Genomic DNA, 138,512 nt, shown 5'->3' on the forward strand with positions numbered 1-138,512 from the left:
GCCCCAAGACCAGCAGACTGTCCGCAGGAACTCCTGCGGGAGATCCACTGGAGCAGTCTGCCACCCTCCCAAATCCTGGCGCCCTAGGCGACCACCTAGGTCGCCTAAATGGAAGTGCTGGCCCTGGCAACAGGGGCACACTGCTGACTCAGATCCATTCACCCATTCATACCCATACACACTCCTCCAGCCACACCCATACATCCTTCCATCCACCCATATACAGACCCCTCCTGCCACCCATTCATCCCTATGCACACCCCTCCATCTACTCATCCCTCTCCATACACACTCCTCCAGCCACCTTCCACCCATCCCTATCCCCATCCCTCCATCCACATATCCATCCAACAGCATAACACCCCTCCAGCCACCCATTCTTCCATCCACACACACAGCCCTCCACCTGTCCATTCATCCCAACACACCCCTCCTTCCACCTATTCTTCCATCCCCATACATGGCCCTCCAGCTACCTATCCATCCCCATACACGTGGCTCCATCTCCATAAACACCCCACCAGCCATCCATCCATTCATCCCCATACATACCCCTCCAGCCCCCCACCCCTCCAGCCACCCATCCTTCCATCCATCCCCCACACATCTCTCCAGCCACCCATCCATTCCCACAAAGACCTCTCCATCCATCCATCCCCATAGACTCCCCTCCCACCACCCATCCTTCCATCCCCATACACACCCCTCCAGTCACTCATCCTTCCATCCATCCCCCCTACACCTCTCCAGCCACAACCTCAGCCATCTGTCACTGTGCCTCTCTCCCATCCTGTGCCTCAGTTTCCCCATCTGCAGGGATAATGGTAGTGACTGTTGAAAGGCACTTTGAGATTTACAGATGGAAAGCACTAAAGATAAGCTAGGTAGTGTTACAATCTACCTGTCTATCCCAACACACCTAACTCCATTTTCATGCTGTGCCCCTCACCACAGCTCCTGTGCAACTCGGCCCCTAGAACTCGCACCACAGCAGATTTTCCCAGGCTCCAAGCCTCTCAGATGAGACAACCCCCCCCACCACACTCACATTGTGTGTGGCAGCTGGCACTTACCAAAGCCAACTGCTACTCCGCAGTGCTACGCTGCTCCCCATCGGGTCGGGATCAGCTGGCCATCCCCTTCTCCCGGCAGGGCGCTGCTGCTGGTCTCTGCCCTGGCACCAGAGCCCGGCCCCATGCCCCACTAGGAGCATCCCGCTGGGAGAAAGCTGAAATCCTGGTCAAGACTTTGGACCTTAGTCTAAGTTTATTTCTGTCCATTAACAACCCTCAGTGAGGGCTGCTTATCTCTGGGGTTGAAAAGTCCAAACAGTTACATCCCCGGGGATGCTGGGAGCTGCCAAACGTGAACTCCTGCCAAGTGCTCACAAGCTTTCGAGACGGCTGGAGCCTCACGCCTTCTATTTCCATGGGCCAGTCCCATCTATTTTTAGACAACTCAGCAGGGTACACGGAGGCACTGGCTGGGTGCTGGGGTGACAGCAGCTGCTTCCAGCCACTGGGTGAAAGTAATGTCGACCCAGGGTGTGAGAGAGATTCGGGGAGCGAGAAGGTAAGTTTATGGAGGATGAAAGAGACTAGCAATAAATGTGGCAGTATTGCCTAGTGGGTGGGGAGCGGGGCTAGGATTCAGAAGACCGAGGCTCTAGTCATAGTTCTGCCACTGGGTGAGTCACTTCCTCTTGCTGCGTGCCTCAGTTTCCCTAGCTGTACAGTAGAAATAATGCTACTGACCTGCTTTGTAAAGTGCAGTGAGATGGAGGCATTATGATTGGAAAGGGAGCATTGACTCAAGCCCCTTTAAGGGTCTGTGCTTATCCAGCAAGCCTGTGCCACAATATCAGTGCAGCTAGCTTTAGCACGCCTGACTTGGGCTGGGAGGTTTGCTCCTAGCTGCAGCCCAGATATACCCCGTGGGCTCTGAGGTAATGGATTTGGCTACAATGAAGGATGTGATCGAGTCACATGGCATCATGTTCCCTCCTTCAGAGGGAAATTCCAAAGCCAAATTGATCCTGGGGGTAACTCACCTGATATTGGTTGGGATATAAGGGATGGTTTCATGGAATCATAGAACTGGAAGGGACCTCCATAGGTCATCTAGTCCAGTCTCCTTCACTCAAGACAGGACTAAGTATTATCTAGATCATCCCTGACAGGAGTTTGTCCAACCTACTCTTAAAAATCCCCAATGATGGAGATTCCACCACCTCCCTAGGCAATTTGTTCCAGTGAATAACCACTCTGACAGTTAGGAAGTTTTTCCTAATGTCCAATCTAAACAGCCATTGTTGCAATTTAAACCCATTGCTTCTTGTCCTATCCTCAGAGGTTAAGAAGAACAATCTTTCTCCCTCCACCTTGTAACAACCTTTTATATATTTGAAAACTGGTATCATGTCCCCTCTCTATCTTCTCTTCTCCAGACTAAACAAACCCAATTTTTTTCAATCTTCCTTCATGTTTTCTAGACCTTTACTCATTTTTGTTGCTCTTCTCTGGACTTTCCCCAATTTGTCCACATCTTTCCTGAAATGTAGCACCCAGAACTGGACACAATACTCCAGTTGAGGCCTAATCAGCACGGAACAGAGCGGAAGAATTACTTCTTGTGATTTGCTTACAACACTCCAGCTAATACAGCCCAGAATGTTTCCTTTTTTTGCAACAGTGTTACACTGTTGACTCATATTTAGTTGTGATTCACTATGACCCCCAGATCCCTTTCCACAGTACTCCTTCCTAGGCAGTCATTTCCCACTTTGTATGTGTGCAACTGATTGTTCCTTGCTAAGTGGAGTACTTTGCATTTGTCCTTATTGAATTTCATCCTATTTACTTCAGACCATTTCTCCAGTTTGTCCAGATCATTTTGAATTTTAATCCTATCCTCCAAAGCACTTGCAACCCCTCCCAGCTTGGTATCATCTGCAAACTTTATAAGCGTACTTTCTATGCCATTATCTAAATCATTGATGAAGATATTGAACAGGACCGGACCCAGAACCAATCCCTGAGGGACCCCATTCATTATGACTTCCAGCATGACTGTGAACCACTGATAACTACTCTGGGAATGATTTTCCAGCCTGTTATGCACCCACCTTATAGTAGCTCCAGCTAGATTGTATTTCTATAGTTTGTTTATGAGAAGATCACGGGAGACAGTATCAAAAGCTTTACTAAACTCAAGATACACCACATCTACTGCTTCCCTCCTATCCACAAGGCTTGTTACCCTGTCAAAGAAAGCGATCAGGTTGGTCTGACACAATTTATTCTTGACAAATCCATGCTGACTATTATTTATCACTTTATTATCTTCCAGATGTTTATAAACTGATTGCTTAATTATTTGCTTCATTATCTCTCTGGGTACAGAAGTGAAGCTGACTGGTCTGTAATTCCCTGGGTTGTCCTTATTTCCTTTTTATAGATGGGCACTAGATTTGCCCTTTTCCAGTCTTCTGGAATGTCTCCCATCTTCCATGACTTTTCAAAGATAATTGCTAATGGCTCAAATATCTCCTCAGTCAGCTCCTTGAGTATTCTAGGATGCATTTCACTAGGCCCTGGTGATTTGAAGACATCTAACTTGTCTAAGTAATTTTTGACTTGTTCTTTCTTTATTTTAGACTCTGATCCTACCTCATTTTCACTGGCATTCATTATTTTAGACGTCCAGTCACCACCAACCTTCTTAGTGAAAACCGAAACAAAGACGTCATTAAGAACCTCTGCCATTTCCACATTTTCTGTTATTGTTTTTCCCCCTCATTGAGTAACGGGCCTATTCTGTCCTTGGTCTTCCTTTTGCTTCTAATGTATTTGTAGAATTTTTTTGGTTTCCTTTTATGTCCCTAGCTAGTTTGGTCTCATTTTGTGCCTTGGCTTTTCTAATTTTGTCCCTACACACTTGTCTTATTTGTTTATATTCATCTTTTGTAATTTGACCAAGTTTCCACTTTTTGTAGGACTCTTTTTTGAGTTGTAGATCATTGAAGATCTCCTGGTTAAGCCAGGATAGTCTCTTGCCACACTTCCTAGCTTTCCTGCGTAGTGGGATAGTTTGCTTTTGTGCCCTTAATAATGTCTCTTTGAAAAACTGCCAACTGTCTTCAATTGTTTTTCCCCTTAGACTTGCTTCCCATGGGATGTTACCTACCAGCTCCCTGAGTTTGCTAAAGTGGCCTTCTTGAAATCCATTGTCTTTATTGTGATGTTTGTCCCCTCAGCTCCAATACTGCAGCCTCCTGGCCTGATCCCTTCCCACACACGTTGTTCCATGAATCATCACTAGAAAGGTCCAGAGCTCCCTAGCCAGGCACTTGGGAATCTGCAGAGCCCGAACACCTAGCCAGAACCTTACTGCCACCAGCTGTCCCACCTGTCCCCCCATTCCCTGCACACACACTCCTGATCCCAGACCAAGGATTTCAGTCTTCTTCCCTTGCAGCCAAATTCCTCCAGTCCCCAGTGCTCTGGGCTCTTTGTGGAGACAGTCTAGGGAAAGGATGCAGGGTCCATACAGTGACAGGCTGGATGGACAGCCAGGCTTATCCTGGAGGAGCACTGAATGGCTGGGCTCTGAAGCAGATTTACAGGGATAACCCCACTGACCCACTAACAACACATAGCCAGAACTAAGGGGATGGGAATCAGATAGATAGACAGACACTAATCCCTCCACAGTTAAGGCTGAAGCTACTTCTCAAATTCTTCATCTTCCCCAATGCCAACCTAAGCTGGTTATGCAGACGTCATGATGGGGACAGAATTCCTTGTGGAGGACTAGAGGAGTGTCTGACCAGCTGGTGGTAGCAGGGGTGAAGAGATTACTCCAGCTAACTCTTTTTCACTCTGGGAAAATTGGTCACCATTTTTTTGTTTGTTTGTTTGTTTGTTTTGTTTAGCTACTTGTCACAACCCCAAAAAAGAATCACCCACAAAAATCAACCTGCCCCTTCCAAAGAGTCCTTAACAAATAGAGGGGACAGGCAGGCAGGCAGGGGTGTGTGTGTGTGTGTGTGTGTGTGTGTGTCCATAATCATACCAAAGCACTGGTATACTCAATCTCTCTGGGACTTACACTGCCTCCCTCACCATAGCATCTGAGTACCTCACCGTTCTCATCTACGGAGGCCTTCCAACACCCCTGGGAGGCAGGGCTGTGACCCCCATTGCACAGAGAGGGAACTGAGGCACGGAGAGGCCAAGCGATGTGCCAAGGTCCCACTGGTCATCTGGGGCACAGCAGGGAAATGGAACAAGTCCCAGGCTAGAGCCTGCAAGATTATTCATAGGAATCGAAGTGTAACACACTTTCCAACTTTATTTTATACAGATTCAGTTCTTATCCTCATTGGGGCCCAATTCCAAGCTGGTGTCAATCAGCCGTAGCTCCACTGGAGCCAAAGGGCCAGATCTCCAACTGGTGTCAATTGGCCGTAGCGCCACTGGAGTCAATGGGGCAGATCCCGGCTGGTGTCAATCAGCAGTAGCTCAACTGGGATCACTGAGGGCAATTGACACCAGCTGAGACTTTCTTTCAATTCCATGCGTGACCTCATGAGAACAAACGGCTGTTGTCTGGGCTGGGAGCCCAGAGCAGTGCTGTTGGCTGGGATGCCTCGTTTATCCATTAGCCCTTTGATGCCTGGGCACCACACGCATTTCCCTTGCTCTAGAGTGTCATGTTTCTGGGTCATTGCACCACTGGTCTCACGTAGAGAGCACTCTCAATTCTCTAGTGCTCCGACTCCTGGAGCCTCGTCCATCATCAGGCTCTCACTCAGAGATCCACCACCTCTGGGGGCGGATCGAGATCCCAGCTCCCCACCCCCGCCTGCATCTCCCACACAGATCCTGCTCTCTAGGGTAGCAGCGCCCTCATCTCTTCTCTAGCCACTTCCACCCAGACATCTTTGCCCCCGTTACTGTTATTTAGCCTCCCTCTCCATGGCGTATAGGCAAAGCTATGCCCATACAACAGCCAGCGAGTCAGCCCAGATCCTAGGGAGCAATGAGCTCCACGATCTAACCACTAGCCCAAACTCTCCTCTCGGAGAGCTGTCTGCTCTCCAAACAGGCAAACATGGCCAGGTCAAGCAGCCCCTGTGCCATTTAGGCACTGGCTAAAGGGGGAAATTGACCAAGCAGGATAAACCATTCCAGAATAGTGCCCACTGTGGGCTCTCTGTTGCAGAATCAATATTCTGGATTAATTACTCCTCTTCCTGAACAAAGTCTATTTTATTCTGGACTGAAGAGTCCACACGGAGGGAGCTACTTTGGAAGGTCTTATGCTGCTTCATTTTCCCATGGAGACCAGGCCTGATCTAGAGAGAAGGGGGTCAAGAAAGATGAGACACTGCCCTGGACGGGCTTCTAACAGGGTGAGGAACTGACTGGAACCATGAGGATAGTGGGAAAGGCAGGACACCACGAGCCAGGCATTCAACAGAGAGTGGTTAGATCCCAGCGGGCGCAATGCAGGGCCACTTCACTGGGACCATGTCTGACCCCGGGTGTGGGGCCCCTGGAAAGCACCCAGGTGTTAAAACCAGGCAGCGAGGTGGGAAGGCTGGGGAAGCCCAGAATCAGGGCAGGGGGAGTTCTCGCCCTATACTGCCCTGGTAGCGTCAGGGAGCTTTGCCTGCTGCCTGGAACGGTGCAGGCCCTGTGGGGCTGCTGCAGGTTACCGGGGCTGAGCAGAGGCCTGGGGGCCCTGCACAGGGCTGCACTGCCAGTAGGATAGGAGGGATGTCATCAAACCTAACAGGAGGCCTGCAGGGGACTGATAAGGGCAGAAACGATAGAGCCACTGTAAGAACCAAGGGGATTAGAACTGGGGTCGCAGGGGGGGTCAAGGCAGGTGTTGCTTTTTCATTACCGCCAAGGGGTCACCCAGGACTGCTCCAAGACATATGGGGAGGCTAAGCCCTGCAGGAAGTTGTGCCCTAACGGGTATGAGCAACAGCTCTGTGATTCTCTGACTAGCCGGCACTACACATATCAACCAGGAAGCCGGTCCCAGGAGTTGGCTGAGTGGCGTGGGTGCTTCTGCCTTAGTCCTGCCACAATACTCAGCTCCTGACTCTGACCTGTGGTTTCCTGCCTTCGGCTCGAGACCATCGCTGGCCCGGCAGCTGAACCCCATTCATGACTCTGACTTTAGGGTTTTAGGGACACTGGCAGCCCCCACTACCACAGGCTACCCACACCCCGGCCCAGCTAGCATGAGCCAAGCTGGGAGTGGATCCAATGAGGCCTTCGAAACCGACAGGGCCTGGGAGGAGAGCAGAGTCCTGAGGCAGTGTGTATACAATTGCATAGCTCCATCAGTGCATATGCTGTGCATGGGGGGTACTGTGTGCAATGTGTCGGGAACAGAGGAGGAGGAGATAGGGCAGCAGCTGCGGGGGAGTGGGTGGGGTGGCCGGAGTAGCATGGGTCGCTGGAGATAGCAGCAGGGAGGGGCTTGAGGCAGGAGCCCGAGCTGGGGATAGGAGCTGTCATAAACAGATAAGTAAGAGTTAATAGCAGCAAAGAATCCTGTGGCACCTTATAGACTAACAGACGTTTTGGAGCATGAGCTTTCATGGGTGAATACCCACTTCCTCAGATGCAAGAGTGGGTATTCACCCACGAAAGCTCATGCTCCAAAACATCTGTTAGTCTATAAGGTGCCACAGGATTCTTTGCTGCTTTTACAGATCCAGACTAACACGGCTACCCCTCTGATACTTAAGAGTTAATAGAACAGAAGTACTTCATATCTCTTTTTGGCTCACCTACAAAGAATCAAAGGTTGATGGTAGTTTGGTTCATTTGCGAACATAGAATCACAGGGCTAGAAGAAACTGCAAGAGTCATCTTGCATAAACAGATAAGTAAGAGTTAATAGAACAGAAGTACTTCATAGCTCTTTTGCCTGTAAAGAGTTAACAAGATCAGTGAGCCTGGCTGTCACCTGACCAGAGGACCAATCAGGGGACAGGATACTTTCAAATCTTGAGGGAGGGAAGTTTGTGTGTGTGCTGTTAGTGTTTGGTTATTGTTCTCTCTGGGTTCTGAGTGTGACCAGACGTGCAACCAGGTTTCTCTCCAATCTCTCTGATACAAGCTCTTATATGTCCAGAATAATGAGTACTAGGTAGATAAGGCAAGTTAGGCTTATGTTTGTTTTCTTTATTTGCAAATGTGTATTTGGCTGGAAAAAGTTCAAATGTGTATTTGGCTGAAAGGATTTTAATTTGTACTTGTATAGTTAGGCTGGGAGGGTATTCCCATTGTCTATAGCTGAAAGACCCTGTACCTATTCCGTCTTAAATTTACAAAGATAATTTTTACTTTTTTTTTCTTTCTTTAATTAAAAGCTTTTCTTGTTTAAGAACCTGATTGTTGTTTTTTTATTTTGGTGAGACCCCAGGGGACGGGGTCTGGATCCACCAGGGAATTGGTGGGGAGAAAGGAGGGAAGGGGGAGAGAAAAGTTAATTTTCTCTCTGTGTTAGGATTACTTTCTCTCTCAGGGAGATTCTGGGAGGGGGAGAGAGAAGGAGGGGGGGAAGGTGCATTTTCCTCTCTGTTTAAGATTCAAGGAGTTTGAATCACAGTAATCTTCCAGGGTAACCCAGGGAGGGGAAGCCTGGGAGAGGCAACGGTGAGGGAAAGGGTTTACTTTCCTTGTGTTAAGATCCAGAGGGTCTGTGTCTTGGGGTTCCCTGAGCCAGGTTTGGGGGGACCAGAGTGTACCAGGCACTGGAATTCCTGGTTGGTGGCAGCGCTACAGGTCCTAAGCTGGTAATCAAACTTAGAGGAATTCATGCTGGTACCCCATCTCTTGGACGCTAAGGTTCAGAGTGGGGAATTATACCATGACAGGATCAGAAGAGATTAAGAAAAGCTGGGGACACAGGTGCAGAAGGGTCTGTAACCAGTAGAGGACACTCCCACCATTCCCCTGCTGTCAGCCAACAGCTAGAAAACCCACTCAGCTTACCCCCTTGTGTGGCTGGTTCACATAGACCAGTGGTCTCCAACATTTTTAAGACCAAGATCACTTTTTGAATCTAAGGATGATGCAGGATCTACCCCACCCCTTCCCCAAAGCCCCGCCCCACTCACTCCATTCCCCCACCTCACTCCGTTGCTCTCTCTCCCCCACCCTCACTCACTTTCACCAGGCTGGGGCATGGGGTTGGGGAGGCTATGGGGGCTCTGGGCTGGGGCCGAAGGGTTCACAGTGTGGGAGGGGGCTCTGGGCTGAACCAAGGGCAGGGGGTTGGGGTGCAAGCTCTAGGAGGGAGTTTGGGTGCAGGAGGGGGCTCTGGGCTGGGGCAGAGTGTTGAGGTGCAGGAGGGGGTCTGGGGTGCTGGTTCTGGGAGTGGAGTCAGGGCTGGGGCTTGGGGGGCAAGAGGGGGGTTGGAGTGCAGAAGGGGGTATGGGGTGCTGGCTCCAGGAGAGGACTCAGGGATTGGGGGTGGGGTGTGGCCTCCAGCAGCTCCCAGTTGGTGGCAGGTGCAACAAAGATAAGGCAGACTCCCTGCCTACCCTGATCCCTCAATGCTCCCAGAAGGGGCCAATGCACCCCTGCGGCCCCTTGGGGGGCAGGGGACACATGGCTCCATGCGTTGCCCCTCTCTGCAAGCACCGCCCCTGCAGGTCTCCCAGCCAATGGGAGCTGCAGGGATGGTGCTTGCAGGCAGGAGCAGTGTGTGAATGGAGACCCCTGCCCCCTACCTCCAGGGCCATGGGGCTGCGCTGGCCACTTCCAGGAGTGGCATGGGGCTGAGGTAGGCAGGTAGCCTGCTTTAGCGGCAGTCACACTGCACCACCAGAGATCCTCTAGAATCGGCCAGTCGATCAGGATCGACCGGTTGGTGACCACTGGCATAAAAGAAAACAACCTTCTACTGCTACCAATTTCTCCATAGTGCAAGTGGCAGAGGTTCATGCTGTGTCTAAACTTTCCAATCCATGGAGGGGTCAAGATGGGGGCGGACGAGGTGATTTCTATTCTTCCAACTTTTAAGATTTTTTTTTAAAAGTGGGAAATTAGATTTTAAAACCAATGTTAAAACATGGTTACAAAGCAAAGTGCTCAGAAATGAGCACACCCTTCATTATTATGAGTTATTTGTAGTAGCGTAGTGTTCTGGATCCCCAGCCATGGACAAGGACCTCACCGTGCGAGGGGCACGGGCGCCAGAACAGTGTGGGCCCAGGGCACCAAGGCCCCATCACTTTTTATCTGCCTTAAGGGCAAGCAATGGATGGAGGGAGGGGATAGAAAGGAGCAAGCAGGGTGTGGGGCCTCATGGGGAAGAGGCAGAGCTGGCCCAGGCCTCGGGCGGGGGGCAGAGGGGAAGAGGCAGAGCGAGGGTGGAACCTCAGGGGAAGAGGCAGAGCGGATGCAGACCGTTGGGAGGAGGAGCAGAGCCAGGGGCAAGGCCACAATCCGGGCATCAATGGCCCCCCCTCTTCAAGGGAGCATCCCGCACTCATCGCTAAGCACCATATAGACACAGAACAACAAGATAGACCCTGCCCAAAAAGCTCACAATCAAAGTATAGGACAAGAGACGACCATGGGATACAGGTTAATGGACAGATCGCGGCAAAGGAGTGTTTTAAGGTGGGATTTGAAGGCGGCTAATGAGATGGCTCAAGGGATGTTGGCAGTGAACTCCTGCCAGGAGTGAGGGGAAGCAGGGAGAAAGCCTGAGAGTGCTTCATTGAAAATGTAACTAGTGGGCAGTGGAGCATCACCACTTCGACAATGTCGGGTGGGGATAGACCATGAAGGGCCTAGAATGTGAAGACAATGTGTTGGATGCAAAAGGGAACGGGAAGCCACTGGAGGGTGCAAAGAGAGGGGTGACATGGTCAGAGCAACGGGCTAGGGAACTGAATGGATATCAGCGGGCCAGGATTGCATGTGTCACTGCTACAGGGAAGGAGGGTGCGATGACTGGGACGCTGCATGACGAGAGCTTGCAGTGCAGATGGATAGGAAAGCTGGGATCTTAGAGAGGCCATATAGAAAGAATCTGCAAGACTTAGCCACAGCCTGGTTGGGAGGACCTAGAGAGAGGTCTGAGTCGAAGATGACACCCAGGTTACCGGTCTGAGTGACAGACAGGATGGTGACACTGATCACCGTGAAGACGGGAGATTGCAGGGAGAGCTTGGGAGGGGAGATGAAGAGTTCTCTTTTAGCCATGTTGAGCTTGAGTGGGCAGCTGGAGAGCCAAGAAAAGATGTCATACAGAGGGGCTGAGATTCTAGTTTGGACAAAAGGCCACAGGTCTGCAACAGAGAAGTAGATCTGAGAGTCAGCAGTGTAGAGATGGGAGTTGAATTAAGTTTCAGAGAGGCAGCTGTGTTAGTCTGTATCAGCAAAAACAACGAGGAGTCCTTGTGGCACCTTAGAGATTAACACATTTATTTGGGTATAAGCTTTTGTGGGCTATAACCCACTTCATCAGATGCATGGAGTGGAAAATACAGTAGGCAGGTATAAATACACAGCACACGAAAAGATGGGAGTTGCCTTACCAAGTGGGAGGTCAGTGTTAATGAGGTAAATTCAATCAGGGTGGATGTGGCCCATTTCCAACAGTTGACAAGAAGGGGTGAATATCAACAGAGGGAAAATTACTTTTTGTAGTGACCCAGTCTTTATTCAGGCCTAATTTGATGGTGTCAAGTTTGCAAATTAATTCCAGTTCTGCAGTTTCTCACTGAAGTCTGTTTTTGAAGTTTCTTTGTTGTAGAATGGCCACTTTTAAGTCCATTATTGAATGTCCAGGGAGACTGAAGAGCTCTCCTACTGCTTTTTGAATGTTACAAATTCTTGATGTCTGATTTGTGTCCATTTATTCATTTGAGTAGAGACTGTCCGGTTTGGCCAATGTACATGGCAGAAGGGCATTGCTGGCACATGATGGCATATATCACATTGGTAGATGTGCAGGTGAACAAGCCCCTTATGGTGTAGCTGATGTGGTTAGGTCCTATGATGATGTCCCTTGAACAGACGTGCGTACAGAGTTAGCAACATGGTTTGTTGCAGGGATTTGTTCCTGGGTTAGCATTTCTGTTGTGTAGTGTGTAGTTGCTGATATTTGCTTCAGGTTAGGGGCCTGTCTGTAAGCGAGGACTGGCCTGTCTCCCAAGATCTGTGAGAGTGAGGCTGCTAGACAACACTCTGACAACACATTCTACAGGCCATTACCCTCTGATCCCACTGAGGGGTACCAAACGAAACTGCAACATCTTCCAGATTTCTATCAAGCATTCTTAAAACTACAATACTCACCTGGGGAAGTGAAGAAACAGATTGACAGAGCCAGAAGGGTACCCAGAAGTCACCTGCTGCAGGACAGGCCCAACAAAGAAAGTAACAGAATGCCAGTAGCCATCCCCTACAGCCCCCAACTAAAACCTCTCCAGCACATCATCGAGGATCTACTACCTACCCTGAAGGATGATCCCTCACTCTCACAGAACTGAATTCATGTTTGCAGATGAGATTACCCAAAGATATGGTGTAGAGGGAGAAGAGAAGGGGACCATGGACACAGCCCTGTGGACCCCCACAGAAAGCTGGAGGGGGGATCCTTTGAAGGACATGCTGAAGGAGTGACTAGAGAGGTAGGAGGAGAACCAGGAGAGGACAGGTCATGGAAGCCAGAGGAGCAGAAGATCTCAAGAAGTGCATGGTCAACAGTGTTAAAGGCCGCTGACAGGTTGAGGAGGATGAGGCTGGAGTATGGTTCTGAGCTTTGTCTAGGAAGAGCTCAGGAGAGACGGTTTCAGTGGAGTGCAAGAGGCAGAAGACAAACTGAAGGGGTTCTGAGATGGAACTGGAGGAGAGGAGCTCCAGAAAACGACTGTAGACAGCCCATTCAATGGCAGCGGGAAGGGAGATGGCGCAGTAGCTGTAGAGGCCAGCGGGGTCAAGGGTGGGGTTTCTGAGATGCCTGGCTTCAGCCATGGGGCTCTGGCAGTGGGCTCTGGACTTCAGCCCCCTAGGATGGCAGGGCTCCAGGCTTCAGCCCCCCTCTCTCCCTCAGCTCCAGCTGTGGGGCACTGGCTCTGGGCTTCAGACCAGGGCAGCAGGGTTTCAGCAGGACCAGACTTACTGTGGTGCCATGGTTGAGAGGCAAGGAACAGGTTGATCCTGGGTCTGAGGCCGTCAAAGGGAGCTTGGGACAATGGGGGGGGCAGAGGAAGAAGTGGAGTCTTGGAGGCCGGAGGAGGAAGCGGGAGCCCTGGCACCAAAATACAACTGTAATTTATTTTTATTATTGAGTTTGCAAAAAAAACCCTACATAAATAAATTGTAATGATTTGGACATGGATATGTGCATATTTATTTGTTTTTCCTAAAGTTAATTAAGTATTTTAGGAAAATTTGTCAGAGTGGCCACCAGCAAGAGTTCGTGGCCTCACTCTGAGGCCACCAAAAAATGTGTTGTGAACCCCTGGACTAGAGCATGTTTGTAGTGGGGAGGGGAAGAGCCAGAGGAGAAGGGAGGGGATGGGAGTGGGGGTGAGGGAGATCAGGAGACGGGATGGGGTCACTGGGGCAAGTGGGTTAGAGGAGGAAAGCAGGTGAGAAACTTGTACCGGGCAGAAGGAGGATGGAGTTGGAGGGGGAAGGGAAGACAAGCCGAAGGGATGAAGAAGATCACGCGGTATTTTATCAGCGTTCTCTTGGAAGAAATGGGCACCATTCTGTGCAGAGAGGGCAGCAGAGGCAGGAGTTGAGGGGCTGAGACAAAGGCAGGCAGGATTCAATGGAGCTAGAGAAGTGAAGCTGTTCAGCCAGAGCAATGGCTGAACTGAAAGGAGAGAGGATGAATCTGCAGTGGGGGAGGCCAGCCTGCTCTCCAGATATCCACCAGAGACGACAGCAGGAACGGAAGAAGTGGGTGATGAGGCGAGCCAGGGCAGACCTTGTAGGGGGACAGAGAAAAGGTGTCCCTTAATGACATGATCACGTGCTGTTTTTTTCCACAGGACCCCAGCCCTGGTGATGAATCAGGGTGTGCAGGGAAGGGGGCTGTTGTAGGCAAGGCCCCTGCCTCGTTTGTTACAGAAGTTGGAAGGTGTGTTGTGCAAGAGGCAGAGTATTGGGTGGGGGCAGAGAAGGGAGGGTCTCATGGCCAAGGCAGCTCAATGCCATCCTGGAGAACTGGATTCTAGCCCTGTCTCTGCAAGTCACAGAAACCAAACTGAGCACTCCCAGCTGCACCAGACATCAATGGCGGCTGCTCTCTGAACACACAAAGTGGCTACCTAGCGCGAAGTGTGTGGGAAAGTCAGGACCAGGTGTCTCAAACTGGGCACCCACAATTAGTGGCAATGCATGGGTGACAATTTTGGCTTTGATCTCTGTGCCTCAGTGCCCCACCTGCAAAGTGGGGATGTGCCCACACCCTCGCCTCTCACAGGGACAGTGAAGATGGGGTCACTAGTGTTTGTGAAGCTCTCCAATGCTATAATGACAGGCACCATAGAAACGCCCACGAGGAAAATAAAAATTCTGTCTTCAGAACCAGGTTTGAATACAGGGCAGTCAGTCAGACCTGGGGGTCATGCACCGAACAATGAGGATACAAAGAAATATTGAACAAGCCCCATCCTTCTTGTGCGCTGAATGAGGCAGGGGCGCTGTGAAAAAAACTCTGTGATCACGTAATTAAAGACTTGATCATAATACACAAGAGGGGTGAATTTAAATTGCTCTGGCATCCTGAACTCTGGCATCTCCTAACTTGGCAGTGCTCCTAACCTCAGTGTTCTTTTAATGTAGCTGTTTCAGACGAAATAGCTCAATCGATATGTTTCTCATGCAAGAGAATTTGGCTCTTTAGAAAATAACACACAGCTTTTCAGAGAAGCTTCTGATAAAGAGCAGGAATACATTATTTTGTATAAGAAATGTTTTGTTATCTTTTCGATCATACCGCCCATGTAAACACAAGGTATTAGCTACATCACACAACGTGCAAACCCAATACCACTAGCAGAAGCTCCCACCACCCACCGTTTCCTCTCCACTTCAAGAAGCTACATTACAGTAATGAATTCAAATGCCCAAAAGACAATATTCTCTGCTGCTCATCACACTGCTGAGCACTAATGCAACTTCATGTGGCCATTTTTGCCGGTGAAAAGCAAGTGCAAAGTGGATGGATGTTCACACGAGTGAAAATTGACACAGTGCTATGAGAGTGCTGAGTGGAAATGAATAACTGAGAAGCCGGTAGCTGAAAAGGCTTACAAGAAATAGGAATAATAACAGTCTAGGAGATCTGAGGAGCATCTTTGGCTATTCGAAGCTGATCAACATGAGTCTCACCAGCCCAGAACCACAAGAATGATTAAGGTTCCAACAAGCACTCATGAAACATACCAGCTTATCCAATCAAATTAATGAACAGTGCTATTGGTACCAAACAAAGTCCCATTATAATCTCTTTACTGGCTAGATCTCCACTAATCAGCTGGCATAAAGCACAACTGTCACTGACTAAGATCTAGGCCCCTGCCACCTTGGTATAGCAGGAAACGTTCACAGGATTCTCTTCCAGTAGCAAGAGACATCAGCCTGTGGAGGCCTGCGGGTCTGGACAGATTTGCTCCACCATTTCCTGTTTTGTCGCTTTCAGAGTTGTTTGAGAATTAAACGGCTCTCTCCAATCTTGGTCCTTTGGCCTCACTGGCTCAAAAAGGCAAATACTTGTTATGCAACAGTTCATAGATCGCAAGGCCAGAAGGGGAGCCGGCAGCTGTGACAAAGTGGGGATTGTTTGTAATGTTTTTATGAATGCTGGGCATGGCAGTGACTCACTTGTCTAGCAACTGCACCCCACTGGGTGCAAAAAGGTTAAACAGCTGTTCCTGGGGCGTAGCAAGGGACAGGAGGGGGGGTGTCAAACAGCCGGGTGGGGAGCTTAAAGAACTAGCTGAAATTAGAGTGACCAGATGTCCTGATTTTATAGCGACAGTCTCGATTTTTGGGTCTTTTTCTTATATAGGCTCCTATTACCCTCCACCCCGCCCCAATTTTTCACACTTGCTGTCTGGTCACCCTAGCTGAAATGGACCCATAACAATGAAGGATCTGGCAAGACAGTGGGAACCCCAAGGGTCGGGGACATACTAGCAATCAGCAGCCATGAGGAAGCAGATCTCCCCTCACCTCTCTGCACAGCCTGGAGCTGGAGAACAAAGGATTAAGTGCAGGGCCAGCAGGTCTCACCTTGGACTGACAGACAAAGGGAAAAAAACTAAAATGGATTCAACAGCTTGGCTGGGGAGGGCCTCACACTGGCTAGTCTGAACTCTAGCTCGGGGGTTCTCAAAGTGGGGGGTCATAGAATCTCAGGGTTGGAAGGGACCTCAGGAGGTCATCTAGTCCCACCCCCTTCTCAAAGCAGGACCAATCCCCAGACAGATTTTTACTCCAGATCCCCCCTCAAAGATTGAACTCACAAGCCTGGGTTTAGCAGGCCAATGGTCAAACCACTGAGCTCTCCCTCCCCCCCTCAGGAGATCATGAGATTATTACATGGGGGGGTCACTATTACCTGCGAGCTGTTAGCTTCCCCCCTAAACCCTGCTTTGCCTGCAGCATTTACAACGGTGTTAAACATATTTAAAAGCGTTTTTAATATACAAGGGGGGGTTGCACTCAGAGGCTTCCTACGGGAAAGGGATCCCCAGCACAAAAGTTTGAGAACCGATGCTCTAGCTTGACCTTCACTTCTCTCTGCTAACTCAAGGCCTTGAAATGCTGTGCACCAGACACAGACCCTTCTTCGGTTTGCAAAGGCTGCCCCGTGTCCCTGCACCATACATGCTCGGGAGCACTGATCTCTGAGGCGGGCAAAAGATCTCTGCCCAGGATGCCTGTCTCTGTTGGACTTGCTGGGCAGAGCTCACTGCATGAAGCAAGAGGGCCAGGTACTTACAGAATGTGATCAAGCCACCTCTGAACCATTCAGATAAGGTTTTGGCTCATTCAGTTGCCCTATTAGCTGGGTGAGTGGCAAAAATACGAAACAAATGGTGCAAAAATTAATGTTTCTCTGAGGTTCCAAGAGGAGCCAATTATTCCTCATTTGATTCTACCATGTGGCTTTTCTGGGCTGTTTTTAAAGTGTCAGTGCAATTAAGAAGATAGAATCGGTGCTTCTGCATCTTTTAGAGCGAGAGGATTCTCACGTGTGAATTTTGCTTGTTGAGCGTCAGGGCTGGCTGCTGAGATGCTTTGTTGATAAATGAGACTTTGAGCGGAAACTCACTCAGGTGCAAGGTGGGTGGAAACTGGGTGGAAACTCATGCCAGGGAATCCACACCGCTACAAAGTGATTACCAGGTGGGTGGAAATACACACTGGTGGAGTGAGGTCACAAAGGGGGAGAAATCGACACCAATACAAAAGGGGTGGATGTTCACACCGGTGCAAGATGAGCGTGAACTAGGTGGAAATTCACAGTGGCGAATCCACAGTCTTGCAAGGTGGGTGGAAATTCACACCGATGCAGGGGCGGTGCAAACTGCTACCCGTTGGGTTCAGCAGCTTTCCATCCCATCCTGCACTGGTGTAATGATAAGGTGAGGGGCAAGAAATGGTGAACCAGGTGCATGGAGCTCCTCGGGCACAGTTCTCACTTATCCCAGTGTATTTTTGGGGGGTGCTTCCCATGGGGCCCCTCCAGATTTACAGCCCTGGATCACAGATCAGAATCTCCTCCTCGGGTGTGAGTTAATTCTGGGACATCAGTCCCTCGCTGCCTTTCTATCGTGGGTTCCCATCAGGGAGCAGGGCCGAGGGCAGCTAACCTTACCCCCGTTGAGGTGCAGTTCTTGCTCACTCACCGATCTCTCCTTCCCCTTGCATTGACACCACTTGCGGGACAATTCCGCCATGCATGTGGGGAAGTGCCATATACATGTGCACACGCCTGTCTACACATGAATGGCCGTTCTTCACAGGGCCATTGTGGATCGTTCTGAGCCATGAGCAAAGCAGAGAGGAGTTCCTCACATCCAGGAGTGGGGAAGGGGCTGGACACAGAGATTTAGGCCACATCAAAACTTGGGAACACAGCAACAGCCAGGCTGGACCTGACCCCAGCCCCATCTTGCCCAGTCCCCAACACCACCTAGCAACAGCTGCTTCCCAGGAAGGCACCAGGACCCCACAGTCACAAACCTGTCACGATCCCAGTGCCCCATGTTGGGGAAACACAGATATGCCCAGACATGCCCATCCCCTGTGAGCACCACCTTCCTGATATTTCACCGAAGGGGGCTGGGCGTGGCCTCTGCCAAAAACTAAGAACCTACTGGTTAAGCACAGAAGGATGGCCAGACTGGGTCAGAGGAATGGTGCAGTGTCCTGTCTCTGACAGTGCCCAGTGCCAGGTGCTTCAGAAGGAATGAACAGAACAGGGCAATTATCAAGTGATCCATCCCCTGCTGTCCAGCCCCAGCTTCTGGCAGTCAGCGGTTTAGGGACACCCAGAGCATGAGATTACATCTCTGACCATCTTGGCTAATAGCCACTGATGGAGCTATCCTCCATGATCTTAGTTAGTCCTTTTCTGAACCCAGCTGTACTTTTGGGCATCACAGGGTCTCCTGGCAACGAGTTCCACCGGTTGCCTGTGCACTGTGTGGAGAAGAGCTGCTTTATGTTTGTTCTAAACCTACTCTTTGGTTGTCATGGTTATTGTGGGATGCACATACCGGAAAGAGTCTAAGGGTGTGTCTATATGTACCGCGCTGCAGTGGCATAGCTGCTCCGACACAGCTGCACCGGATCTAGGGCAGACACCCTGCCGACGGGAGAGAGCTGTCCAGTCGGCATAAAAACCCACCTTTGCAAGCGGCAGGAACTGCATTGGCAGGAGACGCTCTCCCACCGACACAGCGCTGTGCACATCAGCCTTTATGCTGGTGTACTTCGGTCGCTCCAGGCGGTGGCATATTCACACCCCTGAGTGACATACGCTTACCCAACACAGGCTGTAGTGTAGACGTAGCCCTACGAGTCAGGTACCGTGGAATATAGTGTGGCCAAAGCTGCTGGACGTGAAACTGGTCACCAGGCGGGTGGGAGCGTTCTCAGACCTAATGCAAAGTGAGAACTGCCATCTTCCGCCCCAGCCTAGCCAAGTGTTCACAGCCTAGACAGAGGCTGTCTCGCACCTTTACAAAGCTCAGAAGAGCCCAGGAAAAAGGACCCTGACTAGTGGGCCCAGCAGGGGCGAGCTGAAGTTAATGAAACGCCCTGGTTGGGAAAAGAGACAAAAGGTCTGGAGCTGCAGAATATGGGAAAGGAGGGCACAAGATGGCATCCATTCTGGAGGGGCACCGCCCGCCTGCATGAGCGTCTCATGCAGAAAGGAGCCCAGCTCTCAACTGGCCAATCGCTCTCCAGATGGACTGACCACTAGGTGAGAAATGCCTTGGTAAGCGAGGCAGGGACTTGTTCCTAAGGAGGGGCTCGAGATGCTGGTTTCTATTTTTGGTGTATCTGTAATAAGATGTTTCCGATCCTTCCGCTCACGTCTATTTGGAGCTTTATCCTAAGCTCTGTCACATAAACGCCTAATTGGTTTTAATGCAGACATGGCTGGTGCTGGGTGCCAAGAAGAAGCTAGTGCGCTGCGCCGGGGGCCCTGCTTCTGCAGGGGCAGCGAATCCATGGGCATTGTGGTGTCCAGGAGTCAAGGGCCTGGGCACTCAGTGGGATGCTGGGGAAGGAGAGGTGTACACACACGTTGAGGGGACTGACAACTCCATAGATTTAGCTACAGGGTATGTCTGCTCTGCCCCAAGGCCCCACGTAGGGAGCCCTAGGGCTGAGGTGTGTAAATTGTTAGCCTGTGGCAGGGAAGAACAGGGCTTTCAGAGCCCGCAGTGGCCACCAGCCAGTGGTTTGGGGCCAGTTTCCCCCAGTGGGCATGGACAAGACTCCCTTGTAGTTGATTCACACTGCACCCCCTGGGTTACCCCAGAAGTGTCATACTTCCCTCCCCAAGGGAAGTCCTCTCTTGCCCCCCAGTCCTTAGAGCCTGGTTCATATCTGGAAGCAGGGGTGAGAGCCCTCCCCACAGCACCTTTGGTAAACAGAGGGGAGATGACCTCACACAGTGGGAGGGTGGCAAGAGAACACGGAAAAATCTCTGAAAGTCCAATGGAGCTACGGACGATTGGCACCAGCTGGGATCTGGCCCACTGAGTCCCATGGAGCTACGGACGATTGGCACCAGCTGGGATCTGGCCCCACACGCAGTCCAGCCCATTCCCACGGTCCCTGCCTGCGGCACGAAGGGCGCAGCCGGTCTGGCATGGGCTTTTCCCCCTACAGTGCCACTCCCAGCACACCACCAGGCCAGAATCACAGCCAGGACCAAAGCAACAGATGCCATTGTCCAGTCAGGGTCCCCGCCCGCCTGGTGCATCTGGGATGATGCCAGCCTGCCCCACCGGACTGCCTGCTCCATCAGCAGCCCCTTACTTCCAGGACCTTCTCCAAGCCCCACTCCAGTGCCCAGGACTCCCTCCTCCACCTGCTCCAGTCCGCTCCCCCACCCCCAAGCTGCCCCTTTTGCCTCCCAGCCTCTGTGCGCTCCCCGGTCTGCCCCACCCGGGACGACAAAGCCCCCAGTGGCCCCAGCCCTGTGGATCAGCGGCTCGGGGCTCCCCCGGTGGGAGCACAGTGCCCACTGCCAGGAGAGCCCGGCGGAGGCCAGCCCGGGCCGTGCCACGCACTCACTGCCCGCCTCACGTCGCAATCCCACGGCTCCTGTCATCGCCGCCCGCTGCCTTCCCATACGGCCACACGGGCAGCTGCCGACCGGGCCAGGGCGTCTCCTCCACCCAGCTGGCCCTGGCGCCGCAGCATCCCTGCCGCAGGGAAGGCGGCTGCAGCTCGGCTGAGGACTCCGCCAGTCGGCCAGCAGGGGGCGCCCTGGGATCGTCAGTACCTCGTGCGCTAAAGAGGGAGCTGAGTCCGGGCCTGCAGGGACCGGGGTCATGGGCAAAGGCAGGGGCGGATTTGGAGTTAGTGGGGCCATGTGTGCAGCTTCATTGGGGGGGGCTGGGGACCCAGCCAAGAAAAATAACATTCTCTCTTATCCCCCTTTTTCTTTCTTTTTTCCTTCAGCCTCCTCCTATATTGTAAGTAAAAGGAAGGGCAGGGAGTTGGGGTGCGGGAGTCAGGCTCTGGGAGGGAGTTTGGGTGCAGGCTCTGGGATGGGGGAGGGGGTTGGGGTGTGGGTTGGGGCAGGGGGTTGGGATGGGGTGAGGGGTCGGGCTCTGGGAGGGAGTTTGGGTGCAGGCTCTGTGTCATAAACAGATAAGTAAGAGTTAATAGAACAGAAGTACTTCATATCTCTTTTGCCTGGAAAGGGTTAACAAGATCAGTGAGCCTGGCTGTCACCTGACCAGAGGACCAATCAGGGGACAGGATACTTTCAAATCTTGTGTGTGCTGTTAGTGTTTGGTTGTTGTTCACTCTGGGGGCTCAGAGGGACGAGATGTGCAACCAGGTTTCTCTCCAATCTCTCCGATACAGGCTCTTATAAGGTCAAAATAGTGAGTACTAGGTAGATAAGGCAAGTTAGGCTTATGTTTGTTTTCTTTATTTGCAAATGTGTATTTGGCTGGAAGGAGTTCAAATTTGTATTTTGCTAAAAGGATTTTAATTTGTACTTGTATACTTAGGCTGGGAGGGTATTCCCAGTGTCTATAGCTGAAAGACCCTGTAACATATTCCATCTTAAATTTACAAAGATAATTTTTACTGTTTTTCTTTCTTTAATTAAAAGCTTTTCTTGTTTAAGAATCTGATTGTTTTTTTATTCTGGTGTGAGATCCCAGGGGACTGGGTCTGGATCCACCAGGGAATTGGTGGGGAGAAAGGAGGGAAGGGGGAGAGAGAGGTTAATTTTCTCTCTGTGTTAGGATTACTTTCTCTCTCAGGGAGAGTCTGGGAAGGGGAGAGAGAAGGAGGGGGGAAGGTAAATTTTCCTCTCTGTTTTAAGATTCAAGGAGTTTGAATCACAGTAATCTTCCAGGGTAACCCAGGGAGGGGAAACCTGGGAGAGGCAACGGTGAGGGAAAGGGTTTACTTTCCTTGTGTTAAGATCCAAGGGGGTTTGGGTCTTGGGGTCCCCAGGGAAGAGTTTGGGGAGTCAGAAAGTGTCCCAAAACACTATATTTTTGGGTGGTGGCCACTCTATCATTTCTAAGCTAGTAATTAGGCTTAGAGGGGTTCATGCAGGTACTCCATCTTTTGGACGCTAAGGTTCAGAGTGGGGATACTACCTTGACATGGTGGTAGCGGTGGGATGAATCAATAAGCCGGTGAGGTTTTTATTTCTCTCCCTGCTTGCTATCTGCAGGCAGACTGAGAGGTTTGGGTTTAAAAAGCAAAAGTCTGCAGGTTTTTTTTCTCTCTCCCTTCTGAGTACTCTGAAGGCAGAGGCGTTAGGTTTAACGAGGGTCTTTTGTTAAACAAAGGGACTCCAGCTGTGAGTCAGCAAACACCAGCAAAAGACATTTACAAATCAATGGGTTTTTCTTCTTTCTAACTCTACGGGCAAAGGCTAGTTAGGAAGTGTTAAAAAAGTCTGTTGCCAAGCAACCCTGAGCTGCAGCATTTCAGGCACTGAGCAGCAGAGGGGGCAACCAGCATAAGAAAGCAGGAACCATGAGTTTCAAGGACGCCCTGAAACAGGAATGGGCAAGACTGGGTGCAGAGGAAAAAATCAAAGACGCAGACCAAAAGCGAGACATGGGAAAAAAACAGAAAGAAATAGAAATAGGAGAAAAAGAGGTGGAGCTGAGAGAAAGAGAAGAAAAAAACCAAAGAGGCGGCTCACAAAAGAGAACAAGAAGCCAAAGATGTGGCCCACAAATGAGAGATGGAAAAGCAAGAAAAAGGGAGGTAAAAGAGGGAAAAAGAGAGAAAGCATGAACTGGACTTAGCACAGGCTAAGCAGCATGACCCAGCCAACCCTAACAACCCTTCTCCAGTTGTGGTTCCACATCCCAAGAAATTTCCCACCTACAAGGCAGGTGATGACACTGAGGCCTTCTTAGAAAATTTTGAAAGGGCCTGCCTTGGGTACAGCATCTCTGAAGACCAGTACATGGTAGAACGGAGACCACAGCTCAGTGGACCCTTAGAAGAGGTGGCAGCTGAAATGCCTAGGGAAACGATGAACGATTATAAACTTTTTCAAACCAAGGCCAGAATCAGAATGGGGCTAACACCTGAGCATGCCCGTCGGTGGTTCAGAGCCGTAAGGTGGAACACGCCCACCACATTGGAAAGAATTGGGATGCCTGGATATCAGCAACAAAGATGAAAACTCTAGAAGAGCTGTCCCTCCTGATGCAAATGGAGCAGTTCTTAGAGGGTGTCCCTGAGGAAATAGAAAGGCACATCCTAGATGGGAAACCCAAAACTGTAACCGAGGCAGGGGAGTTTGGAGCCAAATGGATGAAAGTAACAGAAAAGAAAAAAGTTACTGTCAAGGGGAGCGAATACCACAGGGGGCACACCAACAAGAAACCCTATCACCGAGGGCAATCCAAGACCCCACCTACAACCCAAGGAAAGCCCCAGACTCCCTATTATCCCACCTCACCAGTCTCCAGTAACCCACCTCGGCCCAGTGACCAGGCAGCTGGGCGATGCTTTAAATGTAATGAACTGGGACATATAAAGGCCAACTGCCCCAAGAACCCCAACCAAGTGCAGTTCATTACACCACCATCACACCAAAGATCCCCAGACCCAGATGCCTCTCAAATACCCTCGGAGCGAAGGGAAATTTGAGAGTGGGTGGAAAGAAGGTTATCGCATGGAGAGACACGGGGCCCCAAGTGTCAGCTATCCACCAATCCTTAGTGGACCCCAAATTCATCAACCCAAAGGCCCAAGTGACAATTTACCCCTTCATGTCAAAAGCTGTAGACTTGCCTACAGCTGAACTGCCTGTCCAGTACAAAGGCTGGTCAGAAATGTGGACTTTTGCAGTCTTTGACAATTATCACATCCCCATGCTACTGGGGGAAGACTTGGCCAACCAGGTAAAGCGGGCCAAGAGGGTGGGAATGGTTACATGCAGCCAAGCCAGGCAAGCTTCCAAACCCATCTCTATTCCTGAACCGTCCACAAAGGCCCCGTCTGTGTTAGCAGAGACCCAGACAGAGGTAGTGGACCCAGATCCCCTGCCAATGACTGCAACAGCCACAGTGCCTCCAGTCCCAGACACGGAACTGGAAAAGCAACCAGCACAAGAATCATGGCCAGCACTGACGCCAGCGCTTGCAAACCCATCTTCAACCCCAATGCCAGAGGGCACCAGTGAGCCTGAACTGGCAAAAGCAGCAGACAACCATACCCAAGAGGCTCAGCCAGAGCCTGAAATACCAACTGGTGCACCAGTGGAGAGTGGTTCACCAGCCACGAAAACAACCCCATCACCTACATTGCTTCCAGAGGGACCAAGCCCAAGTCCACAGTCTAAGGAAGAACTGGTGTCTCCAGCCTCAAGGGAACAGTTCCAGACTGAGCAGGAAGCAGATGACAGCCTTCAGAAAGCTTGGGCAGCGGCACCCCACCGCCTCTCAGCTCTTCTAACCAATCCCGGTTTGTTGTAGAACAAGGACTTTTATACAAGGAGACTCCTTCTGGTGGACACCAAGAAGACTGGCATCCGCAAAAACAGTTGGTGGTTCCAACTAAGTACCGGGGGAAGCTCTTAAGCTTAGCCCATGATCATCCCAGTGGCCATGCTGGGGTGAACAGAACCAAAGACAGGTTGGGGAAGTCCTTCCACTGGGAGGGGATGGGCAAGGACATTGCCAAGTATGTCCAGTCTTGTGAGGTGTGCCAAAGAGTGGGAAAGCCACAAGACCAGGTCAAGGCCCCTCTCCAGCCACTCCCCATAATTGAGGTCCCATTTCAGCAAGTAGCTGTGGATATTCTGGGTCCTTTCCCAAAAAAGACCCCCAGAGGAAAGCAGTATGTACTGACTTTCATGGACTTTGCTACCGGATGGCCGGAAGCAGTAGCTCTAAGCAACACCAAGGCTAACACTGTGTGCCGGGCCCTAACAAACATTTTTGCCAGGGTAGCTTGGCCCTCCGACATCCTTACAGATTCAGGATCTAATTTCCTGGCAGGAAGCATGGAAGTTCTGTGGGAAACTCATGGGGTGAAGCACTTGGTTGCCACCCCTTACCACCATCAAACCAATGGCCTGGTGGAGAGGTTTAATGGAACTTTGGGGGCCATGATATGTAAATTCGTGAATGAACACTCCAATGACTGGGACCTAGTGTTGCAGCAGTTGCTTTTTGCCTACAGGGCTGTACCACATCCCAGTTTAGGGTTTTCACCGTTTGAACTTGTGTATGGCCACGAGGTTAAGGGGCCATTACAGTTGGTGAAGCAGCAATGGGAGGGGTTTACGCCTTCTCCAGGAACTAACATTCTGGACTTTATAAGCAACCTACAAAGCACCCTCTGACACTCTTTAGCCCTTGCTAAAGAAAACCTAAAGGATGCTCAAAAAGAGCAAAAGGCCTGGTATGATAGACATACTAGAGAGCGTTCCTTCAAGGTAGGAGACCAGGTTATGGTCTTGAAGGCGCAACAGGCCCATAAGATGGAAGCATCATGGGAAGGGCCATTTGCGGTCCTAGAGTGCCTGGGAGCTGTTAACTACCTCATAGCATTTCCCAATTCCTCCCTAAAGCCCAGAGTGTACCATGTTAATTCTCTCAAGCCCTTTTATTCCAGAGACTTACAGGTTTGTCAGTTTACAGCCCAGGGAGGAGATGATGCTGAGTGGCCTGAAGATGTCTACTACGAAGGAAAAAGTGATAGTGGTGTGGAAGAGATGAACCTCTCCACAACCCTGGAATGTCTGCTGCGGCAACACATCAAGGAGCTGTGCACTAGCTTTGCCCCATTGTTCTCAGCCACCCCAGGACGGACTGAACGGGCATACCACTCCATTGACACAGGTAATGCTCACCCAATTAGAACCCCACCCTACCGGGTATCTCCTCATGCCCAAGCTGCTATAGAACGGGAGATCCAAAACATGCTATAGATGGGTATAATCCGCTCATCTACCAGTGCATGGGCATCTCCAGTGGTTCTGGTACCCAAACCAGATGGGGAAATACGCTTTTGCGTCGACTACCGTAAGTTAAATGCGGTAACTCATCCAGACAACTAACCAATGCCACTCACCGATGAGCTATTGGAGAAGTTGGAACATGCCCAGTTCATCTCTACAATAGACTTAACCAAGGGGTACTGGCAAGTACCGCTAGATGAACCTGCCAAAGAGAGGTCAGCATTCATCACCCATGCTGGGGTGTATGAATTTAATGTGCTTCCTTTCGGGCTGCGAAATGCACCCGCCACCTTCCAGAGGCTGGTAGATGGTCTACTAGCAGGACTGGGAGAATATGCAGTTGCCTCCCTCGATGATGTGGTCATTTTTTCTAATTCATGGCCCAAACACCTAGAACACCTGGAAAAAGTCTTTGAGTGCATCAGGCAGGCAGGACTAACTGTTAAAGCCAAGAAGTTTCAAGTGACTTACCTGGGACACCAGGTGGGTCGAGGAACCATAAACCCCCTACAGGCCAAGGTGGATGCTATCCAAAAGTGGCCTGTCCCAAAGTCAAAGAAACAAGTCCAATCCTTCTTAGGCTTGGCCCGGTATTACAGGCAATTTGTACCACACTACAGCCAAATCGCCGCCCCACTGACCGACCTGACCAAAAAGACCCAGCCAAATGCAGTTAAGTCTGATGAGTGTCAGACGGCCTTTACCCAGCTTAAGGCGACGCTCATGTCTGACCCTGTGCTAAGGGCCCCGGACTTTGACAAACCATTCCTAGTAACCACAGATGCATCTGAGCGTGGTGTAGGAGCAGTTCTAACGGAGGAAGGACCGGATCACAACTTCCATCCTGTCGTGTTTCTCAGCAAGAAACTGTCTAAGAGGGAAAGCCACTGGTCCATCAGTGAAAAGGAATGCTACGCCATTGTATACGCCCTGGAAAACTTACGCCCATTTGTTTGGGGGTGGCGGTTTCAGCTACAAACCGACCATGCTGCACTAAAATGGCTTCATACTGCCAAGGGAAACAACAAAAAACTGCTTCGATGGAGTTTAGCTCTCCAAAATTTTGATTTTAAAATTCAATACATTTCAGGAGCTTCTAACAAAGTAGCTGATGCACTCTCCCGTGAAAGTTTCCCAGAATCAACTGGCTAAGAATTGTCCTTCAAATGTAGAAAGTCTTGTAGTTTACATACTTAGTAGTATATGTAAAGATACATGTGTTGTATTAATCTGTTTATTCTAAAGTTCTAGGAAGAAATCACTGCCAGTGAGGTTCCCCACTGTCTGTGATTTGGGGGGCATGTCATAAACAGATGGTTAAGGGTTAATATCTCTTTTACCTGTAAAGGGTTAACTAGCTCGGAAATCCTGGAACACCTGACCAGTGGACCAATCAGGAGACAAGATACTTTCAAATCTCAGTGGAGGGAAGCCTTTGTTTGTGTTTTTTGGGTTTGTTTTTTTTGTTCTCTCTGGGGGCTAGGAGAGGCCAGACATGCATCCAGGTTCCTCCAATCTTTCTGAAAAAGTCTCTTCTGCTAAATTTCATAAGTACTAGTTAGAAAGGCGGTTTAGTCTTTTGATTATTTTCTTTATTGCAAATGTGTATTCTGCTGGAAGGATTGTATTTCTGTTTGCTGAAACTTGTATTGTGCTGGGGGGAGGATTCTCTCTATTCTCTATAAGCTGAAAGACCCTGTAACATTTTTTCATCTTGATATTACAGAGATAATTTTTTACTTTTTCTTTCTTTTATTAAAAGCTTTTCTTTTTAAGAACCTGATTGATTTCTCCCTTGTCTAAGACTCAAGGGGAGGGGGTCCGCACTCACCAGGGAATTGGTGGGAGAAAGGAGAGAAGAGGGGAGGAAAAGCCTGATTTCTCTCTGTGTTAGGAATCTGTCTCTCTCTCAGGGAGTGGTGAGGGAGAAAAGAGGAGGGGGGAAAGCGAATTTCCTCTTTGTTTTAGATTCCGGAGCTTGAATCTGTATAGTCTCTCCAGGATAACCCAGGGAGGGGACGCCTGGGAGAGGCAATGGTGGGGGAAAGGGTTTACTTTCCTTGTGTTAAGATCCAAGGGGGGTTGGGTCTTGGGGTCCCCAGGAAAGAGTTTGGGGAGTCAGAAAGTGTCCCAAAACACTATGTTTTTGGGTGATGGCAGCTCTATCATTTCTAAGCTAGTAATTAGGCTTAGAGGGGTTCATGCAGATACCCCATCTTTTGGACGCTAAGATTCAGAGTGGGGATACAACCTTGACACCATTTCTCTAGTTTGTCCAGATCATTTTGAATTTTAATCCTATCCTCCAAAGCACTTGCAACCCCTCCCAGCTTGGTATCGTCTGCAAACTTTATAAGCGTACTTTCTATGCCTTTATCTAAATCATTGATGAAGATATTGAACAGAACCGGACCCAGAACCAGTCCCTGAGGGACCCCACTCATTACGACTTCCAGCATGACTGTGAACTACTGATAACTACTCTAGGAATGATTTTCCAGCCAGTTATGCACCCACCTTACAGTAGCTCCAGCTAGGTTGTATTTCTATAGTTGGTTTATGAGAAGATCGTGGGAGACAGTATCAAAAGCTTTACTAAGCTCAAGATATACCACATCTACCTCTTCCCCACTATTCACAAGGCTTGTTACCCTGTCAAAGAAAGCAATCAGGTTGGTTTGACCTGATTTGTTCTTGGCAAATCCATGCTGACTATTATTTATCACTTTATTATCTTCCAGATGTTTATAAACTTATTGCTTAATTATTTGCTCCATTATCTCTCTGGGTACAGAAGTGAAGCTGACTGGTCTGTAATTCCCCCGGTTGTCCTTATTTCCTTTTTATAGATGGGCACTAGATTTGCCCTTTTCCAATCATCTGGAATGTCTCCCGTCTTCCATGACTTTTCAAAGATAATTGCTCATGGTTCAAATATCTCCTCAGTCAGCTCCTTGAGTATTCTAGGATGCATTTCACTAGGTCCTGGTGATTTGAAGACATCTAACTTGTCTAAGTAATTTTTGACTTGTTCTTTCTTTATTTTAGACTCTGATCCTACCTCATTTTCATTGGCATTCATTATTTTAGACGTCCAATCACCATCAACCTTCTTGGTGAAAACTGAAAAATAAAAGTAATTTCCACATTTTCTGTTATTGTCTTTCCCCCCTCATTGAGTAACGGGGCCTACCCTGTCCTTCCTCTTGCTTCTAATGTATTTGTAGAAGGTTTTTCTTGTTTCCTTTTATGTCCCTAGCCAGTTTGATCTCATTTTGTGCCTTGGCTTTTCTAATTTTGTCCCTACACACTTGTATTATTTGTTTATTTTCATCCTTTGTAATTTGACCAAATTTCCACATTTTGTAGGACTCTTTTTTGAGTTGTAGATCATTGAAGATCTCCTGGTTAAGCCAGGATGGTCTCTTGCCAGACTTCCTAGCTTTCCTATGCAGTGGGATAGTTTCCTCTTGTGCCCTTAATAATGTCTCTTTGAAAAACTGCCAACTGTCTTCAATTGTTTTTCCCCTTAGACTTGCTTCCCATGGGATGTTACCTACCAACTCCCTGAGTTTGCTAAAGTCACCTTCTTGAAATCCACTGTCTTTATTGTGCTGTTCTCTCTCCTATCATTCTGTAGAATCATGAATTCTACCATTTCGTGGTCACTTTCACCCAAGCTCCCTTCCACTTTCAAATTCTCAACTATTTGTCAAAATCAAATCTAGAACAGCCTCTCCCCTAGTAGTTTTCTCCATCTTGTCATGTAGATGTAATATTCCTGCCAGCACACACGTGGACATCTGGGTCCACATCTGAGAAGCACATCCGGTCTTCCTCATTTCCAAACGTCGTGTCGCTAGCATGCTATTCTCCTCCAGCCCCCTATCGCTCACCCCCATGTCCACCATCCCAGTGCCTGACCCCTCCCTTCCACCTCCACCTAACCCCCTCCTCTCCCCTCCCCTGACCCCCCAACTCTCTCCTACCCATCCAGCTCTATGTATCCCCCTTCCTAGAGTCCCTCCCTTCACTGAATCCCAAATCCTGTCCCACTATTCCCACTTATTCCTCCACCTCCAATCACTTCCCAGCCAACCTTTGCATGTTTTGGGGAGGGATCAAAAATAGTGCCAATTCCTTCTGAATATTTAGCAGCCTTCCAATTACATTCCCCCGCCCCCCTCCAGTCAAAACCCTGTGCCCATCTTGGAGCAAGGTGCCTCCTTTCTTCAGTTCAGATTTCTGCCCAGGGCAGAGCTGAACTCATAGCGCCTGGGTGACACTGAGATTTAGCAGCCACAACAGTTCTCCCTTGAGCCGCTCACACACAGCAGAGCACAGCCACATTTCCACCCCCTTAGCCGCTCTCTCCGCAAATGCACAGCACTATCCATTTAGGCCATGCCTACTCTAGTATTTATGTTGGCTAAACTTCTGTCACTCAGGGGTGTGAAAAAAACACACACACACACACCCCGAACGACATAAGTGTTGCTGGCAGGAGCACTCGTGTGCACAGCACTGCGGCGCCGGGAGATGCTATCCTGCCAACAATGTTACCGCTGCTCGTTGAGCTGGTTTTATGACGAGCTCTCTCCTGTTGGCATAACATGGATACATAGCGCTCTGACAGTGGCACAGCAGTGTTGGTACAGGCAACTGTGCCATTGTAAGCTTGTAAGTGTGGGCGTGGTCTTAGCCCTGCTAGGCATGCACTTAGCTGGAGAACCAAACCCTTTCACTCATAACATTGTAATGCGATTTCTCTGTGCTGGGGGTACCGTGCACTCAGTTGGGGTAACTCTAGAGCATTTGAGATCCTGGTGTGGTGATCTCAACTCTGGTTTGATCTCCAGCTAGCTACCAAAAAAAAACCTGACAAAACAAGTCAACTTTAAGACAAGATTTTTTTTGGCTGTATCTCAGGACTCCCTGGGTCAACCTGCCACCACACTGCCTTGTGATCTCCTCAGACTTCATAAACCAACCAGCTATGGCCCTGGCTCTCCTGGAATGGCAAACCTCCAACAGACAGTGGGAAATTGGAGAGGGGTTAGAGAAGAGCCCCAAGAATGATTAAAGGATTAGAAAACCTGCCTTATTAAATGTCTGCTGTATCACAACAGTTAGGCAGCAAATGGTTAATATATTATGAGAAGTTTACCTATGTTTTGTGATGTTTGTTTTTTCTATACATTTTTTCTAAAAAAATAACAAAAACTTGAAAAGAAAAGAAAAGTTATAGTGGTAGACTGAAGGCATTCAATATAGTTTAACAAAGAGAAGGTTAAGGAGCGACTTGATCACAGTCGCTAAGTATCTACATGGGGAACAAATATTTAGCAATGAGCTCCTCATTCTAGCAGAGACAGGTCTAAGCTAATCCAATGGCTGGAAGTTGAAACTAGACAAATTCAGCTGGGAAACAAGGTGTAAATGTTTAACAGGGAGGGTAATTACCCATCGGAACAATTTAGTAAGGATCCGGGTGGATTCTCCATCACTGACAATTTTTAATTCAAGATGGGCTGTTTCCCTACAAGCTCTGCTCTGGGATTGATTTTGGGAAGCTCCCTGGCTGCGTTACCCAGGAGGTCAGACTAGATGATCACGGTGGTCCCTTCTGGGCTTGGACTCTCTGAGTCTATGAAATAAAAGATGGTTACTCACCTGTGTAACTGTTGTTCTTCGAGATGTGTTGCTCATATCCATTCCAGTTAGGTGTGTGCACACCGTGTGCACGTTTGTCAGGAGATTTTTACCCTAGCAACACTCGGTGGGTCGGCTGGGCGCCCCCTGGAGTGGCACCGCCATGGCACCGGATATATACCCCAGCCGACCCAACCACCCCTCAGTTCCTTCTTGCTGGCTACTCCAACAGTGGGGAAGGAGGGCGGGTTTGGAATGGATATGAGCAACACATCTAGAAGAACAACAGTTACAAAGGTGAGTAACCGTGTTTTCTTCTTCGAGTGCTTGCTCATATCCATTCCAGTTAGATGATTTCCCAAGCCTTACCTAGGCGGTGGGGTTGGAGTGAGATGTGGCAGAATGCAAAACTGCCGAGTCAAAGGCTGCATCATCTCTTGACTGTTGAACCAGAGCATAACATGAAGGAAAGTTGTGGACCGAGGACCAGGCAGCTGCGCGACACATCTCCTGGATAGGTACACGAGCCAGGAAGGCGGCAGATGAAGCCCGAGCCCTGGTAGAATGCGCAGTGATGTGGCGTGGGGAAATATGAGCCAAATCATAACAAGTGCAGATGCACACCATCACCCAAGATGAGATCCCATGAGAGGTAACTGGTAGGCCTCTCATTTGGTCTGTTACTGCGACAAAGAGTTGGGGCGTTTTACGAAATGGTTTTGTCCGCTCAATACAAAATGCGAGCGCTCTACGGACATCCAGGGAGTGCAATTGTTGCTCCCGTCACTTTGAGTGTGGCTTCGGGAAGATGACTGGGGGAAAGATGTCCTGGCCAACATGAAAGGCCGAAACCACCCTATGGAGGAAAGCCGGGTGTGGTCGCAACCGCACCCCGTCCCCGTGGAACACAGCGTATGGCGGATCCACCGTAAGACCCCTAAGCTCAGAACCTCATCTGGCCAATGTAATGGCTACGAGGAAAGCTGTCTCCCAAGACAGGTATAGCAGCGAGCCGGTTGCTAATGGCTCGAATGGAGGAGACCGAAGTCTGGTTAAAACCAGGTTGAGGTTCCAGGTCAGGGCTGGGCGGCCTACTTGAGGGTATAAGCGCTCCAAGTCCTTGAGGAACCTCGAAACCATAGGGTGTGAGAACACGGAATAACCACCTTCGCCTGGGTGGAAAGTAGAGATGGCTGCCAAGTGTACCCTCAGTGACGATACTGCGAGGACCTGCTGTTTGAGAGACCAGAGGTAGTCCAAAATAGAGGGGATCGAGACCTCAGTGGGAGTAAGATTAAGCATTTCGCACCAGCAGGAGAAACACTTCCATTCAGCCAGGTACGTTGACCAGGTGGCAGGTCTCCTGCTACCCAGGGGAACCTGTCATATTGATTCAGAGCAACGTAACTCTGACTGGATTAGCCACGCAGCAGCCAGGCCATGAGGTGAAGAGCCTGCAGGGCCAGGTGGCGAAGCCTGCCATGGTCCTGAGTTATGAGGACTGGGTGGAGTGGCAGGGCAATTGGGTTGGCTATTGACAGGTCGAGCAACGTGGTGTACCAGTGCTGACTGGTCACACTGGAGCGATCATAATGATGTGCACTCTGCCCCTGCGGAGTTTCAGCAGGAGCTTGTGAACCAGCGGGAATGGTGGGAAGGCATAGAGGAGCTGGCTCTTCCACGGCATCAGGAGAGTGTCCGAGATCGATCCCGGGGGGAGACCTTGGAAGGAGCAGAACATCTGGCATTCCTGTTCTCGCAAGAAGCAAATAGGTCTATGGGGGGAAATCCCCACTTCTGGAAAACAGAATGCATAACATCGGGGTGGACGACCACTCATGAGACAGGAAAGATCTGCTAAGTCGATCTGCCAGGGTGTTCCGAATGCCTGGGAGAATGGACGCTACCAGATCTATCGAGGAGGATATGCAAAAGTCCCAGAGTTGGATGGCCTCCTGACAAAGGGGGGAGGACCGTGTCCCTCCCTGTTAGCCGAGGTGAGCACCCCAGCCGAGAGATGATGCTTCCGTCATCAGGGACATTGAGGGCTGGGGCGGATGGAACGGCATCCTGCACACACCAGAGAGGGAGTTAGCCACCATTCTAAGGAGCGTAGGGTGCTCGAGGGAATGGTGACTATCGTGTCCATCAGGTCCCTGCCCGGGTGGTATACCGAGTTGAGCCAAACTTGGAGAGGACGGAGGCGGAGCCTGGCGTGTTTGGTTACAAACGTGCAGGCAGCCAAGTGACCCAGGAGACTGACAAGTGCGAGCCGAGGTCGTTGGGAAATTTTGTAGACCTTGGATGATTGTTGCCATCACCTGAAACTGCGGCTCTCGGAGGCCCCTCGGATGAGCCAATTGTCCAGATATGGAAAAACGTGTATCCAACGTCAACGGAGGTAGGCGGTGACTACGGCCATACACTTTGTCAATACCCTTGGGGCTGTAGAAAGGCCAAACGGCAGGACCGTAAACTGGAAGTACTAACGCTTGGCTACAAAGCGTAGGTATCGCCTGTGTGGAGGAAACATGGTGATGTGAAAGAACGCGTCCTTCATATCAAGGACGGCATATCGGTCTCCAGGATCCAAGGACGGGATAAGGGTCCCTAGGGATACCATGCGGAACTTCAACTTTATCATAAACTGGTTGAGCCCTCGCAGGTCTAGGATAGGGCTGAGGCCGCCCTTCAACTTGGGGATTAGGAAATAATGGGAGTAAAACCCCTTGCCCCTTTCATCCATCGGTACCTCCTCTATAGCTCCTACGGCATGGAGCGTCTGCACTTCTTGTAAGAGAAATTGCTCGTGAGCAGGGTCCCTGAAGAGTGACAGGGTTGGCCCTTAGGCACACCTTCAAATGTTCGTCTTTGGTCCCGGTGATGGTTTCGAGGGACTGTGATTTTGGCTCCCTGGGGTCCTAACGGTCGTCTGCTACCACCTCGGCCGCGCCGCCTGCCAAAGTCCTGTCTTTGTCTAGGCATAGAGTATGGGTGGTGAGGCTGGGGACGTAAAAGCCTGCGTTGGGTTACTGGCGTATGCATGCAGAGAGAGCGCATTATGACCCTGTTGTACTTCAGGCTTTGCAGCCTGGGGTCAGCCTTTTCCGCGAAGAGGCCTTTACCATCAAATGGTAAGTCCTGAATGGTATACTGCAGCTCCGGTGGGAGGCTTGAAACCTGAAGCCATGAGATGCGCCTCATGGCAACACCTGAGGCCAGAGTCCTGGCTGCTGAGTCTGCTGCATCCAACGCAACCTGGAGGGAAGTTCTGGCCACCTTTTTCCCTTCCTCCAAGAGGGCAGCGAACTCTTGGCGGGAGTCTTGAGGGAGAAGCTCCATAAACTTACCCACCTCCGCCCAGGTGTTATAATTACAGCAGCTAAGCAGGGCTTGTTGATTTGCCACCCGGAGCTGTAGGGCCCCTGCCGAGTACACCTTGCGGCCGAGTAGGTCCATTCGCCTAGCCTCCTTCGAGTTCGGGGCTGGCGCCTGCTGGCCATGGCATTCCCTCTCATTAACGGACTGGACGACTAATGAGCAGGGAGGAGGATGGACATACAAGTACTCATACCCTTTAGAGGGCACCATATATTTACGCTTGACTCCCCTGGCCGCAGGAGGGATAGAGGCTGGGGGCTGCCATATAGTACCGGCATTCGCCTGGATGGTTCGAATAAACAGTAGGGCCACTCTAGAAGGGGCATCCGCTGATAGAATGTCCACTACCGGGTCCTCTACCTCCGGGACCTCATCCACCTGGAGGTTCACCTGGAGTGCTACCCTCCTTAGGAGGTCCTGATGGGCTCTCAGGTCGATTGGAGGAGGGCCTGAGGAGGATGTTCGTGCCACCGTCTCATCTGGAGAAGCCGGTGGGTGAACTGGGGCTTCATCTGCATTAGTAGGAGGGGGATGGCTAACCGTCATCTCCAGCACTCAGTGCTCTGATGAGACAGAGCGGGACGGAACTACTGGTACGCCTTGGACCTGGTGGTACACCCAGGGTGTCCATAAAGACCACTGATAGGGTCCATGGCCCTGGGCCTGGGTCTCTAGGAAGACTCTGGTGGGCACATCAGAATTGTGGTCCTGAGCCTAAGAGCCGTCTGTCTGGGATGACACTGATGCATGTCTGGATGGCCATGGAGGTGCTGAAAACCCCGGGGCAGAGTCTCTGTCTCCATCGGGCCTTGCCCTACTAGGCACTGGGGACCGGTACTGGGAGGCGTACTGGTACCGGGAACGAGGTCAGGACCTATGACCGGAGCGGTGTCGGGAGGTCGACCGAGATCTCGAGGCACAACGTCGGGAGAGGCTACAGGAGTCACTGTTCCTAGAGTGGTGTCGGGAGCTGGAGCGGTGCCGAGAGTAGCGGGCCAGCGAACGGGATACCAACCGGTGCCGCAAGTGCAACCAGTACCAAGGAGGAGAATGGTACCGGGACTGCAAGCGGCATCGGGAGCAGGAGCGCCGATGGGACCTGGAGCGTCTGCGGGACCGTGATTGAGAACAGTGCCGCTCTGCTGTGCCAACAGAGGATAGTCTTATCAAGGCAGGTTTGCCAATAGACTGTATTGCCCGCACCGGCGGTGCCAGGGGTTGAGGCAGCGTCGACTCTGTCACGGCAATCTGATCCCTCGCCATTGAAAATGTTTCCAGCATGGAGGGAACATTAAGCTCAACCATGGCGCGTGCCGGGGAGCTGTCAGGCACTGGACTCGATGGCCCTTGTGGGACCCGAATCGACTGTGCCGACATCTTCGGTGTTTCGGCAGGTGTCGGTGCCAGGCGATCCAACTTAGATGAGCTCTCTGGCTTCGGGGCAGGTGGCACGGAAGCCGCAGGTGTCAGTAAGCTCAACCACAGCGCGTGCCGGGGACCTGTCAGGCACCGGACTCGACGGCCCTCGTGGGACCGGAATCGAAGGCGCCGACATTGTCGGTGCCTCGGCAGGTGTCTGTGCCGGGCAATCCGACTTAGATGAGCTCTCTGGCTGTGGGGCAGGTGGCACAGAAGCAGCAGGAGTCTTAGGCTTTCTTGACCTCGGGGAGAGGGAGTGGTGCTGAGTCGACTTCGGTGCCGGCGACGGCCGGTGCCGAGAGGCCTTGGCAGTACCGGAGCGGTCCGGTGCCAAGGAGGCGCTTCTGCCCGCCGATTGACCAGCACTCGGAGCCGAAGGCGGAGGGGTAAAAGCCGCCTCCATGAGGAGCTGCTTGAGTTTTTTCGATCTCGGCTTAAAAGCCTTGCAAATGTGACACTTATCTGTCTGGTGAGATTCCCCGAGGCACTTAAGGCAGGAGTCGTGTGGATCTCCCATTGGCATCGGCTTATGACAGGCCGAGCATGGTTTGAAACCCAGTGAACCGGGCATGGGCCCCGGCACCGGGTGCGGGGAAGGGGCTAATCCCCTAACCCTCTTAACTATACACTAAGTATGAACAATAAAGATTAACTATAACTTTGAACTAAAGACACAATCAAATAACTAGAGAACTACTAGTAGCTAGGGAGGTGGAGGTCAGTGAAACCGCACTCCACTGTTCCAACAACCGACACGGACGGTAAGAAGGAACTGAGGGGCCGTTGGGTTGGCAGAGGTATATATCCGGCGCCATGGCGGCGCCACTCCTGAGGGCGCCCCGCCGACCCACCGAGTGTTGCTAGGGTAAAAATCTTCCGATGAATGTGCACGCGGTGCGCGCACACCTAACTGGAATGGATATGAGCAAGCACTCGAAGAAGAAACCCCAGTTTGGCTCAGTAACTGAACTCTGCAGCACCCCCACCCCCTGGGGGACACCAAATTTCGAGACAATCTGAGGATGTGTGGCCCTCAGAGCACTTACGAATGTTGAGCTGTAAACAGAATGCTGGTCTTAATCTTAACTACAGCAGCGCTGGTGCTCCACGGCTGCCTGTCTGCTCGCCTAGCTATTAAATAGCAGAACTCTTCGTTAATGCAGAGTGACGCATGCCCGGTGCTATCTCATGCCGTTACAGAACATTGAGTTCAGCTAAACTTAAATCTCAGAAAAGCTGCAGCTACAGTGTGAAGGTAAATGCCCCACAGCCATAACTCTGACCCCTGGAGCCAGCTGGAGTCACTGGCAATTCTCTGCCATGTGCTCTGGCTGCAGTCACTGTACTGAATGGCAAAGGGGTTGGCTGAAGCAGCTTGGCAGAGCTGTTACTGTGATGGGAAGTGTGCTGGGGGGGCTATGCCCCTCTGGGGGTATATGTGAGCCCCTCTCCCTGCCCCCCATGTGTGTGATCACAGGAGCAGTGCATGTGCACCTGGGGAGATCCGATCTGCCTCATTTCAGCACTTAGTTGTGTACATTGCCTCACTAGTGGGGCACAGGGGCCTCGACATGAGGATTGTCAGCAGTGAGATGGGAGCTGTGGGGTTAATGAAGGTTAAGTGCGCGTATGGTGTTAGAGAGCATCATGTGCATAGGCAACCAGCTATCAGTCCAGCGATCCATCTATCTCAGGGGCTCTCAGACTTGTACTGGGGGCCCCTTTCACACAGCGAGCCTCTGAGTGCAAACCCCCCCACACACACATTAAAAACACTTGTTTATATATTTAACACCATTATAAATGCTGGAGGCAAGACAGCTCATGACCCCCTGGGGGGTCCCAACCCCCAGTTTGAAGAACCCCTGATCTATCTCCATAGCTATCCATTGATTGGACTTTCTATCCAACTATGTCATGTGACATCTATCCATCCTTCCACCTCAAACATGACAATAAATCTACCTGCCCCATACAGCTGTCTTTCTATATGAATGTCTAACTGTAGCATTCACCCTCCCCTCCCTCTAGCTGCTCACACCCCCTCTATCTATGTTGATCTATCCCATACATGTCTGGATGTGTCCAGCCCCCACCTTGTGTTGACACAGGGGTCAGAGCCCTGGGTCCTCTTGGATTATAGAATATCAGGGTTGGAGGGACCTCAGGAGGTCATCTAGTCCAACCCCCTGCTCAAAGCAGGACTAATCTCCAGACAGATTTTTACTCCAATTCCCTAAATGGCTCCTTCAAGGACTGAATTCATAACCCTGGGTTTAGTAGGCCAATGCTCAAACCACTGAGCTATTCTTCCCCCCCCCCCCCCCAGATGCTAGCATGCTATTGCACTTGGGCCTTTCCCATCCATGCAAAGACCAGGCCATACCTGCCCTGGTGCCAGGGAAGTGGCTACAGTGCCAGAGGCTGCAGGTCCCCACCATCACACACACCCCACTTTGCCCCTGGGGTGCCCAACTGCACAGCCTGCTCCCCTCTGGTGGGCAGGCGGAAGGCAGCATGAGGCTCTGCATGTGGGGGTGAGGACATCTCTGCCCCACACAAGGCTCCCAAAGGATGCTGGAAAGCAAGGGGATTTTATTTCTCACAGAAAATTAACCCATTGGGGGCCAGACATGGAATGGAGGTGTGTGGAGAGGGTGGGTAGCTATGTGGGGTGGGGGCATAGTGGGGGTGGGGTATGCCAGAGGGGGTGGCACAGTGGGGAGTTGGGTGTGCTGGAGGGGGTGGGTAGCTCTAGGGATGGGGGGCACAGTGGGGCATTGGGTATGCTGGAAAAGGGGGCATGGAGGGTATTGGGAAGCACCCAGCCTCTGCATGACCCATCCCTGCTTGGGCCCCTAGTGCATTCTGGGTCCCCCTCGGGCACGGAGCACATGGCCAGCAGCGGATGACAGCCCCCTGAGTCAGCGCCCACCGCCCACCCGCACCCGCAGCGTCTGTCTCTCCATCTTGTGATATTTCGCTCCCCGGGAGATGCCGGAGGCAGTGCAGCAAACAAATCCTGCGCCAGCTTGTGCCGCAGCAGCCTGGCATAGCCCACCAACCCAGTCCCCCGCCCCCCTGCCCAGCCCCAGGAAGCATGGCCATGGGCGGTGAGGCACACACGGCCCTGACAGCCACAGGGCACAGCTCATGGTCCATCACCCTCCCAGGGCACAGACTGCTGGGCTGGAGTGGGGGCTGGAAGTGTGGATCCTGGCGCTGGTGCCTGTGGCACGGACCCTTCTGGGAGGAGGGGCTGGGACTGTGAATCCTGGTGCTTTTGCCCCAGGGCATGGACCCTACTGTGGGCCTGGGAGTGTGAATCCTGGTAGTTGCCCCTGGGCATGGATCCCTGTACTTCCAGCTTGGCATATGGCTCCAGAATTGCCCTGACATGGCAAGATGAGGGGAGAAGGGGGGCAGGGTGGGCACAGGGCCAGAGTTGCTGGTTGGTTTCCTGGGAGCATGTTGCCTGTTGGCAGATGAGTCCCTGGCAACTCCATCACCAGCTGGTGCCCATTCCCAGTTCTCTGTCAGCGGTTTCTCCTCCTGCTCCCACCCAGCTCTGCTCCCAGATGTGCCCGTCAGAGACCCCGAGCAAGGGAGGGGTTGGGTGGGGGGGAGGAATCCCTCTCTTGGCTACTCCCACTTCCCACCTTAAGCCCCGCCTTCAGCCTCCAGCTCCCTTGCCCTGCTAGACAGCGAGCCAGCCCAGCCCCGTCCCCAGGCTGGCGGGCTCAGGGGGGCAGGGAATGGGGCACAGGGCCTTTCCCCTCTGTGGGGCGCTGGCTCTGATCCCACCCAGAGCAGGGGACTGGCTGGCTCAGGGGTGTGTGGAATGGGACGTGGGGCCTTTTCCCTGTGGGAGCGCCGGCTCCCATTCGCCTCGCGGTGATGCCCCCCTAGGGGTGAGGGGGCACGGGGGGAGGGCCTGGGGAGCGGTGTCCTGCCCACCGATCTCGCCTGGTGCAAGGGGCACTGGCTGCCCCGCTCCCCGCCCTTCGTTGGCATCTGGAGCCCAGAACCCTTGGGCTGCCCCCGGTGGGGCGGGGCGGGGCGGGGCGGAGCCCGGCCCTTCAAGGGTTAAGCAGCGGCCCCGCGGCAAGGGGCGGAGCCGCCGGGCCGGGATAAGGCTCCGTGGCGCTCAGGGCTCATTTCTCCCTGCAAGCGGCCGGGAGCGCAGCGTACGGAGCCCGGAGTGCAGCGCCCCCGCCTCGCCCGCGCCCCCACCGGCATGAGGCCGCCGTGCACTCCGTGTCGCCGGCGCAGCGGGGGCTAAGGCGGGACGGTGCCCTCCGAGGGCGCCGGGTGCCACCGGGCTGAGCGCACCGGGCACCGGCAGCGGAGCGGGCTGTGCGCTCAGCGCCCCTGGCCAGGCGCGGGCACCGGGCTGAGCGCATCGGGCACCGGCCTCGGAGCGGGCTGTGCGCTCAGCGCCCCTGGCCAGGCGCGGGCACCGGGCTGAGCCCATCGGGCACCGGCCTCGGAGAGCGCTGTGTGTGGAGTGCCCCCTGCCCAGCCTGGGCACCGGCACCCAGCCGAGAGCCCCCGGCACCGGCCCGGCGAGCACTGTGGCCTGAGACCCCAACGCCCGGGCACCCGGGAGCCCTGCGGACTCGGCACTGGACTGTGTCCCCCTGTGCATTGGTGCTGGGCTGGGCTTTGGCAAACACCCCGTCCGGCTGGATCGGCGCTGGGCACCTGCGCGCTGCTGGCCGGGCGCCACTGAGGCTCGGATCTGCCCCTGCCCTGCTCCGGCCATCTGCCCTTCCGCTCTCACCTTGGCAACATGCTGCCCCGGCCGGTCCGCCTTCTGCACGGTAAGCGCCATCGCCAGCTGCCTCCTAGGCTTCACCCCGGGGCCCGGTGGGGCAGCTTGGGAGCCGCCGCTGGCTTGTCAGCAGGGGAAGGATGGGGTGGTGCTGAGGGGTGGTACCAGGTGGAGGGCAATGCTGGGGGGGCACGGATGGAGCGGGGGTGGGGGAGGATACAGTGTCCTGGGTGAAGGGGACACGGACAGGACAGTGCTGGCAGGGGGGGAGGGATAGTGCTGTGGGGGTACAGGTGAGACATTGCAGAGTGGGGTACACAGCACCCTTGGGGGAGCATGTGACAGATATGGAGGTAACAGTGCCCAGGCACTGACAGCACAGCTTCCTGGGGTGGGGTGGGGTGTGGGGGCACAAGCACCCTGGACGGGCATGGAAGAGGAGAGCAGGGGGATGGTGGGACGGTTTGGGGCAGCTGTGGACAAGAAAGTGCCAGGGGGCAGCAGGACACAGATCGTTGGGTACCTGAGCAAGACAAGCCCTGGGGTGGGTGGGGATTGTTCGTGCCCTGGCCTGGGGTGTGCAGGGCAGTGTGATGGGGAGGGGAAGCCAGAGCAGCTCAATCCACACTCTGTCTCCCCCCACCCTGCTAGCACAAGGATGGGGAACAGGCGAGCTGAGCACTACCCTGCTCCTGAGGCCAGGGGTGGTGCCACCCTCTTTGCCATGCACCCAGCTCCTTAGTTATCTGGGGGGCAGGTCAGGGAATGGTCGGTTCCCCTCTATGGGGCACTGGCTCTGATTCAGCCCTGGACAGGAGGGACGGGCTGGTTGGCTGGGGGTTGTTCTCCCCTACCCCCAAATGCACAGATCTGGTGGGAGGAGTTCCAGCTGTGCCCCCTGCAAGACAGGTCTGGGGTGGATGGGGGGCATGTTCTTCTCTGGGGTATTTGGTGCCCAGGGGCTGGTGACTCCAGCGCTGACTCAGCTGATGAGAGGGGGAGTGAAACAGATGGGTCGACGGAGGGGGCAGATGGGGAGGGATTGGCAGGGGGGATACGAGGGGGAAAAGCGAGGATCAGAGCATGCAAGGGGTGGGTCTGCTGGTGCTGCTGCCCTAGCACTGGGGAGTGGGGGTGGCTTGGCAGCGCTGCCCCCTGCTGGTCTGGTCCTGGTGCCCCAGGCGACTGGTGCTGTTTATAGCCGTTGCGTGAGGGAAGAGCTCCTGGCGCAGCCAGCAGCTTATTTTGAGGGTCTTAAATTATGGACAAGCACAGAGCAGCTCCCAGCACCACGGAGCCCCCTCGCCTGCATCACTCACTGCGTCACCACCCCACAGCCTCCCTGCCATCTTCGCCCTGCTGCGGATGGGGGGAGGATGTTCCTTGGGTATTGTCCCCTTCTGCTCCCCAGAGCCTTCATCCTCACCACCACACTCCTCTTCGGGGGGGGGGGGGTCCTCAGCTGTGGAACCTTCTTTGCCAGCCAGCTGCCTCCTCTTAGGGCTCCCCCCTCCACATCTATCTGAGCATCTGATCTTCTGGGGACCACCCCTCACCTTGATTCCCATCAGCAGCCATCTCCGTCCTTACCATCCTCTTCCTCCGTGGGAGGCTGGACTGCTCCCCCAGGCCTTACACCTGTGGTTTCTGCCCCTCCATTTCCCCTCCCCTTCTTCTGATCCCCCTTTGATTCCCCCTTCCCCCCTAGGGCTCACTGCCCTGGTGTCCCCTCCATGCCCACCACATTTTATACCACCACCCTGCTCCCCTCTTTCCATGGTTGAGTGCCATGTCCTGGGGACCCTGCCTCTCCCCCAGCTGTGCCTCCTGTGTCGGTTCCCCTGTTGGCTGGTCAGATGCTCAACTGGGCATGAACTGGTGGGGCACAGACTCTGCCCCAGCCCTCAGCAGGGGAAAGAGGAGGATCAGACAGCCACAAGGGAGCTACCTACAGCCGGCGCCTTGGTCACTGCAAAGAGCCAAGAAAGTGGCTGGAGGCCTGAAGACCTGGAAGGGCCTGGGGAATATGCCTGGGCTGGCATCTGGGGTGCTGGCATGGGGCCCACCGGGTAAGCAGGAGGGGAGAGGTGGCAGCTGTGCCAAACCCCAACCCACCCTGGGGCCAGGTGCTGCTGAGGCGGGAAGGCTGGTGAAATGCAGACTGGGTGAGGGGTGCTATCCTGGCCTCCCTTTGAGGGACCCCTGCCCACTGGCTGGTAGCAGGGAGTGAATGGAGGGGGCAGCCAGCTAGGGCAGGTATGGGGGCTTGGGAGAGGGGGATCTGAGGGGGGAAGGATGGGGGGGTTGGGGCAGGGAGAGAGAACAGGGCAGGCCTTGAGGGAGACGAGCCCAGGGGCACAGGCAGAGCTGCCCTGGTGGGCGCACACCATGCTGTTGGCTGTACAGGAGTGTAGGGTGGGGGGGTAGGCTGAGAATCTTCCAGCCCTCCCCCCACCTCCTCCCTCCCTCAACCTGCACTTAGAGAGAGCCACAGGCCTGAATTATGGATGAGGCTCCTTGGGTTACAGCTGCTCAGCCAGGGATGGGGGCCCAGAACAGCCCCCCAGGCACTGGGCATGGCTGGACTCCTGCCCAGCCCCAGAGGAGTGCTCAGGAGACAGTGCTCAGGAGACAGTGCTGGACCAGTGCTAAGGGGATGCTGCTTAATCCTCGGAGCAGGATTAAGAGATCAGAATTTGGCTCCTCAAATTCCCAGAGAGGGGAAGTGCTCCATACAGGGCTTGGGGAACTTCATCAGCACCCCTCAGTGAGAGACAGGGAGTGGAGCTGGCAAGGAATGCTCATAGGAACTATCACACTGGTCAGACCACTGGTCCATCTAGCCCAGTGTCCTATCTGCCAACATGGGCCAATGCCAGGTGCTTCAGAGGGCGTGAACAGAACAGAGCAATTATCGAGTGATCCATCCCCTGCTGTTCAGTCCCAGCTTCTGGCAGTCAGAGGCTAGGGACACCCAAAGCATGGGGTGATTGGGGTGTCCTTGGGGAGCTCTGATTGTCCTGTACCTGGAGGGGTCTGCGTGGGGGAGGTCCTGCCCGTGTGAGAGTGGGGATCTCCTGCTGAGTGAGCTATAGAGTCTCAGCCCAGCAAGGAAACACACACAGTCACTCACTCAAGCCCAGTGGGGGTGTGGCTGGAGCTGTCTTGCGAGGAGAGGAGCACGTGTGGGTCCTGAGTGGGGAAGGGGAGAGGAGGAGGCGGCGGAGGTGGTGTGAACAGGAATGGCAGCAGCTTGTGTCACTGGCTCTGGCGTCAGCTGCCCACCTACACACGCTCTGGGCACGTGCATTTGCACATGGGACACGTGCATAGAAGTGTTCACACAGGCGTGTTTGCTGCCTGGGGTCAGGAGCACCCATGGCCCCAGGCCTGGGAATACCCACCCGTTCCCCCTGGGTGAGGAGCTCTCTTTGGGAAGGTGCCCAAAGGACACCCCCACACACACACACAGGATCACACACATGCTGGCTTGAGTAGGAAAGCATGTGGGGGGCAGGGGCGTGGCCCTCTGGTGGCTGGGGAGTGGCCTTGGCTGGGTGGAAGGGAGGCTCTAGTGCACTGGATGGCACTGGTACAACAGCCCCTCTCACCTCCTGCCTCTGTCTTACAGGCTCCATCACTCCCCTCTTCTGCCTCCTGGTGCTGCTGGTGACCTTGCCCCTGGGGGCGCCCACCTGCCCCATGCTGTGCACCTGCTACTTCTCCCCACCCACGGTCAGCTGCCAAGCCAACAACTTCTCGTCGGTGCCCCAGGTGCTGCCCCCCAACGCCCAGCGCCTCTTCCTGCAGAACAACCTGATTGGGGCACTGCGGGCGGGCACCTTTGGGCCCAGCACCATCACCCTCTGGCTGTACTCCAACAACATCTCCTCCATCCAGCCCGGCACTTTCCACCACCTGCCCGCCCTGGAGGAGCTGGACCTGGGGGACAACCGCCACCTGCGCAGCCTGGACCCCGACACCTTCTGGGGCCTGGAGCGGCTGCAGTCCCTGCACCTCTACCGCTGCCAGCTCAGCAGCCTGCCCAGTACCCTCTTCCGCAGCCTCTTCAGCCTCCAGTACCTGTACCTGCAGGAGAACAACCTGCTCTACCTCCAGGTGGGTGGGGGCAGGGATCCCAGCCACAGGGACGGACATGTGGATGCCTGTGCGCCAGCCCCTGCAGCCGGGAGCCCAGCTTGGCCTGGGACACTGGCTGGCTCTGGGGTGGGGAATGGGATATGGGGCCTTTGCCCCCTAGGGGGCACCAGCTCCAGTCCTGCTGAGCTGGGGACTGGATTCCCTGGGCTTAGGCTGAGATCCCCACCTGTCCTCTGGCTGGGAGTCCAGCTGCCTGGCCGACGCAGCTCCCCTCCCCCACACTCCTGCAGGCAGGCTGGGGGGAGCAGAGGGGCTCTTTGGTGCCTTGCCAGCCAGCTACTCTCAAACCACAGTCCATCCGGCCCCGGGCACTGCGGCTCCTCCACAGCAAGGAGCAGCCCGGCCCTGCGGCCTGCGCGAGTTGTGGGGTGGGGGAGGCGAGGAGAGGGAGTCCCTGCCAGACAGCACTGCCTCCAGCATAGCATGTCCTGCCCTGCAGAGATCACAGGGCTGGGAGCTGGGTGGTGAGGGGGCAAAGCTTGTGCCATGTCATCTGACTTAATTACCATCCCTCCCTCCCTCTCACTGTCATCTCACCCCTCCTCCAACCTCTCTCTCTCTCCATCCTCTCTTCCTCTCCTCCTGCTGTCCTTCCACCTCCCTCCATCATCCCTGGCTCCATCCTTCCATTCCTCCCCCTCTACTCCACCATCCACCCTTCCCTTCCTCCATCCACCTTCCTTCTACCACCATCTATTCCTCCATCCATCCATCTCTACCCCTCCTCTCTCCCTTCTTTCTACCCCCTCTCTGTCCATCTATCCTTCCTTCTACTCCTGTCCATCTATTCCTCCATGTATCCATCTCTACCCCTTCTCTCCTCCTCTCTCTGCTCCTTTCTTTTTTTCTGCCTGGCTCTCCATCCGTCCCTCCTCCCTTCTTGCCATCCCTCCCACCTTGATCTCTCAGGACGACCTGTTTGTGGACCTGGCCAACCTGAGCCATCTCTTCCTGCACGGGAACAAGATCCGTGTGCTGTCGGAGCACGTGTTCCGGGGGCTGGGGGGTCTGGACCGGCTGCTGCTGCACGTCAACCGGCTGCACTCGGTGCACCGCTGGGCCTTCCGGGACCTGGCCAAGCTCACCATCCTCTACCTGTTCAACAACAGCCTGGCGACGCTGCCAGGCGAGACGCTGGCCGAGCTGCCCTCGCTGGAGTTCCTGCGCCTCAATAACAACCCCTGGGCCTGCGACTGCCGCGCCCGCTCCTTGTGGGCCTGGTTCCAGCACGCCCGCGTCTCCAGCTCGGATGTGGCCTGCACCAGCCCACCTGAGCGCCAGGGTCGTGACCTGCGCCATCTGAGCCCGGCTGATTTCAGAGACTGCCCCCCAGCCCGGCCTGCGGGGGGCACCAAGCCCAAGTGGGGTGGGGAGGCCGAGGCAGGCCAGCCCCACAGCAACAGCTCCTCCAACCACCTGTACGGGCTAGGGGAAGCCGGGGCTCCCCCTGCTGACCCCTCCTCCTTCTACCGGGACCTGCCGGCCAGCGACATCCGCAGCCCCAAGTATGACTCCCCCACGGAGGTGGACTACTGGGCCGGCTATGGTAGTGAGGAGGGCCGGCTCAAGGAGGGCTGCACCGGGCCTGGCTGCTCCCCACTGGACTCTGGGGCCTGTTGGCCAGGTACACTGCCCGCAGCCCTCCCCCCACTCCTGCTGCTGCTGCTGGGCCTCCCTGGGCTCTGACCTGGCCCCACCAGACTGCCCCGGACTGAGCAAGGACAGCGACTATGGGAGGACAGGCCCTAAATAACTGCCCCCATGGCATTGAGACTGAGGGGGTCAGGCCTGAGCCTGCCTCGGTTTCTCCTCACACACACCTGCCCTTATGGGCCACTGGCTAGTAGAAACGTGGAGTTTGGGTAACGAGTGCTTTCCTGATGCCCAGCAGGAACGTGCTGGGCGTCTGCTTGTGGAGGGGAGCCCACCACTGCAAACAGGACCCCCAAGGAACCCTCTACTGGCACTCCCAACTTCCCTCCCCATTGGGGGGTGGGGTTCCTGGAGGTGTAGGGGCCCAACACCCCCATCTGATCCCCCCGAACAGACCCTTCCATGCTAGCCCCCAACCCCATTGACATTGCTCACTGCCCCCCCACACCATCTCTCCACCCTGGGTAGAGCCCCCCCATTTCCTATGTGACAAGCTGTGCAGGGGGACCAACTGTTGGATGCTTCCTGCCCCCAGGGGTCCACAGCATGGCCCCTAGGAGTTAGGGCCCCCTCCTCCAGGAGAGCAGGGGGATCAGTGCCCTTCTAATCCCCTCACTGTCCTCTCCAAGCCACACCACCCCCTGCTCCCACGTGCCCACAACTGTCCCCCCAGCCCATTGCCTGCACCCCTATATCCCCACTCCAAGCTACTTCCTCCCACCACACCAAGCCAGAGAGAGAGAGCAGTGTCCCCTCCCTGACAGTGCACCTCTCCAACCTAGTGACCCCAGCCCCTTCTTTCCCTGTCCCATGTGCCCCCACCCCCACCTCCATGTTCCTGGACTGGCCCTCAAGGCTGAAAGCCCGTTCCTTCTCCCCCTTTCTTCCCTGTATCTGGTGGGATCCGCCCCCCCCCTCAAACCCTGCTCTGCGGCTCTGACCTTCCCCCTGCCCCTTTACCGACATGTCTGCTGCTGGATGTTTTTCTGCTGCTCACCCTGCCCCCCTTCTAACAAGCAAAAAAAAGGGGTGAGGGGGTTTGGAAAATTATTTATTAAAATTCTATTATTTTAGACCCATTTGTCAGACTTAGTCACTTGGGCGCATGGGTAGCAGCTGCTTCGGAGTCCGGTTCCTGAGCTTGGCTGTTGCTGCCTGGGCAGCACAGGGGTATTCAGATTGCTGGCTCCCGGCTCACTCTGGATCCCATCTCAGGCCAGGAGGGTGCCAAACACAAGACTGATGGGTCTGAGTCCTGATGGGGTAGGTGCCCTCCTTACCAGCTCCGCATGCCAGCTGGCACAGATTCCCCTCTCTTTCCCACCCCCCAGCAGTGTGTGCACAGACTCAGCAGCCAGAGGAGGGGAGCAGCAGGAGCAGCTCTGGCAGCTTTTGGTCGCTTGCCCCCAAAATCTCCGCTCTCATTTCAAAACAGCAGCTTCTGCCTCCTGAAGCTGGCGATGATTTGGGGGGATCCTGGTGGCCCAACTTGTTGGCCCCCCACCTCCCTGCCCCTTCTGACTATCCCCATTGCAGGCGCTTGCTCTCAGCATTGTAGAGAGAACCCCACAAAGGCATGACACATCCGTGATGCTACCTGAGTCTGCAGCCAGTCTGAGCTGGGGGTTTCCCTTTCAGCTGAGTAGGCTGTTAACTCTGGAACCCACTGACAGGGATCACACTGCAACTGACATGAATTTGTGGGGTGCTGCCCAAAGGCCCCTGCCTGGCATCCACCTTCAGGGGCCTGGCACACTTGGACCCCATGTTCACTCATGTTCTCTTGCCCCACTGCACTTCTGTCTCCTCATTATTGGGGTTAGGGGTGGGGGCAGGGTGAGCATGAGGTTGATGATGGGGTGGGGGTGATCACATGGGGATGGAGGTTAGAGGTCAGTTGCTGGGGTGGGGTGGGGTCAAGGCAGGGTCTCTCCAGAGCCCTGGGCTGTGGAGGTGTAGGCAGGCCTGGTGCTGTGCCAGGGGTGGGTGCCCTGCCTTTCCAGGTCATGTCGTTCTCCTCATGAAATATTCAGGGCCCCTCTTGCAGAACAGCAGCACAAGCCAGTGAGCAAGGTGGCATGCAAGAGCCTCCCGCCGGGCACCCTGACACTCCCTTCCCCCACCCGCAGCCAGGGCCGGCTTTATGGACGGCGGGGCCCTGATCTGAATACCCGGCGGTGGTCTGGGGCTTCAGCGGCACTTCAGTGGCGGGGGGGTCCACTCCCGGTATTCCACATCACCGAAGGACCCCCACCACTGAAATGCCACCGAAGCCCCAGAGCAGCCCCCTTCCCTGCCACCAAAATGCCGCCAAAGCCCCGGAGTGGACCTGCCTTCCCCCCTTGCTGCTGAAATGCTGCCTAAGCCCCAGGTGAGTATTCCCCCTTCCCACCCCAGCCACCAGGTGAGTAAAAAAAAAAAAAAATTAACAGATGCCTAAGGTGTGGGTCCCTCTTAGGCGTGGGGCCCGATTTCAGGGAATCGGCTTAAAGCCGACCCTACCTGCAGCCAGGGGGTGCCTCATGCCACATGACCCCCAGTCCCACCCCTGCCCCTCACATGGCTCAAGGGGGCCTGTTCAGCCATGGGGGTAGAACAGAGCCCAGCCCAGCCCAGCCCAACCCCTGCCCCCAGCCTGCCAGGGGATGGGCGGGAATCCACTTCTGTGTTTACAAGAGGAGTTAAAGCTGCACAGGGCTGGGACCGGCTCAGCCTCCCCTCGGCAGCTGGCTGGTGTGAGCCACTGCGTGAGGGGCTCTAGCCCAGAGCTAGCTTCTCCCCTTCCTCCCCCTCCCCAAAAAAAACCCCTTGGCTGAGGGGCAGCTAAGGTAGTTCAGTGCATCTGTATCTCTCTGCACTTCCCTGCCCCTCCTCCATCTCCATCTGTAATGTAGTTACCAGTGCTCTATCCTCCCCATGGTACAGAGGGAAACGGAGGCACAGAGAGGCTCTGTGTGCTGACACAATTCCCCTCCCACCCAAAGGAAAGTTTTCTGAAATGATGCCCCTGGGTGGGAAGCTAATGGGGACGGAGTCTAACCAGAGAGAGTGCTGCCTGCCTGAGTCTGCAGGCAGCCTGAAACAACAGCTCTAGCATGGGTACTAGCCACCCTTCTTCATCATGTGGTAGCTGTTGACTCTGGAACCTACTGATGACCCTTGTGGTGCCAACTCAGTGAAACATGGCTCTGCTTCTGTTCGAAGTGAGCGAGGAAGCAGAGGAAAGATGGAGAGAGACTTGTCCTGGGAGTGGGGCTTGGTTTGGGGGGGCGGGGCTTAGAAGGATGCAGCTCAACCACAGTGCAGTGTGGAGAAGTGGTAAGGGAGGTTTGCCCAGCCCCTGCTTTGGCAGCTGCTGCCAGCCCCAAATTTACTCCTCCTTGCCCTGTCCCTCCCACAGTGTCACACTTTCCTGCACAACAGCTGTGAACACACATGCAACTGAAGGGAGGGGAGACAGGCCCTTAAATCAAGTGGGGGAGGAAGGCACCTGAAGACCCTGTGGCTGGCCCTTTAAAGGGGGGGCATGGGCAAGACAGCTGGGAAGGATGGGGCTGGCCCTTTAAATCAGTGAGACAAGATGGAGCTTGCAACTGGGGTACAGGCCAGGTCCAGCACCTGCCAGCAGGGCACGTAGCCACATACCATGAGGAGCAGCAGTGGGGCTCTGGGGTCCCTGGAGCACCCCAAAGCTGCCTAGTGCCTGCTGCACGTCGAACTTGCTGCCACTCAGCCAAGCCACTCACTGCCCAGCTGGTGGCCCATCTCCAGAGGCTGGGCCGGGCACCGGCTGTCCAGAAACACCTGGGAAACGTAGCAGGGACAGGGAGACACATAACAGTAACACAAGGCCCCAAGGCAGCTCTCCATGGCTATGTTGTCTGGCAGGCCAAGCCCCGGGAATAACGTCACTACAGACCCACAAGCCAGGAAGGTGTGACAGAGCTGGGAGCATTCAGGATCAGCCCAATGGGCAACATTTCCCAGTGGTTAGAGCACTCAGGACTCCTGGGTTCTATTCCTGGCTCTTCTGCATGACTTCAGGCAAGTCGCTTTCCCTTCTGGGCCTCAGTTTCCCCTCCCACTCCTTATCTGTTCAGGCTGTGAGCTCTTTGAGGCAGAGGCCGCCTCTCATTGTGTGGCTGGGCAGCGCCTGGCACAAAGAGGACCCTGGGCTTGGCTCAGGTCTGTGTAGCATCCAGCACAACAGGGACCCCAACCCTGATGGGGGGCTGGGCAGTACCTGACACAATGGAGGCCCTGATCTCAGTGGAGATCCATGGGGTGCCTGTCATTGCGCGGTGCCCCGGCATGACGGGCCTGATTTTGGCTGCTGCTTCTAGGTGCTACAAATAGAAACGTTCTCTTCACCCCCTGTGACAGGAGCAAGCAGGGCAGCCTCTCCCGGGGGTCATTGGGAAATTTGGCCTCCTGGCCACAACCCACTGGGCAGCCATGCGATCTCCCATTAGCGAAGTTCCAATTTAATGGCTTGAACAGCTGTTGGCCGGGGGGATCAGGGGGATTAAGTGGCAGGAAAGCAAAAGACAAACATCTTCAATGGTTTTATCTCTTAAAGCCTAAAGCTATTAGAGAGTACGGGACGCGATTCAGGGAGACGGCAGCACCAGAAGGATCCCCATAGCACGGCAGCTAGTGGGACAGGCGAGGGGTGCTGATCAAAGCTATGGTCTCGCTGCCTGATGGGACCAACCCCCCTGTGGTAACACCAGGGGGGTAGATCCACCCTGCTGGGGCTTGGCGAGGGAACAAGAGCCATAGCGCAGGACCAGCCCAGCCAACACCCCTCGTTCACGCCCCAGAACATCTCCTGTTGTGAATGCAGCATGGTGCCTGCCCACCATGCTGGGGTGGGTCTCCCCTGCCCTACAGCGCCAAGCCAGGTGGTCTAGAGGGGCCCGGGCAGAGGGGTGACTCAGAGAAGGGGGGGGGGGATAGGAGCCTCTTAGCCCAGCAGTGTGGGTCTGTGCTGGCAGCGGTGGGGGGATGAGTGAGGGAAAATGGCCCAATGCACCCAGCGTCTGAGCTGGAGAGCCAGCACATGGGGCTGTATGATGCCCATCCAAGGGTCTGAGGAGACAGGCAAAGAAGAGCAGGTATTTAGCTTAACAAAGAGTAAGTTATGGGGGTGACTTGATCACAGCCTAAATGTACTCACATGGGGACCAGATATTTACTAATGGGTTCTTCAGTCTAGCAGGGCAAGATCTAACCCGATCCAATGGCTGGGAGCTGAAGCCAGACAAATTCAGCCTGGAAATATTTACCGTAGACAGTAATTAGCCATGGGACCCACTTACTGAGCCTTGTATGGTGGGTTCTCCAGCACTGGCAATTTTGCAATCAAGAAGGGCTGTTTTTCTCAACTCCACTCTGGGAATGATATGGGGGCAGGTCTCTGGCCTGCTACACAGGAGAGCAGACGAGAGGACCACAATGGTCCGGGCTGGCCTTGGCATCTAGGAAGGAGCCAGGAGTCCAGGGAGTCAGACCTTGGGATGATCAGGTATCAGAGTCTGCACAGCAGAAGAAACCAGCTGCAACTGGACAGCACACTGGGGTGCCCATGTCTGGGGGTGCCATGACCAGTGTGCCCAGTGTAACAGGCTGAAGGGTAGGAAAGAGACAGGCCCCCAGGAGCAGACTGATTCCACCTCCCCCACGACCAAGTTACGCGCTGCAATAAGAGTCAACCCCCTTGCTCCCAGTGATCCTTTCTTATGTGTCCCAGGATTGGGCCTGCTTTCCCATCCTCACTTCTGGAGAGGATCCGCTGCATTGGGGAGAACCCCTTGGTTAGCCCACCACCGCTCTCCGCTGGAGGGGAGCATAGGTGTGTGTCATGGGCCCCATACTTCTCCCAGCTATCGACAATTCCGGATTGTCCCAGTGCTGGGGTGTGGGAGGGGCACTCTCTGGGCAGGAAGTCTCTGGCGAGGCAAGGCTCTGCGCAGTCCAGCAGGGTGCAGTCTCTGGGCAGGGGGCACTGGCAGGACAGGTTACAGCCAGGCACTCCCTGTGTCTGGCCCAGATTCCCAGGCCCCCTGTGCCCAGAGCACAGCACTGCGTGTGACATCACAGCAGCTCACTGACCCACTTTCTAGCCAGTCAGCGAGCCCCACGAGCGCCGGGTCTCTGGGACGCAGGGTAGTTCCCGCACGCACCAATGCACACACACAATGATACACACTGACACACACACAGTGACATGCACGCACACACCGGTGCACACGCAGTCATGATCCTCCCAGAAACATTAGATACACATGCTCACACACAGAGAGACATGCAATGGGCACTGCTGTGGGAAAGCTCGCAGCATTGCAGGCAGGCTGGCACTGCTGCAGGGAAGCTCACAGCGCTGTGGTCAGGCTGGCACTGCTGTGGGGAAGCTCACAGCACCATGGGCAGGCTGGCACTGCTGCAGGGAAGCTCGCAGCACTGTGGGCAGGCTGGCACTGCTGCGGGGAAGGTTGCAGCACCATGGGCAGCTGGCACTGCTGCAGGGGGTAATCACAGCACCCTGGGCAGGCTGTCACTGCTATGGGGAACCTCACAGCACTGTGGGAAGCTCACAGCACCATAGGCAAGCTGGCATTGCTGCAGGGGATGATCGCAGGCAGCACTGTAGGCAGACTGGCACTGCTGTGGGGAAGCTCGCAGTGCCATGGGCAGGCTGGCACTGCTGTGGGGAAGCTCGCAGCACCATGGGCAGGCTGGCACTGCTGTGGGGAAGCTTGCAGAGCCTTAGGCAGGCTGTCACTGCTGCAGGGAAGCTTGCAGCGCCATGGGCAGGCTGGCACTGCTGTGGGGAAGCTCGCAGTGCCATGGGCAGGCTGGCACTGCTGCGGGGAAGCTCGCAGCACCATGAGCAGGCTGGCACTGCTGTGAGGAAGCTCGCAGTGCCATGGGCAGGCTGGCACTGCTGTGAGGAATCTCGCAGGGCCATGGGCAGGCTGGCACTGCTGCAGGGAAGCTCACAGCACCATAGGCAGGCTGGCTTTGCTGCGGGGGATGATCGCAGGCAGCACTGTGGGCAGGCTGGCACTGCTGTGGGAAAACTCGCAGTGCCATGGGCAGGCTGGCACTGCTGTGGGGAAGCTCATAGCACCTAGGCAGGCTGGCATTGCTGCGGGAGATGATCGCAGGCAGCACTGTGGGCAGGCTGGCACAGCTGTGGGAAAGCTCGCAGTGCCGTGGGCAAGCTGGCATTGCTATGAGGAAGCTCACAGCACTGTGGGCAGGCTGGCACTGCTGTGACAAAGATCACAGCGCCATGGGCAGGCTGGCACTGCTGTGGGGAAGCTCGCAGTGCCGTGGACAGGCTGGCACTGCTGTGGGGAAGCTTGCAGTGCCATGGGCAAGCTGGCAGAGCTGAAATCTGTAAGGTGACTCATGCCAGCGGCTGTGCAGACAATGCAGGGGGTCAGGTTACCAGCATGAATGTTTAATGCCCCACACTCCTGTCAGACCTTCCGAAACCCTAGATATGCCACTCACCTTACAACGCACCCCCCACACGATCCAGCTGGGCCCTTCCCCCCACAACCAGGCAGCTGAGCCCCAACGCTGCCCACCTCCAACTGCCTCCATGATTCATTGCCCCTCTTCCAGTTTCTTGGCTCTCCCGATCCTATCTCTGTGCCCCTCCCCCCGCCTCTGGGCCCCCAGATCTTTTCTCTGGGCCCCCTCTCCACAACCTCCCTACACAGGGACACAGAGAAATCATTTTGCCCCAAGTAACAAGGGGTGGGGGGAACAGTAGGGCCCAGCCTGCCCAGAACATAGCCAAGGGCCCCTCTATTCCCCTCCCCTTTCCCTCTCTCTCTGTCCCCCATCTCTCTCCTGCCCTCCCTTGCAGGGTGACTCCTGGTGTTGCGGGCTCAGCTCTTTCTCTTCCCTGGGGACAGGCCCTTCATCATCCTGCCCAGATCTGCATACCAAGCCTGGCCTGGCCTCCGCTGTCCCGGGCACACACCTGCCTGCCCTCCTCCCCCGGGGGAGCACAACGGCCTGGCCTCGCACCCCCCCCCCACCGCCCCCAAAGGAGATGGGGGAGTTAACCCTTCCCATGCTGGGGGGGGGTCGTACCATGAAGAACTCTTTCCTCCAGGGGTGGGGGGAGCAGTCAAAGAAGAGGGGATCCCTTTGGAGGGGAAGAAGACCAGTTTTAGTTATTGATGCTATTTGATGCCTGACCCCCCCACCCATGACCGTTGGTGCCCTCAGAACACCCCTTGCCAGTGTGCGCCTGCCTGCTCAGTGTGGGGAGGGTGGGAGGAGAGGCACGGGCTGGAGAAACGGGGGGGCAGGCACGGGGGGAGGAGGAGAGATATCCCTAGGACACTGGAGTTTGCACTCCACAGTGATACCCTTCTCGGAGCAATCAGCTCAGGCTCTGTGCAGATTCAGGCAGTGTGTCAGTTACACATGGGGCTGTTCACACCACTCCCAGTGAAGGGTTCAGGCCCTGTACAGACTCAGGTAATGTGTCAGTTACACACTGGGCCATTTATACCCCTCCCAGCAATGGGCTCAGGCTCTCTGTAGACTCAGGTAGTGTGTCAGTTACACACGGGGCTGTTCACACCCCTCCCAGCAATGGGCTCAGGCTCTCTGTAGACTCAGGTAATGTGTCATTTACACACTGGGCCATTTATACCCCTCCCAGCAATGGGCTCAGGCTCTCTGTAGACTCAGGTAGTGTGTCAGTTACACATGGGGCTGTTCACACCCCTCCCAGCAATGGGCTCAGGCTCTCTGTAGACTCAGGTAGTGTGTCAGTTACACATGGGGCTGTTCACACCCCTCCCAGCAATGGGCTCAGGCTCTCTGTAGACTCAGGTAGTGTGTCAGTTACACATGGGGCTGTTCACACCCCTCCCAGCAATGGGCTCAGGCTCTCTGTAGACTCAGGTAGTGTGTCATGTACACAGGGGGCTGTTCACACCCCTCCCAGCAATGGGCTCAGGCTCTCAGCAGACTAGGGCAGCATGTCAGTTACACACTGGGCTGTTCACACCCCTCCCAGTGATGGGCTCAGGCTCTGTGCAGCCCCAGGCAGGATCACTGCATCTCTCACACCGGGGTCACAATTTGATGGGTTTCCCAAAGGCGAGGAACTTGCTTCTTTTTTTTTAACTGCCAGCGGAGCCAGATGCAAACCCAGGAATCCTGGGCTGGGGCTGCAGCTTGGCTTCTCAGCACCTGGGCCTGAATCCAGAGGCCCTCATCTAAGGTGATGGATGTGTGGGTGGGGCAGCTGCATCTCCTCCTTCCCCTGCCCTGTCACCCAGGACCTGGGCCTGGCCGGAGCTAAGGCAGGGCCATGCCGGGAGCCGCGCTGAGGTGGGTGCCCCGACCCAGGATCCCAGCCATGCAATGGGCAGGCTAGTGCTGGGCAGGAGGGGTGAACCCAGGACACGCTGGTGGGCACCATCCTCCCCCCTCTCCCGTGGACCCATGCGGGGTAGGAGGGGGTTGGCAGCCCTTGAAGTGCCCACCTGGCACACGCAGGCCCCTGCCCTCCTGCTGTGATACTGCCTGGTCCCCACTATCTCCCCTCTCCCCTTTTGTGCCCCTCCCTCTGCCCTCCCACCCTCTCAGCCGCCCCCCTCCTGTGGTGCAAGCCCAACACCTTGCCAAGCGTTTGCAGCCCTGACTAAGCAAGAACCTCCCACTCCCAGCACCTGGCCTGTGTTAACCCTTGCCTGACCCCACTCCAGCTGTGCTGCTGGGGGGGTTCCCTTGCTGGGAAGGGGGTGCGATGAAACAGAGAGCTTGGGGGGTGCTGTGCCCCCCTTCCCGACCAGGACAGGACGCTGGGGAGCACGGGCAGAAAGCGTCCTTAAGACTTGGCTGGGGAACCGTGGAGAGGGCGGCGGGAGCCATGTGTATGTGAGGCAGGGTTTTCCCCCTGGCAAAGCTGCACTAGGGCCCCCAGTGCCTATCTCGATGGCCCTGGGGCAGTGAGGCTGCTTGGAGGGGGCAGCCTCACCCCCTGGATTCTTGGATGGGGGCAGAAGGGTGCTGGGGGGGCTCAGCCCTGCTCCCTGGCTTCAGTCCTCCTCTGTGATCCCTTTGCCATGTTCCAGCCAACACGCAGCCCTTTGGCAGCATCTGCTGGCTGCCAAAATCAGGTTGTTTTCCCTTTTCCAGTCTCTCCCGGTGCCGTCATTTGCTCATCGCTGCCCAACTTCGGAGGGAGGAGTCCAGCCCTCCCCCTCCAACAACATCTGGGCCCTTCCCCACATGTACAAGCCCCTCCTCCCCCAGCCAGCCCTCCCGGCCCAGCCCCGCAGTGAGCAGTCGGGGGTCCCTACAGGAATGGGGTCCCCTTGCCGCACCAGGGCGCGGGTTGAAGGCAGACAGAGCAGGGGAGGGGGGCTGTGAGAGAGACCCACCACCAAGGCTGCTCTGCCCCCCAAGGGCACAGGGACCCGTCCTGGTGTCCTGGGCATTAGAGCCCAGTGCTGCTCATCTCTCCCTGCCCAGACTGCAGCTGGTGCCCATCTACACAGCAGCCAAGTGGGAGATGCTGTTCCTGGTCCCTGCCTGCCAACACCCAGCTCTGCTGGGCCTGACCCCTCAAGGGTTAATACTGGGGGCTGCCTTCCCAGGGAACTAAGACAATCCGGGGTCGGAGCGGGGTGTCCTGTGGCCTGGAGACTCAGCCCGATCACCCCTCTCCCCAGGAGGGTCAGTTTCCTTGTGCCTGCCCCTGCTTGGAGAGAGACCACATCACGCATGTGGCTGTGCCAGCCCCAGATGGTGGGAGGGGCTGGGGCCCACACACTGACCCCCACAGCCCCTCCCCACTAGGCCCATGCCCCCCCTCGGGGGCCGGGATTAGAAGGGGTGCAGTCCAGCTTCTTCTAATAATCTTCCCAGCAAGGGGAATTACTTCCTCCTGCAGGGATTAGCATGGGCAGGGAGAGGGAAGTGAAGGGCTCTGGCTGGGCCGGGGGGGGGGGCGGAGGGGGCGGTGTGGGAAGGGGGACTGCCCCGATTGCCTGGCTGCCTCCCCATGGCTCTGCTGCAGATCGGGGAGTGTAGCATGGTGCCACACCCCAGGGTGGTCTGTCCCCGAAAAGCAACATGGTGCTTCCACTGCCAGGCGGGCAGCCCAGCTCTGACCACTTGGGCTGGGCTTGAGGCTGCTGGGTGAGACCCCCCCACACGTCCCCCAACTGGTGTCTGCGCTCCCCAGGGCTGCCGCATGGCAGCCTCCTGTGCCCATGGGAAGGTGGCCCACCCTGGATGTGCAGCACGGTCTGTCGGGTATGGTGCTGCAGACCACCGGCTTGATGTGCACCCGCTGGCATCCACAGCTTGACCCATGGATTGAGTGGGCACCAGCCAAGCCCCTGCCCCTGGCCAGCTGGTGTTGTGGGTAAAGATTACACTGGGCAGCCAGCCACTCATGGCCCATTGCTCCTGTCCCCTGCTCCCACGGGCAACTGGCTCTGACTGTGCCCCACCCCCCATGGGCTCTGGGTACAACTGCCCTGGGAAGAACTGGGACACGATCCTGGCCTCTCAGCACATGAAATAACCTCAGTGCAAGACAATGGTGAGAAGGGTCGTATAACACAAGGGGTCACTGTGGGGGCAGCCATCCCTAGTGTGGGGGCACAAGGCCTAGTGAAACCCAACCGGTGGGTGAGGAGTGGTGTCTAGTGGGTATAGTGGGAGGAGGGGCTGGGAGCCAGGATTCCTGGGTTCTGTCATTAGCTCTGGGAGGGGAGTGGGGTCTAATGGATAGAGCACGAGTGAGACTGGGAGTCAGGACTCCTGGGTTTTATTCCTGGTTCTGGCACTGACATGCTATCTGGCCTTGGGTAAGTCACTTCTCCTCTCTGGGCCTCAGTTTCCCCCTTTGAGGAGATCAATACTTTCCCACCCCACAGGCAGGATGGGGAGGCTCCTTTCATGGGTATTTGCCTTGGGCCCTTTGTGTCACCCGTCCTCCCTGCAGGTGAGTGCATTAAACCCAGCAGTGAAGCAGGCTTTGCCCTGGAGCCCATCTTTTAACCGCGAACATGGATCTCACCCTGGGCTTATTTTCCTTGGAGCAGTGCCAGAGAGGGGAGCAGAGCGCTCCCTTCTTGCCCCTGTGGTTGGGGAAGCAGCCAAGGTGTTAGTGGGCCCTGCCCATGCCCTCTTCCTGCAGATAGGAGCACCCACGCCATCTGACGGAAATCTACCTGCTGCATCTCCCTGCCATCCATTGGCATGAACTGAGCTACGAGCACGGTGCTGGGTTAGAGAAATATGTGAGACAAGAACTTCAAAGAAAGAAAGAAAGAAAGATAGAAACGCTGCGTCTATTAATATATAGAATCATAGACTCATAGAATATCAGGATTGGAAGGGACCTCAGGAGGAATCTAGTCCAACCTTCTGCTCAAAGCAGGACCAACCCCAACTAAATCATCCCAGCCAGGGCTTTGTCAAGCTGGGCCTTAAAAACCTCTAAGGATGGAGATTCCACCACCACCCTAGGTAACCCATTCCAGTGCTTTGCCACCCTCCTAGTGATAAAGTTTTCCCTAATATCCAACCTAAACCTCCCCCACTGCAACTTGAGACCATTGCTCCTTGTTCTGTCATCTGCCACCACTGAGAACAGTCTAGATCCATCCTCTTTGGAACCCCCTTTCAGGTAGTTGAAAGCAGCTATCAAATCCCCTTCATTCTTCTCTTCTGCAGACTAAATAACTCCAATTCCCTCAGCCTCAGTAAATGGCCTTTAGACTCAGCCCTCGCTGATAAATCATATTTCCCTTTGCCCCTCTCTAGCCTATTCCAGCCGCAGGGCTCAAAGCTCTTTGTCATTAACAAATTAGCCACACGACCCTCCCATCACTCCCTTTTGACAAATGCAGAAACTGAGGAACAGAGCAGGGAAGGGACTTGGCCAGGGTCACCCAAAAGGTCAGAGCCAGGAATAGAACCCAGGAGTCCTGGCCTCTAGCCCAATGTTTTAATCTTCTTCAATGCATCACGTCCTTGCTCCTAACTCTGATCCTCTTCTGGCAATGGGCAACACCCTCCCCCTCCTTCTTTTTAATTTAGTGTGTTCGGGAGGATTCGGTTCGGGGCAGAGAGGGGTCTGGGATTGCCATAGGTGCAGGGTGAGATGGTCTCAGGGCTAGGGAGACTAGATGTTCTGTTTTTAAAGGGACAGTCCCATATTTAGGCCCTCCCAACTTTTTCTTAAAAATGGGCAAATTGTCCTGTATTTTCTGTCTCCCCCTAATCTGTCCTGTCAGGTCCTGCTGCTGGTCAGATCTCTGCTTGCCAGCAGCCTGAAAACTGGTGGTGGGGCAGGGGGGATCCAATGGCTGCTGATGTGGGTGGGTGTGCAAGGCTGGTGGCAGGGTGAAGATGTAGCATGCGGGGCCGGCCACACACACACACACACACACACACACACACACACACACACACACACACACACACACACACGCTGGTCTGTCAGCACAGCCCCCTCTGCGTGCCAGCTCTCAGCCAGCAGGGCTCTAGCCCCCATCCCGTTTCCAGCTGGCGCTAGCTGCACACTGCGAGCTGCAGTGGCTGGTGAGTGTGGCAGGCGCTAGGCGGCGGCCAGTTACGTGTCGCCTCTGATGCCCACCCACTAGCCCTTTATGTGCTCCCCCTCTCACTGTTCTCTCCCTGCTTTGCATCCCCCCAGCCCCACTGCTCCTCCGTACCGCCTTGGCAGGGCATCTCCCACTCCCAGCGCTGTGCGGAGAACCAGCCTCTGGTTGGAGAGCTGAGCTCACCTGCAGCCTGGCCGGCAGGCTCCTTCCCCCACTGCCTCTGGCTGGACCAGTGCCCCGGGAAAGCCCAAGACCTTCTGGCCCTGGGGGCTGGCCAGGAGGAACCGAGCCCTGCATGTGCCAAAGCCCCACACAGCACTGGCACGGGGAAGCCTCTCAGCTAAGCTCTGGAGTGCTGGTGGGGGAAGCGATTTCTGCCTGTTCGCTCCCCGAAGCTACAGACTCCATAACAGCCCTTCAGGCAGGGGCTTAGCACCCTCTTCACACCCCTCCCACCTCCCTGGGCCCTGTCCCAGGGGGCACAGGGCTGCTCCATCCCCTAGACACCTGCTGAGCCACCTCTCTAGCTGGGTTTGCTGAAGCCCCTGCAGTCAGGTTCCCTGGAGCCTGGTGCACAATGCAGCCTTAGGGCTGCAGCCGGGGGTGGGCGGGGGGGCAGGAAGGGGCTGGGTTATGTTGGTGGCCAGCAGCGGCCTGGAGGTGTTAGCTGCCTTTTGAAACTGTGGGAGCAGGAAGGGACAAGCTGCTTCCAGCAAGGGGGGCGGGGGGAGGAGAGACAAAGACACAGGCCAGGTCATCCTTCCTCGCCCCTACCCTGTGGCTGGAAGCAGTTTTGATCCCTTCCCTCAAGCTGCTGGCCACATTCTGATGTGAACCTGACAGAAATCTGAAGAGCTGGGGTATGAGACCCTGCGTGTCCCCCACAACACACACTCCATGTGTTGCCTCAGGAAGATGTGGCACCTGCGTACCAGGACAGGCAGGTCCATCCCTGGGGTTCAGCCAAGCATGGAGGGTGGAGAGCACCAGGAAGGGAGAATTGGATCAGTCGGTCACCGCCACTGTGCGAGAAAGGTGTATGGGAGTGTGTGTGTGTTCCCTCTTCCTGTGTGTGCATGGGGGGCGGGGGGGATAGGGAAGGTGTCACCCCTTCCCATGTGAATCTTAAAGGCTTAAAGATAAGAAGATAAATAAAAAGAATTCAGCTATTCAGTATTTCTTTTTAAGGGGCTCAGTCAGCTTGATATTAATTTGAACAGTTGCACCGCATAGTTCTGATTGATCACTGTTGAACTCACTTGAATATGAATAATTTTACCAGCTGTCTGGTGTTCAGCCCAGGGAAATCTGCTGAAACCCTACAAAGGGCTGACAGGTGGGGTCACTGGGCCAAGGGCACGGCCTGCGTTACCTCACTGAATTCTCCTTTGATTTTTGGAAAAAAAGAAGAAAAATGAAGGAAATTCTCCCCTCCCTCCTCCCAGGCAAAACTCCTGCTGTTAACCCAGATCTTCCTGCAGGGTTCGGCTCTGACCAGGGCACCGTCCAGCCTGGCTTTGCATTGCAGGAGAGAGAGAGACCCCAGCCCCCATGGCATCCAGCAGCTGGGGCCTGCACAGGGGAAGGAATGGGCCAGGGAGCCCACAGAGTACACAGGCTGATACGTGATGAGCCCAGTGCCAGCCCTTCTGCAGCTGGCTACTACGGAGACACGTGAGGGCACCAGTGTGTGTTGTGGGGGACCTGGACCCACCAGAGCTGCCACGAATGGCACAGGTGCTGGGATTTCCCCACAGAGCTTGGGGAGACAGAGGCTGGCGGTTGCACCCTGACGCAGACCCCTGTAGTCGGAGCCTCACCCTCCACTTCCCCTCACAGGTGCCCTCCAGGCCCAGCCAGGAGCCCCTCTACCCACCATCCCAGAAGTCTCAGCTCATGAGGGAGCCCCCTACCTTGCCCTCCCAGGAGCCTTACTCCCCTCACCCCACTCCTTCCCTTACTCTGCCTGCTGGCGAGCTTCGCCCTCGGCCGGCGGGTCCATCGTGCTTGCCGGTGGGTCCCTGGCACTGAGAGACGCAGCCCAGCATGCGGCAGAGTGGGATCCAGACGCCGCAGCTATCATGGCTGGGAACACACTGCGGCTGCCAAGATATTGAGGGGACAGCAATGGCGGACAGAGCCCTTAAACACAACCCCAACTCTAGGCAATCATGTGGGGCTGGGCTTCAGCTCCAGCAAGAGGGCCAGACCCCACTGGGGATGAGGCAATAACATCCGTGTCACTGATACTGTACGACCCTCACAGCACTTTCCAGGGGCCGTACGCCCTCGGCATGCAAATGCAGCCACCTCTGGGGAGAGGCGCAGCAGCTGTTATTAACACCACAGCAGAAGCATTTAGGCAAAGAAACAGACCAAAGCGCTGCCCAAATGAAACTGCCTGGGGCAGTTAGGGGAGGCAGAAGGTGAATACAGGGCTGGAGTTTGTGGGAGACAGCGAGGAAATGCCCCTGTGCTTTTGGAAAGTGCAACAGGCTTTTCCATTATTGCACCTAGGCCAGGCCTCATTTTCAGTCTCATCTGAAAGCTAGAACCTAAAATGGCACAGAGCCTCCTAGTGCCACATTGGGGTCAGCGCTGACTATGAGGGGAGAGCGCCCCCTATCTAGTCCCCCCAACCCACTCCCTGCAGCACAGCACCCCCTAGTGCTGTGCTGGGGCATAGGGGGCTGCACTGGCTGTGAAGCAAGATTGAGCCCTACAGAGCCCATACCCTGCTCTTTATAGCATGGCGTGGCCAGCACCCCAGTGGGGCATTGGGGCCAGCCTGGTGTGAGAGGAAAGAGTGCCCCCTGCTGAGCCCCCTATGACAAATATAGGAATTTTTGTCATATTTGTATGACTCAATGCATGCCTCAGTTTCCCTTGGTGCGCTGTGTGGCTAAGCGCTGAGTGTAAAGCGCAAGAGAGCCAAAGTGTTTGGCACGTGTAACTGCATGGGATGATCTGAAGGACTCGTTAAGGGCAGACAGGCACCAGCGCCAATCACTGGCAGAGCCTACAGAGAGAATGGCAACCCCAATGACCCCCCCCCCACCACCACCACCAAAGAGCCATGGTTGCCAGTTGTTTTGCTGCACACGCCGTCCCCGGGAAGTGAAGCTGAACATCTCCCTGCAGAGGCAGCGGAACACGTCAGCAAGGCCCAGTGCAGTCCAGAGCAGAGCGGTAACTGGAACCTGTGGGGAGCACTGGCCTCCCAGACACGGGCACTCTCCCCTGGGACTGAGATGCAGCCGGGAAGCCAAGGACGGTTCCAAGAGCAGGACAGCGTGGACCAGGCTGAGCTCTGTCTCCCCTTTTGTCTCTCCGGGCTGACCTCAGGCCTGCCCCATGCAGGTGGCCAGCTGAGTAATAACCCTGGAGATGGCGGCTGCGGTCATGGCAGGAAGTGTAGAGGTGCGCTGGCCACTGGCCAGGTGTCTGCCTCAACTGGACACGCTGGGTGCGGTTCGCGGGGTGAAGGAGGAGGGCTGGAGCCCAGAGGCTCGGTCCTGGAGGCGGTGAAGCCACGTGGCCTGTTCTGGTGGAAAGGTGGAACCCTTTGGGGATCTGGCGTGCTGAAGGAGTCTTCCCAAGGGAGGGCATCCAGGCCAGGGCACAGCACAGACCCTGTAGATGTGACACCCCACCCTTGCTCCCTGCAGCACAGCACCCCCTAGCACCATGCTGGGGCACTGGAGCCAGCACTGACTGCGAGGGGACAGCACCCCCCACCGCACTCTCATCCCAGTACTAACCAGGCCCGACCTTGTTCTGACTGGGTGATCACAGGGTGGCAGGAGGCTGCAGCGAGTGGAGCCAGTCACCATGGAGGACACGGGGCCCAGCAGACCGGAGCAGAGCCCAGGGCCATCTGGCCCAGTTTCCCGTCTCCAATAGTAGCTGGAAAGTGTAAGAATCACGCGGGATTCGAGATGGGATCATCTGCTGCCCCACCCCCCACAGGGTCTCATCCTCATCACTAGTAATCAGAGATTGGCTTAAACCGGAGCTCTAAGATCCCTGCCCCAATGCAGGCAGCAGTCACTAAAACTCGCTCTAGTCTTGTTACCCACAGAAATGGCCAGTCCCTTTTTGGAGCCCTGCTCTCAGCCTCACTGCAATCTTGTGGCAGGCAGTTCCCCCGGCTAGTGGTGTGTTGTCTAAAATAAGCTTTCCGCTCTTGTGGTGGGAATTTGCCCCCCTTTCCACGTCTCCAACTGTCCCCTTGTGTCAGGACAAGGAGAGGAGCCGCTCCCGCTCTCCCTGTGGTATTTTATAGACTTCCATCCCGTCTAAGGTAATAATCCCCCATCTTTTCAATTGTTCATCGTTAAAGCATGTGTCCAGGCCCCCGGATCATTCTCGTCACCCTTCTTTGAACCACTCAAGATCTGCACCATACTTGTGTGGCACATGGTGTCCGGAGTAGACTGTGCCATCCACTGATATGAAAGCGCTATAATATCCTCACTATTATTCACCATCTCGTTCCTTCGGCATCCTCACAGCTGCGCATTGAGCAGAGCTCTCCACTGATCTGTCTGCAACGACACCCAGGCCCCTTTCTGAGCTGCAACAGTTATTTCAGACCCCTGGCAGGTGGGATGCAGGGTTCAATTTCTTCCATCTCCTTGCATTGGGCAGACACTGAATTCCAGCTCCCAGCATGCTACCCGTTCCTGTCCCTCTGGGCTCCCTCGCTGTGCCTTGGCTGACCTCACACACTGGGTGTGTTCTCCGTTGCAGCTACTGCTGCTTTGCCACTCACCTTCTCTGCCAGCACCCTAAGAGCTTAGACACGGGAACCCGTGCAGAGCCGGCAGACCTGGCATTAACCTTCTGCCAGGATGGAACCTGCCTGCCTGATCTTGCTCTCTGATTTCTGCCTCTTGGCCCATTTTTGATCTGGGGTAAGACCTGAGCCTCTGTTCTTCAGACAACGCCTCCTGAGGGGCCTTGTCCTGAGATTCCTGGAAGCCCCAAGAGAGCTGGGATATCACTGGGGTGGGGCCCAGATCCCCGAGACACAATCACTACCAGGCCTTATATTTGCCTTTTTATTTCCTCTGAAACATACAAGCAGAACAATAAATTAAATCCCCCACTGGCTGGGGAGCACTGGTAACGGGGGAGGGAACAGAGAGGGGCTTACAGAGAGGAGGGGGCAGGGGCCTATTCCCTCCCCTTCCTGGCCAACCCCTTCGCTGGTCTCCAGGAAGGGGTAGCAACACCACAGAGAATGGATGCAACGATGTCTCTGGAAGGTGCCCAACTGTGGTTGCTCCCCAGCGCTGCCTGGATTGACAGATGTGATTTCAAGCACCTCCCTTCAGTACTGCCAACGTGGCCCCTGCACCCATCCCCCGAGGGGTCCGCAGCCAGACTCAGAACTCACTGTCGGATCCGATCCACCCTCAGTATCATTTGTGGACATGGACGTCTGCTCTCTCCCAAATAAGAGATGAATTGGAGCACCTGAGAAATACACCCAGACACCTCCCAGGGCCTGGTTCTGCTGGGGTGGGGTGGGATCCACAACCACCATACACAGCGAGATAGCTTATAAAATAGGGGAGGGGAAACTTGCTCAACACCCCAGTGTCAGGAGACAGAGAATGTCTATAATGGAGGGAAGCTTGCCTGACATCCCAGAGTTAGCAGATAAAGGGTATCTTGGTGTGGGGTGGCCTGAGAAGGGAGGGGAAACTTAATCAACACCCCATACTGGCCAATAGGGGATGTCCTAGAAGAGATAGAAACTTTATCGACACCCCAGTGTTGGCAGACAGGGCACATCCTAGAAGAGAATATAAGAATGGCCGTACAGGGTCAGACCAAAGGTCCATCTAGCCCAGTATCCTGTCTGTCGACAGTGGCCAGTGCCAGGTGCCCCAGAGGGAATGAACGGAACAGGGAATCATCAAGTGATCCATCCCCTGTCGCCCATTCCCAGCTTCTGGCAAACAGAGGCTAAGGACACCATCCCTCGCCATCCTGGCTAATAGCCATTGATGGACCTGTCCTCCATGAATTAGTTCTTTTTTGAACCCTGTTAGTCTCGGCCTTCACAACATCCTCTGGCAAACAGTTCCACCGGGCTGATTGTGTGGAGAAATACTTCCTTTCATTTGTTTTAAAAAAACCTTTATCGACAACCCAGCGTGGGCCAAGGAGAGACGTCCTAGCAGCATGAGGAAACTTTGACCCCTCCATATTAGCTGATAGGCAAAGGCTCAGTCAGACAGGGCAGGGAGGGGGAAGTTACGATTCAAACCCCGGACTCGGCAGCTAGGCAGTTTCCCCATCTATCACATGGGGCGGGGGGGAATTCTGATACTCACCCACCACAGTTTGACTGCGGCTAGGTAAGTGCTAGAAATTATTATCCTGAATGCCCTGATCCAGCACCTCTTTCCAAGGGGCACATCTTTATGGTAAGGGTATGTCCTGATTTGGGGCTTAGGAGCGCACCCCGATCTTTGGTTAGTTATTTACAGTCACAGAGCTTTATAAAGTTCCCTGCAAAAATATATAGATCTCTCTCTTGATATATATATAAAAAATAACTATTAGAAATTCGAGGCAGCTCGGCTATTTCCATGGCTCCCGCGTATTGAAACCTACAAGTGTTTCTTTTTCCTGCTCTTAGTGTCTCATCCCATCTGTTCGGCAATCGGCTGATGAGCGGATCTGGCATTTTGTTCTATGTCACCCACGCTCTCCACCCCCCCCAACCCATTCTCCAGCCCCTCCTATGCCGCAGTGTCGTCAGCACTCAGCATGCCATTGAGGGCCACGCCGTCCTGGAGTTTGACTTGGGCGCCCTCGGCCGGGTCTGGGATCTGTCCCAGCACCGGCTGGTCCCGGAGCAGGGTGCGCCGGAAGTAGCAGAGGTAGAAGGGCAGCAGGAAGCCCAGGAGAGAGAAGATCAGGAGGCCAAAATTGACCTGTGGTGGGGGGGAGAGGGATGCAAGGCAAGTGGGAGAGATTTGGAGGGGGGAAATCAGTGATTTCATCTCACAGCTGAGCTACCCACTCAGTGATTCAGCCACCAAAATATGTTCCTTCTCCACCCCCTATTAATTGCATGGCATGCTGGGAAAGGGGCCCGCTCCACAGCCCTGCACTCCTCCCCCGGGGGGGGCAAGGAGCTCGGACTCCAAGACCTTTTTATTGCCAACTGGGCAGATTTCCCAATCTGGACACAGGCACCTGCCCCACCAGGGACTGTCCCACTCCCCAAGCCAGCCAGGCGCAGGGATCAGCGCTTCCTAGAGGGGAAAGACTCCCACTCCCCCTCGTTGACCACTCAAGCCAGTCAGTGACCCCATCCTGGGGTCAGATCAGAGCCAACGCCCCCTAGAGGGGAGGGGCCCCCTGTCCCATTCCCCTCTTCCCTGAGACATCCTGTTCCCCCAACTATACCCTTTTCTCCAAGGGCAGGCAGGTCCCTGTGACCCCTTTCAGGATGGTAGGAGGAGCCTGGGTCTAGCCCCACCCCTCATCTCTCCAGTGTCAGCTAACGCATTCAGCTGGGACAAATGGCACCTTCTGGTCTAATGGGGCCAGGTGCCTCCGCAGAGCCCCCTGCCCAGCCAGCGGAAGGGGCACCAGATCCATTCTCCCCACTGCAGCCTCCCTCATCCCTTGGTGGATCAGCCTCAGAGCAGGGCAGAGCCTAAGCCCTTGGGGGACGGGGACAGGCACTGGTATTGCCCCGCCCCTTGCCATATGCTAGCTCCCCAGGTGGGGGCAGGGACTCCCCAGCCTGAGGTCTGTGGGGAGGGGATCCCAGGATAGGGTTGGCCTGGGGTCACGGCCCTTTCAATTACCCAGAAGGGGTCACCAGCCAGGGGCCCCACCACGACCATGAAGAGCGGCTGCTGCAGCAGAGCAAAGACGGCGCTGATCAGCGACTGCAAGCCAGTTAGAGTGCCAAAGTGACTGGACGGGTACCTGCCAACCAAAGGCCAAGCAGCCAGTGAGGGCTCTGCCCACCCGGTGCCCCTCCGGGTAACCAGGCCCCACCCCCACCAAAGTCCTAAGAATGACCCTCCCCTTGATTAGTGACCCCAGTCCTCTGCCATGGCCCCAGCAGACAGGAGAATGAGTGGGATCAAGGGGGAAACCCCCCCATCTCCCCTCCCGCCTGCCCCACATCCCAGCTGGTTCGTACCCCTCCCCCCATCAAGAAGGACTAACCCTCATCACCAAACTCCATCAGCCTTGGCCCCCCAGGAAAATTAAGGAGGGAGGGAGACAGGATCCCCAGCTGCTGGGTCATGCCCTTGTGAGCATCCCCAGCCAGCGCTCCAGGCTCTGGGTGTGGCAGGGGCAAGCAGGAAGGATGGGGCAAGCGTGTGCGGGGAGTGGGGACTCACACAGCGGCGTAGAGACTCCCACAGGCGGAGTGGAAAAAGCCTCGCACCATGGTGTGAAGGACAAAAGTCAAAAACTGCAGAGAGAGAGAGAGAGATGAGGGCATCAGAATGTGGGGGGCACCTTGGGGGATCAGCAGCAGACAATGACCATTGGGCCTGGGGCACGATGGGAAAGGACAGGAGACTCAGGGTGGCACCAGCTCTGGCGGGCCATGGGGCAAGGGGGAGCAGGCCGGGGCGGCACCTGCCTGGGGCACCATGGGGGAGCAGAGTAGGGGCCGGCGGTACCTGCAGAGGTAGGTTGTCGATGAGGCAGGTGACCCCGAAGCCCACCAGCAGCAGGTTGGTGAAGGTGAAGGCCCGGATGGCATTGGTGAGCTTCTGGATCTTGCGGTAGCGGGGCCTAGCAGATGACTTCTCAGCCCCGGCCCTGGCAATGGCAGGGGAAAGAGTCACTAGCCAGCCCAGCGGCATCCGCACCCCGGGGCATGAGCACCAGGATTCACGCACGCACCCCATGCGGGTTCCGTGACCCAGGCCACCAGTGCCAGGATTCACCCCTAAGCAGCCCAAGAGGGGTCTGCACCCAATGGCACTAGTGACAGGATTCACCCCCCAGCAGCCCCAGTGGGGTCTGCACCCAAGGGCACCAGTGCCAGGATTCACCCCTAAGCAGCCCCAGAGGGGTCTGCACCCAATGGCACTAGTGACAGGATTCACCCCCCAGCAGCCCCAGTGGGGTCTGCATCCAAGGGCACCAGTGCCAGGATTCACCCCCCAGCAGGAATCCGTGCCCTGAGGCACCAGGTTTCCCCCCCCCCCCCCGCAGGCCCCCAAGCTGGATCCATGCCCTGGACACACACACTCACCCAGCTGCCGCGGTGGCGCCCGGGCCCAGTGGCCCGTCCACACAGTCCTTCATGCGCCAGTCCATCACGTAGCCGATGAAGGGGCAGGTTATGAGGCAGAGCAGCTGCATGACCCCGAAGATGGAGGCGTAGAACTCAACTGTCCGTCGGGGAGAGGGTGAGAACCCGGTGCCCGGGCCCCGTCCCCAACCCCACTGCCGGGAAGACTCCAAGGCCCTACCCCCATCAGAGCGGAGACCCTTGTGCCCAGTCCCCACCCCCAGTCTCTGATCAGGGAGGAGACTCTTATGCCCATGCCCTCCCCATCAGGGGGAGAACCCCACACTCAGGCTCCATCTCCCTGCTGTATAGCGGAGAGCACAGTGCCTGGGGAGGGCATCGGTCACTGCATGTGGGAGACCCCACTCCCACTTCCTGCCCCATAGGTGCCCAGGGCTCCCCAGTCTCTAGGCAGCTCTGTACATTGCCGGAGATAGCAATGTTGGAAGGGCAGGGGGCAGGGCTGGCCTCGGCTACCCCCAGCCGCTCCTACCTGTGTCCTCAGCCTGCTCCATCAGCTCCTCCGGCACTGGGGTCAACAGGGGGGAGAGACACACAGACAAGGGATAAAGGGCCTGGAGAGAAGGTCCCTGCCCCCATTCAAGCCAATGTCCCTCCAACACCTTCTCCCTTTCACACTCACCTCCAGCTCCCCCTGCTGGCCTTTGCTTCCCCGCTCCTATGCCAGCCCCCCCATCCCCACCCCAGCCCACCTCGGTCTCTCCCTCCTACCCCAACTCCCCCCCCCCCACACACACACAGCTTCCCCTCATGCCCTATGCCCTCCTGTGATGAAGTGATGATTTTCTGAGATATTTCTATGCATTGCTCAGTTTCCCTCTGTACTCTGCATTGCTACTTGTGGGCACAAAAGGATTAAAAGCAGTTCTGGGAGCAGAAGGTGTTGGGTCCCATAACAGTCTGGGGCCTGGCTCCACATCGACGGAGGGTCCGTAAAGCCAGTGGGAGCCCCAGGCGCTCCCTGGGACCCTCCCGCAGGTGGACAGGCAAACTCGGCCCTTGGACGACAGACTGAGAACTGGCCGGGCTGAGTTAGGGCAGCTTTGTGCTGAAAATCACATTGGCACGAAGAGCGGGCGAATCTGTGGCCAGGAGCCTGCCTCGCTGGACAGAGCTCGCAGTGGAGCCCAGAGGCGGGGAGGCCGCCTGACTGGCCCTTCAGGAAGAGCGGGGCCCTCGGTGGGGCTCCTCCAAGGGGCAGGGGAAACAGCAGGGCACAGTACACACCCTGTGGGTCCATGACAGCAGGCCCCTACCCAAAGCCCCCTCCTGGCCTATGTCCCCTTGTGACCAAGTGGGAATTTTGGTGCCATGTTTATGAGGCATATGCGTGCCTCGGTTTCCCTCTGCGCTTTGCATTGCTCTGCACACGAGTGCAGAGGGTTAACCAGCTTTTCTTGGGGCAGAGCAAGAGCCATGAGGTGTGTGCATCCCGTGGCTGGCTGGGGTGGTACGAAGGGTCGGCAAAGGACTGGCGAAAACCAACCCACATCAATGGAGAATCCAGCAAGAGAGCGGGAACCCCAATGGCCGGGCTGTTCACCCCTAGCAGCCACCAGCCAGGAGGAAGGAGACGTTCCCCCAGCCCTCAGCCGAGAAGCAGCACAAAGGCCCCAGCGGGAGAACAAAGGGGAAAGGAGGCCGGTGGCCAGGCCTTGGGGCTGAAAAGGAGCCACATGGAGATAGAGGCCATAACAGCTTGGCTGGCTAATTGCACCGGCGCTGGCCAGGCTGGACTATGGCTCTAGCTTTGCCTCTCTGTGCGAACACAAGGCCTTTCCGATCCTGTGGGCCAGGCGGCTATGTTCCCCCGTGTCCGGGAAGGCTGCTGCTCTCGCTGCAGATACCACTGACAGCACGGTGCCCTGAATGGGCACAAACCTGTCGGAAGCCGAGGAGACAGATGGCCATCGCTGGGGCCCTAGAGGCCATGGGCCTGCCCCTGTGGAACTGGGTGGGGCCTTGGGGGCCAGGGACTGGTAAGAGGCTGGGCCAGTGGATCCATGACACGGTCCCCACTGGGCCCTCACCGTCTTGGCTGCCGCCCGTCACCTGGAACTCCAGCATCTTGTTCATTGCTGCCATGTAGAAGATGATGCGCAGCTGGGTCATGCCCATGGTGATCAGGCTCCACAGGAACATGGGGGAGCAGACGCTGCGGCGGAAGGGGATCGAGTCTGCAGGCAGGGGCGAGGGAGGGAGAAGGCAAGGAGACGAGTGCAGAGGGTTAATCAGCTTTTCTTGGGGCAGAGCAGACAACCCCCACACCTCCTCCACCAGACACGACAGTGCCCCCCATCAGAGACCCCATCCCCCCGACGGCCTCAGCCAGAGTCATCCCCAGGCTGCCCCCCATCAGAGACCCCATCCCCCCAACAGCCTCAGCCAGAGTCATCCCCAGGCTGCCCCCCATCAGAGATCCCATCCCCCCGACAGCCTCAGCCAGAGCCATCCCCAGGCTTCCACTCGCATCAGAGACCCCATCCCCCCGACGGCCTCAGCCAGAGTCATCCCCAGGCTTCCCGCCATCACCACAGCCCCCATCCCCTGACGGCCTCAGCCAGAGTCATCCCCAGGCTGCCCCCCATCAGAAACCCCATCCCCCCGACGGCCTCAGCCAGGGTCATCCCCAGGCTGCCCCCCATCAGAGACCCCATCCCCCGACAGCCTCAGCCAGAGCCATCCCCAGGCTTCCACTCGCATCAGAGACCCCATCCCCCCGACGGCCTCAGCCAGAGTCATCCCCAGGCTTCCCCCCATCACCACAGCCCCCATCCCCTGACGGCCTCAGCCAGAGTCATCCCCAGACTGCCCCCCATCAGAGACCCCATCCCCCCGACAGCCTCAGCCAGAGTCATCCCCACTCTCACCAGCTAAGGCAGCTCCCATCACCTCCCTACAAACAGACAGGGGCATCTGTCACTGCCCACCTCTGCTCTGACATGTGGGAAAGGTGAATCTCAGCACTGTTGGATTCCTGGCTTCTACCCCAGCTCGGGGAGAGGCGGGGGAGTGGGGTCTAGTTGCAGGGTGGAAGTCAGGACTCCTGGTTGCAGCCCAGCTCTGGGAGGGCAGTGGGATCTAGTGGTTAGAACGGGCAGGGGTTCTCGGAGCCAGGACTCCTGGGTTCTCTCCAAACTCGAGCTCAGTCTAGCAGCTGCGCAGAAGGCCCGCCGCGTGGGTACGTGGGTGCTCCGCCCCCCCGTGGGTTAGGGCCGCCCCAGATCCCGCAGGTAGAACACAGCGGGACTTACCGGTGTCGGGCGCTACGGGCGGGGAAAGTGCAGCTCCCCGATCCCGCCAGCAGGTGGAGCTAGACACCCAGGCAGAGCCACTGCCTGATGCACAAGGTACCCGGCCTTGCACCGAGCAGCCGCCGGGCCATAAATCGGCCGGTCGGTTGGGGGCATGGCTAGCCCCGGCCACACACCGCCCGCTGCCCCAGGCTGCACCCCCGAGCCTGGGAGAGCCCTGCACTGCACCCCCTGCAACCCCAGCCTAGGAGAGCCCTGCACCCCCCTACCAGCCTGGGAGAGCCCTGCACCTCCCTACAGTCCCCTGTACCCCCGAGCCTGGGAGAGCCCTGCACTGCACCCCCTGCAACCCCAGCCTAGGAGAGCCCTGCACCCCCCTACCAGCCTGGGAGAGCCCTGCACCTCCGTACACTCCTCTGTACCCCCGAGCCTGGGAGAGCCCTGCACTGTACCCTGTGCAACCCCAGCCTAGGAGAGCCCTGCACCTCCCTACAGTCCCCTGTACCCCCGAGCCTGGGAGAGCCCTGCACTGCACCCCCTGCAACCCCAGCCTAGGAGAGCCCTGCACCCCCCTACCAGCCTGGGAGAGCCCTGCATCTCCGTACACTCCTCTGTACCCCCGAGCCTGGGAGAGCCCTGCACTGCACCCCCTGCAACCCCAGCCTAGGAGAGCCCTGCACCCCCCTACCAGCCTGGGAGAGCCCTGCACCTCCCTACGGTTCCCTGTACCCCCAGCCTGGGATAGCCCTGCACTGTACCCTGTGCAACCCCAGCCTAGGAGAGCCCTGCACCTCCCTACATTCCCCTGTACCCCCCAGCCTGGGAGAGCCCTGCAACTCCCTACAGTCCCCTGTACCCCCAGCTTGGGAGAGCCCCACACCCCCCTGTACCTCACAACCTGACAGAACCCCCTCACACACACTGCTCCCCTGGAGGGTATCAGACACACACTGCCCTCCTCAGGAAGCTCTGCCCCCCACCTTGGCAAAGTCCTTCCCCCTATAAACCTTGAACCTCCCTCCCCCCCCACACACACACTCTGGGAAGCCCAGCAGCCCCCAAACCCTGCCCACCCAGAGACCCTGCCCCCTGCAAGGTACCCTGATCTCTGCCCCCATGGGTGCTGGGTCCAGCTGGCACCAGGAGCCCAGGGGGCATGTGGCACTCACACTCGGTAGGGATTGTGGCCCCGTGGCACAGGTCCTGCGTGGATGTGCAAAGCTCCTTGCCCTCCTGCGAGCATGGCCCCTTCTGGCTCAGGCGCTGCCCCACGGTGGTGACATGGGTGTAGAACCGATCGCCCGTCACCCTGTGATCCAGTGCCAGCTCACTCAGCTTGATCTTCTTCCTGACCCGAGGAAAGGGGGGTGAGACGAGAACCAGCGCCCCCTGCTGGGGGAGACCTGCCACTGCCCCCATAGCGCCGCCTGCTGGGGGAGACCTGCCACTGCCCCCATAGCGCCGCCTGCTGGGGGAGACCTGCCACTGCCCCCATAGTGCCGCCTGCTGGGGGAGAACTGCCACTGTCTGCTGGGAGCTCCCTCCACAGCCAGCGCCCCCTGCTGGGGGAGACCTGCCACTGCCCCCATAGCGCTGCCTGCTGGGGGAGGCCTGCCACTGTCTGCTGGGAGCTCCCTCCACAGCCAGCGCCCCCTGCTGGGGGAGACCTGCCACTCCCCCCATAGCGCTGCCTGCTGGGGGAGACCTGCCACTGTCTGCTGGGAGCTCCCTCCACAGCCAGCGCCCCCTGCTGGGAAAGGCTGGCGCTCCCACACCCTTGCTCACGTGTAGTTAGCCTCCTCGGGCGCCGGGAAGGACTCCTTGGGCCAGTTGACCAGGCAATTGAGGAAGATGAGGCAGGCCAGGCCTGACCAGGTCAGCATTATGGTGATGAAGGAAACGCCGGCATCATAGATCAGCTGGGAGCAAGGGACCAGGAGGTTAGTGGGGCGGATGAGGACAGGGAGGGGGCCAGATGGGACAGGGAGGGTCTGGCTGGCATCTTGGGCAGGGGTCACCCTGATACCCGATTTCTCCCCATGTAACCCACAGGTGCTGATAGTGCTCTGTGAGCCACCCCAATCCAGCAGCCCAGGCCACCCACAGATCTGAAGCAGGAAGTGGGGGGTTGAACCTGCCCCATCGAGAGGCCCCGTACCTTGACTGCAGGGAAGGTGACGGCCGAGGAGGCGTAGGAGCCAATCATCAGCGCCATGAAGGTGGAGCGCAGGTTCCCAAACATGTTGGGCAGCTGGGGAGGACACAGAGCAGAGATGTTAGTGGGGGGAGAGGCGGTGGGGTGGGGGGGGGACAACCCCAGTGCCAGGATAGCCCCTAGCCCTCCCCAATCTCTTTCCCCCTCCCCCCATCCCATCCCATCCACACCACCTCTCCCTGCTGCAGGCCCCTCCCCGCTGCCCAGCTCAGGCCAACTTGCCCTGAGGGGGCCAGATCCACTCCAGCCTGGGGGCAGCCATTTCCCTTTGACTCCCACTGGGGGGGTGTCTCAGTAGAGGAGCAGTGGGTGGGGGAAGGGGAGAGGAGGCCTGGATTCCCCCTAGGGAGGGAGCCTAGATAGAGGGTTAGGGTGCCACAGGGCAGGGCTGGATCCCAGCTCTGGACAGTGTTGGGGCCCCATGGGGAAGGGGATCAGGCCTGATCCTCCCCTCCCCCAAGTGCAGCCGCAACCAGCAGGGCACCTTGGTTTAGTAAACAGGCCAGCACGTGGTTGGGGCCCTAACCCAGCTCCAACATGTGCCCTGCCCTCTCCCTCCCCTCCAGCGCTGGGGCAGGGGGTGTGCTCCACAATCCTGCCTCCCTATTGGCTGCATGGCTACCTGCCCAGGTCACGTGACTGCTGGCAAGTTGAGGAGGGCTGTGCCTGTGCCAGACCCCACCGGGGTGGGGAGGGTGTAATCCTAACCCCTCATGTGCTGGATGCAGAGATTCCCCCTCCCCTGACCCATGCAGTGCCCCATGCCAGAGGCTGCCCACTGTGCTCCGCCCAGCCCTTTGCCATGGTCCCCTGGCAGCCCGGCCCCGGGGGCTCGCTGGCACCTAGCGCCGGCACACTTCCTGGCTCAGAGCGCTGCATGCAGCATGTGCATGACGCTTGGGTCAGACCCCAACACGGAGCAGGCAAGTGGCGGGATCACGCCCAGCCTTGCAGCTGGCATGGGGACATGGCCCCCAAGAACACCCCGGCCTGTCCTCCGGGGTCCAGCTGCAGCAGGGGACCCAGCCCCAACAAAAACCCTGCACTGACAATCCCGCCAACCGGCCTCCCCTGTGTGCCCAGGACTGCAGTGTCCAGCTGCCCATCCCTCAGCAACCAACGCAGACAGGAGCATTCAGCATGGGGCGAACACAGCCCCGCCCCAGCCCCCACCTGACCCAAGCAGGTGCACAAGGCCCTCCTGTGCCAGGCTCAGAGCTTGGCCTAGTCTCCACCCCACAGGGCAAGCAGCCCCACACTGGGCACCAGAGCAGTGCTCCCCAGCACCGTGTAAGCCACCGGTCAGCCCCATGCAGAGGCAGCCAAGAGGCAGATGGCTCCAAGCCTGGCCCAGAGCAATGGGAGCCATGGCAGGCGAGTGGCACCTCAGCCCAAGGCAACGAGGGGCAAGCGCGCTCAGGCCTGGGAGATGGTGAGAGACGGCACAGAGCCCCTGCCCGCGAGCACTATGACCTGCACCCCCCCACACACAGCCCCCTCCCCGCACACTGGGGACCCAGGCTCGGCCCCACGCTGAGAACTGGGTGCTGCGCCATGTCCTTGGACCAACCCCCACATGGGGCAGGAGTGGCTGAGTGAGCTCAGGCACAGGCGTCCTCAGCAGGCCAGGGCAGGGCCCAGCAGGGAGCTGTGGGGACCCAGAAACAGGCAGGGGGGCTAGTCACTCCCCTGCCATGTGACTCTAGGCCAGGGTCCTGCCACACCACCTGCCTCCTCGGTACTCAGCTGTGGAGTTCAGGCCCCCTGTGCCAAGCCCTGGGAGGAGATCAGGGCACTGACCTCTCTGGGCATCCAAGCGGAGCCTTGGGACCAAAGATGTTTTGTGCCCTGAGGAAGGCTGGCATGGTACCCCTCCCCCACTCTGCTGGCCCCAGCTGGCCCTGCCAAGGGGCTCTCCCTCCTGCCCCACAGCAACAGGCACAGCCCCTCTCCACCACTGCTGCCCCCAGCTGGCCATCCCGAGGGGCTCAGCACTCCCTCCTGCCCCACAGCAACAGGCACAGCCCCTCTCCACCACTGCTGCCCCCAGCTGGCCATCCCGAGGGGCTCAGCACTCCCTCCTGCCCCACAGCAACAGGCGCAGCCCCTCCCCACAGGGGGCACAGAGCCCACACTCACCGTCAGCGAGGTGAATGTCAGGCATATCCCCCCGAAGCCATTCAGGGACAGGCCGAGGAAAATCAGTGGGGAGAGAACTGGGGGCGAGAGAGGTGGGGAGAGTAGATGAGTTTGAGCTGGGGAACTGAGGGGATGGGAGAACGGAGGAGAGCAGGGCTGGAGGTTTGAGGGGATAGAAGAGCGGAGGAGCACAGGGTTGGGGATTTGGGGCTGGGAGAGCAGAGGGGCGCAGGGCTGTGGGTTTGGGGGGATGGGAGAGCGGAGGAGCACAGGGCTGTGGGTTTGGGGGGATGGGAGAGCAGAGGAGCGCAGGGCTGGGAATTTGGGGACGAGAGAGCTGAGGAGCAAAGGGTTGGAGGTTTGGGGGGATGGGAAAGCGGAGGAGCACAGGGCTGCAGATTTGGGGATGGGCGAGCGAAGGAGCAAAGGGCTGGAGGTTTGGGGGGATAGGAGAGTGGAGGAGCACAGGGCTGGAGGTTTGGGGGGCCGGGACAGCAGAGGAGCACAGGGCTGCGGGTTTGGGGGGACGGGAGAGCAGAAGAGCATGGGGCTTGGGTATTGGGAGACTGGGGAGCAGAGGGGCATAGGGCTGGAGATTTAGGGATGGGACAGTGGAGGAGTGCAGGGCTAGGGATTCGGGAACGGGAAAGCAGAGGGGCGCAGGGCTGGAGATTTGGGGACGGGAGAGCGGAGGGGTGCAGGGCTGGGGATTTGGGGACAGGAAAGCGGAGGGGCGCAGGGCTGGGGATTTGGGGACGGGAGAGCAGAGGGGCACAGGGCTGAGGATTCGGGGACGGGAGAGCGGAGGGGCACAGGGCTGGGGATTCGGGGACAGGAGAGCGGAGGGGCGCAGGGCTGGGGATTCGGGGACGGGAGAGCGGAGGGGCGCAGGGCTAGGGATTCGGGGACGGGAGAGCGGAGGGGCACAGGGCTGGGGATTCGGGGATGGGAGACCGGAGGGGTGCAGGGCTAGGGATTCGGGGACGGGAGAGCGGAGGGGCGCAGGGCTGGGGATTCGGGAACGGGAAAGCAGAGGGGCGCAGGGCTGAGGATTCGGGGACGGGAAAGCGGAGGGGCGCAGGGCTGAGGATTCGGGGACGGGAAAGCGGAGGGGCGCAGGGCTGAGGATTTGGGGACGGGAAAGCGGAGGGGTGCAGGGCTGGGGATTCGGGGATGGGAGAGCGGAGGGATGCAGGGCTGGGGATTCGGGGACGGGAGAGCGGAGGGGTGCAGGGCTGGGGATTCGGGGATGGGAGAGCGGAGGGGCGCAGGGCTAGGGATTCGGGAACGGGAAAGCAGAGGGGCGCAGGGCTGGGAGACTGTGGGGACAGCAGAACGTGAGATAAGCAGTGGAGATGGAGGACTGTGTCAGTGGATGTATGGAACAGGTTCAGGAAACAGGTTGGGGAGATTGTGGGTGCTGCTGGAAGACAAGGCGGTGGGGAGCTGCGGGCTGTGGGGAGGAGCCCTCACCTCACCTGGGGGGTCGTAGGCAGCCAGGGCCATCAGAGCGCAGGAGACAGCGAAGCTGAAACTACAGAGGCACAGGGCAGTAATCAGCACCCCCAGTCTATGGGCCCCTCTCCAACCCTGGGATCCCTCCATTCCCATGGGCACCTCCCCCAGTGCCCACATCTTGAGATCTAGCCACCCTACGCATATCCCTGAAGCTCCTACCCCCACAGGACCCAGCCCCCACCTCGGGCACCTCTGGCACCCCACACCTTGGGACATCCCCAATGCCACCTCCCCCATTTTAGGACCCAGCCCTGTTTCCTGAGGAAATCCATGGAGCCCTTCCCCATCTCCATGGGCCCTTCTTCCACACAGCCCCCACCCAGAGGGTTCCTGACCCCCCCAGGCCACCCCGCACCTGCCGAGGAGGCGGAGGGGCCGGGGCCCCAGACGGTCCATGAGCACCCCCAGGGGTAGGGTGGCAGCGCTCAGCAGGAAGGACCCGATGGTGAAGCCCAGGTTCAGCATCTCCTCCTGCTCCACGCAGCTAGGCCAGTGATGGAGGGGATGCTCCAGAGCTGAGCCATTGGTCCCGTTTTCACCTGGGGATATTCGCAGCGTCAGACCCTCCCCAGCCCTGGGGGGAGCCCCCCCGACTCTGACCCCCCTTGCCCCAGGGGCTGTACCCACCTCTCACTCCATAGCTGGGCAGGAGCCCACGGGGGGGGGAGCACAGAGTCTCATCAGGGAGCAAGGAGGCTCATGGGGGGCAGGAAAGCTCTCAGTGGGGGACCAGGTGGGTCCCATAAGCAGGGCCGGCTCTAGCCATTTCGCCACCCCAAGCACGGCGGCACGCCGCAGGGGGCGCTCTGCCGCTCGCCGGTCCCGCAGCTCTGGTGGACCTCCCACAGGCGTGCCTGCGGATGCTCCACCGGAGCAGCGGGACCAGCGGACCCTCCGCAGGCACGCCTGTGGGAGGTCCACCGGAGCCGCCTGCCACCCTCCCGGCAACCGGCAGAGCGCCCCCCACGGCATGCCGCCCCAGGCACGCGCTTAGCGCGCTGGGGCCTGGAGCCGGCCCTGCCCATGAGAGAGCAGGAGGCAAGAGGTTTCATGGGATTCAAGCCGGGCTCTCAGTGAGGGCAATAACGTCTCACTGGGGGTTGAGGGGGCACCATGGGGGGACAGGGGGCTCTCAGTGGAAGGGTCAGGTTTCCCATGGAGGGACAGGAGGCAAGGGGGAGGGTCAGGGTTCCTGTGATAAAGAAGTGGGGGAGGGGGAGAGCTCCCTTTGATGGACACCCAGCCAGCCACTTAGCTGTAAAATCCCTCTTGGGAGCTGTTCTTTACTTGCTTCACCTACAAAGGGTTAAAAGGTCCCCCAGGTAAAGGGAGGGGAAAGTGGGCACCTGACCAAAAGAGCCAATGGGAAGGTGGAACTTTTTAAAATTGGGAAAACAACTTTGCCTTTGCCTGTTGTTCTCTGGGCTGCAGGGACAGAGCAGCCGGGCTATAAGCAGCTAAGCTAGTTATGATCATAAATCATCAGCTCATAACTAGAACTACTTATCTGAACTCCAAATGTGTAAGTAGATCAGAATGTTTAGCTAGACGCGATCAGGTTGATTTTCTTTATTTTGGCTTGTGGACTCCTCTGTGCTAACCTCAGATGCTTTCGTTTGCTTGTAACCTTTAAGCTGAACCCCCCCAAAAAAGCTGTTTTGGGTGCCTGATTTATATAATTGTTTCTTTTAAGATCTAGCAAAAAGCCTAAATTCCAGATGTATTTTTCCCCTTTTTGATTTTAATAAAATTTACCTCTTTTAAGAACAGGATTGGATTTTTGGTGTCCTAAGGAGTTTGTGCATGTTGTTTAATTAGCTGCTAGCCACAGCTAATTTCCTTTGTTTCCTTTCTCAGCTCTTCCCCCCAGCGGGGCTGAAAGGGCTTGAGGGTGTCCCACAGGGAGGAATTCCCAAGTGCTCCTTCCTGGGTTCAAAAGGGGTTTTTTGCATTTGGGTGGTGGCAGTGTTTACCAAGTCAAAGTCAGAGAAAAGCTGTAACCTTGGGAGTTTAATACAAGCCTGGAGTGGCCAGTATTAATTTTTAAAATCCTCGTGGGCCCCATTTGTGCACTCAGCGTGACAGAGTGGGGATTCAGCGTTGACCATTCCCATGGGGGATGGGAGGGGCAGGGGTTCCCATGCAGGGAGTGGGATCCCATTGGGGGCAGGGGTGAGGCAGAGGAGTCCCTTAGGGTCTCCAGCCCTGGCTCAGGAATGCTGTATGGTGCCACACCTGGTGGGGTCTGTGCCAAGCGCTGGTCTCACTGTCAACCTGTCCATGGGCATGCTACAGCCCCATGGGGTGGGTGTCAGGGGGGCCAAGGCAGGATGAGTCCCAGCACAGCATGGCACAGGGCAGATGTGTACATCAGTGCCCGGGGCCCATTGAGGGGGGCCTGGCCCAGCCTGCTCTAAGCAGCTGGGATTGGTGGGAGGCGCCAGCGGCATGATGCCTGTCAATCCCCTACAGGTCCGTCTGTCCCCCTCCGGGCTGTGTCTGGCTGTGGGTCTCTTGTGGCAGGCAGAGCAACCCAGACCCTATCAGACCCATCCACCCCGCCGAGGGGCCAGAACCAGCCCAGCTGATCTGGGGAGCAACCCACCTCTGTGGGGCCTCTGCAGGGACTGAGCCCTGGCCACACCTCAAACACACCCACATGTCCCCATTCCAACATCTTCCCGTGCCTCCGCCCAACCCATCTCAGGCTCCACCCCTCCCCTGCTTGGCCACGCCCCTCCTCATCTCAGCTTCCTCCCCGATTGCCCAATCCCATTACTTCCCTTTGCCCTCCACTCCTCATATCATCCCCCACCCTTCTCCTGCTTGGCCCCGCCCATGTTATTGTCCTTCCCCTTTCATGTTTGGCCCCTCCCACTCTCTCTGTGCCCTTCCCCACTCCTCTCCTGCTTTGTCCCTCCCACTCTCTCTGTGCCCTTCCCCACTCCTCTCCTGCTTTGCCCCTCCCACTCTCTCTGTGCCCTTCCCCACTCCTCTCCTGCTTTGTCCCTCCCACTCTCTCTGTGCCCTTCCCCACTCCTCTCGCTCAAGCCCACACACTTTCCCTTGCCCCGCTGTCTCCCTGGGACCCTCCCCTCTCACCTGTGCACATGTCGGAGTAGAAGCCCTGGTGCTTAAGCATGATGAGCAGGGAGCCCCAGCCCAGCAGCACGGCAGAGAAGAAGAGGTTCTCCAGGACGGCGGTGCACGCCATCCACCAGCGCCGCCGGTACGCCTGCTGCAGCGTCAGCACCATCCCTGCTCCACAGGCTGGGGACACAGAGCGACTGGCTCATTCTTTGCCCCCTCCCACTTCATCTCCTTGCCCCTCCCCTCTTTAACTAAATGGCAAAGCATAGGATGGGGGGTGCTGCAGGGATCTGGTCTTATTTAACCTCTGTCCTACCAGTTTGGACGAGGGAGTAAACAGCACAATATCCATCTGTCTTAGAGACTTACCTGGCCCATAGTGCCTGAGCTCCCTCAATGCCTTTGTACCCTTACACAGAAAGGCCAATTATGCCTATTGTACAGATGGGGAAACTAAGGCACAGAAAAGCCAAGTGACCTCCCCCAGATCTGTGGCACAGCAAGGAACTGAACCTAGGTCTACCCAGTATCAGGCTAGCGCCCTAACCACTGGACCATCCTTCCTCCTATTGAAAGTCACAGATGCTACGAGCAAGGCCAGGGAAACAACCCACCAGGGCCAGAGAGTTAGTCCACCTGGGCAGGAAATGGAGACTGACGGTTTTGCTAGATCTGCTCTAGCTCAGCCGTGTTTGCAGGGTTGCTGTAGCTGTGCTGGTCTCTGTAGAGCTGGAAAACTGGACAGAAGTCGGTCCAGTGAGCAGGGTTACCTCACCCACCTGGTCTCTCTCGTTCAAACACGAACTCAGTCAAGGCAGCAGGAGGTCAGACAAGCTGGTCACAGTGGGCTGGTCTGGCCTTGGGATCTGTGACTCTCTGAAATACCAACATGGGATTTCACATGGGAAGCCAGTGTTTGATTTGTAGTGAAAGAGATGCAATTGTTTTGCTTTCTTAACTGACACAGCAAACTCAGAGGTGCGGGGGCCACGATCTGCCAAGCCCAGCAATGTGGGGGCTATGACCTGCCAAGCCCTGAGGTGCCGGGGCTGAGCCCTGACACAAATTAAGCACTGGGGAAAGCAACTAGGGTGACCAGATGTCCCATTTTTAAAGGGACAGTCATGATATTTGGGGCTTTTTCTTATATAGGCTCCTATTACCACCCACCCCCATCCCGATTTGTCACATTTGCTGTCTGAGCACCCTAAAAGCAACAGCCAATCCAGCTGGAGCAACCCGATCTCAAAGCCGGGTGCCCCCCCACCAGGGCTGGGGGCACAGACTGTGAAAAAGACCAAGGTGGGGGAGTGGGGCGGTGCTCCCTGAAGTGAGGCACAAGTTTGGAAGCTGGAGTGAAGAGGCCGGAGCAACAGGCTTGCCCTTGGCCCAGTGCCAGTGCTGATTCTACACAGGGCTCGTTTCCAATGGGAGACAAAATGTTTGGGGCTCTGTTGAGTTTGCAGATCTCCAAAGGTGGGATGAGAGAATGTTAAGGAAGAGAAATTTAGGTGAGAAAATGGCTTCAAAGGGGAATAGCACCTGGGGGAACGGCCAGGGGCCCCACGGACCAGCCAAAGATTTGTGCCCTGGGGGAAGAGCCCCTAGACGGCCCGTGTCCACGAGGGCCTTGCCCTGCCTCAAGCTGTCCCACGACCCCCTGGTGGAAGCAGAGGTGCTGAGCCCCAGCTGCCAGGATTCTCATGTCAGGCTTCTCTGACAGGTGACAGCACTCTGGGGTACCCCCGTTGCAGGGGTATCCCCTCCAGTGCTCCCATCCCTCCAACATCCCAGCTCTGTAATCCACTCAAGCCCCCTCGCAACATGGCCTCCCCCCACCCAGCAGCTTCCTAGAATCCCCCTCTCCTCTTCCTGTTCCAGCACAGCCAGCCACATGGCCCTACTCCTCCCCCAAAATAGCCCAGAATCAATACAGGGCTGGGCTGCGCCTGGCCTGGCCACACTGCCACGTGGACTGCACAACGATCGCTTTGACCCAGTCACACACGTGTAAAACACTGCAGTCCCCTTGGCCCAGCTGGCTCCCTCCCCAGCCACCACCTCCCCTCACACTGCTCCCCCTTGGCAGCCCTCGCACACACTTACCCTCCTGGCGAAAGGGGTCAGTGATCCCAGAGCAGGGAGGGGTCAAGCGAACTCTCTCTCTGCCTCAAGCCACTGGCTAAGCGGTGTGTTTTTTTGCCTCCTGTTTGCCAACTGCTGGAGTTAGAAACGGCTGAGCGGGAGTTGAAGAGCGCTTGTGTGTGCAGTGCAGGAAGTGAAAAGAGCATGTGTGGTCTGCTTTATAAGGGCATCAACTCTGCATGTGTGTGTGTGTGAGAGAGAGAGAGAGAGCGAGCCAGGAGGGGACATAAGAAAATATGAAGGAGCTAAAGAGGCAAAGAACAAAATAAAGAGAGAATTGAAGAATGAATAAAAGAATAAACAAGTTAAAGAAAGACTGAAAGGATGAATGAGCAAAGAAAGAGTGAATTACAGAAAGACCAAATTAAAAAAGATCAGGCAAAAAGTGAATTGAAGGAGGAAAGAAAGAGTCAGTGAAAGAATTAAAGGAGGAACAAAAGACGGAAGAAATGAAAGAACAAAGTAAAGAGGGAAAGAAAGAGTGAGTTACAAAAAGAATGAAGGAAAGAAAGAACGAAAGAAAATGAAAGAAAGAACGAACTGAAGAAGGAAAGAATGCATGAGTGAAAAAATGAATTAAAGAAAGAACCAGCAACAAAGATCAAATTGAAGGAGGAAACACAGAATGAGCAAAAGAATTAAAGAATGAAGGAACGAGAAGAAATAAAAGGACAAACTAAAGAAGGAGGGAATGAGTGAAAAAGAATAAATTCAAGCAAAAAATGAATTGGAGGAAATTCAGTGTTCATCAGTGCAAAAGAATGCACATTGGAAAACATAATCTCAACTCTACCTACAAAATGATGGGGTCTAAATTAGCTGTTACCACTCCAGGAAGACCTTGGAGTCATCATGGTAGTTCTCTAAAAATATCTGCTCCATGTGAACTGGCAGTCAAAAAAGCGAACAGTGTTAGGAACCGTTAGAAAAGGAATAGATAAGACAGAAAATATCCTAATGCCGCTATGTAAATCCATGGCACGCCCATACCTTGAATACTGCATGCAGCTCTGGTCGCCCCAGCTCAAAAAAGATACATTAGAATTGGAAAAGGTACCGAGAAGGGCAACAAAAATTATTATGGGTCTGGAACAGCTTCCATATGGGGAGAGATTAAAAGGACTGGGTCTGTTCAGCTTAAAAAAGAAACGACTAAGGGGGGACATGATAGAGGTCTGTGGTATCAGGACTGATGTGGAGAAAGTGAATGAGGAAGTGTTATTTACCCCTTCGCATAACATGAGAACCAGGGGTCACCTAATGAAATGAATAGGCAGCAGGTTTACAACAAACAAAAGGAAGTATTTTTTCACACAGTGCACAGTCGGCCCGTGGAAGTCGTTGCCAGGGGATGTTGTGAAGGCCAAAACCACAACTGGTTTCAAAAAAGAATTAGGTAAATTCATGGAGGACAGGCCCATCAATGGCTATTGGCCAAGATGGTCAAGGGTTCAATCCCATGCTGGGGATGTCCCTAAATCTCCAACTGCCAGAATCTGGGACTGGACAACAGGGGATGGATCATTTGATAATTGCCCTGTTCTGTTCGTTCCCTCTGAAGCACTGGACACTGTTGGACAACAGGACACAGGGCTAGATGGGCCACTGGTCTGACCAAGTCTGGCCATTCTTACATTCTTGTGAAATAATTAAAGAACGAACAAAAGATGGAAGAAACAAAATACAGAATGAACTAAAGAAGGGAAGAAAAGAGTGAAAAAATGTTAGAAAAAACAAAGAACTAAAGAAGGAAAGAATGAACAAGTAAAAAAAGAATGAAATAAAGAATGAGCAAAACAGGAAAGGAATTAAAGAAGGAAAGAAAGAACAAGTGAAAGATGGAATAAATGAAAGAAAGAAGGATTAAGGAAAGAAAACAAAGGAAAAGAAATGAATGAGAAACAGAAGTAAAGAATGAACTATAGAAATAAAAGAATGCATTAGAAAAGGAAAGAACAAATTAAAAAGAGAAAGTAAGAAGGAAAGAAGGAAAGAGTGATGGACCGGAAAGAATGAACTGAAGGAAGTAGTGAGAGAAGGAAGGAGTGGATAGAGAAGAGAGACTGGGAGGGAGCAGAGGGAGAAAAGAACAGAGAGGAGATTTCCAAATGGGACAGAAGAGAAGAAAGTAGGGCAGGGAGAACAGAGGAAAAGCATATACTGGGAGCAGGCGGATCTCACCAGTACAGGTCACCCTTGAGAAATGCCAGGATCACACTTGGTGGTAGGGGTGGGGAGTGTCTCACCCTTCCCTTTATGTCTCCCACAGCCCCAGCGCGCAGTTGGAGCCCTCCCCGCTCCCAGCTTCTCATTGGCCACTGACCAGCCTTTAGCTGCTGTGATGAATCCAGCTGCGCGAACACAACCTACAGCTCAACCTTTAACTCCCCGGGTGCCACCCACAGGTGCCCCCTCCCCTGGCCGGCCTGTGTGGTTGTGCTGCATGTGCACATTCATGTGTGTGTATAGCTGTGCATGTGGTTGTGTGTGTGTACGTATGGTTGTGCATGGAGAGTGGGTGTACGTGTGGTTGTGCATGGTGGGTGGTTGTACATGGTGTTTGTGTGTAAACATGCATATGTGGTTGTGTGTGTGAGATTGTGCATGTGTGGCTGTGCCTGGTGTGTGTGCACATGGCTGTGCCTGGCGTGGTTGTGGTAAAATGTATGTGGCTGTGCAAGGTGTGTGTCTGTCTGTGTGGGTGCATGGGATGTCTGTGGTTGTGTGTGACACTGCATGGTGTGTGTCTGTCCTTGTGTGATTGTCTGATGTGGATCCACAGGATTAGTGGTACACCCCCAGCTTTGGAACAGTCTCTTGGAGTGTGCCAGACCCCCAAAGGGTCCCACACTTCCTTAAGGGCATCAGGCCTCACCGCCTCCTGTGACTGACCCTTCTGCCTCATCCCGTGAGCTCAGTTCAGGGTTCCCAGCTGGGACAGACTCCTGGCACAGCCTTGTCTGCTCTTAATGCGCCTCGTTAAGTATTTGTGGTGACACTCAGTGTTGTCAAAACAGCCGGGTTCGGCAGTCAGCTGTTACCCAGCACAGGAGGGCCATAGGTGAGCACAGGGAAGTGAAGGTTAAAGCATGGCCCAAGTCCATCCCGTTCAGCCCAGAGCCCAGCCAAGCTGTGGTGAACCCTCTGTTCAGGCTCTGTCTCAGTCTGACCTCCCTGGTCAGTTCCCAGGTGAGAGCCCTGACTCCTTCCCACAGCCAACTCCTCACCCCACCTTCCCAGCCCTTTGTTCTCCTGCTGGGGGGTTTGCTTAGCCTCCCTGCTGAGCGGTGGGGAAATCCATCCTCCTCTGGGACACAGGCTGCTAGGCGTCCATGCCCTGGTGAGTGGATTTACTGTCTTAGGGGAGCCACCCTCAGCCAGTCCTTCCTTTTCAATGACCCGCTCAGGCAGCCATGTAACATTCACACTGACATCTCCCAGCCTGTCCAGACAGCAAACTGTCCTTTTTCCCCACTGGGTAACAATGCAACATAAAAGGGGATGTTTGCGACGTTCTATACCTAGGCAGGGCCAGCTCTAGACATTTCGTTGCCCCAAGCATGGTGGCATGCCGTGGGGGGCGCTCTGCCGGTCGCCGGTCCCGCGGCTCCGGCAGACCTCCACCAGGCATGCCTGCAGAGGTCAGCTGGTCCCACAGCTTCACCAAAGCCACGGGACCAACGGACCCTCCGCAGGCATGTCTGCGAGAGGTCCACCAAAGCCACAGGATCAACAGACCCTCCGCAGGCATGTCTGTGGGAGGTTCACCGAAGCCACAGGACCAACGGACCCTCTGCAGGCATGTCTGTGGGAGGTCCACCGAAGCCGCGGGACCAGCGGACCCTCCGCAGGCATGCCACCCAAGGCGGCGTGCCTGCCGCCCTCCTGGCGACCGGCAGAGTGCCCCCCACGGCATGCCGCCCCAAGCATGCGCTTGGCGTGCTGGGGCCTGGAGCCGCCTTTGTACCTAGGGGGAGCATGCTGTAACCCCCATATTTCTCATTTTCATATCATCGTGATCTTGCGTGTAAAGCAGGCCTTGTAAGGTATCAGGGAAAAGGTTACGATCTGCTGAAAGTCATTTCTCTCGATATATCATTAATGCATGTGAAATTATGAGGATTGCGTAGTATGGTTGTCACTAAAACATGCTGTAAGTTGGGGGAATCAGCCAGATATTAGCTCCCCAGAGGCAACAGCAAGGAAAGTAACCAACGCCCGGGCAGGGTGTCAAACAATCCATCAACAACCATTGTCCAGCAAGGGAGCTACAGTGCAACGATTTACCTGCAGGAGGCCTCACCAGTGGAATTGTTCAGCCTTGCTTGGAGAGACTCCACGTAATGCTCACCTGACTCTGAAGGAGGGATGGGGGCAAAGCGAAGAGGGAGGAAAGGACATGATAAAAGTGAGAGATGTTTGCCATGCTCTTCCTCTCTCTTCCACCTCCACCTATAGACACCACCACCAAGTGACTGAAGTCCCGATCAAAGGGGAGAGCCTGGCTGAAGAGCAACCACCCAGCCTGTGGTGAGAAGCATCTAAGTTTGTAAGGGCCCTGAGAGTGTTAAGATCAGCTTAGAATGCGTTTTGCTTTTATTTCATTTGACCAAATCTGACTTATATTTTGATTTATAATCACTTGAAATCTATCTTTATAGTTAATACATTTGTTTTGTTTATTCTACCTGACACAGGGCGTTTGGTTTGAAGCATGTCAGAGATTCCCTTGGGATAACAAGCCTGGTACATATCAATTTCTTTATTAAATTGGCAAACTCATATAAGCTCACAGCGTCCAGTGGGCATAACTGGACACTGCAGGTTCCTAGGGTTGTGTCTGGGACCGGAGATATTGGCTCATGTCATTCCGTTGTGCAATCTAAGGAGCACTCTACATGCCAGAGGCTGTGCACGAACCGCCCAGGAGCGGGGGTTCTCACAGCAGAGCAGGGTAAGGCTGGCGCCCAGAGTCAAGGATTGGGGTGACCTAGCAGATCACCAGTCCAGATGACACCAGAGGGGAACGTCACAGTGTTTAAGGGCTATAGGGGGTCGGTTCCCCAGTCCTCTGACCAGAGACACTCGGGTATTAACTGCATGGAAACAGGCAGCTGTCCTTCCCCAAGAGAGCTTGTGGAACTCCCTGCCACTGGATGCCAGAGGATTAAATGCTGCGGTGAGGTTTGTGGAGGGGCTGGGGAACACTGTGAGTGGAAAACTCCTGCCCTGTAGCCTCAGCTGATGGCTGGGCTCAAGCAGGAATGGCCCACAGGTGGCATAAAGTATCTGGCAAGGTGCCCAGCCCCCAGATGGCACTGTCTCACCTGTGCTGGGAGACCACTTCTCCCCAGAGCCCACGGCACTGGGGCCAGTTAGTCCTCCTACCCCCTCTCAGGATCTGTATGAAATCACCTTGGGGCACAGCGTCCCCAATGCACCAGGGAAACTCAAAGACTGTCCCCATTACTAGGCCTGGCTCCCCCAGTCACCCACTCCTGCTGGGGCCTGGACCTGTGTTCCCTACTCCCTCCACACAAACACACACTGCCCCCCACCCTCCAAAGTAGACTCCTTTGGGCTCCCCTCTCCATCACCGCAGCTTCGAAGCCCTGCTCTCCTCCCTCCTGGATCTAATTCCAATGGCCTGAAGCAGGAGCAAATGAGACTGGAAATAACGGGATCATTTTAGGCCATAAACCCTTGAGGCCCACCTAGGCACGGGGCAGATTCCCCATCACTCTGAGCCCCTGAAGGAAGAGGGGGCATCTCTCTCTCTCTCTGAACACTCCGCTCTGGCTCCACCCCACAGGCAGCCCTGGGGTTCAGCTCTGGCCTGGGCTAGCCAGGTCACACTCGCTGATCACACCACTGGCCTGGGAATCTAGGATCTCTGCCTCCACCATCATGCTGCTCCCCTGCCCCCAAATTGCCAGCCGTTGGCATCACTTCCATCATGCCTCCTTCCCTGTCCCTCCCTATGGCTACTGCCCTCCTGGGCCGGCTCCTACACATTCCGGGATAGAATAACCACAGCCGCATGGTTGTTAGACCAGCGCCACCCTCAGAATGGAGAGGTGCCTTACAACGGTACAGCTTAGCCCCCTTCCTCTACAGCACAGATCCCTAAACTGGGGGACGTGGCCCCTAGACATTTGGGGGGGGCACAGCAGGCTAGGCCAGCCCCCACAGGGGGCAGTGAGGGAGGGCCCTGCCCTGTCCCCATCTCTGCTCCCGCCCCACTCCAGCTCCATGCCTGACCCAGTGCCCAGCGCAAAGGGGCAAAAGAGGTGTGTGCAAACAAGGCTGCTTCTGCTGCCACTACGAATGCCTGGTTTGTCTGGCTGTTCCCCCATCCCAGGTGTGTGTGTCTGTCTGCAGCCCGTGATCAAAGTAGGGCAGGGACTTCCCTTCCTGAACATCTGGGAAGCCCCCAGCACACAAGGGTTACCAAAACCTCGCAGCCAACGATCTGACACAGTGCAGTGGCTGGAAGTTGAAGCTAGACAAATTCAGACTGGAAACAAAGCACAAAATGTGAACAATCTACCAAGGGATGCAGCAGATTCTCCATCACTGACAATTCTTCAATCAAGGTGGGATGTTTTTCTAACAGATCCACTAGTTCAACCAGGAATTAATTCAAGGAAGTCCCCAGGCCTGTGTTACATAGGAGATCAGACTAGATAAGCACAATGGTCCCTTCTGGTTTTATAATCTCCGACTCCTCATTATTACAGCTCATTATTCTAGCATTTCCCCCACCAGAGAGGCCACCACCCAACCAAGATGAACAAAACCTCAAGTCAGGCGAATTAAAAATAACTCCCAGCTGGTGCCTTTTAATCCAGTTCTGATCTCTAAGTAGCTGGGATGGGAGAATTCAGCCTCTGGCACAACAAAGCTGCCACGTAATTAACCTGCGGTCAGCACTCTGAGTGAGACAAAGGCAGGGAAACAACTCAATTAAGATCCTGGATTGTCAAACATGTACTAGAGTCGGAGGGGTTAAGGGCCGCATGCTCTGCAGGGAGCAGCATGCCCCCTGGTGGGCACACAATGCACCATCAGCCACCTGTGCTTGCCAGGATGAGTTGATTGAAATAAGAGACAAGCTCTTCACACAGACACGCATGGATCTGCAGCCACCTCTGGGGTGGGAGGTGATTAAAGAGGAAGAGCGACATCCCTCCACTAGGAGTTTGGGACAGGAAGTGAAAGGATACCTGGAGGGGAAGGGAAGTTATCCAGACTTGATCAGGACCCTGCCAGTCACACACCGATCCCAGTGAAAGTGCCAAGGGAATTTAGCGTGCCCAGCAGAAGAGAACCTGAGCTTTACAGTGCACCAGGAAAATATACCCTTGCCCCAGCAGCACAGCGCCCCTTAGAGCTCCACTGGGGTACTGGCAGAAGAAAAAGCAGCCAGAATCCAACCTGGCCTCCTGCAGAACTGCTCCCCATGCAGGAACTGACTTCGATTAACCCTTTCCTCCCATGACACGGTAAAAGGACTTAGACTGGCCTGCTAAATGGGAAGGTCAGCTGGACAGGGCAGAACTGGGATCCTATCCATGCAAGGATGGAGCAAGGCAGGAGTGGGAGGGGGAAATGGAACATCCCATTGGTGTATCCCAGCCCAAGCTCTCTGAAATGTCTTTGCAGGCAAAGACCTGGCTCATACACAACTGCAGAGGTTTTATTGACGGGGCACAGGGTTGAGTCCGGAAGGCAATGGTGGGGCCACTGGGCCAGTCGTCCATGTTCAAGAGGAAATCCCTACACTGGCCCCGCCCCCTGCTGCATTCTCTTCATCAGCTCCTCGTCCTGCATGGAAAGTTCTGTCAGTTTCTTGCCCATGCGCTCGTGGATGTCCAGGTACTTAGAGACGCAACGGTCCAGGCACACAGACTCCCCCTTCGAGAGCTCTGCCTCCTTGTAGTGGGGAGGGACGCACTTCCGGTGACAGGCGTTGGTCATCCTGGGCCACAGAAGGGGAGAGCATAAGAATACACAGATGCCCCTGTGACCCCAGTCCTGCCTCTTCCCCACAGACCCCACTACTATCCCAGCCCTGAGTTCCCTCCACACCCTGCCCGCAGTTCTGACAGTGCCCCTGAATCCCAATCCAGAGCCCCGGCTACTGCAGTTCTGGGCTCTGCCAATTCTACTCAATCCCAACTCATGGCCCTTTGATGTTCCAGTCCTCAACTCCAGCACGCCCACAGCCCGCCAGTTCCCTTCATCGTGACCCACACCCCATCTTGATTTAAAACTCATCACCGATGGAGAATACACTACGACTCTTGGTAAGTTGTTCCAACGGTTAATTACTCTCACCATTAGAATCTAACGCCTTATTTCCAGTCTAAATTTATCCAGCTTCAACTTCCAGGCACTGGATCATGTTAGACCTTTCTCTGCTAGACTGAACACCCCATTATTGAATGTCTTTTTCCCACATAGGTACTTACCAAGTCATCACTTAACCTTCTCTTGGTTATGCTAAATAGGAGTTCCTGGAGTCTCTCACTAGGAGGCATATTTTAATTATTCTTGGGGCTCTTCCTTGGACTATCTCCAATTTGCATCTGAAGAAGTGAGTCTTTTACCCACGAAAGCTTATGCCCAAATAAATCTGTTAGTCTTTACGGTGCCACCAGACTCCTTCCAATTTAGATGAAGACAATAGTCCCTGCTGGCTTTCAAACCTATGACACCCCAGCAAGCCTCACTCTGGGGGGCTGGAACCCTGCCCTTGACAAGGAGCAGCCATGATGGGGTCATTACCTGTTGTACATGTCAGCCATCATCTCCACCTCCAGCTCGGCTGCCAACTGCTGAGCCCTGAGCGGATCCATCGCATAGCAAGTCAGCGCCGGGTCCCTAGTGTTTGGGGCGGGAGGTCACGACTTGCTCCTGGAAACATACAGAGCCTGTGAGAGCTGCAACTCCCACCCCCCAGTGCAGTCCCCCAACCCCCCAGGGCAGCCCCTAGCCCCTACCACCACCCTCCCCCCAGTGCAGTTCCCCCCACACCCCTAGGGCAGCAACGCCACTCCACAGGGCAGCCCCCACCCCCCAGTGCAGTTCCCCACCCCCCTAGGGCGGCAACTCCACTTCCCAGGGCAGCCCCTAGCCCCTACCACCACCACCCAGGGCAGCAACGCCACTCCACAGGGCAGCCCCCACCCCCCAGTGCAGTTCCCCCCCCCGGGCAGCCACTAGCCCCTATAGCCACCCTCCCCCCAGTGCAGTTCCCCCCACACCCCTAGGGCAGCAACGCCACTCCACAGGGCAGCCCCCACCCCCCAGTGCAGTTCCCCACCCCCCTAGGGCGGCAACTCCACTTCCCAGGGCAGCCCCTAGCCCCTACCACCACCAGCCAGGGCAGCAACGCCACTCCACAGGGCAGCCCCCACCCCCCAGTGCAGTTCCCCCCACCCCCCTCAGGGCAGCCCCTAGCCCCTACCATCACTCCCACCCCCCAGTGCAGTTCCCCACCCCCCTAGGGCGGCAACTCCACTTCCCAGGGCAGCCCCCACCCCCCAGTGCAGTTCCCCCCACCCCCCTCAGGGCAGCCCCTAGCCCCTACCATCACTCCCACCCCCCAGTGCAGTTCCCCACCCCCCTAGGGCGGCAACTCCACTTCCCAGGGCAGCCCCTAGCCCCTACCACCACCACCCAGGGCAGCCTCCCACCCAGTCCGGCACCCTACACACTCCCGAGGGGACGCCACCGCCGAGCCTGGCCAACCGACCCCAGCCAATGCACGGGGGGGGGGGGGGCACGTCCCACGCCTCAGAGCTGAACCCCCCCCCCCCGGCCCTGTGCGGGGACCCCTCACCGCCGCGCTCCTCGGGGGATCACTGAGCCCAGCGGTCAGGGGTCAACAGCCTCCCTCCCCCGCAAGGTCAGGCCCAGGCCGGCCCCTTCCTCCTGGATGTAACGCGACTCCCCCCGGCCCTGCCGCCAACCGGAAACACGTGGGGAACAGGCACTGCCGGCATGATGGGCCCCTCTCTCCTCCAAGGTACCATAGAGTCGGAGAGGGAGACCCACTTCCGGCATGTGGCGGACTCAGCTCCCCCAGAGAGCGGGAGGAAACAGGCAGGAGACTAGCGGGGCCGGTTCCAAACCATAGAGAGGTGCCGGGACTGGAGCTAGAGCGGAGAGGAGCTGACTCCCGAGGAAGGCGGGGCACCCAATTAGACCATAGAGCTGGAGAAGGACCCAGGCTAGAACAGACGGGTTGATGGGCGTGGCCTTGTAACCATAGAGATCTAGCTGTTGCTAGAGAAGCTCGGGTGTCTAATGAGCCTAGCACAGTGTGTCTCACACCTCTGTGGGGGTGGCCCCCTTTCACCCAGCGAGCCAAGGAGTGCGACGCCCCTTGCAAACTGAAAACACCTGTTTTGTATTTAACACTCTTACAAATGCTGGAGGCAAAGCGGGTTTGGGGGCTGACAGCTCGCGTCCCCATCCCCCCCCCCGTAATAACCTTGTGCACCCCTGAGGGGTCACAATCCCCAGTTTGAGAACCCCTGGCCTAGAATAGCTGCAGGGCTAGGTTCCCCCACGGGAGGAGGAGAGGGTGTAGGGGAAGGAGAGAGGCCCCCTGGGGCAGCCCCCCTCAGGCAGGGAGCCTGCAGGGCTTCGGGGACAGCGGGGATGGGAGCAGCTGGAGGGGGGGGAGGGTTGGGGTGATCACAGTGGGGTGACAAGGGCTGTGGGAGTGGGGAGTTCATTGTGAGGGCTGTCAGGCTGTGGGGTAATAAGGGCTGTGGGGGGTTCGTCGTGAGGACTGTCAGACAGTGGGGCAACAAGGGCTGTGGGGGGGATCAGGGGGTGATCACAGTGGGAGCCAGCAGACAGTGGGGCTGTGCTGTTATTTGCGGTATGCCCCCAGAGTCCCCTGTACCTGGAGCAGGAACAGAGCTGCCAGAGCCCAGACACAGCCAGTACCATTATGCTGGGCACCACCAGACACTTTCTCCCAAGCAGCACCTCCCACAATGGGCCCCTGAGAGAAGCCGCGGCACTGCAGTGTGGGGCTGACCCCACAGCCAGCGGGGCTGGAGCAGGCCTTGCCCAATCGCCCCCCCCCAAATACATCACAAGAACGGGCCCTACCCTGGCTGCCAGTCTTACCACCTGCCCGCCACCTACAAACGCCCTGGGCTGAATGTCCCTGTGGCGGTGCCTGTCTCTGCTGCTGCCAATTTTATGTGGAAAGGGGCATCTGCCTCTGAGCCAGTGATGGTCTGAGCCTCCTGCTAAACAGAGCCAGGCAGCTCGTCCTAGGCAGTGTGCATGCCCGGTTTGTCACACCCCACCACCATAGTACACACCGGGAAATTGAGGCACAGAACGAGGCAGGGACTTGCCCAAGCTCAGAATCAGGACAGAACCCAGTTCTCCTGACTCCCAGTTCCTGGCTCTACCCGCAAGAGCACGGAGCTTTTGTCTTTAGAAGGGAGGCAGCGACACAGTTGAGCCTGAGAGGCCAAAAGAGACAGGGAATGGCTTCAGGGGAGCCACCCAGGGGCCTGGAGTAGGTGGAATCTACCCCGTCTTTTCCTTCTGCCGCATGGATGATGCCCACATGACTGCCTAGCGCCCCAGCGTCTGGCTGGGTTGACGTGCCAGGCCCCAGAGCTGCACTGGGGACAGACCAGTTGTACTACATCGAGTGGCCTGGATGGTCCACAGAGACATTCACGAGGATGGGGGGGCAGTCTCCTTCCTGATTGGTTGCCTGGGCAGTGGGGAGCAACCCCCAAATCCCTGATGCTCCAGCAGCCAAGCGCCTGCATCTCACGGGCTCAGGAGGGCACCCCTGCCCAGTGTTTGGGCACCCCTAGCAGTACAGAGAGGAGAGGCCCTGTGGTCCCCCTTGCACTCCCCATGGCTCTGTTAGCTCCAGCCCCGGGGTGCCGAGGTGGATGGCTGGTGTCCCCTGGAGCGGAGCCAGTACCCTGAGGTGGGGAAGGGAAGAGCTCCAGGTGTTGTCAGGGTGGGATCCCCTGTGGCTGTTTGTCCTTTTGCTTCACTCCCCATTTGCTACCTCTCAGCACAAGGGTCCCCTGCCAGGTTTAGTGGCTGCACTTCCTGCCTGGTGAGGTCCCCCCTTAGCCCCCCAGGCTCGTCCCAGGGGGTCTCATCCATGTGACCCTGGGAGAGTGGAGGTCCCCCTACCCCCGCCTCCCCAGAGGACCAGGGAAGCTAGCAGAGTGGAGGAGTGTGAATGAAAGTGGCACCTGTTCCTCTCCTGGTAAAAATAGGCTGCACTGCCCTGGGATGGGGGATGTGCCAAGGGTGGTGACACAAAGAGCGGGACAGAGGAGGATTGAGCCCAGAACCAGCCTGCCCCGTGGAGCAGCCAGCAGGTGGGTGCATCCCTGGCCAGCACCCCTACTCCAGGGAGGGCCCAGAGCTGGAGGGGGCGGGAAGTGGGGCATTGAATGAACCCCTCCGATAGAGGGAGCTTGGTCAGGCTGGAGACACCCCCTGCCCTGGCTTATGGGGCTCAGGGTGCAGAGAGGGTCCACTGCTCATTGCCTCTGGCTCAGGATCCCCCAGAATCACCCCAACCCCCTTTCCTCTCTCAGGCACTGAGGGAGCCTTTGGAATCACCCCAACCCCCTTTCCTCTCTCAGGCACTGAGGGAGCCTTTGGAATCACCCCAACCCCCTTTCCTCTCTCAGGCACTGGAGGAGTCCCCGGAATCACCCCAGTCCCCTTTCCGCTCTGAGGCACTGGGGGAGCCCCTGGAATCGCCCCAACCCCCTTTCCTCTCTCAGGCACTGGGGGAGCCCCTGGAATCACCTCAACCCCCTTTCCTCTCTCAGGCACTAGGGGAGACCATCTGAATCAAAGGCAGCTCATGGGAGCCCAGGCCTGGAATAACAGGGGCTGCAGGTTGGGATTGAGGGACACTGGCAGAGCTGGGGGGAGCCCAGGGCCGGGCTAGCAGGGGGTGGCAGGTCGCTATAGAGAGGCACTGGCAGAGCTGGGGGGAGCCCAGGGCCGGGCTAGCAGGGGTGGCAGGTCGCTATAAAGGGGCACTGGCAGAGGTGGAGTGGAAGTCTGGAGCTGCAGGCAGTTTACCACAGGGGGGGTGGCAGGGCCACGGTTGATGAATACCCCATTCCCTGGGTCTGGCAGAGCGATAAATGTCAGGGGTATATTTAGCCGCTGAGGAGAGGGTCACCTGCCCCCTACCCAAAGTGCCCTCCCCCTGCTGCAGGTTTGGTGCCTGAGTCAGAGGCCTGTTCCAGCCCCTGAGGACTGTGTACTAGGGGTGGGGCACCTTGCTTTAAAGGGCCAGCATTCAGCCTAGCCTCCTATTCCACTTGAAAGGGTTGACAGCACAGCCAGCCCCAAAGGTCCTCTCCCTGGCTGCCTCTCCAGCTCTCCTGGGTTTAAGTAGGTCCTACAGTATTTATTGCATAGTCACACAATCGCTGGTGTTGGCCAAGCTCATTGCATAAACCAGGGGCTCCCGGCACCCCTCCATACCCCCTACAAGGTCCCTGGGTTCAACCCTCCATTGTAGGGACCCTCTATTGCAGCAACTCCCCCACACCAGGGGCTGTGTGTGCCCCCATTTCCTCTCCTCCCAGGTTTCCCCAATCTCTCCTCCACACCAGGGCGTCTGTATGCCCCCCGTTCTCCCTCCCCCCACACACCAAGGTTCCCCAATCTGCCCCCCATGTCAGGGGCTCTGTGTTCTCAGGTTCCCCCTCCCCCCACACCATGGTTGCCCAATCTCTCCCCCAGGCTGCATTCCCCCAAGAAAAAGAACTGCATTGGAGTTCATGTAAGCTCCCCATCGCAGGCCCCACAATGCCATGGTACGGCCAGCAGAGCGCGACTCGATGCCTCCTACGCCCTCCCTCTCCCCCCCAAACTTGGCAGTGGTGGGGCTCAGGGGTGTGGGGGAGAAAGAGCCATGGAGGGATCTGGTAGGCTGATCCCTGGGCAGGCCAGTTGGGGGCCTCTCACAGCCTCAATCCAGGTCCCTGCTGCCCCCATTTGACCCACATGCTTCTTGTCTCCTTCCAGAGATGGAGGAACAGGAAGGTGCACCCAGGCCGACAGCAGAGGAGCCCGGGGCCACAGCTAAGGAGGCTGAAGCGGTGGCTGGAACTGGAGCCAAGGAGGTGGATCGGGGTGGGGATGGGCTGGGGGAGAAGGAGAGAGCAGGGAATTCTGGGAGCAATGCTAAGGGGGACATTCAGGCTGGGGGAGCAGGGGATTCTGAGAGTGATGCTAAGGGGGGCGGTGAGGCCAGCAAAGCTGGGGATTCTGGGAGCGATGCAAAGGGAAGCGGTGAGGCTGGGGGAGCAAGGGATTCTGGGAGTGATGCTAAGGGAGGCGGTGAGGTCACCAGAGCAGAGGATGCTGGGAGAGATGCTAAGGGAAGTGGTGAGGCTAGGGGACCAGGGGATTCTGGGAGTGATGCTAAGGGAGGCGGAGAGGCCACCAGAGCAGGGGTTTCTGCGAGTGATGCTAAGGGGGATGGTGAGGCCGAGGGAGCAGGGGATTCTGGGAGAGATGCTAAGGGAGGTGGTGAGGCCGAGGGAGCAGGGGATTCTGGGAGAGATGCTAAGGGGGATGGTGAGGCCGAGGGAGCAGGGGATTCTGGGAGAGATGCTAAGGGGGGTGGTGAGGCTGGGGGAGCAGGGGATTCTGGGGCTGGGGCAGAGGAGAGGGCAGAGGGTGGAAAGAGGACTGGGGCAGAGGAGAGGGAGGCAGTAGGTGGGTCTGGGCTTGAGCCCCAGGATGGGGCTGGAGGGGCTGAGCCAGAGATGCAAGAGGCTGAAGCCGAGAGGACCAACGGTGCCGTGGCCAGAGAGGTGAGTGTCCCTTTGGGTTAGATGGGGCAATGGGAGGGAGGAGGGAAACCCACACACACCTCCCTAGGGGGCCAGCTTGCCCGGAAGGTGCTGCAGGTGCTCGCTTGCCCTCCCTGATGCCATGCCCAGGCCATCGCAGGGAGCGGCCCCCAGGGCTCGGGATGGGTTATGGGACTCAGCCCCATTGGTAACCCTCCAGGGGAGGTGGGTTCAAATCTCACCTGGGGGGGCGGGGAGGCCATGGGGGAGAGGACAGGAGCCGGGGCCAGCAGCGGGGGTCTGAGATTTGAGGGGCAGGGGCCTGTTAAAGGGCTTTGTTCCCCCCCCCCAGGGGCATGGTGGGAGCACCTCAGAGGAGCCGCTGTCCCCAGAGATGGGGGGCGAGGAGGAGGCGTGGGATGAGCCTGCACCCAGCTCCCCTGACGAGGGGCTGGCCAGCCCCACAGGGGACGCTGTCTTTGGGAAGGAGACTGGGGCCTCCCAACCGGGTAAGGCCAATTGAATTGGGGAATGAGGGTGGGGGAAGAATACAGAGAGGGGATGCCCCCCACAGCGCCCCTAGCACAGCCCTCCCCAGTCCCATCTCCCACTCACACAGGGTCACCCCCTCAGCACAGCCCCCCAATCTCAGATACCCAGGTGAGCCCACTGTGGTGACTGTTTTTAACATCAAACACTTCATAAATTCCTTTCAGGAGGCACCTCCCAAGGCCGAGAAGCCACTCCTGGTGGCAGCACCAGGTGAGAGCACCCGCGGGGGCCCCCAGTACTAGGATAAGGGACTCCTACCCCCAGCACAGCGCCCCCCGCTGCCAGGCAGGGAGGTGGAGGCACACAGCCAGGGGTGGGGAGAGCCCCCAACACACACACACCCTTGTGCCAGGCAGAGAGGTGGAGGCACACAGCCTGGGGAAGGGAGATCTCCCCCCTCCACAGAACAGCCGCCCCCTCTCACCTTCCTGGCCCATTCTCTGATCCACTCCCCATTTCTTCGCAGCACTGAAGGGACAGCCCAGCAGGACAGCATGCAGAGCCCTGCACCTGAAGGAGTTGCACCTCCCAAGGAGAAGCCAAAGAGACCAGCGCTGGACCGGAGGGAGCTGACCCGACCCCGCCTGGCACCCAGGGCCCAGTCCCGCAAGGCCCTTGTGGAGAAATTTGGGGGGTGCGCAATCCACTATTAACCTCCCGCCAGGGGCTACGAATGGGCCAGCATACACACGAAAGAGTGGAGCTTGGAGGAGAGGCCCTGGTCGGTCAACCAATGGGGGGTGCCCAGTGTCATTAAAGAGCCACACACCAAGAGAGGGTGTAGGGAGAGGTACTAGTCACCTGTGGAACTCCCTGCCACTGGACATTAGGGGCAAAGCACTCGTGGCAGCTCTTGTGGCACCAGGGGTACCATGAGGGTTTACCCCTTCAGCGCCTGGCCTAGCACAGGCTCTGGGGGCTGGTGGGACAGAGAGGGAAGGCCCAGGGATAGGGGACCTGGCCAATCACTGCCATGCATTGTCCCTTCTTTCTGTGACACCAGCCCCTCCATCCCCCCTGCAGGGCAGCCAGCGGCTCTGCCCCCAACATCAAGAAGACTGGAGGTGCCAATGCCATCAAGAACATGCTGCTGGAGTGGTGTCGTGCCAAGACGCGTGGCTATGAGGTGAGACGCTGGAAAGGGTGAGTAGGTGCCTGGCCTGCAGCCTCCTCCCCTCGGACATACAGCAGGCCTTAGTAGAGAGGAGGGTAGACACTAGCCGGCCTCCCTCCCCCACTCCTGCAATGACCGTGGGGTTTGAGGGATGTCGGATGGAAGGGGCAGGGGCCCAAGGGTGCCTGCTGTGCTCATAACTCAGCAGGGGCACACCCAGCCAAGCACACTGCCACCTGGATCTTCATGGGGGTGACTAGACCTGGCCCAGGGGGGAAAGATGGCAAGGGGAGGCAGCTGGGATAGCCGCTGGGAAGCATTGGGGCAGGCGGCTGGCCCAATGGGTGCTGCATGGGGGGGTTCTACCATCCCCGGGTGAGCAGCTCTGCCCCAAGGCCCTGGGTCACCAGTGATGACTACAACATGGGGAGGAGGAACAGCAGGAGAGTGCCCCCCTGCCCCAGGCAGGCCTCTGCCATGCTGGGCACAGTGCTGCCACCCATCCACTGTGGAGACAGCCACAGAACACAGCCGCCAGCTCTCTGCCCCAGCCTCTCTTCCTAGTGCATGGGAGGGGTGAGCAGCCCACGAGGTCAGGCACCCCCGGACCCTGCAGTGCCCACAAAGAGGCTGCAGGGGGGAGGCCCACCCAGTGCTCATGGGGCTGATTGGCATTCCCTCCCTGTGCCCCTGCTCTGCTGCCTGGCTGCCAGCACGTGGACATCCAGAACTTCTCCTCCAGCTGGAGCAGTGGCTTGGCCTTCTGCGCCCTCATCCACAAGTTCTTCCCTGATGCCTTTGACTACACGGCCCTCGACCCGGCCAATCGCAGGGAGAACTTTGCCCTGGCTTTTGCCACTGCTGAGTGAGTGCACCCCACCCCCAAAGCCCAGGGCAGCCAGCCCCACCCAGGGAAGGGCTTCTGCTCCACATTCAACATGGGGCTCAGAAGCAAAGTAGGAATCTGCAGTTGCCCAGTAGGGGTGCTGTGACACCAGGGAGGGGGAGGAGCCTGCACTGCCCAGCCCCACTGTCCCCAGCAGCAGGTGCTGTGATGCCAGGTGGGCCTGGTAGTAGCAGCCCACCCTATGTCAACCAATGTATGAGGCCCGGCTGGGTGCTGCATCCAATAATTGAGGCTGTTAGCTAATTAGCAATATTCTCTCTGCACCTTGGCCACCCTGTGGCTCCCGGGAGCTCTGCCCTCGCCCCCCTCCATGAGCCCAGAGCTCAGTGACCCTGACAGCACGGGCCCAGCCACGCAGCCAAACCCAACCAGACCAGGGCATGATACTACTGGGACAGGCCCGGGAGCAGCCCCAGGGACACACCCTCTAGCCTGGACTGGACACCAAGCCCTTCTCTAGGGCACTAGCTCCGTGGTCCCCTCCCTTCACTCCCATCCCGTCACGACAGGCACATCCTGGGCCACTTTCCCTATGCCCACTGGCATCAAACACTGCCTGGTTTGCAGAGGGGCCATGGCTTGGGATAGGAGGAAGGGGAGGCCAGTGGGACAGCCATGCCCGGGGGGGGACAGAGCAAACCGAGGGCCCTGGGGCCAAGTCGAGTGCCCTGGCCGAGGGCAGCGCTGCCGTGCTGATCCCTGGCATCTCGCTCCGCAGGAAGCATGCCGACTGCGCCCCACTGCTGGAGGTGGAGGACATGGTGCGCATGAGCGTCCCGGACTCCAAGTGCATCTACACCTACGTCCAGGAGCTGTACCGCAGCCTGGTGGACAAGGGGCTGGTGAAGACCAAGAAGAAATGAGGTATGGGTAGCAGCTGGCAAGGGAAGCAGAGAGAGCGCCAGGTGGCATGGGTGAGGACAGGCCGCCCAGACATTCAGCCTGGCACACGGGGGCATGCGTGAGGAACAGCAGGGGGTGCTGCCGGGAACGGGAGTGCTCATGCAGCCAGGGGTCTACACGTTCCATCCTCCTCATCTTCCCTCTCACTACTCAAATGGGAGCAAGAGGCTCCTCAGTGACCGGGCATCACCTCCTCCCAGAGGGGCAGATTGGGCTAGGTATGGGGGTGGGGTGCTGTGCCCACCTTGGCCCCTTCAGAACCTTCCCCAAGGCCCAGAGTCCAACCCCACCAGGACACCGCCATGGCCCTGTTCAAATCACGAGTGGGGCTGTGTGCGTTCTCCCTGCAGGATGGGACACCTCCATCCTGGGCTGTCAGCCTAGCCCCGCGCCTGGCCGAGCTGGGAGCCTGCTTCTGAACACTTCATGGGGGCAGGCCAGAAATAGGCACGAGTGGGGAGGGGGTTTCCTGCTTTGAAGAAAAGCCAAGAGCATGATGGGGAGGAGCTATCCCCTCCCTCCCCCAACCTCCTGAATCAGAAGTGCAAGAGGCTCAACACCACCCCTGTGGTGGTCCCTTCCACAAGGCCTGGGATGGGGTGAGGGGTCCAGCAGGGCACAACAGCTCCAAGGGCATCTTCTCTCCCCTGCCCAAAGTAGGGAAGGAGGCATGGTGGGAGGGGGTCATAACAGGTTCTTTCCCGTGGCCTCTTTTCAACAGAGCCCTCCCCCACCTGGTTCAGCCTTGTGCCCAATGATCAGCAATAGAGCCCTCTGCTCAGCAGACCTGCTATGGGCAGGATACCTTGGCCTGGCCCTTGCCCGCTCTCCCAACCCCTGGAGTCCTTAGCTGAGGCTGCCCCAGCTGGTGGGAGGCAGAGCAAGCTTCCAACAGGTGCAACCAACACGTCATTGGGGTGTGTGGTAGCTGGCAAGGACCCCTCCAAGGCAGAGCTCCTGAAGCAAGCCCCCCTCACAGGCATTCGACCCCCACAACACCTGCTCCCCTTCTCCCAACAGGTCTGTCCTGGGGCTCTTCCCCAATGTGGCATCTCCTCCGCTGGTAACTCTCCTCAGCCATCTCCTGCCTGCCCCCTTCCCCACAACTCACATGTGCACGCAAGACCCTGGCAGATCCAGTAAAGCAGAACGGCTCCAAGCTCAGGCAGACGCTGGGCGGTTTCTTGTGATTAGCTCGGGTTGGTTGAGGGCTTTATCAACGCCGGCCACGTTCCTCGGCCAGGGCGCAACAGATGTGGCTGCGGCTGCAGTCCAGACAGGAGCGATGCCCATCAGCAGCAGGCAGTCGCCTCTGCCCCCTGCCAACGCCAGATGAGCACATTTCACCACAGGGCTGGGGCCAGCGTTCCTCATGGATCCAAGCTGGCAGCGGGTGCCTGGAACACGTCTATGGCTGGCCGCAGCAGGGGTGGTTCTCCTGGCACTTCCAGGGTCCATTAGAACCAAGCGCCCCATACTCAGGGCTATCCCCACAGCAGCTGCCCGGCTCCATGTGACACTGAACCTGGGCTGCCTTCCTGCTGGTGCCAATGATCTTCCAAGCTCTGAAGGGCCTTGTCCAAGTGCAGGCTTCTGCTCTGGGCCTTGGCTCAGCTCTGCCAACCTGCCAGATCCCGCAGTGGGTGCTCAGCAAAGGGCCTGGAAGTTGTATGCTTGAGCACAGACCCTATAGCTCTGTGCTGCCCTCTGGTGGCAAAGTCTTGCTAGCTCTAGATCATGGATGGTCCAGACCGATGACGGCACCAACAGCAGCCACTTCCTCCAGCTCCAGGGTACAAGGCAGCAGCTGCTCAAGGGCCATAAGAGCTGGCCTAGGCCTCTGGAGGTGCAGGGTCAGTGTGCTGAGGTGACCTGCGGTTAGGACAGGAAGTGGAGGAGTGGACCATACCAAGGGAGGAGAGAGAGAGAGGCAGGGTGTGATCACTCAAGTTGGCAAGGGCTCTGACACACCCGCCTGTGGGATTTTTAATTGGCACAAGCAGCCAAAGACCTCGGTTTTATGTACCCTGGGAATGCAGCCTCCCTCCCCGCGCTGTCCGGGGGGCCCTATAGGGTCACACATATGGCTTTGGTAGCTCTCAGCTGGGCAACTCCATGGTTTGACCCTCAAGCCAGCCCGTGGTAACTGGGGAGAATGTGAGGGAGGGCTGGGGGTAGCTGGCTAGGAACAGCACCCGGCTCCATGTGAACAGGCTGGCTCAGGGAGCTGAGACAGGACCCAGAGTCCTTCCCCAGTCCAGAGCAGGGGGAAGAGTGTCAGAATGATTCATCCTCAGGGCATCTGCTCCAATCCCACCTCAAAGGGGGAGGGTGGAAGTGGCTGGGGCAGGAACAGCAGGAAAGAGGAAGAGTCTAGAGCTATTCCGAGGTCCCCAGGGAATGGCCCCACACTGCGTTGGGACAGGGAAGGCAGCTACCTGGGAAATCATCCGAGGGGGGATCTACACATGGGAGCACAGGGATCACGGTTCATTTTTATTGACCAGAAAAAGGAAATTATGTCTCACACACACACGCACACACACACAACGCCCCCCCCCACCCCCGCCGACAAACAGAGGGGCTATTTTAAAAACCATTTCTCATCACACTATTACACCCCAGAATCACCCTCCAGCCTGATACCCCCTCCCCTCCCCCGCACACACGCCCAGTCACCTGCCCAGTTGCAGGGCTCCTGGGGGGCATCCCCCAACCCCCATCACTTCCTGTCTGCATGGGCTGGGGGCAGGAGCTGCTCTCTCCCCGCTCCAGTCTTTGCAGCTGAGGTTTTAAAGTGCCAGGCCACAAACCAAAACAAGATCAACAGTGGCAACGGGGGTCATGCCACAGAGCTCCGTGCCCAGGGAGTGGCCTTCGGCCCGACCACTCCTGGCAGGCCTGGGGGCCCCCCGGTGAAGACAGGGTGAGCAAAGGAGTCAATCTATGAAGGGAAGGGGAAAGCCCAATACCCAACTTCAACCCCCCCAGGGCTTCAGTGCCTCTTCTCGGTTGAAGGGCTCCCACAAGTGACAACACGTTCCTGTGAGGTGCTGGGTCCCCCCTTAGTCCGGGCAGGGGTGGGGCATATGCCCCAGAATTCCATGGGGTGCATCGCCATGACAGCATGTGATGGTGGGAGGCGCCACCTTGGCCCCACCCACGAAGTGCATAGGCCCCACCCCTGCCTGGGACACTAAGTCTTCCCCACCAGGAGCCGGCAGAGGGTGCCAGAGCAGGAGCAGGGTCACTCGCAGGGCCGCTTCTCGCTGAATTTGCGGGTGTGATCCTCGGCGTTGCGCAGGAACTTCTTGTAGTTGTGGGTGAACTCCTCGGCCAGGTCGGCACGCAGCGGGTGGCCCGGCTCCGGCTCGTTTACCAGCGCGATCAGAGCCTGGATCACTGCACAGAGGGGCAGGGAGGGGGTCAGCACAGCACGGAGCAGGGCAGGTTGTGCCTGCTCCCCCACACTGGCCCCAGCACCCCCAGCCACTCCCCAGGATACCAGCCTCACCCACCCATACTGCCCCCTGTCACTCTCAGCCACTCCACAGGGTACCAGCCTCACCCACCCATGCTGCCCACTGGCACTGCCACCTACCCCACAGGATACCAGCCTCACCCACCCGCACTGATCCTGGCACACAAACTGCCGCATGCCGCCATCCTCACTCACCCCTGCAGCCACGTCACTGCCACCCTTGTTGTAACCCCCCAGACTCCACAGGCCCAGCGCTTCTGGGCAACACCCCCACTAGCTCCCTGAAGGGGTGTATGTGCAGCAGGGGGGCACGTACCTTGATCTGTCTTGGTGGCGGGTTTCCAGTTCTCAGCACTGATGATTGGCAGGCAGACTTGCCCCTTCTCATCCACGTTGGGGTGGTAGATCTTAGTTTTGAAGGTGACCTTGGGGGGCTTGAAGGGGTACTCAGCCGGGAAGCTGATCTCGATTCGGAAAGCGCCTTTGTTGTAGGGAGGATTGTCCTGGTCATACGGCAGGAGAAAGAGGGCAGGAAGCTACAGAGCCAGCATGATCCTTGGGGAGAACTGGGGGCTTCCCCCATCTGAACCCAGCACAGACCCCCTTGGGGCATGCAGCCCCTTCTGACACCATCACCCCCCCATCTCCCAGTCCCCACACTCACCGGCACTAGGAGCCCTTTCCACAGGAGAACATTGGTGTCGTCCACCTCAATGTCCTTCAAGCAGCGGGACCCAGACCTCTTCAAGTCATCCAGCTCCTGCAGTGGGACAGAGCCGAGCCATCGGGGATCACGTGTTGCCCCCACCTCAGAGCTGCCCCCCATTGACCCCAGCCTTCTGCTCCCTAAAATTGTGACCCCAAGAGGCCTCAGACTCCCACTTCCCCAGCAAGCCCCATCCACCCCCAGGTAGCAGCCCAAACCAAACCACCAGTGGCACCAATTCAGATCTTTCGGGGGGCGGAATTCCAGTTCCTGACACACACACACACACGCACACACACACACGCACCAGGAACCTGTTCTAGTTCCCACTTGTCACCCCCTCCACTGGGTAAATGTCTAAGTGCAGTTGTATGACAAGGCTGCTTGTGATGGTAAGGACTGGCTTCAGCAGCCCTGGGGCACAGTTCTGGTTTATGTCCTGTGTTCCTGATGCTTCAGGGTTTCAGCCACAGCCACCCGCAGGAGTCAGGATGGGATTTCCCCTCTCTCTCAGTGTATTCTGGAAGGTTTTTTTCTCTCCTTTGAAGCATCAGGGATGGCCACAGCTGGAGATGGGACATTAGGGGTCGGACATCTACCATTCTCTCTCAGAGGTGCTTGGCAGGCTGGATCCTGCTCGCATGCTCAGGGTCTAACTCGGGGGGGGGGGGGGAACTCCAGCCCACGGCAAGTCTCCATGCTGTGGGTGGAAGCCTGGAGCCTCAGTGCCCCCTGCGGGGGGAGGATTGCCAGGCGGTTAAAAGTCTGGTTGGCTCTGCGCAGCAACCAGAAGCATGCCCCTGTGGCCCCTAGGCACAGGGGTGATCAGGGAAATGCCACGTGCTACCTCCACGCCCAGCGCTGACTCCACATCTCCCATTGGCCGGGAACCACAGCCAACAGGAACCACAGCCTTTGGACAGAGGGACAGCCGGGCCAAACCTGACTGGTACTGTGACCCTGTGCACCAGGTAGTAATGTCACTTGCTGAAACGTGACCTGGCCACCCTCCCATCAGGACGGAGGGGCAACCGGGGCAAATCTGAGCACTGCTGAGACCCCGCAGCCAGGGTGACGCTCCGGCAGCAGCTGCATTGATTTAGTACGGGGATCTCTGCTTAAAAGTGGTCGGCCATGGCCCCCAGCTCCAGGGCGTATGGAGCATTGAGCAAATGCTCATCCCCTAAAGCCCCTGCAACTGGCACCACTGCAAAACACCCTCCCTCACCCGTTATCTCCCCACAACAGGGCCACAGAAACCAGGGGCTGAGCAGGGCTCTGCCCCTCTCTGCAGCTGGCCCGGGCTCAAGCACATTTCTCAGAAATGCACTGAAACTGGGGGGCGGGGCAAACTCACTTCCTGCTCCCAAAGGCAAATAAACAACAGAGCCTCCTGCTGCTAGCAACCCAACTCCCAGGGACAGGAGGGACCCTTGGGTTACCCAGTCCCCTCACCTCACCCTACTCTAGGTCTCCCCTCCCCATGCCCCCAAGAGACGGGATGTCTCCCGGATCAGGTCACTCCAGAGGAGAGAGTCCACTCCATCAGCTCAGCCAGCATCCATCCTCACCCTGCACCTCTGGTTTCCAAGAAACCAGCCAGGGACTTTCCGAGGCAGCCACAATAGAAAGTGAAAGCACCTGCCTGGTCCAGGCACTTATTTTTAGGCATTGTTCCTAAAATTAACTGCTTCCTTTCCTCCTGCTTCATCCCTGCTTTGGTCCCAAACACTCCCATCCATAGCAATCTGGCCTGGATCTTTTATAAAGCCAGCACCACCAGGGCCAGTGTGGGGCATTTGTCCTAAGCTGGCCAGGGCACCAAGGGTGCCAGCCCCCATCACCTCACCTAAGGAGAATCCAGGGCCTGACTTTTTTCTGTAGGTCAGTCCAGCCATTCCAGCCCCACCAGCGTGATTCTGATACGTTACAAGTCGGTTTTTCCAATCTGGGTTTTATTCCCGTCCGGTCGGATGGGGTTGGGCAGCCGGATGCTGATCAGAGCTGGAGACAACCCCCCGCCCCCCTTGCACAGGGATCACAGCTGCACCTTTGATCCGGCTCCAGGCACATGACAAGCAATGGGGCAAGTGTGACAGGATGCGGCGGGGGGCACACACAGGAAGGGCTTAATCTCTCTGCAGGGGGCCTTCGCAGCCACAGTGGGACCCGGAGTGGCCCCCATCCCATGGGATGGCCATCAGAGACCTAGGGTGGGTCCAGCACCCCCCTGGCTAGCCAGGAGCACTCAAACAAAAGTGAAAGTAATACAAAGTGCCCACCACTTACCTTGTACCCCACAACCAGCCCCCCACCTCACCCAGGCCCCCCCACTCGGTCTCTCCCCAGCCCCCCAATTCACCCAGCCTCTCCTCCGCCTTCCTCCATCTCCCCACCCTGCCTCTCCCCAGTCCCCCAAAGCACCCAGCCCCCTCCCGCCATCATCCTCAGTCCCCCCCCACCTCACGCAAACCCCCCATCACTCCCTGCCCCCAACTCACCCATCCCCCACCCTGTTTCGTCCCAGACACCCGGCCCCCGCACCTTGCCCACTCTCCTGCTCGCCGCCATCTTCCCGGCCCGAGCCCAGCCCGGCCGGCTCAGCGCGGAGCAGCGAGTCTGCAGGGCGGCAGCTCCAGCTGGCGCACCAGCGCCGCCCCCGCCAGCCCCGGCCACAGAGGGGGCGGGGCCAGAACGCTGCCTCTGCCCCGCCTCCTCAGGGATCCTGGATGGGGTGGGGCGGGGCAAACTCCGGCCCGCAGGACCCGCCCCTCTGGCCCCGAGCCCCTGCCGGGGGCGGGGTCAGCACAGGCTGGGGGAGGAGCCAGCGCCTGGACACGCCCCCCGCCTCCCTCACAGCCGCGGGCTGCGGCTCCGGCCGGGCGGCCCGGCTCTAGCGGCGCCAGACCCGGTGCTCCGGGGCGGGGGGAGTTCCGGGGCGGGTGTTGCAGGGGGCGGTCAAGGGGCCCGGGCCCTGCTGCCGGGGACAGGGGCAGAGCAAGCCAGGCCCCCCATCACCCCCAGCGTGCTTGGCCCCTGTCCGCAGCAGCCGAGCGCAGACAGGGAGCGAGCCCTGCCCGACTGCCGGGGAGAGCAGCCCAACCAGCACGGGACACGCCCCCTGTCCCCCACCCCACAGATAACATGGGGTGGGGGGAGCAGGGAGGGTTGGAGGGGGGACCCCAGGAGGGGTGGTCGGGGTGGGAAGCAGGGGAGATTGGATAGGGGTGGGAAGCAGGGGAGATTGGATAGGGGCGAGGAGCAGAGATTGGATGGGGGTGTGGGTTTCAGGGGGTTGGATAGAGGGCCAGGCCACGCCTCGCTGTTTGGGGAGGTATAGCCTCCTCCTGCCTTCCCTACCTGGCCCTCCACACAATTTCTGTATCTGGTGGGGCCCTGGGGCCAAATGTTTGCCCACCCCTGCTGTATATGTGGAAAGCACTTCAAGCCAGTACCTTTGGCCTCCAGTTGCTGCCCCAGGGTGGGAAGAGGGGGCTATACTCAGGGGAAGGGGCCAAGGCCCTGGTTTCCAGCTGGCACCATTGACAGAGTTGGATAATCCATCCGGTGCCTCCCCCGCACGAGCTGCTGCCCACCCCTCTTGCCCCCTGATTTACGGGAAATCACACCAGGAATCAATCATCCTTAATTTTTAACGGGCCGGGGCCGGGGCCAGCCAATGGGTGCATCCCGTCCACCCCATGCTCCACCCCCCAACCGCCCTCTGTGCCCTGAGTGCCTGGGCTCAGGTCTGGACACTGATCACTCCAGAACACAGGGAGCAGGTGGGGCTCTGGGTCTGAGCTCGGAGATGAGCGGATTGCAGCCCTTTTTCACCTCTGTCATCCCTTCTTACTTCTTTCTCTCTCTCTCTCTTCTGCATCTGGTGTCTGTTCCTCCCACTCCCTGGCTCAGCCTTTCAGCAACAGGGGTGGGGAGCTGCTGGGAGCGAACCTAGCATCCACACTGGCCATGTGATAAGAGATTGCGAAAGAGACAGAATGGGAAGACCCAGAGTTCGACACAGAGAGGGGGAGGCGGACAGACGGAGGCAGAGAGAGAGGTGCGCAGACAGACACACGGACAAGTGGGGAGGGGGGGGACAGACAGACACAGAAGAGTGGTAAAGACAGACTCAGAGAGGCACAGAGTGGGGAGATAGGCAGAAGGGATGGACAGACAGACAAGCAGGGAGATGGGGGAACAACAGACAAGGTGTGGAAGGACAGGCAGGCAGGGAGGTGGGGGAGACAGACAGAGGGGGAGGATGGAGAGACTGACATGGAGATGTGGGGGACAGACAGGCGCAGAGGGGGTGAGCAGACAGACGTGGAGACTCAGGAACAGAGAGACAGGACAGACAGACTGGCACAGAGGGGGTGGCCAGACAGAAGCCGAGGGAGTGCAATGGAGAGGGCATTGTGTGCAGCAGGCAGAGGAAGGGGCACTGTACTTCGGTGGGAGGGGGTGCACCTGGGCGTCAAGGTTTTCACTGACTTCTGGGCATTGCTTTGGCAGGATTCGTTGCCATGAAGAGCTGGTTGATCCTGGTGTGGTTGGTGACCTTCGCAGGCGTGAGTCAATCCTCCGTGCTGGGGGAGCCTTGTCCTTCCTGGGGAGTGGGGAGTTTAACCCATTGAGTGCTGGAGATGAGTGCTCCAAGGACCCTAGGGCTGGAGATATAGAGGTGCTGAGCACCAGCTCCATTGCCACAAATCCCACTCTTTAGACTACAGGGCCAGAGCCAGTGGGCACAGCATAGCATCCTGCGTCTTTGCCCAACTCTGCCCCAATCCTGGCACAGACTGGAGCAGCCTGGGGGTTGCTCTGAACTATGCCAACTGGTAAGTGCCCATCTGGGGATGGTCAGTGTTCTGGATGTGGAGGATGTTTGATTTATTAAACCTTCAAAACAATTGGCAAAAAGAACCATTTTCTTTCATTTTTGCCTATATTTTTCTGCAAAACCTTTTGGGGTTTTATTAACCAAAAAAAAAAAATGGAAAATAAATTCCATGTTTGGCCGCCAAAGCTAGAACAGTTTCCCAAAACTAGGGGGTTTTAAGGCACTGGAAATGCCAAAATGTTCACCTGCTTGGGCAAAATTTTGGGGGTTTATTGAAAGTTTTCCTCCTGAGATGTTTCATAGAATATCAGGATTGGAAGGGACCTCAGGAGGTCATCTAGTCCAACCCCCTGCTCAGAGCAGGGACCAACCCCCAGACAGATTTTTGCCCCAAATGGCCCTCTCAAGGATTAAGCTCACACCCTGGGATTTAGCAGGCAAATGCTCAAACCACTGAGCTATCTCTCCCCCCAAGGGGAGTGTTACTTGTTTTCATTGCTGAAAACTGTAATGTTTTCTGACGTTTCATTTATTTCAGCAAAAACCTAAAACTGGGGGAAATGATGGTTTTTGGTGACTGAAAATGTTTTGGTTTCTGGCAACCGGAAAGCAAAAAACTTTAGCCAGTTGGACAGAAATATTTGCTTTCACTGAACATTTTCACTTAAGTCCTGAAATTTTTCAGTTTTTGGTGGCTGAAAACTGAAAAATTGGGTTTCTAACCGCCCCCGTCATCCAAAAATGGAGATTCCCCCCCCACACACACACCCCAGAAATGCCATTTTGATTAAAAAGCCATTTTTTTTGTTGAAAAAACGTTTTGATCAAAGAATATTGACTGGAGTGGTGTGCTCTGGCCGCACCCACTCCCCCAATGCTCCACCTCCTGGAAACGCCACCCCAGCTCTGCCTCCTGGAAACTCCGCCTCCTAGGAATTTCCCTGTAGCTCCACCCTTGAGGATTTCCCCACTCAAAGGAATCTCCAGCTGGGGAGAGTCAGGCAGTTCCTGAGGGGCAAGGGGCAGAGAATCACCCCTTAGTTGGTACTAGATCCAATCACACCTCTTGGGCCTTGGATTTCGCTTATCTGATGGATCCTTCTCCTTTCCTCTATGGTGTTGGCACAGCAGGATTGGCTGAATGGGGCAGAAGGGGACAAACAGTGCCCTGCTTCCAAGATCCCCCAACAAGCTACTGCCCACAACTCCACAGAAGATGAGGAGGCCAACAATGGGACCCGCCAGGAGGCTATGATTTGTCAAGAAGCTCCGCAGACCAGGGAAGGCCCCGAACAAACCTTGGGGAAGGGAGGGGAGGATGAGGGAGAGGGGGAGGGGCAGGAGACCCAGCAGGGACTGGTGCAGGAAGGGCCAGGGGGAGAGGAGTCCACAGGTTGCGAAGTTGCCTCCAGCGTGACAGAAGGGGAAGAGGAGGCTGATCGAGCTACTGGCATGAGTGGCCCGGGAGGGGTCCCTGAGAGACATATATCAGAGATCCAGAGTACCATGGAGCTGGACAGGAAGCCAGACAAGGAACTGGCCAAGAAGCCAGACAAGGGGCTTGACGAGAAGTCAGACAAGGAGCCAGCCAAGGAGCTTGAAAAGGAGTCGGCCAAGGAATCAACCAAGGAGCCCACTGCAGCACCCACCACTGAGGCCACTACGGCGCCTGTTACAACACCGCAGCGGTGCCCACCCAGTGACCCCTGGGGAAGCTGTGGGGACGACTCCAAGGAGGAGAGCCCCAGGGTGGCTACAGCGCTGACTGATTTTGCACTGAATTTCTATTCAAAATTGGTGAAGGTGGAAGGCACTGGCTCCAACGTGGTCTTCTCGCCCTTCAGTGTGGCCCTGGCACTCTCGCATCTCTTGCTGGGTAAGGGCAGTGCACACATACACAGCAGTCGCACACACAGTCATCGCACACGCAGATGCAGCTGTCATACACACACACCTGTCACATATGCACCCGTCACACATACCCGCAGCTGTCACATACATACACACACACGCCTGTTGTACATACACCTATCATGCATACCCACAGCTGTTGCACACATACCAGCCACACATACACCTACCACGAGTACCCACATCTGTCACACATACACCCATCACACATACCCACACCTGTCACACAGACACCTAGCCTTCACACACACAACTCTCACACACACACATCACACATGCCCACAGCTGTCTCTCTCTCTCTCTCTCTCACACACACACATGCACACACACACACCCCGTACATAAACCTATCACACATACCCACAGCTATCTCACACACACCTTTCATGCATACACCCAACCTTCACACACACACATCCACTCATCACGCATACCCACAGGTATCACACACACACCTATCACACATACCCGGAGCTGCCACACACGCACCTGTCACATATTCATACATCACGCATATCCACAGCCTTCATACATGCACACACCATACATACACCTATCATGTATACCCACAGCTGTTGCACACACACCAGCCGCGCACACACCAGCCACACACACACCTTCCACATGTACCATCATCTGTCACACACACACCTGTCACACATACACGCAGCCTTCACACACACCTCTCACACATACACCCATAACACATACCCACAGCTCATACACACACATCATACATACACCTCTCACACATACCCACAAATGTTGCGCACATATCTCTCATACATACACCTATCACATATACTCAGTCAAAGACATCACACTCACCCATCACACATACACCCATTACGCATACCCACAGCTGTCACACACATACCCATCACGTGCACACACACACACCCATCATACGCACACCCAGCCTGCACATGCACCTGTCACATATACACCCCCATTGTGCATGCATACCCTCCCAGCTGTCACACAAATATCCATCACACACACACAATCGTCATACACTCACCCAGAGTGCATACACACAGCTGTCACACACACAGTGCATGCACACACCTGTCATACATGCTCACAAACAGCCACCACAAAAACACCCATCATGTGTAAACACCCATGGCACGCACACACTCGTCAAACACATAACCATAGCACACAAAACCAGTGTGCGCACACACAGTCATCACACACATCCCCATTGTGCACTATCAAACCTATCACACCCACAGCCGTCTCACACACATACACACATTGCATGCACACAGCCATCACATACAAACTCATCACGCCCGCATCCAGCTGTCAGACTCCCATCACACCATCTCTCTCTCTCTCACACACACACACACAGTCATCGCACAGACATGTCCACACAAACATCACAGGCCCAAATAGCCATCATGCGTGCACACACACACACAACCATTGCGTGCTCACTCTACCATCTCATGCACAACCGTTATGCACACAACCACTGCATGCACAGACACGACCGTTTCACACACGCACAACCACCGTGTATGGTACTGAGAGCCCCTGATGAGAAGGAGAGGCCCGGCCAACCAAGGAAACCCCAGAGACCAGACAATCCCATGAGGATGAGTCTCCAGCCCAGCCCCCTGTGCCACCCACATACCGAATTATCCAAGGCCAGTCCCCCTGCAGGAGTGGCCCTTGCCCCTTTCCCCAGCCCTGTCAATCCTCACCCTCCCATCTGAGAACTTGTTCTTCTCACACAGGGGCCCGGGGCGAAACCAAAGAGCGGCTGGAGTCCATCCTCTCCTACCCCTCAGATCTCATCTGCGTCCACGCTTCACTGCAGCGGCTTGTCAAATCGCAGCCCTTGATCTCGGCCTCAGAGCTCTTCCTCCGCCAAGGTGAGTGGGCATGAGGGCTTCGCGTTGGCACTCAGGTCAGCAGAGAAATGTCAATGCTTTGCTCTTCCCTCTGAGAATCTCAAAGCACTTTCCAGCTCCCCCTCCCCAGCATGTCTTCAGAGAAGGATGTATTGTCATGGCAGGGGTCCCAAGGCAGCACTATTGCACAGAGTCTTAGAAGCTCTTTTTTAAAAAAATTTTTTAGCATGCAAACAAGTGTTCAGGCTTTGGAGACATGCTGTGTTGCTGTTAGTTTTGTAATCCAGCTTCTTTTTGGGAGAAGCTGTTACAAACAGCAGAAGCTTTGCTCTCTGCCTTAATGTCTGTAACTAGAGTTGATTCTGGGGACAGACTTGCTTCCTGGGAAGTGGGCGTTGGAGTCCGGACTGGGATCTCTGAAACAGAGGATTAGCCTGAGTGCTCTTTGTGACCACCCCATTCCAGGACAGGTGGAGATAGTGTAAATAAACAAGTTATCCCTTCACGATTTCCCCTGCAGGGCCCCAGCATCTAATGCTGCTCAGCAGAGAGGCTGATCTTACAGATGGGGAAACTGAGGCACCGGGAGGGGCGAGGGGTTGTCTAATTTCCTTTGGTCAGGAAGAGGGTTTGCGACATGGTTAGGGAATAGGAATAAGGGGAGGTTGGTGTTGCCCAGATGGCAGAGGGGAGTTTGAGGGCTTCACATGGTGGCATTGGATTCCTCATCCCCTTGCCTTCCCGGCTTGCAGGCCTGCCCCTGAACGAAGCCTTCCGCAACCAGTCGCTGCGCTTCTACAACAGCCGGCCCCATGTGCTCAGTGGCAACGAGACCCAGGACCTGCGATTCATCAACAAGTGGGTGAAAGACGTGACCAAGGGCAAGATCAAGAGGCTGCTGAAGGAGCTGGAGCCTGACGTCCAGCTGGTGCTGCTCAACGCTGTCTATTTCCAGTGTAAGGGAGGGGCGCATTGCACCATGCCATGCCCAGGACCGGCTCCCCTGCCCCCCTACATTCCCTCCAGTAACCCGGGTCCCTTGGACCTGCCCACCCCCCCCCCAATATCCAAGTCTCCAGGGACACACTCCCTCTGCCACTCCTGTTAGACTCACCCCTGCAACACATGCACCCACTGGGATCAGTCCCCTGAGATATCCTAGATCCCAGGGAGCCCACCTGGAGCTCTCTGCCCCGAGGGACTCCTCCAGACTGCCCATCCCCTCAAGCCCCCTGCCCTTGAGGGACTCCTCTGGGATACCCCCGCATTGAGGGTGCTCCCTGGCTACATCTCCCTGTCCTTTCGCCCTCCAGCCAAGTGGAAGACGACCTTTAAAGTGAAGAACACAGTGAATGAGACGTTCTACCGCCCGGGCCAGGCCCCCATCCAGGTGCCCATGATGACCAGCAAGAAGTACCCGCTGGCCTTCTTCAATGACCCCAGCCTGCAGGCCAAGGTGAGCTCCCGTGGGTGCTCTGTGCCACATCCCCTCCCCTCTTGGCCCCTGCCTTGCCCACCTTCCAATGGCAACTCCACTTTCACCTCCTTCTCCCCTCCACTGTCTCCTTATTTTCCACCCCATTGCACCTCCTCCATAATGTCACTTAATGATGTCCCCTATGTAGGGTGACCAGACAGCGACTGTGAAAAAAATGGGACAAGGTGGGGGAGTAATAGGTGCCTATATAAGAAAAAGTCCCAAAAAATTGGACTGTCCCTTTAAAAATGGGACATCTGGTCACCCTACCCCTATGCCCCCCACTCCACACTCCTCTCCCCTCCCCACCTCCCATCTCATCCGAGTGAAGCCAGCATCTCAAAATAGCAGGCTCAGTGTGCAGGTGGAGATCTCAAGCTGAGGACTCTCAACTCATGGCATCCAATATCCGTGGCTCCACAGAGCGTGGGTCCAGTCATTGCCTGGGAAGTTTTTTCTCCAGTAGAGCATTGGTTTTACATGCAACGTGCTCAGATATTGGGTGCTGGGATAAGATCCTAAGAGAGGGTGGCCAGCATGACGACTGCAAGTCTTTATTGTCCCACATTTCCATCTGACCCTAGCATTATAAGCTGAACTGGTCACAAAATACCAAGAGTCCAAAAATGGTTGTTTCCTTCATGATTTTCAGGCAACACATTTTTCAAAGATTTTGGGGGGGGGGTGAGGGCAGGGGCGCGGCGGCGTTTGTTTGGCCTTGACTTTTTTAAATGAGAAACTAACACATTTTAATTTGTCAGCAAATCAGGGGGTTTTTTGTTAGAAAGCAAATCAGTTGTTAGCAGGGAAAAAACTGAGTTTAGTGCTCTAAAACAACTGCGTTTTGTTTAGAAAGAAAATTGGTTTCTGGCAAGAATTTTTTTTTTAAATTGGTTTTCTTTAAGAAATCTTTTTTGTCCTTTTAATTAATTTTTGGGTAGAAAGTAAACGTTTTTGGTAAAAACAACATTCTAATTGTTTTTGGTTAAAAAAATCAGTTTTCTGTTATAAAGGAAATCAGTTGTTTATTGGGGGGGAAATTTCAGTAAGAAACCAAATTGGTTTTTGGTTTGAACAAAACAGGTTTTGGTTAAAAAAAATAGTTTTACATAAAAATAAGTGGGTTTTTTTTTTTTGGTTTTAAACACTTTTTTAATTTGATTTTTGCAAAAAATAATTTTTCAGTTAAAAAAAAAAGTTAGAAGCATTTTTGGCTTTTGAAACCTGAAAGCATTTAATGGAAAATGTTCATTTTCTACTGTTTTGTCCAAAAATATATTTGGCAGGAAGTTTTGGAGGAAACGTGGTTGAAAAATGCCAGCTCCCTTGGAGGGGAAAAATGATTTGATGAAAAAGTGTCGCTCAGCCCTAATTGCCCAGGCATGGGAGTGGGCGGGACCAAGAACGGAACGGGAGCGGGACTTGGGGACACAAAAGCATGTGTGAGAACTGGATAGTGTTCCAGAGATGGAGAGTGGGACAGCAAAGACATCATGTACCCATGCCCTGGCTCGCAGGGGTTGCAGTTGGTGGTGCAGTGTAGGTGTAGGCGCAGCTCCCAAGACGGCAGTCAGTGGTATGATGCTGGTTCATGCCCACAGGTGGCTTGGAGGTCCCATTAGAAGGACTCCAAGAATAGGGGGATGCGGTGATGAGGGCCCAGCTGTGGCACATGAAGGGATGGACAGGAGAAAGGGACATTTGATTGGGGCTTAGGACAGGCCCTCAGCACAGAGAGGCCTTTGTGTCGTATTCCCCCAAGGTTGGCCGGCTGCAGCTGTCCCACAACATGAGCCTCATAGTCATCGTGCCCCAGCATGTGTCCCAGATGCTTGCCCAGGTGGAGCAGAAGCTGACCAAAGAGACCTTCGCTGCAGTGATGAAGAAGCTGATGGGTGTCCCCTTCAAGCCCACCGTGGTGAGTCTGCCCAAGTTGAAGCTGGACAGCTCCCAGGACCTCATGGACATCTTGGTGGAGATGGGTAAGGATGGTGCTGGGCGGGTGGTGGATGGCGGCAGTGGGGGCTGGGCTGAGGGGGTACGAGGGGTGAGAGGGGAAGAGGCAAGAGAGCCCTCTCCCCTGTGGGGAGGAAGGGACATCAGAGCAGGGGTGTTGGGTTGTGATATCACTTCCTGGAGGGGAATGATTGAGCAATGCTGTCATTTCCTGAGGGGTGGCATCGGACCGCTACTTCTGAGGGACCCATTCCCATGGCTAATCCACCACGCCAGTGTCTATGGGGTCTGTGAGACCAGTGGACACACCATGGATACTCCGCGCGCCCCCCCACCCCCGCAGCTCCCTGGTTCTGAGTGACCCATTTCCTTGATCGATCTATCCCATGTCTGAAGGATATGTGAGACTGCTGGGTGGATCATGACACCTGGTTCTGAGTGACCCATCTCCAGGGCTGATCCATCACACCAATGTCTATTGGCTTCATTTGACTTTTGGACACATCACAGGCTCCCTTGGTTTGGAATGACCCATTCCCATAGCTGATCAGTCCCATGTCTCTTGGTCCCATGAGACCACTGGACGTATCGTGGGCTCCCCTGGTTCTGAATGGCCCATCTCCAAGGTTGATCTCTGGCACTGGTGTCTACCCTGGAGGAGGGTCTCCAGGACTGGAGCAGACTCCTGTGCCCTGAGGGGTGGTTCCTACCTCCTCCCTTCTCTGTCTGTTCTCCAGACTATGGCATTTTCTATGATTCGAACCTGTGCGGAATCTCAGAGGCAGAAGATCTATTCGTGACGAGTGCCCGGCATCGGGCCATGCTGGAGCTGAACGAGGAAGGGGTGGAGGCCGCGGCTGCCACGGCCTTTTCGGTGGCCCGCACTGCCTGGGTCTTCGATGTGCAGCAGCCCTTCCTCTTCGTGCTGTGGAATGATGACCACAGCTTCCCCATCTTCATGGGTCATGTCAATGACCCCAGAGTGTGAACCAACCCTCTCCACACCCAGTGCCACTTGTATGGTATGCCCTGGTGCCACAGGCACTGAACAGGGTGCCCACGGAGTGCTGCTTGGCTGTGACGCTTTGAGGGGGGGAATATCTGTCTCTCTCTCTCCCCCTCCATATATAACCATCCATTCATCCCCATGCACTCCCTTCTACTTCGCTATCAATTCCACACAGCATCTATCAAGGGACTGACCTGGGAGGCAGTGTAGCCTAGCGGTTAACACAGTGGACTGGGACTCTCAGAGACCTAGGTTCTGCTGTTAGGCGTCCTAGATCGAGAGATGGTCTAGCTCCATGCCTCAGTTTCCCCATCCACAAAATGGGGATAATGATCCTGACCTGCTCTGTAAAGCACTAAAGATCTGCTGATGGAAAGGGCTGTAGATGAGCTAGGGATTATTATTATCTATCCATGCATCCCCAATACGTAGCTTCTATCTAGCTATCTCCCAATACACCTCATTCATCGCCACAGTCTGTTCTCTCTGGATTTTCCTTCTGTCTCCCTCTCTCTTCTCCCCTCAGCCCCTTTGTTCCTCCCTCTCCTCACTTGACTGTCTGTAGCCTGTGACCATCCCAGGCTCGGATCTTCTGAAATGTACAGGGAAGAGCTGAGTTGTGGGGGGGTCCCTTCTCCCCACTCCCTCAACTCTGTCCCCCTCACAGCCCCCGCTGCCTCTTCCAACAGTAAATAAACTCTGAAAACTTTGGCTTCCTGGCCTCTCCTTCTCACTTTCCAGAGTGCCTGCTGCCAGAAGGGCTGCGTGAGGGCAAACATTATGGAGTGGAGGAGGTGATTCCACTAGTCCAGTTACCTCCCTGGATGGTAAATGTAGGGGCACAAGGGTAACATCTTGAGGGGTCATTATCCAGATCTAGTCACCACCCACACAAGTTGTTGTCACACTGAATTCCCCTGGAGGGAACTGACTCAAGGATTTCCTAGGCCAAGATCCTAGTATGAGCTACATACATGTACATGAGAGATCCCATAATACCCACAGATGCCTCCCTCTGCCCCTCACTGCCCTCCACTCCATCTCTCTTCTTGCCCTAAGGAATCCCCATATTTAGCACCATAGCCAGTGGGGCAGCCCTACTCCACCCTCCAGGTGGTATAGTAGCTTGACAGCTGGGGCGCCACCCATTGGCCTGGCCTTCCAGTGGTACGCTTCAGAGGCAAGGGGAAATTAGCATGTAGCGCTTGGATTGGCCAAGAGGAGGGCTGAGCAGATTCCGCTGCGCTATATCCAGCCAGCCAGCTGGAGTGTTGTATGCAAATGAGCCAAAGGGATGAGCTGCAGGTATACCATGGTCGCAGGACTAGAAAAGATGTGTTTTATTTAAAAATATACTCACCACCACAGTCACCTCGTGGGGCCACATCCCGGTGGGAAGGTGAGAGAGGCAATAGATATTAAATATAATTATTAGTAGCATGGTTGGAGAGATGCACAGTCACGCACCAAGGGGTGCAGGAGAGCGTATTCCTCTTGTTCTCGTGAGCCCCATTCATCACTTCAAAAGTGCTTTTGGTTTCCAGCTGGGCTTGGAGCACTGGGTGCGTTTTCCAAAGTGTCTGAGTGACCCAGGCTCCTAAATCCTATCTTCAAAAGTGATTCAGGCCCTCAGGAGCCAGAGTCTCAGTGAGACTGAGCACCTGTGTCTGTCTCTTTCAGAGATGGGACTTAGGCCCAGAGCCACAAAGGGGGCGTCTCACTTCTGTTGAAATCAATGAAAGTCTGGAGCTGAAATGACTTCATCATACAGGCATGTTGGAAAATTCGACCCATGGTCTCAACTGTCCCTCCACACACATGCACACACATACGCAGAGCAATGCACAAACACACTCACCCCCTACCCCTGCCTTTTGCACGCATACACACACACACACTGCACAAAAATGTGTCTTCAGCCACAGGGGAACTGCAGTTCCTTCAAGTACTCCAGAAGCTCCTTGGAGAGCTGGGGCCCGGTGGTGATCTCCCTCCACCCAGTGCCAGCAAAGGGCCAGGCCACTTCGCAGAAGGATGGGTACGGTGCTGCTGGTGGCTGCTGGGCAGAACAAAAAGAGAGAGAGGGAGAATGAAATGTCAGGAGATCGCCCCTCCGAGAGTCACCAAACTATAGAACACCTGGATTTTGCTGCAGGTCACTCCGTATGCCTGGCAGATCACCACATTCCCCAGCCATCAAACCACTTGGAAAGGGAAAGTCTGTGTCAGGCAAATGAAATAAACCAGGTTTATAAATCAGGGAATGAGATAAACAGAAAAGCCCGTGACGGCTCCCGGCATGGATGTTTGAACCTTTGGTCTTTAGATCTTCGCCACAGTTCCCTTTCTCAGGTGTTACAGCAATAACATTCAGTCAGTGACTCTGGAGGCTTGACTAGAACTCGGTGATATTTTTCAGCCAAAACTGTCTTCGGCTGGAGAAAAATGCAAATTCAACGAGCTGGAAATATTTCATGAATTTATGCTAGTTTCACCAAATTGTTTGTTTGGGGGGAAAAACAAACAAAAAAAAAGCTCAAAACATTTTGATTTTTCAGTTTAAAAAGACTTTTCATTAAAAAAATGCCCTTTCAGTTTATTTTGTAACAAAAATGGTCAATATCAAAAATGTTTCAATGTTGTCATAACAAAACATATGATTTGACCCAAAACAACCCTTTTCTTTTCGATTTTTTCAGTCCACCACAAATTTTGGAAATGTTTGGCTTGGGGCCAACCTGACAGATTTTTTTCTCCCAACTTTTCCGAGTGACCAATGAACCAAAAAAAAATCTATCATTTTCCCAGCTCTCATCACAGCATAGCCTTCATGGCGGGTCACACAGCAGGAGACCGTTAGGTGATCTCGACTCCTGGCTTCTCTTCTTGACTCTAGAATAGAGGCGTGTGGTCTGGTGATTAGAGGAATACTCGCAAGAGGGCTGGACTTTGTTTCTGTGAAAATCCACCTAAATTTGACCTACTTATACATCTTGCATATGCTCAGCAGAGTCTAAGAATTAGGCAGCTAAAATGTCTGCACTGAGCATGCTCCAACCAGCCCAGGGAAGCAGGTGCTCAGCAACACTTTCCCTACAATTTCTGCTCTTGGCTGCCAGGAGCCACTGCACTGCTGGAACTGAGCAGAGAACCTGTCTCTCCCGTACTCCCCGTGCTCCCCTGTTGGTGCCCAGGCAGCGTGGGAGGGGAAGGCAGAAGCTGCCTGAGAGTGGATAGGATGAAGGAGTTGCCGTAGTCAGAGGGTGCAAAGGGGGGACAGGGCAGTAGGTCTATAACCACTAGGCTCTATCCCCTCCAGAGCCTGCAGTGGAACTCAGGCATCCTGAGTCTCACTATTCCTCTGCTGCCATCCAATAGCTGCAAAACCCACTGATCACATGTCCCAACCCCCTCTTCACCCAACACACAGCCATGCTGTGAAACTTGTTGCCAGGGGATGTTGTGAAGGCCGGAAATATAACGGGGTTCAGAAAAAAATTAGATATGTTCATGGAGGTTAGGCCCATTGATGGCTATTAGCCAAGATGGTCAGAGACACAACCCCATGCTCTGGGTGTCCCTAACCCTCTGATTGCCAGGAGCTGGGACTGGGCGACGGGATGGATCATTCGGTATGTGCCCTGTTCTGTTAATTCCCTCTGAAGCATACTGGGCTAGATGGACCATTGGTCTGACTGAGTATGGCCGTTCTTATGGTCTTAGTGCCTGAGTCTTTTGGAAGATAACAGCCTACCACTGCGCCCACCTACTCCGCTAGCTTCAGAGGCTGAGCTCTGTGTGGTGGATCTAAACGTTCCAACCCTGCTGATGGCTGAGGCTAGGATCAAAATGGTTCCACTGGGGGATATCTGTTCCCTCCGCCTCTAGTAATTTTTGAAGTTCCTAGGAAATTATATCCATAAAAGCTACATTAAAAGAATGCGAAGGTCACAAAGTCAATCATTCAACAGTTAGGAAATAGCAAAATTAAAGCTGCCCCTGAAACCTTAATTCAGTCCCTTAGCCATGTGCATCATGATACAGGCTCCGATGACATGATCACAGACTATTTTTGCCCCTGTTCCTCATCTCCCAAGGAGAGTGACCCCACTGGCTAGGGGGGACTCCACCACCTCTCAAGAGAGGCCCTTATTACCACTGCATCACAGGGGGAGAGGGGTATTCAGGGCTGCATTAATCCAGCCCTGAGATCAAGGTCTCACAGGGAGCCTGTGGTAGAGCCAAAAATTGAACTGCCATCTCCTGGATCCCAGCCTAGGGCTTTATTCACAAGGCACCAGCTCTCTGCATACCAATCTGCAGTGATAATCACATGCAGAATAAAACACCTGCAAAGACATGTCAGCTCTGCTTCCTCCCACAGCTAAAGGCAGCAATGGTTTCTCCCATGGTTTATCGGCAGGCTATAGCACTGTCCCAGGGCAGGGGTATGGGCTCCTTTACCTTCATCTTGCTGATGGTGTTTCTGAGGTGGGAGAGCTGGCGCTGGCAGAGGCTCATGCCACTGGTGATGCTGTGCGGCAGCTGATTCGTCCCCCAGAAGCTGTTTGCCAGGTGCCTCAAGCAGGCATTGTACTGGCACAGCCGGGTGCTGATCGTGTCCTGTGGCATGGGAGAGGAGAGGGGTCAGCACTCGCAGAGTTAGCTCCCACCCTTGTCCAGGGAGCTCCAAAAAGGATCCGACCCACAGTCCTGCTCTTTATTCTGTCTGTACAGCCCCTGGCACAGCGGAGCCCTGACTAGCCACCTTGGGGAGTCTTCCTCCTGCTTTATGGTTATTGGCTGTCTAGTTATTGGGCCTATGAGTCAGGACTCCTAGGTTCCATTCCAAGCTCACCACATGACCTCAGGAAAGTCCCTATCCCTGTCCATGCCTCAGTTTCCCCCTCTGCTCACAGGGGGTGATGATCCCACAATGAGACTTTGTTAGCTATAATGAGCTCTCCAGCACCTCCTCAGTCCCCACCTCGGGCCTCCCTGACCTCCCAGTGAAACAGGCGCTGAGGCAATCCGCCTTTCAAAACAGGAGGATGGTGAGGGTCAGGGCTCTGACCGATTCCCCCATGGCAGGAGCTGATATGAGGCGGTAACAGTGGGAGAACCAAGCCCCAGGGTGTTTTGCCCCTGCTCCCTTTGGAGGGAGACATGGGCTAAGAGGGCAGGTGTTCAGCAGCCTACCAGACCCAGAGGAAGGGAAGTGTAACCCACCCCCATGCCGTGCAGGGCTCTGTCCCCTCTCATGAGGGCTCAGTTGCCTGTAGAGATTGGCTACAGTCTCAGACAACGCAGTAGGGCCCCTTAGCTCAGGCAGGAGAAGTGCAGGCTTGCAGGTCCCAAGTGCGACCCCTGAGAGGCCAATGACCTGGCATTTACGCTGGAAGATCTCAATCCTGCTGGGGGCCAGCCTTGCCCCTCCAAGTCACCAGGCATCTCCTGCCCGCGCTGGGAAGGTCCATGGGTCTCCTTACCAGCTGTGTGGCCCCGTCACTGGCCTCTCTGCTCGTCGGGAGGCAGACACGGCTCCTCTTTTCTCCATCTTTGTAACCCTCTTCCTGCAAGCATGGAGATGCATGATGAGGGGATGGGCGGGTGGGAGCCCTGGGAGGGTCTGGGGGGGTGGCCCTATGAGGGAGGACCTGAGCAGGGTGGCCCCATGGGAATAAAGATGGTCAGGGTGAGCATCTCAAAGGGGGCTGAGCAGAGTTGGGGTCCCATGGGGTGGAATGGCCAGGATGGAGTTCCCATGAAGCAGGGGAGGGCCTGACCAGTTGGAGAGATGGCCAGGATTGAGGGGTCCCATAAGGGCAGGTGTGGGGGGCACGCGGGGCAGAGGGCCGGATCAGGGTGGTTCCTGGGATGGAGATGGTAAAGGCAGGGATCATATGGAGGGTATCTGAGCAGTGTAGATGGCCCATTGGGGGAAGATGGCCAGGGTGGGGGGTCCTATGGGGAGGACCCAAGCGAGGGTGGGTCCCATGGGGGAATGGAAAACCCCTCTCATACCAGGAACAGCTTATGCAGGTGTTCCAGGCAGTTCTTCAGGTGTCCTGCGATGTCCTGAGCATTCGGCCACTCGGCATTGCACGCGGGGCCAGGGCGCCCCTGGGCCAGGGACCAGAGCACAGCTAGCACTGAGGTCAGAGACAAGACATCACTCCGTCCTGCATGGGGGGCAACATACCAGAGTCACCACCCTGTCCCACCAGAGGGGAACACACATCATCCAAAGTCACATTCTGATTGGCTGACTGGACCTGATGACATCACTCCCAAGGTGGCCTTGGGGACCTCACCCCACTTAGCACACACAAATCAGGCAGGGAGGGAAATGGTGGGATGAGTCATTAACTGGCTCTTTAAGGGAGGCTTGCCTTTTCCTAGGGAATTCTGGGAGGTGTAGGTCCCATGACTGATGGGAAGCTGTAGGCCACGCAGTAGTGAATGCTGGGAAAGAGGGCAGGGCTATAAAAGAGCTCCCTGCTGTTCCCACTCTCCAACCTTCCAGTCATCCAAGCTGATCTGGGGTAGCTCGTCTCCTTACATTCCCCCCAGTCACCCTGGCCCTGGCCCCGGCTCCAAAAGATCCCTCCAGCTGCCTCCCACCCCAAGACAGAGAGACAGACCCACGCAGCAGTAGTTTCAGAGAGAGAAGTGAGGAATCTCTCTGCAACTTAATTCCCTGGCATGAGTAATTTTTATGTGCACATCCCTCTAGATACTTTTACAACCTGCCTAGCTGTAGCATCAGAGCACATCACAATCAGAAATAGATTTAGTCACTCGTGAGACAGCAACAGATTCTCTCTGCTCTACAGCTTGAGGGGAAACTGAGGCACAAGGAAGCTTCAGACCTTACCCAAGGTCAAAGTTGGAATCAGAACCCAGGCCTTCAGAGGTCCATAGCTCCATTGGAGTCAATGCAGCCAGATTCCCAGCTGGTGTGAATGGGCCATAGGAATTCATCTGCCAGCCTTGCCCCCACTCTCACAGTGCACATCTTCCTCTCCCGCAGGGAGCCGGAGCATGGGCCAAATGGGGAGGGAGTATTTCTGGGAGAGCCCCACAACATGGCATTTCATTCATGGGCCCAGGCAAATCCATTGATTTTTGGGGGCGAAGGAGGGGCTGAGAAAATAATCTGGCCCTTATGGGTCCGATCCTGAGCTGCTCACACAGGATCAGGCCCTTCATCTCTAAGTTGGTGGGTGCAGGGAGGTACCTCTTGGTTATTCCATGACTCATCCATTGTCCTGGGCTGAGCCCCCTCCACTCTTGCCCTCCCTTTCCCCACTGAGGGATGGCATGGGCTCACCACAGAAGGGATCCCTGGGGAAAGCGAATCCCAGCCCAATGGGATCCTGCATGATCACAGCCTCTTGCCCCGGCCAAAGTGAGATCACAGCACCCACCCAGAGCAGGGCAGCTGCTTTGCCTCTAGATGCCTACAGAAGTGCCAGTCCTGGCTCCCCTGCACAGGACAATCCCTGTCCGTTGCACCGGGAAGGAAGGAACATAGCCCTGGCACGATCCCAGAGCAGGGTCATGATGCCCTCCTGCACCTCAGTCCCAATCCACAGCCCCCTTCTAACCCAGCCCTGGAATTCCCCCTTCACAGTTCTGCAGCCCTATGCCCCGTTCTAACAATGGGTCAAATGCACTAAAGTCTAGGAGGAGAAACCTGCATTCTGAAGGCAGCACTGAGTCAGGCGCCTCTAGGGGAGCTGAGCTCCTTTGACCACCCAGCCCTGAGTGAAAGTCCTGGAGTGACAGCCCCTTCCCTTAACCCTTGCTCCACTGGCCTCTATGTAATGCTGGGGTGAACCCTTCCCCTCCAGCTGAGCACAGACAAACTTCTCACACCAGCAGCCTGGGAGACTGATGCTGGGGAGCAGCACAGCCACTGGCGCAGTGGAACACAACCCTCCTTCCCCTGTAGCAGCCCCTACTCACGCAGCCTCATCCTGTGTCCTTCAGGGAAATTCTAGGAGGCACTGCAATCCTCTACCTGCAGCTTGGTTAGGGCCTTTATATCCCACCTGTTGGCTCAGATCACACCCCCAGGCCTTGTGACTCACCAGCTTCCTAGGAAAGTCTTGGGGAAGCTGGAGTGGAGGTGGAGGAACTGGCTGCAGAACCTGTTGGGTTATCGCCATGGAGGGATGGGGGGCATGGCCGGAATGAGCCAGGGGGCAGTGGATGGGATGTGCTTGGGCATCGGTTCAGAGCTGCACACACCCACAGACGTGCTGCTACTGTGTGGGAACCCCAGTGCAGACAGCACCCAACAGAACAATCCATTGGCAGAGCTATAAAGTGGGGGAGCAATCAGGGGTACCTTGGGAGCCAAGGGTGCAGAGTGGGGCATCCCAAGGACCAGGAGGGTGCAGACGGGCACCCAGGCACTGGGGGGGGAAGAAGAAGGGGGTCATCCTGGGTGCTGGCAAGAGCAGATGGGGGCATCCTGAGCTCTTGGGGGTGCATATGGGGGCATCCCAGGGGGGAGCAGACAGGTCTCCTGGGCACCTGTGGGGCACAGACAGGGCATCTCAGGCATGGCGGGGAGCAGATGGGAGTATCCCAAGGATGAGCAGGGGAGCAGAGGGGGACATCCCAAGTGCTAAGGGGAGCAGACAGGCATCCTGAGAACCTGGAGCAGCAGACACAAGTATCCTGAGGCCTGGGTGGGGGGGAGCAGACAGGGCATCCCAAGGACTGGGAGAGGAGTAGTTGGGGGCATCCTGAGGACAGGAGGCGAACAGACGGGGGTGTCTCAGGCATGTGGGACAGGAAGATAGGAGCTAGCGAGGGAACAGATCAGAAGGAAGAATAAAGGGGATTCTGCAGCCTGTCCAGAGCTGGTGGAGCCGGTACAATTGTATCCAGACAGGTTCCATTGGCACTGCCAAAGTGCCCGCTGGTTATGTGGTCGGGAAAGGACCGAGACAGGGTGATGCTCCCAACCAATCCTCCGTGGCTGGCTCTCTGCTGGCAGGCAAAAGGAACAGGTGGATAGCGTCCAGTTTAGAGACACCAGGGAACACGGCTGGTGGGCCTTGGCAGGAGCTTTTAACCTCTAAGGGGCATCAGCTCCAATCCAGCCCGAGAGTGGAGCACTGGCTGGTTCATAGGGGTGAAGAATGGGACATGGGGCCTTTCCCTTCTAGGGGGCACTGGCTCTGATCTGGACCCAGGATGGGGCACTGGCTGGCTCAGGGAGGCAGGGAATGGGATGTGGGGCCTTTCCCCTCTTGGGGGCGCCAACGCTGATCTGGCCCCAGAGCAGAGCATTGTCTGGTTCATGGGGGTGAAGAATGGGACACGGGGCTTTTCCCCTATAGGGGTTGCCGGCTCCAATCCAGGCTCAGGGTGGGGACTGCTTGGCTGATGAGGCGGAGAATGGGAGATGGGGCCTTTCCCCTCTAAGGGGCACTGGCTCTGATCCGGTGCCAAGGCAAGACACTGGCTGACTTAGGGATCAGGGTAGGGGACTTGGTCCTCACTGGCCCTGGGGTGTCAGTCTGAACAGAGAGGCCAAGGGGTGGCTGGAGCAGTGGAGGGGAGCCCCAGGGCCATGTGTACAGGGCTTGCAGTCAAGTGGGATCTCCAGCGATTCTCCCTGCTCCTCATTGAGCAACACTCCTCCCTCCTACCCCGGGTTCCTGGGTACACGCTCCTAACACGTAAACAAGAGTCAATGCTGGGAGCTCAGCACCAGCCCCGCCCATCCGGGAGCTGCCGGAGCCTGTCGCCTGAGTCACAGCAATAGGGGGCTCGGGAGGCCTGGAGGGATCTGCGGTTCCAGGAGGGAAGGGGAAAGCTGAACTGCAAAAAAATAAACAAATTTAAAAAATATGCATATTGAACAACTGCAAGGATCTAGCGCCCCCCCCCCAGCTCTGCCAGTGCTCCTCAATCCCAACCCACAGCCCCCTGCTGTTCGAGCCCTGGGCTTCCCCTGCAGTTCTGCTGGTGCCTCTCAGTCCTGACCCACAGCTTCATATCACAGGCATCGTTTGACTTCTTTATTTGGAGGTGGGGGCAAGGGGCTTAATACTACTATTCATAATAAGTAGAGGTCTAAATTCCAGGTTTTCCAGTGGTTAGTGGTACTAAATTACAGCATACTCCATGAGTAGTCAGGGCTTGGAGATGGCGCTCTTTCCCTGAGCCCCGCCGCATGGGGCTGGCGAGCTGGCTCGAGCCACCTGGCATCACCACTCGCCCCAGCAAATGTTCCTCTGTGCCCCACTAGCGGGGCGCACCCCACAGTTTGAAACCTCTGGCAGACAGTTTGTGGGGACAACACCCCTACATGCCCCCCACTCAATCTCTGCCTATGCTCCCTGCTAAGCCAGCTCTCGGCTCTTCCACCCTAACTCTGCCAGTGCCCCTCAGTCTTGCCCCCCTGCCTCCTGCTATGCAGCCCTGAGCTCCTCCCCTTGTCCCAGCTCTGCCAGTGCCCCTCAATCCTGCCCCCCTGCCACCTGCTCTCCTAGTTCAGAATCAGGCCCTTTGCTGAGCCCGGGCCAGGGCTCTGGAACGCTCCTGTGACGTCTCCCTTTATTGCTAAGGAAAGTGGAGGCAGAGTCGTACCCCGGGGCTGGGGGGTTGCTCATACATGCTCTCACTGACGGTAAGTGTGGGGCAGGATCTGGAGCTGCCATTCCACCTGGGGAGGCCTGGGGAGGATGGGCTGTTCTGCCACCTCCTTTTCCCAACTGATGTAATCAGGAAACTGGCACCTGCCACCCTGGCCCAGGTCCCCATGGGGTGGGGGAAGGGAAGAAGGGCCCTTCCCCCTGCAGTCTCCCTTCCCTCTCCCCTCAGTCTGTCTCCACCTGCTCTTTGCACCCCAGCCTCCCCATGGCTCACACGCTTGCCCTCCCTTGGAGGATTGTGGGAGTGTTTGAGAGTGAGGCCGCAGTGCGATAGCAGCAGTCCTGGGGGTTAGGAGTGAGGGGCACCAGCAGATCTGGGTGTGGGGGAGCCAAGGTCTGGGATATCAGGGGATTGATGGTTTGGGGCTTGGCTTGTTTTTATGGGGCAGGCCTAGGTGGCTCTGTCTGCTGCACCCCTCTTCCTCCTGGCCAGCCTAGATCCCTGGCCAGAGGAGCCTGCCTCTGGAAAGCTAGTGTGGGGCACAGCAGGTGCACGTTGTGGGTCTAGCTGGTGGCTGCCTGTGCCCCCTTGGTGCTGGCATCAGCCCCCCACCTGGTGAATGATCCCAAAGCAGGGGACATACCAGGCTGGGCTGAGGACGCCCCCCCGTCCCTTGCCTGCTGCTGCAGTGCTCAGCAGGGCAATGGCACCGGGGTCACAAGCCAGGGCTGCTCTGGGGCCAGAAAGCCACTCCGCATATGTTTAAAGACCCCCTGGAGCTGGCCTGGATCAGCTGACCTGGGCTAGAGCTGCTGGGCTATGAAATTGCAGTGGACACATTCACCCTCGGGCTGGAGCCCGGGCTCTGGGACCCTGCAAAGGGGAAGGTCACAGAACCCAGGCTCCAGCCCAAACAGCTACACTGCAGCCCCAGCCCGAGTCAGCTGTCAGGGCCAGCTGGGGTGGTCTAGTGCAGTGTGGCTTAGGGACTAGCTGCGCCTTAGAGTCCTCATTCCCCCTGTTCTTGGAGCTCCCTCTGCTTCTCAAAGCATCCTTTGGCAGTCCCATCCCCGGGATGGAGCTGAGACCCTCTGAGGAGCTCCTCTGACTAGGGCTGCCAACCTCCCAGGCTTGTTCTGGAGTCTCCAGGAATTAAAGATTAATCTTTAATTAAAGATTATGCCATGTGATAAAACCTCCAGAAATACGGCCAGCCAAAACGGCCACCATACCCCTTGCCGTGCTTCACGAGCGGAAAAGTGGGTTTGGGACACAGGTTAGCTATTGCTTGTTGAAGCCCCAGTCTGGCCATGTGATTGCCGTTTGAACAGGTGTTAGGGTAAACCCTCCTGGGGAGCCAGTTGTCTACCTCGACCAGCGACCACTGTTTAAAACTCCTGCTGATCATGTCCACACTACAGTTTGAACATGGGTTGGATTTAGATTGTTGGCTCTCTGGGGTAGGAATCCTCTCTTTGCTCTTTGGCTATACAGCATCCAGTACAATGGGGTCCTGGGCCATCACTGGGGCTCCTAAACACTACCATAATACACCTAATAAATAATGTACAGCACCTAGCACAGTGTCCTGGGCCATGACTGGGGTGTCTAGGCGCTACCATAATACACCAAATAAATAATGTACAACACATAGCACAGTGTCCTGGGCCATGACTGGGGTGCCTAAGCGTTGCCATAATATACCTAATAATAATGTACAGCATCTGGCACAGTGTTCTGGGCCATGACTGGGGGACCTAGGTGCCATCATTACACACCTAATAATAATGTACAGCACCTAGCACAATGGGGTCCTGGGCCATCACCAGGGACTCCTAAACTTGACCATAATACACCTAATAAATAATGTACAGAGCCTAGCACAGTGTCCTGGGCCATCACTGGGGCACCTAGGTGCCACCATGAAACATCTAATAAATAATGTACAGCACCAGGCACAATGGAGACCTGGGCCATGACTAGGGTTCCTAAACACTACCATAATACACTTAATAAATAAAGTACAACACCTAGCACAGTGTCCTGGGCCATGACTGGGGTGCCTAGGTGCTACCATAATACACCTAATAATAATAATGTACAGCACCTAGCACAATGGGGTCTCACTCCTATGCCATGACTGGGACTCCTAGAAACTACTGTAATACACCTAATACATAATGTACAGTACCTAGCACAGTGTCCTGGGCCATGACTGGGGCTTCTAGGTGTTAACAAAATATACCTATTAAATAATGTACAGCGTCCAGCACAATGGGGTCGTGGCCCATGACTGGGGCTCCTAAGCACAACCACAATACAAACAGCCAAGGATAATAATAGGCTAGCTAACATGTCGCCAACACACCTTTTCTCCGAGCGTAGATGTGACCAATGAGCATTTGCCTACACAGGAGTTTGTGGTTGTGTTTTAACTAGGGCTGTCGAGCAATTAAAAAAATTAATCATGATTAATGGCACTGTTAAACAATAATACCACTTATTTAAATATTTTTGGATGTTTTCTACATTTTCAAATATATTGATTTCAATTACAACACAGAATACAACATGTACAATGCTCACTTTATATTTATTTTTTATTACAAGTATTTGCACTGTAAAAAAACAGAAATAGTATTTTTCAATTCACTGAATACCAGTACTGTAGTGCAATCTCTTTATCATGAAAGTTGAACTTACAAAAGTAGAATTATGTACAAAAAAACTGCATGCAAAAAAAAAACAACGTAAAATTTTAGAACCTGCAAGTCCACTCAGTGCTACTTCTTGTTCAAACAAAAAAAATTGTTTACATTTGCAGGAGATAATACTGCCCAGTTGTTGTTTACCATGTAACTTGACAGTGGGAACAGGCGTTCTCTTGGCACTGCTGTAGCTAGAATCACAAGATATTTACATGCCAGATGCGTTAAAGATTCATATGTCCCTTCATGCTTCAATCACCATTCCTGGGGACATGCGTCCATGCTGATGACGGGTTCTGCTCAATAAGAATCCAAAGCAGTGCAGACCAACACATGTTCATTTTCATTATCTGAGTCAGATGCCACCAGCACAAAGTTGATTTTCTTTTTTGGTGATTCGGGTTCTGTAGTCTCCACATTCGTGTGTTGCTTTTTCAAGACTTCTGAAAGCACGCTCCCTACCTCATCCCTCTCAGATTCTGGAAAGCACTTCAGATTCTTAAACCTTGGGTTGAGTGCTTTAACTATCTTTAGAAATCTCTCATTGGTACCTGTGACATTCCCCTCTGTTGTTATCCGGACCAGTAATCTGCTAGGTCACTCCAATCCTTGACTCTAGGAGCCTGCCTTACCCTGCTCTGCTGTGAGAACCCCCACTCTTGGGCTGTTCACACACAGCCTCTGGCATGTAAAGTGCTCCTTGGATTGTGCAACCAAATGACATGAACCAATATCTCCGGTCCCAGACACAACCCTAGGAACCTCTATCTTACAGTGTCCAGTAATGCCCGCTGGACGCTGCAAGCTTATATGAGTTCATCAATTTAAGACACAAATTGATATGTACCAGGATTGTTATCCCAAGAGGAGTCTCTGACATGCTTTAAACCAAACGCCCTGCTTCAGGTAGAATAAACAGACAGATGTATTAACTACAAAGAGAGATTTTAAGTGATTATAAATCAAAGCATAAGTCGGATTTGTTAAAATGAAAAATCAAAATGCATTCTAAGCTGATCTTAACACTTCCAGTGCTTTTACAAACTTAGATGCTTCTCACCACGTGCTGGCTGGTTGCTCTTCAGCCAGGCTCTCCCCTTTGATCAGCTCTTCAGTCACTTGGTGGTGATGCCTGTTGATGGAGGTGGAAGAGAGAGGAAGAGCATGGCAAAAATCTCTCCCTTTTATCCTGTCCTTTCTTCCCTCTTCGCTTTGTGAGCCACCCTCCCCCCCCCCCAGTCAGGTGAGCATTACCTCATCGCAGTTCCAAACTGACCAAAGGAAGGGTAGTGACTCGCTCGAGAGTCCAACAGATCCTTTGTTGTAGCCTAGGCCAGTGTCCTTTGTTCCTGTGGGACTGGGCTGGGTTTGTCCCATACATGTCCTGATGCGGTGTGAACTACCCATCTGCTATTGGAGAGGTTTGCATGGCCTCTGCTCCTGGAGAGTTTTTGCCTGGGTGTGCTTTAAGCCATGAGGACACATTTTCAGCCTCATAACTATATACATGAAATTACAACCTATAATGTTACTATAATATTACTATAACAACAATTACTATAACGTTACCATAACAACTATGCTTAGTACATCATGAGCCTTCTGAAGACACTCAACATGACAAACTTTGCATTAGATACTACGCAATCATATTATAAGGACGAACATGGGGGTGCTGGGTGTTCCCCCGAGGTTCAGACCGTCACACCTCCCCCCTCTTAGTTTACTGCAAGAGGGTTAGTCACTGACTATCTCGAAGGCAGCTTGTGTTATAGTTCTTCTGGCATCCAGCCATTAAGGCCATGAGGCAGTGTGCCTCAATTTCCCCATTCACGCACAGTAAACCAGGTTTTTTATGGTTTCTCTGCTGTGATAAGCTTTAAATCTGCTTACAGGTATTAACTGAAAAGTAGCATTATCATAAGGTTTAACATCAGTAACAAAATTCTTATCCCAAAACTTGACATTAATACCAACATTTGTATCACAGATGGGTGTTTACAAGTATCTTTATGATACCAGGCCCCCTGTTCAGATAGTGGAGTCATTACCCATGGTGTCTTTTGACTCTCTCCCATGTCATCAGTTACTGGCTTTTCTTTCCCTCCAGTGTTCCCCTCTGTGTGGGCTCTTTATTTAATCATGTTTCTGGCATTTTGGTGCCTCAGAGTCTGGCAAGACAGGTGTTCAGGGGGATCCTGCACATCAGTTGGCCTTCTGGGGAGCAGTCTCCCAACCCCAGGACTGTATATATGCAGAAAATCCAGCTCCGCTTTTGCAGTTACCCTGTGTTTTCCCCTCCCAGCACTGAGTCCTTCCCTGCCCCCTTTTCCAAGAGGACTATGATCTGTGCTTTCTGGGCTAGGTGTGTTTACCCTTCAATCAAATTCACCTTTTCCCATAACTGCTCTCTGTGTCTCACCAGCCTGGGGGAAAACATCCTTTTCTCTGTCAGTTGGGACATTTGTATTCTGGCAAACTACCACCTGGCAATTCTCTGGTCCCAACTCCTCTGTTATCACAGGCATTGGAGCTGCATCTTGATTTAAAGAGACACAGTTAGGTTCCAAAAACTTATCAGAAATAGCATCCTGAAAAACTGGGACCTGGAGTGGGATACCCTCTGCCACTCCTTTCTCTGTCCCTGAGAAGTCATCTGTGTGACTGCTCCCCTCCAGGAGGTCAGGTACACAGGTCCTTCTCAAAACCTGGGTCACAGGCTGAGTGCCTGGGTGTACAGATGCTGACCCAGCCATCCTCTGGGCATCCTGGGCAGCCTGCTCTGAGTGACTAGTGAGGAGACATTCTTGTACCCCCCACTATTCCTTCCCCAGTTTCCTCCTCTGGGCCCCCTCCTATGACACATTTTTCTGTGCTCCCTAGGAAGGGTTCTGTCTCTCATTCTTCTGCAGAACTCTGCCAGCTAACAACTTGGACAGTTTCCTTAATCACTGACAACACCTCTCGTGCCCCTGCACCTGAGGGCATGTCGCCTTCTGCAGGAAAGGAGCTAGTCTCAGCCCATCCCATACTTGGAAGCACCCTGCTTCCCTGCGTTACAAGGTCACAGGAATCCTCACCCACTTCAGTGGTTCTGAGATCCCCTGCCCCTTCTCTGGGCCCTCCTCTGGGACACATTTCTCTCTGCTCCCTAGAGCCAGGTTGGCCTCTAGTTCAGCTGCGACCTGCTGGCAGCTAACAACCTGGACAGGTCTCTCCCTGGCAGGCATTACACCCCCATCCCATCTGGATGTGGTGTTTCCTCCAGCTGCAGTGCAGGAGTTGGTCTCAACCACCCTCCCACCTGGAAGCATGTGGCTTCTCTCTGGTGCAGAAGAATCACAGAGACTCTCTCCCATTCTCTCAGCAGTTCCTGAGACCTTCCCCTTTTCCTTGGGGGTCCCAACATAAAACGCCCTCCTGCTGCAGGCAAATACTTTAACCTGAGCTACACAGAAAAAATCATTACTAGGAGCACATCGAATAGGAGGTGTTCCATTACCCCCACAGTCAAAACACTTTCCAAACCTTCCCAAACCACATGGATTTTAGCTAGAGGTCTGAGGAATCTGCTTTCGCCCACCCCCACAATCTCTGCCGTTTGGCCAGGTAGTATTCTGGCCTTTGGGACCACTCTGCTTAACCAGAGAGATCTGGGCCCCTGTATCCTTCTGCCTCAAATATTCCCTGCCATTAATTTTGACAACCCTAACATGCTCCATGTCTGGTTCTGCGGAGGCTAAGCTCACAAAACCAACATGATAGGTTTCAATTGCTTGGGGCTTTCAGTGGTGAGGACAGCAGAACTAATTTAAGCCATTGGCTGCCTGCTTCCTTCTAGCACAGGGCATTTATTCCTCAGGTGATCAGTGACATTACCCTGATAGCACCTTTGGGGCTCTTCTGCTTCTATAGACGATTTGGGATTAGGGTTAGCAGTAGAGGGATGTTTTGGGATAAAAGAATGATTGGGCTCCCAACCCCCTTCTCTCTTCCTGGGGCAAAATGGGATCCTCCCGTCCCACCAGTTTTAAATCCCTTTGTGTGGCCTGCCCTCAATAGAAGCTTGAGTTTGTTCTAAGGTGTTGGGATATGTTAGGGTTAAGTAAGGACCTGGGAAGTTGCTGATGTGCTGATGTGTCATCAGGGGCTAAAGGCATAAGCAGGCAGTATTTCTTTGTTTGGTCAATAAGTTTCCATAGTTTTCCCTTCCCTGTTCCTTGTAAGAATTGATAAGGCCTGCGGATGCATGACAAATGCAGTTGTATAATAAATACCCTTTGGGTGAAAGAAGGTAAAAGAAATGTTATCCCCCCCTCCCTTCCTTTCCCAGCTACAGAAACAAGTCCTGGCTCATGGTCCCTTCCTCCCTCCCCTGAGAACTGCTGGTTAGGGAAAATTTTTAGCAATAGATTATTGCACAGAAATGGATTTTCAAGGTAGAAATGCCTGTATAACACGCGTAATGCTGTGAACAATAGATGGGGCGAGTTTGCTAATTGTATGGATGTTTCTGTTACTGAATAAGGGGTTTTGGGGTGTTGTACCAGATGTAGGCGTTTACATACTAACTTACCCGTATATACTCATTCCTTAACCCGTTCATTTATAAGCCGACCCCCCCAAGATGGATAGGTAAAAATAGCAAAAACTGTATGACCCTTTCATAAGCTGACCCTATATTTCAGGGGATGGCAAACTTTGGCTCCTGGCCCGTTGGGGTAAATCGCAAGCAGGCCTGGATGTTTTGTTTACCTGGAGCGTTCACAGGAATGGAGCCCCTCAGCTCCCCAGTGGCCGCGGTTTGCCATTCCCAGCCAATGGGAGCTGCGGGAAATGGCACCACTTCCTGCAGCTCCCATTGGCTGGGAATGGCAAGCCGCAGCCACAGAGAGCTGAGGGGCTCCGTGCCTGCAGAAGCTCCAGGTAACAAAACAACCATGATATTCAATTCAATGATTCCATAGAGTTTAAAATCATCAAATCTTGGTGTAGACCCGTTTATAAGCTGACCCCCGCTCTTTGATGAGTCACTCTTTTACCAAAAATATTTGGCTT

General features: G+C 55.7%; 6 protein-coding genes across 18 annotated transcripts; 3 read left to right on the plus strand and 3 right to left on the minus strand.

Moving 5' to 3' along the window:
• Nucleotides 1-41,106: 41,106 nt before the first annotated feature.
• On the plus strand, nt 41,107-48,332 carry RTN4RL2 (reticulon 4 receptor like 2). The gene is made up of 3 exons (XM_030561854.1): nt 41,107-41,492; nt 45,075-45,562; nt 46,514-48,332. Exons 1-3 carry the CDS (start codon nt 41,462-41,464, stop codon nt 47,288-47,290), a joined length of 1,296 nt encoding a protein of 431 aa, XP_030417714.1. The 5' UTR covers nt 41,107-41,461; the 3' UTR covers nt 47,291-48,332.
• Nucleotides 48,333-66,901: 18,569 nt separating this feature from the next.
• Nucleotides 66,902-88,923, minus strand: SLC43A1 (solute carrier family 43 member 1). 6 transcript variants are annotated; one of them, XM_030561856.1, is made up of 16 exons: nt 88,847-88,923; nt 83,194-83,290; nt 82,427-82,594; nt 79,680-79,863; nt 79,285-79,340; nt 77,807-77,883; nt 75,611-75,703; nt 75,238-75,371; nt 74,622-74,800; nt 72,229-72,375; nt 70,671-70,706; nt 70,139-70,277; nt 69,558-69,699; nt 69,270-69,343; nt 68,721-68,844; nt 66,902-67,835 (listed from the first exon to the last, which is right to left on the minus strand). In XM_030561856.1, the coding sequence occupies exons 3-16, from the start codon at nt 82,578-82,580 to the stop codon at nt 67,641-67,643; spliced, it is 1,734 nt and encodes a 577-aa protein (XP_030417716.1). In that variant the 5' UTR covers nt 82,581-82,594; nt 83,194-83,290; nt 88,847-88,923; the 3' UTR covers nt 66,902-67,640. The 6 variants fall into 6 exon arrangements, with proteins under 6 accessions (XP_030417716.1, XP_030417715.1, XP_030417717.1 ...); XM_030561855.1 differs by lacking the exon at nt 88,847-88,923 and adding an exon at nt 84,521-84,911; XM_030561857.1 differs by lacking the exons at nt 83,194-83,290; nt 88,847-88,923 and adding an exon at nt 84,521-84,912.
• Nucleotides 88,924-92,237: 3,314 nt separating this feature from the next.
• Nucleotides 92,238-94,898, minus strand: TIMM10 (translocase of inner mitochondrial membrane 10). Of its 2 annotated transcripts, none has more exons than XM_030561866.1 (3): nt 94,407-94,898; nt 93,350-93,478; nt 92,238-92,540 (listed from the first exon to the last, which is right to left on the minus strand). In XM_030561866.1, exons 2-3 carry the CDS (start codon nt 93,418-93,420, stop codon nt 92,339-92,341), a joined length of 273 nt encoding a protein of 90 aa, XP_030417726.1. In that variant the 5' UTR covers nt 93,421-93,478; nt 94,407-94,898; the 3' UTR covers nt 92,238-92,338. The 2 variants fall into 2 exon arrangements, with proteins under 2 accessions (XP_030417726.1, XP_030417727.1); XM_030561867.1 differs by lacking the exon at nt 94,407-94,898 and adding an exon at nt 94,320-94,348.
• A 160-nt stretch (nt 94,899-95,058) lies between these two features.
• On the plus strand, nt 95,059-104,045 carry SMTNL1 (smoothelin like 1). 3 transcript variants are annotated; one of them, XM_030561864.1, is made up of 10 exons: nt 95,059-96,948; nt 98,627-99,057; nt 99,106-99,420; nt 99,752-99,908; nt 100,116-100,161; nt 100,418-100,585; nt 100,975-101,077; nt 101,779-101,930; nt 102,691-102,836; nt 103,896-104,045. In XM_030561864.1, the coding sequence occupies exons 2-9, from the start codon at nt 98,629-98,631 to the stop codon at nt 102,833-102,835; spliced, it is 1,515 nt and encodes a 504-aa protein (XP_030417724.1). In that variant the 5' UTR covers nt 95,059-96,948; nt 98,627-98,628; the 3' UTR covers nt 102,836; nt 103,896-104,045. The 3 variants fall into 3 exon arrangements, with proteins under 3 accessions (XP_030417724.1, XP_030417723.1, XP_030417722.1); XM_030561863.1 differs by having other exon boundaries at nt 98,627-98,956; nt 99,005-99,420; XM_030561862.1 differs by having other exon boundaries at nt 95,060-96,948; nt 98,627-99,420.
• Nucleotides 104,046-105,480: 1,435 nt separating this feature from the next.
• Nucleotides 105,481-109,712, minus strand: UBE2L6 (ubiquitin conjugating enzyme E2 L6). The gene is made up of 4 exons (XM_030561865.1): nt 109,607-109,712; nt 107,021-107,116; nt 106,673-106,859; nt 105,481-106,277 (listed from the first exon to the last, which is right to left on the minus strand). Exons 1-4 carry the CDS (start codon nt 109,631-109,633, stop codon nt 106,123-106,125), a joined length of 465 nt encoding a protein of 154 aa, XP_030417725.1. The 5' UTR covers nt 109,634-109,712; the 3' UTR covers nt 105,481-106,122.
• Nucleotides 109,713-110,726: 1,014 nt separating this feature from the next.
• Nucleotides 110,727-120,837, plus strand: SERPING1 (serpin family G member 1). Of its 5 annotated transcripts, none has more exons than XM_030561868.1 (8): nt 110,727-110,847; nt 111,581-111,636; nt 113,037-113,784; nt 115,568-115,705; nt 116,437-116,640; nt 116,998-117,140; nt 118,924-119,143; nt 119,855-120,837. In XM_030561868.1, the coding sequence occupies exons 1-8, from the start codon at nt 110,742-110,744 to the stop codon at nt 120,103-120,105; spliced, it is 1,866 nt and encodes a 621-aa protein (XP_030417728.1). In that variant the 5' UTR covers nt 110,727-110,741; the 3' UTR covers nt 120,106-120,837. The 5 variants fall into 5 exon arrangements, with proteins under 5 accessions (XP_030417728.1, XP_030417729.1, XP_030417730.1 ...); XM_030561869.1 differs by having other exon boundaries at nt 113,040-113,784; XM_030561870.1 differs by lacking the exon at nt 110,727-110,847 and adding an exon at nt 110,920-111,125.
• Nucleotides 120,838-138,512: the final 17,675 nt, after the last annotated feature.

The sequence above is a fragment of the Gopherus evgoodei genome, chromosome 4 (assembly GCF_007399415.2).
Source record: "Gopherus evgoodei ecotype Sinaloan lineage chromosome 4, rGopEvg1_v1.p, whole genome shotgun sequence".
Taxonomy (NCBI): Eukaryota; Metazoa; Chordata; order Testudines; family Testudinidae; genus Gopherus; species Gopherus evgoodei.

Bases quoted from the DNA above. Each gene is read 5' to 3' on its own strand.
- SLC43A1 (XM_030561856.1), bottom strand. From the start codon at position 82,580: ATGGTGCTGACGCTGCAGCAGGCGTACCGGCGGCGCTGGTGGATGGCG. The intron at 77,884-79,284 runs GTGAGGTGAGGG...TCTCGCCCCCAG, and splicing joins GGCTGCCTACGACCCCCCAG to TTCTCTCCCCACTGATTTTC. The intron at 75,372-75,610 runs GTACGGGGCCTC...CCTTGCTCCCAG, and splicing joins TCACCTTCCCTGCAGTCAAG to CTGATCTATGATGCCGGCGT.
- RTN4RL2 (XM_030561854.1), top strand. From the start codon at position 41,462: ATGCTGCCCCGGCCGGTCCGCCTTCTGCACG. The intron at 41,493-45,074 runs GTAAGCGCCATC...TCTGTCTTACAG, and splicing joins GCCGGTCCGCCTTCTGCACG to GCTCCATCACTCCCCTCTTC. The intron at 45,563-46,513 runs GTGGGTGGGGGC...TTGATCTCTCAG, and splicing joins ACAACCTGCTCTACCTCCAG to GACGACCTGTTTGTGGACCT.
- SMTNL1 (XM_030561862.1), top strand. From the start codon at position 98,629: ATGGAGGAACAGGAAGGTGCACCCAGGCCGACAGCAGAGGAGCCCGGG. The intron at 99,421-99,751 runs GTGAGTGTCCCT...CCCCCCCCCCAG, and splicing joins ACGGTGCCGTGGCCAGAGAG to GGGCATGGTGGGAGCACCTC. The intron at 99,909-100,115 runs GTAAGGCCAATT...AATTCCTTTCAG, and splicing joins GACTGGGGCCTCCCAACCGG to GAGGCACCTCCCAAGGCCGA.
- TIMM10 (XM_030561866.1), bottom strand. From the start codon at position 93,420: ATGGATCCGCTCAGGGCTCAGCAGTTGGCAGCCGAGCTGGAGGTGGAG. The intron at 92,541-93,349 runs GTAATGACCCCA...TCTGTGGCCCAG, and splicing joins ATGGCTGACATGTACAACAG to GATGACCAACGCCTGTCACC.
- UBE2L6 (XM_030561865.1), bottom strand. From the start codon at position 109,633: ATGGCGGCGAGCAGGAGAGTGGGCAAG. The intron at 107,117-109,606 runs GTGCGGGGGCCG...GTCCCACTGCAG, and splicing joins CGAGCAGGAGAGTGGGCAAG to GAGCTGGATGACTTGAAGAG. The intron at 106,278-106,672 runs GTACGTGCCCCC...CCCTCTGTGCAG, and splicing joins CGCCACCAAGACAGATCAAG to TGATCCAGGCTCTGATCGCG.
- SERPING1 (XM_030561868.1), top strand. From the start codon at position 110,742: ATGGGTGCATCCCGTCCACCCCATGCTCCACCCCCCAACCGCCCTCTG. The intron at 113,785-115,567 runs GTAAGGGCAGTG...CTTCTCACACAG, and splicing joins ACTCTCGCATCTCTTGCTGG to GGGCCCGGGGCGAAACCAAA. The intron at 115,706-116,436 runs GTGAGTGGGCAT...CCCGGCTTGCAG, and splicing joins AGAGCTCTTCCTCCGCCAAG to GCCTGCCCCTGAACGAAGCC.